The sequence below is a fragment of the Hyperolius riggenbachi genome, chromosome 5 (assembly GCF_040937935.1).
Source record: "Hyperolius riggenbachi isolate aHypRig1 chromosome 5, aHypRig1.pri, whole genome shotgun sequence".
In the NCBI taxonomy this organism is placed as follows: domain Eukaryota; kingdom Metazoa; phylum Chordata; class Amphibia; order Anura; family Hyperoliidae; genus Hyperolius; species Hyperolius riggenbachi.
In genome coordinates, this window is record NC_090650.1 from 90,547,729 (window position 1) to 90,691,907 (window position 144,179).

At 45.1% G+C, this 144,179-nt stretch overlaps 1 long non-coding RNA gene across 3 annotated transcripts; it reads right to left on the reverse strand.

The window, feature by feature from the left end:
• Positions 1-13,500: 13,500 nt before the first annotated feature.
• Positions 13,501-107,989, reverse strand: LOC137519671 (uncharacterized). Of its 3 annotated transcripts, none has more exons than XR_011021075.1 (4): positions 107,708-107,989; positions 103,942-104,048; positions 29,582-29,793; positions 13,501-13,892 (listed from the first exon to the last, which is right to left on the reverse strand). It is a non-coding gene; the product is annotated as an uncharacterized lncRNA (long non-coding RNA). The 3 variants fall into 3 exon arrangements; XR_011021074.1 differs by having other exon boundaries at positions 29,526-29,793; XR_011021076.1 differs by lacking the exons at positions 13,501-13,892; positions 29,582-29,793 and adding an exon at positions 102,648-102,842 and having other exon boundaries at positions 107,708-107,987.
• Between the last annotated feature and the right edge of the window lie 36,190 nt (positions 107,990-144,179).

Genomic DNA, 144,179 nt, shown 5'->3' on the forward strand with positions numbered 1-144,179 from the left:
CTTGTACATTATCCCAGTTCACCAAACTTAGTGCCTGCCTGAGTTGATTGAACTTTGCTTTTATAAAATTCATAGTTTTAGTGGTCCCGCTGCCCCAGTCACCAGATCAAACGTTATCATGTTGTGATCACTATTTCCCAAATGTTCTTGAACCTGCACATTTGATACATTATCTGGTCTATTAGAAATGATCAAATCAAGTAACGCATTCCCCCTAGTTGGTTCCGTTACCATTTGAGTCAAGTAATTGACCTGTAGTGATGCCAGAAATCTGCTGCTTTTACCAGAATGGGTAGCCTCAATACTCCAGTCAATGTCTGGAAAGTTGAAGTCACCCATAACTATGACCTCATTTTTACTTGCAGTTTTTTCAATCTGCTGTAGTAATTGCAGTTCTGCAGCTTCATGAATATGTGGTGGCCTGTAGCATACCCCAATAAGCAATTGGCAACCTTTATTTCCACAATGAATATTTACCCAAACGGACTCCACATCTTCATGATCTTCCTCCATCTCATCGTTCAGGACAGCTGTAAAAGAGTTCTTAACAAAGAGACAAACCCCTCCACCTTTTTCCCCTGTTCTAAACACATTGTATCCCTCTAAATTTGCTATCCAGTCATGGCTTTCATCCATCCATGTCTCGGTTATTCCCACAATGTCATAGCCTTTGTCAATCAGAATGAACTCTAGTTCATCCATTTTATTTGCAAGGCTCCTAGCATTGGTTACCATGTACTTTATATTTTTACCACCACATTTTCCAATTTTGGTTACATGAAATGGGCTACCTTAAGTTTTACCAACCTAGTCCTTACTCTTTACACTGCTACCACCCCCTCTCCACCCTTATAATGTTAGGCTCCCACTGTGTTTTTACCTTATCTTGTCTACATATTGAGACTTTACCCCCCCCCCCCCGCCTCCCCCCAGATCATAGTTTAAAATCTTCTCCAACCATTTAGCCATCTTCTCCCAAGTCTACTGATGTATGGCCGCCTTTAGTCAGGTTAAAATGTACATTCCAGAGTGATATATGAACAGTAAGTGCTGTAATCTACTAGGGAATAGAGATGGCCCGAACGGATCGCCGGCGAACTTCCGGGGTTTGTAATCGCGGAGAACCGCGAACTTTTCCGGAAGTTCGATTCGCCCTCATAGTGCACAACTTTGACCCTCTACATCACAGTCAGCAGGCACATTGTAGCCAATCATGCTACACTCCCTCCTGGACCCCCCCCCCCCCACCTTATAAAAGGCAGGCAGCGTCAGGCATTTGACTCACTAGTGTGCCTGCAGTAATTAGAGAAGGGAGAGCTGCTGTGCAGAGACATTAGGGAAAGCTTAGTTATTCTCTTGTAGGCTTCTTAGCTTGCTCCTTGCTGATTCTAATTGCTAAAAAAGCACCCCTCAACAGCTCTTTTGAGAGCTAATCTTGTTCTTGTGGTCTATTTTTTTGTGTGTGTGTGTGTGTCCCACAGACACTTGTGTTACATAGACAGCCTTGGTAATTCCTACTGTGTGTGCCACTGCCAGCCAGGCCCAGCACATTCAGTGACTACCTGTGTGTGTGACAGGTGCACATTATAATACCCATCACTGCATATACCTACCTGTTCACTTCAGTGCACCCGCCTACCTACGTGAGTGCACGCAGTGTCACCGTGCCTGTCTGGTACCTGTCTGTGTGTGACAGGTGCACAATGTAATACCCATCACTGTATATACCTACCTGTTGTTCACTTCAGTGCCCCCACCTACCTACATGAGCGCATGCAGTGTCGCTGTGCCTGTCCGGTACCTGTCTGTGTGTGACAGGTGCACATTGTAATACCCATCTCTACATATACCTACCTGTTGTTCACTTCAGTGCACCCACCTACCTACATGAGTGCACGCAGTGTCAACTGCCTTATGAAGGCACCTGCAGAAAAAGCACAAACTGCAATGGGAAGAGCACCTGAGGAAAAGCAGCACACAAAAGAAAAGCCACCCTCCTTCTCCTCTTCCTCCTTCAGGTGCATCATCTTCAGCCACTTTCTCCCTTGCACCTTCACAATCACAGCCTTCCTCCTCCACTCCGCCTCTCACCTTGAGCGGTTCCTGCTCCACTGCCTACAGCAGCAGCCAGGTGTCCGTAAGGGAAATCTTTGAGAGGAAGAAGCCAATGTCTGCCAGTCACCCCCTTGCCCGGCATCTGACAGCTGGCTTGGCGGAACTGTTAGCTCGCCAGCTGTTACCATACCAACTGGTGGACTCTGAGGCCTTCCAAAAATGTGTGGCCATTGGGACACCGCAGTGGAAGATACCAGGCCACAATTTTTTCTCCAAAAAGGTGATACCCAAACTGTACCATAAAGTTGAGAGGAAAGTGGTGTCATCTCTGGCACACAGCGTTGGGTCAAGGGTCCATCTGACCACGAATGCCTGGTCTGCCAAGCACGGTCAGGGCAGGTACATTACTTACACAGCCCATTGGGTCAACCTGGTGACCGCTGGCAAGCAGGGAGTATGTGGCTGTGCAGTGGACCTAGTGACACCCCCACGGCTTGCAGGCAGGCCTGCTGCCACCTCTTCTCCTCCTGCTACATCCTCTTTGCTGTAGTCCTCCTCCTCCTCCTTGGCTGAGGGGCAGTTCAACTCTACTGGTGCTGTGATCTCCTCTCCAGCTACACAGACCCAGCTCCCCAAAGCCTATGCTGCATGCCAGGTACAACGGTGTCACGCCATATTAGACATGTCTTGCCTCAAAGCGGAGAGTCAAACTGGAGCAGCTCTTCTGGCTGCTCTGAACAAACAGGTGGATCAGTGTCTGACCCCGCACCAACTGGAGATCAGCAACGTGGTGTGTGACAATGGCAGCAATCTCATTTCTGCCTTGAATTTGGGAAAGTTGACACATGTACCCTGCATGGCACATGTACTGAATCTCGTAATTCAGAGATTTGTGTCTAAGTACCCAGGCTTACAGGACGTCCTAAAGCAGTCCAGGAAGGTGTGTGGGCATTTCAGGTGGTCTTACATGGCCATGGCCAGTGAGACGCCTGATTTTTGATAGCCCGACTCACTGGAATTCGACCCTCCTGATGCTGGACCGCCTGCTACAACAGGAGAAAGCCATCAAACAGTATCTATACAACTATAGCCAAAGGACACAATCTGGGGAGATGGAGATGTTCTGGCCGAAGTTCTGGACACTGATGCAAAATGCCTGCAGGCTCATGTGGCCGTTTGAGGAGGTGACAAACCTGGTGAGTTGCAGTGAAGGCGCCATCAGCTACTTGATCCCGTATGCCTTCTTCCTGGAGCGTGCTGTGCGTAGAGTGGTGAATCAAGCTGTAGAGGAGCATGACCAGGAACAGGAGGAAGAGTTGTGGGATCAATTCTCAGCAGAAGCAGATGATTCCTCATCACCTGCGGCAGCACAGAGGGGGGGGGAGGAATAAGAGGAGGAAGAGTCATTTGGGGAAGAGGAGTCAGATGATGAGGAAGGTGTTGTTCTGGAGGAGGAGGAGGAGGCAGAAGAATAACTGCAGCATGCCTCGCAGGGGGCTCATGCTGCTCAACTGTCCCGTGGTATTGTTCGTGGCTGGGGGGAGGAGGAGAACTAAGCTGACATAATTGAGGAAGAGCAAGAGGAGATGGATAGTACATCTGCATCCAACTTTGTGCAGATGGCGTCTTTCATGCTGTCCAGCCTGTTGAGGGACCCCCGTATAAAAAAACTCAAGGGGAATGATCTGTACTGGGTGGCCACGCTACTAGACCCTCGGTATAGGCACAATGTGGCAGATATGTTACCAACTCACCATGAAGGCAGAAATGATGCAGCACTTGCAGAACAAGCTGGCAAGTATGCATTACAATGCATTTAAGGGTGATGTCACAGCACAATGCAATAAAGGTCCCACTGCCAGTAATCCTTCTCCCATGTCCACACAGGCAAGGACAGGACGCTCCAGCGATCTCATGGTGATGTCGGACATGCGGACATTCTTTAGCTTTAGCGCTTCCGGATCCACCCTCCACCAACACCAGGACCGGCAGGTAGTAGACTACCTGGCCTTAAGTCTGGATGTAGACACTGTGAGCAGCGATGAACCCTTGGACTACAGGGTGCGCAGGCTTGACCTGTGGCCAGAGCTGTCCCAATTTGCCATCCAACTTCTGTCTTGCCCTGCCTCAAGCATCCTTTGAGAAAGGCCCTTCAGCGCAGCTGGAGGCATTGTCACTGAGAAGAGAAGTCGCCTAAGTCACAAAAGTGTTCAGTACCTCACCTTTATCAAAATGAATGAGGCATGGATCCCGGAGGGCTACTGTCCACCCGAAGACTAAGTCAGTCCCCACACACAGCATCTCTGCCTGCACGCCGTGTGACTGGCTGCCTGCCCCAAGATTAAGTCGCTCCCCACACAGCATCTCTGCCTGCAGGCCGCTTGACTGCCTTCTCCGTCACCACCAACAGGGTCCAGGACTCCAGGCGGATTCCTGAATTTTTAAGGCTGCTGCTAGCAGCGGCCGCTATAATAATTTTTCAGGTGCGTGTACATGCCTGCCTAATTTTTCTGGCTGCACTGCGGCTGCAACAACAAAACAAAAGGCATGTACATGTGTCAATTCCCCTTCGTGATCGTTACCTTGCCGCGATGAAGGGGCTTGCGTATCACAATGAAGCAATGACCGCCGGCTCTATGAGTGTCCTGGGGGGGGCACACCCAAGATAATAAGGTCGTTGCTTCATTGTGGACAGACCAAATTCGATCAGCTGGACAGTCACTTTTGTTCTGTCATTGAGCTACCTCAGCCCGGCGACCGTATGGGCTTGAAAACCGCCATGGACTGCACTCTCGCCATGGTGCGCACCAGTCCAGCACGGCCGTCACAACACAAACAGCTGTTTGCGGTGCGTTACACAGTGAGTTTGGTGTGTCAGTGTGAAGAAGTACTCTAATTACATTACCTGATTGATGTATACACATGCAAGATGTTTTAAAGCACTTTAGACCTCCAATTTAGCATGCAATGTGATTTCTGCCCTTAAAACGCTGCTTTGCGTCAAATCCAGATTTTTCCCCGGGACTTTTGGCTTCTATCCCACTCATCCATGCAAAAACTCAGATGTTAGACCCCTTGAAACATCTTTGCCATCACTTTTGTGGCCCGCATAAATGTTCCTAATTTTCACAGTTCGCCTCCCCATTGAAGTCTATTGCGGTTCGCGAACGTTCACAAGTTCGCAAGCATTTGCGGAGGTTCGCGTGGTTTGCCAACCTAAAATTGGAGGTTCGGGCCATCTCTACTAGGGAAGAGAGAGGATTTTTTACTGCCATCACAAAGTTATCGCAAACTTTAATGGCAGCCCAGATTTGTTTACTTTTTTACTGACTGTCAGTAAATTTACTGACGGTTGGCAACACTGGTCAATACACTTATAGATGACCACAAGGTTCCACCATAAGATAGATTTCTGTCAGGAATATACTGTATCTGATGTGTGAATGAGATCTATTAAAAATATATCAAACCGCTGGATTGCACTGTTCCATCCAGTGCAACGCTATGGACTGTCGATCTGCTGCCACTCTTGAACTGCCACCGTTCGACAATCACTTCTGACGTCTGCGCTGTATGCCAGGCCCACCGGCATATCGCTCCCCCATTCTGCGCCACCCATGGGATCTGCGGAGACTGCCAATACGTCCACTAAGAGGGCTAATAAGAATCATCCTCATTCTCATTGGGCCACCAAGTGGATGAATGGGGAGCTCCAGCCAGGCACTCAAAGATGCTTGTGCTGGAGCTCCACGGATGAAAAAAAGGACAGCGGTCACAGTGGGTCCTGTGGGTGGTGAGCTGCTGGGAACAATGTGCAAGCAGTGCCTGGCATACAACACGGGGACTGGTGGGGACTGGCGGACAAGAACACTTCAATCAAGAATTAAAGAGAAGAAGGAAGAAAGAAGTAAAGGAAGAATTAGAGAAGAATGAAGGAAGAAGAAATAAGTCCCGATTCTGGCAATTTTCTAATTTCTTGCCCCACCAAGGATTGTAACAGAGAACTAGTGTTGGGCGAACACCTGGATGTTCGGGTTCGCGAACGTTCGCCGAACATGGCCGCGATGTTTGGGTGTTTGCGCCGAACTCCGAACATAATGGAAGTCAATGGGGACCCGAACTTTCGTGCTTTGTAAAGCCTCCTTACATGCTACATACCCCAAATTTACAGGGTATGTGCACCTTGGGAGTGGGTACAAGAGGGAAAAAAATTAGCAAAAAGAGCTTATAGTTTTTGAGAAAATCAATTTTAAAATTTCAAAGGGAAAACTGTCTTTAAAATACGGGAAATGTCTGTTTTCTTTGCACAGGTAGCATGCATTTTGCCGCCATGCATTCATAAATGTAATAAAGATAAGAGGTTCCATAAACAGGGACCGGCAACGCTAACCCAGCAGCAGCACACGTGATGGAACAGAAGGAGGCGCAGGAGGAGAAGGCCACGCTTTCAGACACAACAACCCAGGCCTTGTATGAGGACAAGAAGCGTGCGGATAGCATGCTTTTTGCCGCCATGCAGTCATAAATGTAATAAAGATAAGAGGTTCCATAAACAGGGACCGTAAACGCTAACCCAGCAGCAGCACACGTGATGGAACAGGCGGAGGCGCAGGAGGAGAAGGCCCTGCTTTCAGACACAACAACCCAGGCCTTGCATGAGGACACGAAGCGTGCGGATAGCATGCATTTTGCCGCCATGCAGTCATAAATGTAATAAAGATAAGAGGTTCCATAAACAGGGACCGGCAACGCTAACCCAGCAGCAGCACACGTGATGGAACAGGAGGAGGCGCAGGAGGAGAAGGCCACGCTTTCAGACACAACAACCCAGGCCTTGTATGAGGACAAGAAGCGTGCGGATAGCATGCTTTTTGCCGCCATGCAGTCATAAATGTAATAAAGATAAGAGGTTCCATAAACAGGGACCGTAAACGCTAACCCAGCAGCAGCACACGTGATGGAACAGGAGGAGGTGCAGGAGGAGAAGGCCACACTTTCAGACACAACAACCCAGGCCTTACATGAGGACAAGAAGCGTGCGGATAGCATGCATTTTGCCGCCATGCAGTCATAAATGTAATAAAGATAAGAGGTTCCATAAACAGGGACCGGCAACGCTAACCCAGCAGCAGCACACGTGATGGAACAGGAGGAGGCGCAGGAGGAGAAGGCCACGCTTTGAGACACAACAACCCAGACCTTGCATGAGGACAAAAAGCATGCGGATAGCATGCTTTTTGCCGCTATGCAGTCATAAATGTAATAAAGATAAGAGGTTCCATAAACAGGGACCGGAAACGCTAACCCAGCAGCAGCAGCACACGTGATGGAACAGGAGCAGGCGCAGGAGGAGAAGGCCACGCTTTTTGAGACACAACAACCCAGGCCTTGCATGAGGACAAAAAGCGTGCGGATATAGCAATGCTTTTTGCCGCCATGCAGTCATAAATGTAATACAGATGAGAGGTTCCGTAACAAGGAACCGGCAACACTAACCCATCACAGATGGTCATTGTTCATGTTACTTGGTTGGGGTCCAGGAGTGTTGCATAGTCGTTTCCAATCCAGGATTGATTCATTTTAATTTGAGTCAGACGGTCTGCATTTTCTGTGGAGAGGCGGATACGCCGATCTGTGACGATGCCTCCGGCAGCACTGAAACAGCGTTCCGACATAACGCTGGCTGCCAGGCAAGCCAGCACCTCTATTGCGTACATTGCCAGTTCGTGCCAGGTGTCTAGCTTTGATACCCAATAGTTGAAGGGTGCAGATGGATTGTTCAACACTGCTACGCCATCTGACATGTAGTCCTTGACCATCTTCTCCAGGCGATCGGTGTTGAACTTGGAGGTGGATCTGCACGCTTGCTGTTCTGTGGGCTGCTGCATGGGTGTCAGAAAATTTTCCCACTCCAAGGACACTGCCGATACCATTCCCTTTTGGGCAATAGCTGTGGCTTGTGTTGTTTGCTGCCCTCCTGGTCGTCCTGGGTTTGCGGAAGTCAGTCTGTCGGCATACAACTGGCTAGAGGAGGGGGAGGATGTCAATCTCCTCTCTAAAGTCTCCACAAGGGCCTGCTGGTATTCTTCCATTTTGACCTGTCTGACTCTTTCTTCAAGCAGTTTTGGAACATTGTGTTTGTACCGTGGATCCAGAAGTGTATAAACCCAGTAATTGGTGTTGTCCAGAATGCGCACAATGCGTGGGTCGCGTTCAATGCAGTCTAGCATGAATTGAGCCATGTGTGCCAGAGTCCTGCCAGAATCCTCATCATCCTCTTGTGAGCATTGTGATAGTTGTTGTGATGCATCATAGTCGTCACCTTCTTCCTGGTCTGCTTCTGCTGACCATTCGCGCTGAATTGTGGAAGTCCAACGTGCACCTCTCTGGCCCTCGTCAGTGGTGGCATGAAATTCCTGCTCCAACTCCAGCTGTTCCTCCTCCTCTTCTTCGTCATAGCTGCTGGGGCCAGCGTTTCCTGAGGCAGATGGCCTGATGTTGGTACCATCACGCTGATCGTTTTCTCCTTCAGATTCCCCCAGTTGCATCATGACAGCTGTTTCCTTGATTTTCAACATTGACTTCTTCAGTAAACACAGCAGTGGTATGGTAATGCTGACTGAAGAGTTGTCACTGCTCACAAGCAACGTGGATTGCTCAAAATTTTTGAGGACTTGGCAGAGGTCCAACATGTTGGCCCAATCGGATCCACAGAAGCTTGGCAGCTGTCCGGATGCGCCTCGGTACTGCGCCGTCATGTACAAGACCACTGCACTCTTCTGCTCGCAAAAGCGGGCTAGCATGTGCAGCACAGAATTCCAGCGCGTAGGGACATCACACAGCAAGCGATGGTGGGGGAGATTGAAGCGCTCCTGCATCTTGGCGAGTGCCCCCGAAGCAGTACTGGAATTTCTACAATGTTTGGCCACTCGTCGCACCTTCAACAGAAGATCGGCCACGCCTGGGTATGTCCTCAGGAACCGCTGAACTACTAGGTTCATCACGTGCGCCAGGCAAGGGATGTGTGTCAGCTTAGCCAACCTTAAAGCGCGAATGAGATTACTCCCATTATCACTCACAACCATGCCCGGTTTCAGGTCCAGCGGTGCCAGCCACAAATCCGTCTGTTCCTTTATTCCCCTCCAAATTTCCTCCCCTGTGTGCTGCTTATCCCCAAGGCAGATCAGCTTCAGCAACGCTTGCTGACGCATGCCAACAGCTGTGCTGCACTGCTTCCACGATCCTACTGCTGCTGGGTTAGCGTTTCCGGATGAGGTACAGCTTTGAGATGCGTTGGAGGAGAAGGAGTCAGAGAGGTAGGTGCTGCTGTTGTTATCCAGTGGGAGGGACGGCGGTGCAGCTGTTTGCGGCGTGGGCAACACCCGCGCCATAGCAGGTGAGGAATCGCTGCCAGGCTCCACAAGGTTCACCCAGTGCGCGGTAAGGGAGATGTATCGACCCTGGCCGAACGCACTCGTCCAGGTGTCAGTGGTGAGGTGAACCTTGCAGGCAACGGCATTCTTCAAGCTTCGGGTTACTTTGCTGACCACGTGCTCATGCAACTCAGGCACTGCAGAGCGCGCAAAGTGGTAGCGGCTGGGAACCACGTAACGTGGGATGGCCACTGACATCATGCCCTTGAAGCTGTTTGTCTCCATCACTCGATATGGCAGCATTTCGCAGGTCAGAAGCTTGGCTATGCTGGCTGCTACTGCCACGGCCCGGGGGTCATTTGCTGGCAATTTCCTCTTGCGCTCAAGCATCTCCGAGACAGACAACTGAACCGTAGGGCTGCACACTGAACGGCTGTTGGTTGTTGTGTTTGATGACTGGGAGACCTCAAGAGCACTATTCCGGAAAGTGACAGTGTCAGCGTCGTCTGATGTTTGTGAATGTTGTTGTGAACCACGCAATGGCTGGGCTACTGCTGCTGCTGAGGAGGGTCTGGTGGTGAGTCTGGTGACCCCAAGGGAGGCAGTGTTGCTGCTGGTACCCTGTCCTGGCGGCCACAGAGTGGGATGTTTGGATACCATGTGGCGGGTCATGCTGGTGGTGGAGAGGTTGTTAATATGTTTCCCCCTGCTCAGGCGGGTCTTGCACACCTTGCAAATCACCATGGTACCATCCTCACTGCAGTCTTCAAAGAAAGGCCAGACTTTGGAGCACCTGCCTTGCTGGCGATTTCTGTTTGCGCCTCTTTTTTGTCTCACTTGAACTTCCACGCTTGTGGTGCCTGAAATTTCGCGCCGCCTACCTTGTGGCACAAGTCGAACTCGTGCAGCAGTGGGTTCTTCAACAGACTCATCTGTGCTGCTGCTACGACGGTGATGTTCTCCTTCACATACAAAATCTGGGTCTCTGTCAACATTGTCCATACCCTCCTCCTCCTCTTCCATCTCCTCAAACTCATCATATGTGATTGTGGGCCGCCGCCGTGGAGTAGAGCTCCCCACAACAACCTCTGCGCAGCACACTCCAACGTCGTCTTCAAGATCTTCTCGGCCGACCTCCTGCAATTGAAACCCCTCCTGCCCAACTTGCTCTGGGATTTGGGTTTCCGAGTCCTCCTCGGACTCGCCTTGCATTTCAGTGCGCGGTGCATTTCCCACAGTCAATGGTTGTGAATCCGGGCACAAAATTTCTGGCAGTTCCATTGACCTTTGAAAGGTGGAAGTTTGTTGGGCTGGGAATAGCTCCTGCGAATACCCCATTGTGTCCTGAGGAAATTCTTCGGACTGGTTATTTGGCAGTTGTGTGCGTGGTGTCGCTGCCGGTTGTGTCTGCTTTGTGCCCACTGGCTCCTTGTAACTGGCTGAGGACTCGGACCTTGTGCGTGATGTGCTGGTGCTGCTTAACCCACTGCTGGACGCTTGAGAGGTCATCCAATTAATTATCTGGTCCTGTTCTTTTGGATTTGTGAGGGTTGATTTCCTGGACAACATGGGCGGTATTGAGTGGGTTTTCTTCGGTGCTCCACTGTGGCCTGTACGTGAACCGTCAGGGGGAACACCTCTTCCCTTGCCCCTCCCTCTTTCACAGGATTTCTTCTTCATTTCACTTATCCGTAAAAGTACACGCTGACTGGCAGCAGTACAGTGGCAGTACAGAAATGCTATATAGTGGCGGGTGAGCGGTGTACTACTATTCCCAGCAGCGACACAGAGCACAATGCTATACAGTGGTGGGTGAGCGGTGTACTACTATTCCCAGCAGCGACACAGAGCACAATGCTATACAGTGGTGGGTGAGCGGTGTACTACTATTCCCAGCAGCGACACAGAGCACAATGCTATACAGTGGTGGGTGAGCGGTGTACTACTATTCCCAGCAGCGACACAGAGCACAATGCTATACAGTGGTGGGTGAGCGGTGTACTACTATTCCCAGCAGCGACACAGAGCACAATGCTATACAGTGGTGGGTGAGCGATGTACTACTGTTCCCAGCAGCGACACAGAGTGGCAGTAAACACAATGCTATATAGTGTGGGTGAGCGGTGTACTACTATTCCCAGCAGCGACACAGAGCACAATGCTATACAGGGTGAGCGGTGTACTACTGTTCCCAGCAGACACACAGTGGCAGTAAACACAATGCTATATAGTGTGGGTGAGCGGTGTACTACTATTCCCAGCAGCGACACAGAGCACAATGCTATACAGGGTGAGCGGTGTACTACTGTTCCCAGCAGACACACAGTGGCAGTAAACACAATGCTATATAGTGTGGGTGAGCGGTGTACTACTATTCCCAGCAGCGACACAGAGCACAATGCTATACAGGGTGAGCGGTGTACTACTGTTCCCAGCAGAGACACAGAGTGGCAGTAAACACAATGCTATATAGTGTGGCTGAGCGGTGTACTACTATTCCCAGCAGCTACACAGAGCACAATGCTATACAGGGTGAGCGGTGTACTACTGTTCCCAGCAGAGACACAGAGTGGCAGTAAACACAATGCTATATAGTGTGGCTGAGCGGTGTACTACTATTCCCAGCAGCGACACAGAGCACAATGCTATACAGGGTGAGCGGTGTACTACTGTTCCCAGCAGACACACAGAGTGGCAGTAAACACAATGCTATATAGTGTGGCTGAGCGGTGTACTACTATTCCCAGCAGCGACACAGAGCACAATGCTATACAGTGGTGGGTGAGCGATGTACTACTGTTCCCAGCAGCGACACAGAGTGGCAGTAAACACAATGCTATATAGTGTGGGTGAGCGGTGTACTACTATTCCCAGCAGCGACACAGAGCACAATGCTATACAGGGTGAGCGGTGTACTACTGTTCCCAGCAGAGACACAGAGTGGCAGTAAACACAATGCTATATAGTGTGGCTGAGCGGTGTACTACTATTCCCAGCAGCTACACAGAGCACAATGCTATACAGGGTGAGCGGTGTACTACTGTTCCCAGCAGAGACACAGAGTGGCAGTAAACACAATGCTATATAGTGTGGCTGAGCGGTGTACTACTATTTCCAGCAGCGACACAGAGCACAATGCTATACAGGGTGAGCGGTGTACTACTGTTCCCAGCAGACACACAGAGTGGCAGTAAACACAATGCTATATAGTGTGGCTGAGCGGTGTACTACTATTCCCAGCAGCGACACAGAGCACAATGCTATACAGGGTGAGCGGTGTACTACTGTTCCCAGCAGACACACAGAGTGGCAGTAAACACAATGCTATATAGTGTGGCTGAGCGGTGTACTACTATTCCCAGCAGCGACACAGAGCACAATGCTATACAGGGTGAGCGGTGTACTACTGTTCCCAGCAGACACACAGAGTGGCAGTAAACACAATGCTATATAGTGTGGCTGAGCGTTGTACTACTATTCCCAGCAGCGACACAGAGCATAATGCTATACAGGGTGAGCGGTGTACTACTGTTCCCAGCAGACACACAGAGTGGCAGTAAACACAATGCTATATAGTGTGACTGAGCGGTGTACTACTATTCCCAGCAGCGACACAGAGCACAATGCTATACAGGGTGAGTGGTGTACTACTGTTCCCAGCAGACACACAGAGTGGCAGTAAACACAATGCTATATAGTGTGGCTGAGCGGTGTACTACTATTCCCAGCAGCGGGTATTTATTTACCCGAACCACGTGACCCGTTCGGCCAATCACAGCGCTAGCCGAACGTTCGGGTAACGTTCGGCCATGCGCTCTTAGTTCGGCCATATGGCCGAACAGTTTGGCCGAACACCATCAGGTGTTCGGCCGAACTCGAACATTACCCGAACAGGGTGATGTTCTGCAGAACCCGAACAGTGGCGAACACTGTTCGCCCAACACTACAGAGAACAGGAAATTACCCCAATGGGAATCTAAGCAACAATTGCGCTAATCCTCTTCTTTTCTACTCAGACTGCAAAATAAGAAACAAAAACTGTTTGGCTGGAATTTTTTTTATTGATGCACAAAATGGACTATACAAATTATTCCTCTAGACTTTTCAGTGACAGCCCAGGAGGACAAGGCTGTTGCTTTGCTCCCTTTGAAGGTTAGAACCCACCTCCCCTTGAGATCACTTTAGAATAAACCCTTCTATGTTCAGGCTTTGAAATTTTACAGAAGACTCAGGGTCGTTTGATGCAGTGAATGGTGTAAAAGCAGGACATAAACATTAAATCCTGGTAGAACGGCAGATGGCAGCTTATTGATCACATCTGTGACTTGCTAGTCTTGGTGATGCAGTCCAGTCTATGTCTGGGCAGATGCCGAGCTGATTATGTAATAGAGGATTCTTCCACTTATGATGTACCATTCTCATGTGTTACTCGCATAGTATGATCAACTTCCTTCCATTCGCTGCCTGTAAAGATGGCAATAGGTAGAAATGTTTCATGTCTCTTTTTAATATACATACATTATGCAAGATTAATCACCAAGGTGGCCACAAGCGCTTTATTAAAATACTGTTTTAGTCCATTTTATACATTCTTTTTCGATTATTTTCTTTTCTGTTTGAAAGAGTAAACAGCAGCAAAGTAATGAAAAGAATGGTAGTATTGATTCCCAAAGTTTCTATATGCCCTATTTGGTACATGATAACGCTGGAATATACACCCTTCATAGTACTTCAGAGGCTTTATCTGGAAAGTATGATTGATGTAAAACCTTAAACAGGTATAAACCTAAGGGGTTCATAGGATACATATAGCAAAGAACAAGAACACCAAACCATTTTATGGGCAGCTCTCTGAGGTTAACACTATGCTTGTTTGGTAATTAGGTAGAGGTTAGGATCCCTTCCAGAGGGATGACCTCATCGCGGTGGACAGGTCCAGTATGGAACACTCTGCATGCAAACTGTTTTTGGAAGCTAACATCCTCCATTACTGTTGACTTGGTTCATCTGTTTTGAATGCAAGTTGTGTATCCTACCTATAGGCTCTGCACACCTATGCTGGTAGTCATTTAAAGGCAGCCTGTCTTGGAAAGCGCTGCCACCTTCCCCTGCTGTCTAAAAAAAAATGTAAGTTTACTTTATGGCTAGCTGCTTCCATTTGCTATTTCATGTTTGTATTCCATTTTATTCTGATTGTAGGTATTGTAGTGCAGGTTTAGCATCCGTTTTGAATATAAGGTCTGTATTTTTCTCTAGGGGGCTCTGCATGCCTCTGTTGGTTGTCATTTCAGATGCGGACGGGTTTTAGGATGTACTGCCAATTCTTCCCTGTTGTCTACAAAATATGGTAGAATAAGAATGAAGAGGCCCTATTCACCACTGCAGCACAGCATCTTAGTCGAAAGTTTGTCTTGTAAAAATGGCCAGTAGACCCTGTTCCATCACCTATAGTCTGAAGTATAATATCTATGAGCATGGCCAGTTTTTTTTATTAATGTATGTGGGGGTGGGGCTAGGAAATATCAGCAAAATGAAGGAAGATCTATTTTGCTATATTTCAGTTAGGAAATATGGGATCAGATATCTCAGCATCAGGGCTGGATTTAGAACTTGGCATCCTAGGCATGAGCCTAGAGACCCCAATGTGCTGAGAGATGGGCTATCACAGGTCTGCAAACCCACTGACATCTGAACTTACATTATGGTCACAAGAGCATAGAGAGCTGGATGGACTGGATAACTGCCCATCTGCCTTTTATCACTAATTTTGCAATATAGGATAATGTGTATAAACATGCTTACAATATCTATATTGTAGCAACACAGCAGCTGTTCGTAGTCCTGAAATATCTGCATGGGTCTTATTCTCAGACCAAGCTCCGCCCCCCCTGGATACACCCCTCTTCTCCAAAGATCCCTAAGGGAGAGGCCTTGAGTGGCAGGCTTGATACCCCCATCCTGTGTCCTGATTGGCAGAAATGATAAGCAGCAGCTTGGCCACACCTCCCGTCCCAACAGGCAATGCTGCTTAGTAGCGAATCTGAGACTCCAGTGGAGCAGAAGGGGTCATGTCACCAGTACAATCTTTTAAAAATAAAGGTATTTGTAAGCCTTCTGAAAGTACCCCTGAACTGGGGTTAAATCTTTAAAATAAAGCCCACATTATCCTGCCAGAAGTGGCTTGGCACTGCTCGTTGCTGTTGGGGTCCCGCCCGTTCCTGGTCTCCGCTTATTTTTGTATTTGACGGAAGCCTGCAGTTGAATATGAAAACTAGGAAGCGCCCTCTAGCAGCAGCAGGTGAATTAGAACTGCACAGGTGCAAGTTCTGAATGTACCTTTCATCTCTGAGGAATGATTGCTGGTCCAAGCCAGATGCACGTAGTTTGTATGTTCTCCTTGTATCTGTGTGGGTTTCCTTTAAGCACAACAGTTTCCTCCCACATCTCAAAAACTTACAAATAAGTTAACTGGCTTCCTCCTAAAATTGACTCTAGACTGGGATGCACATATTACTATGGTAGGGATTAGATTGTGATCTTCTCTGAGGGACAGTTAAGTGATGTGACTACATACTCTGTACAGCACAGCAGAAAATAATAACAATGATGATTAACTGCTGACTTTCTATGGGTTATGGCAGTTTTTGAATTGTGCTTTGTCTTGTTAAAATACCAGGATGGATCTTTTTGCGCTATGTTTTTTGTTTTTTGATAGCAGAACAAATCTCTGAATCATTCAAGCTGTTGATTAAATGTTAGTTGGAATTTTACTAATGAGATGACCCTTGACAGGCAAATATGAACACACGTCTGTTGTAGTCTTTATGTCTTCAGAGGACATAGATAATTTTGTAGTCAATCAAGTGTCTGTTTACCCCAAGTGCCTTGCGGCAGATTAATCAAAAGGTTCCTGATTGGTTGATTCGGTTTACTGCCCACATGAAGTTCTTCTAGAGCATTATTACTTGATTTCTCTGATTTCTTCATAAGCCATCCCAGAATCCTCTGGGGTTCATTGCAATATATTGAAGGTTGTTTGTGATCAGTCAATACAAAACAAACAAATTCTTGGAAAATGCATCATCCACAATTAAATCTGTATGCTTGACAGAGAATACAGGAAATGTATTTCTATGATGATTTTATGGCATTGACTTTGGAAAGGTAAAGTGTAGTGAAAGGACCTGTATTGTTCCTAAACAGAAAAACCACGATGCACAAAAAGTTAGCAGGGGGTGCGGTGCCCCTTGCTAATATGATTCTACTCATACCTTTTGTTTGCGCAATTGTGGCTTTTTTCAGCAGGCATTTATTTATTTCAGTGCCCAATCTCTCTGTGCATGTCCGTAGTAGCAAAATAATATATGTAAGGTGTTAGCCATAAAATAGTTACTCCTTGCATGTGTGTGAAATGAACCGTGCTGTATGAGTGTTTGACCCTTCTGTGCCCTGCCTTCTGGAAGAACAGCTACAGAGCAGTCATCAGACCTCACTGGTGTGGCACCAACATATTTTTCTCATGACTTCAGGATTATTATTATTATTATTTATTGTATTTATAAAGCGCCAACATATTACGCAGCGCTGCACAATAGATAAATGGGTTTGTTTCCACTATTGCGTTGCGGAATCGCTGGTGAATCACCGCAGGCAAAATCGCATGTGGTTGCGACTCCACATGCGTTTTTTGCCGCGATTTCGCATGCGATTTCGCATAGGGTAGTAAGTATGCGATTTTAACCATGTCACTGCCTGTGTGAATTAACATGGGTACCTATGCGAAATCGCAGCAAAAAACGCATGGGGAAAACGCATGCGATTTCCCTATTAAATACATTGTGTGCGATTCGCCTGCATTCCACATGCAGGCGAATTCTGAGGGGTCTGCCGTGCAGACTTTCCCCGCACACAAAAACGCTCCGCACAACGCACAAGTGGAAACAGGCCCATCCACTTGTATTGGCTGTGCGAATCCGAATGCGGCCAACGCATGCGGATTCGCTATAGTGGAAACGAGCCCTCAAGGTAGAACATACAGGAAACTCACAACAAAACAAGATGATGCAAATGATTTGATAATAGTACAGTGTCATATGTCAAAATAGAGACTGTTCTAGTCCACAAGAGGGGTGATTGACAGTAAGATTGCATAATCAAGCTGGCAACACTAGGGAGGAGGGCCCTGCCAGAGGCTTACAATCTAAAGGGTGGAAGTGGAGACAATAGGTGCATCTGTTGAGAGGGTGTCTAACAGAATGTATTATGGTGCTGGTGTAGGGGGGTATGCAAGCATGAAAAGGTGAGTCCTGAGAGCTTGTTTGAAGGTATTAAAGGTGGGTGCGAGTCTGATGGCTGTTGGGAGCGAGTTCCAGAGAGTGGGGGCAGCCCTGGTGAAGTCCTGCAATTGTGCATAGGACTGAAATATGCGTGGTGCGACTAGGCGCAGGTCACTGGAGGATCAGAGGGGGTGGGCTGTTATGTGCCTGTGGACCATATCAGAGATGTAGGTCGGGCAGGTCTTGTGCACTGATTTGTAGGCCAAGCCCAGGATTTTGAAATTGATCCTAAAGCTGATGGGGAGCCAGTGTAGGGCTTTACAGAGCGGAGTCATAGAGGCGATGCGATGAGAATAATGTAGCTGCCGCATTCATTACCGATTGAAGTGGGGCAGTACGGTTAGAGGGGAGGCCAGACAAAAGAGAATTGTAGTAGTCTAGGCGGGAGATTACAAGGGCGTGGATAAGGAGTTTAGTGTTGTCAGGGGACAGGTAGGAGCAGATCTTGGAGATGTTGCGGAGGCGGAAGTTGCAGGATCGAGCAATACCTTGGATGTGGGGTGTAAAGGAAAGTTCAGAGTCCAGGGTAACACCTAGACAGCGGGCTTGGGAGGTAGGGCGGATGGTAGTATTTTCGATAGTGATGTGCAGATCTGGGAGAGGTGCAGCAGTGCAGGGTGGGAATATTAGAAGCTCAGTCTTGTCCAAATTAAGCTTCAGGTACCTGGAGGCCTTCCAGGAGGAAATGGATGTGAGGCAGGCGGAGACTTTGTCCATGGTAGAGGAGGAGAGATCTGGGGTGCAGAGGTATGGATGCTGACCCTGGCTGGGATTGAACCCTGGTCTATGACGTCAGAGGCGATGCTCTTGACCACTAATCTGGGGTGCGGAGGTATATCTGGGTGTCATCAGCATACAGGTGGTAGTTGAAGCCCAAGTAAACCTGAGACAATCATTGAAAAACGATTTATACTTACCTGGAACTTCTTCCAGCCCCCTGTAATCCGTCGGCTCTCTAGGTGACCATCTGGTTCCGTCCGTTCTGCTGCTGTGAACTCCACAATCCAGCTGGGTTGTGGCCATTGTTCATGTGCAGTCCTGGTTGTGCTCCCATGGCTGGTAGTGTTCTGCACAAGTGAAGTTACAGATTTAACAAACTTTGCATGCACAGAATGCTCCCGCCACAGACAGGTTCGGGCATGTGCAGTAGCCCGTGACTCAGCCGAGTTGCAGACTCTACGGGACTTACAGCGCCCCAACCTAGGGAACCGGGAGGGTGGTGAGGGGGTCCATTCAAAAAAAAAAGTGCTGCAAAATAATTGCACAGGTTGATGCTGAAAATGACATCTTGCTTATAAGGTTATTTAACATTGTATAAACGTCCTAAAATTTTAAATAATCATAGGAACTAGATGTTATTACCGGCATGTAGCATACACTTACCGTGTCCTGATGATCGCTCCTTCACTTCTTAGTTAGTTTGAAGGAGTCCTGCAGCCAGCCAATCACCATACGTGAAAAGAAGCTGTATGGTGATTGGCTGGATGCAGGACTAATGCAAACTAACTCGGAAGTGAAGGAGTGATTGCTGGGAACAGGTAATGTATTGCTGCCTACCTTAACACTAGTCCACTCTACCCCCGTCCTCTGCTGCCTTACACTAGCCCACTCTACCCCGGACCCCCGATGCCCAACACTAGCCCACTACCCTGAACCACCACTGCCCAACTGTAGACCATTCTCCCCCTAACCCCCGCTGCCCAACTGTAGACCATTCTCCCCCTAACCCCCGCTGCCCAACACTAGCCCACTCTCCCCCGACACCCGCTGCCCAACACTAGCCCACTCTCCCCCTGACCCCCACTGCCCAACACTAGCCCACTCTCCCCCTGACCCCCGCTGCCCAACTGTAGACCACTCTACCCCAGACCCCCGCTGCCCAACACTAGCCCACTCTTCCCCTGACCCCCGCTGCCCAACACTAGCCCACTCTACCCCGGACCCCCGCCGCCCAACACTAGCCTACTCTCCCCCTCCAACCCCCCCTGCCTAACACTAGTCCCCTCTGCCTGAGTGTGCACTGCTTGTTGTCATATGCAGCAATAGTAAAAGCCATCATTAGAGGCACGTAGGGTAAATTATGGTGCCCGCTATTTATGGGCGCTAGGCACCCGCTATTTGTTATCTTCCTTGCCGCTAATCGCGGCTTGTAATATTGTTGCCTTTGGCGGTGCCATTTTTATAGCCACTTGTCCCCTGCACCATATTTATCTGCTCCTGGCGAGGGAGCTAGTAGCAAGCATAAATCCTTTTGCTGGGATTGTCTCAACAGGTACACTTTAAGTACCATGTAAAAAAATGTGAGAATATAGTTTGTATGTTTTATGTTTTTCACAGCTGAATGCGCACAGTTTGAACCCATCTAATCACGATAACTTGAGAGGAAGAAAAGATAGGAGTAAATGGCTTTTGTTGGAGCTATTAGCCACTCAGAAATACTGTTTGCATTCGTGTGATACTCTTTGTCTCGTGTCCCCCTTAGAAAGTTCAGCCATAATGCTCTTCCTTGAAAGATGACATGTTTCGTATGGATAATGCTGGCACTCTATACTGCCAGGGAAATCTGCACCGCAAAAAAAAAAAAAAAATAAAGGCAAAGTCCAAAATAATAAGTTAACTTGTTGAAAGAAAATGAAAGCAGGGAAAGGTCAGAGGAAATATAGATAATTTTTAAGTACAAATGTGTGGGATTGAAAATTGATGACTTTAATATACAAACGCTGAATCTTGCAAGATGTATGCAGATTAATTGGCAACGGTAACACTATTCTCATCTTTCTTTATCTATGAGTAATTATCGGGCTCAGCGGCCGGGGTAAACAGTGCAATTTAACATAGGGATCCCAGGGAAGTGAGGACATCTGCACATCTCACCATAAATAATATGACACCGCGTGTTTGGTTTGGAGATAAGAATAATTACAAGGAAAACAGAAAACCTTCATAAATCATATTCCTATATCTACTTCTTAATTCGCATATTGGAGAGTCTTAGTAGACGATCAGCCTTCGCTGTTCTGCTGCTCACAGAGGAAAACATCCTATGGATGAAGTCATTATTCAAGCTAAGGTGATACTGCTATTTTAATAATAATTTTTCTCAAGTAATCAGTACTGATATAGTGATGGGAGTCAGCGCAGACATTAGTCAGCTGGCAATGGAATATTTTGAAATATTTAAATATATGACCAAAAGTGATTTTCGCAAACGTTTTGAAATTTGGTAAAAAATCATGAAGTTTAGCTTCATTTAATAAAGACACCTTGGGCCACATGCAATTAACTTTTTCTCCTGAGTTATCTCCTAGTAGATAATTTTCATATTTCACTTTAAAGGACACCCGAGGCAAAAATAAACTAATTAAATAAATGATTGTATCTATCTTTCCTCTCCTAAAAATGACTTTTTAAGATATTCCGCAGTTTTATTTTATGTTTAAATCTACTTTTTAAGTTTGAACTGTTTTATTGTTTTTGCTCAATGACACATTCATTGAAGTATGCCAGACCTAAAATGTATGAACGATTGACCCTTTTTATCTCTTTCCTGCTCTTAGAAGCCATTTTCTGCTAGGAAAGTGTTTTAAAGTTGGGATTTCTTATCAGTGAGAGTCACACTGTAGTCACTTCCTGTCTGAGTCAGGACTGAGTCAGCCACTTACATACCTGATATTTAACTCTTTCATGAAGAGAAAGAAAAAAAGGATCACAGCCTAGTTATTTGTGTGCTAGGCACTGTACATACCCATGTCTATCTCATCATGTCACTAGAGGTGTACCGAACGGTTCGCCGGCGAACGGTTCCAGGCGAACATTGGGGGTTCGCGTTCGCCTGCGCCAGGCGAACTTTTCCGGAAGTTCGATTCGCCCCATAATGCACTATGAGGGTCAACTTTGACCCTCTGCATCACAGTCAGCAGGCACATTGTAGCCATTCAGGCTACAGTAAGCCCTGGAGCCCCACCCCCCCCCCCCTTATATAAGGCAGCCTCCGGCGGCCATTACAGTCACTCGTGTGCCTGCTAGAGAGAGGAAAGGGACAGCTGCTGCAGACTTTTTCTCTTAGGGACAGATTAGTTAGGTTCTAGGCTGCTTTGCTTGTTCCTGACTGATTAATATTGCTTTTAAAGCACCCAGCAACAGCTCTTTTCAGAGCTCAACCTGTACATTTTTTTTTTCTGACACTTTTGTTGCATGCACAGCCTTGCTAATTGATAGTGTGTGTGCCACTGCCAGCAGCCCAGCACATTCAGTGACTGACTGCCTGTGTGTGTGACAGGGAGCTGCACATTGTACTACCCAGTACTGCATATACCCCAGTACCTGTTGTGTTTACTTAACCCACCTCATCACTGCATATACCTAGCTTTGTGTTGAGTGAACCCAGCTCACTGCATCTAACTACCTGTTGTGTTGAGTGTGAACCCACCTGGCCACCTCACTGCATCTAACTACCTGTTGTGTTGAGTGAGAACCCACCTCACTGCATCTTAAGTACCTTTACTGTTGAGTGAACCCAGCTCACTGCATCTAACTACCCAGTACCTGTTGTGTTTACTTAACCCACCTCATCACTGCATATACCTAGAGTTGTGTTGAGTGAACCCAGCTCACTGCATCTAAGTCTAACTACCTGTTGTGTTGAGTGAGAACCCACCTCACTGCATCTTAAGTACCTTTACTGTATACTGTTCAGTGAACCCAGCTCACTGCATCTAACTACCCAGTACCTGTTGTGTTTACTTAACCCACATCATCACTGCATATACCTAGCGTTGTGTTGAGTGAACCCAGCTCACTGCATCTAACTACCTGTTGTGTTGAGTGTGAACCCACCTGGCCACCTCACTGCATCTAACTACCTGTTGTGTTGAGTGAGAACCCACCTCACTGCATCTTAAGTACCTTTACTGTTGAGTGAACCCAGCTCACTGCATCTAACTACCTGTTGTGTTGAGTGTGAACCCACCTGGCCACCTCACTGCATCTAACTACCTGTTGTGTTGAGTGAGAACCCACCTCACTGCATCTTAAGTACCTTTACTGTTGAGTGAACCCAGCTCACTGCATCTAATTACCTGTTGTGTTGAGTGTGAACCCACCTGGCCACCTCACTGCATCTAACTACCTGTTGTGTTGAGTGAGAACCCACCTCACTGCATCTTAAGTACCTTTACTGTTGAGTGAACCCAGCTCACTGCATCTAACTACCTGTTGTGTTGAGTGTGAACCCACCTGGCCACCTCACTGCATCTAACTACCTGTTGTGTTGAGTGAGAACCCACCTCACTGCATCTTAAGTACCTTTACTGTTGAGTGAACCCAGCTCACTGCATCTAACTACCTGTTGTGTTGAGTGTGAACCCACCTGGCCACCTCACTGCATCTAACTACCTGTTGTGTTGAGTGAGAACCCACCTCACTGCAAATAGCTAGCATACCCCCGAGATGGACAAAATGGACAAACCAGGTAGAGGAAGAGGTAGAGGCAGACCCAGAGGAAGGCCACCAGGCACCGGCAGGTCTGTGCGAGGTGGTGTTGCTGTGATTTCATGCGGACCTGCCCCAAAATACAGTGCTCAGAAGAAGGCACGTGCCATCACTTCCCAAAATCGTGAGGAGGTGATTGAGTATTTAACACAGAACACCTCATCTCCCGCAGCCACCAGCGCTACAACAAGCACCACATCCGCTGCATTTGACACTTCGCAGGAGTTATTTGGTGGTGGTGGTGAAATCACTGATTCCCAGCCACTACTGCAACAACAACAAGAAGGCGCAGGTACACCACCTCATACGTCTGAGTTAGGTGGCGATAGTATGGACGTAACATGTGTGGATGGGGATGATGGTGGACCACCTGAAGTTGGTGCACTTGAGCAGGTGTCTGAGGAAAGCGCAGCTGGCCAGGAGGATTATGATGACGATTATACGGATACCACATATGTTCCCGGTAGAGGAGATGACCAGGGGGACAGTTCAGAGGAGGAGTCAGAGAGGAGTAGGAGGAGACAACTCCATGATAGAAGCAGAGGGAGCTCGTCCTTAGAAACAGCTGGGGGCAGTGTCCGGTGCCATGTATCGCCAGCTATGGCCAGGGAGCACACATGCCCTTCAACGTCAGCTGCTGATGCCACCGTAGCGCCATCAGCCCAGGGGGGCTCAGCGGTTTGGAAATTTTTTCACGTGTGTGTCTCAGATCGGAGCAAAGCCATCTGTTGTCTCTGCCAGCAAAAATTGAGCCGTGGAAAGGCCAACTGTCACGTAGGGACAAGTGCTTTACGAAGGCACCTGGAGAGAAGGCACAAACAGCTATGGCAAGAACACCTGAGGAAAAGAAGCACCCCTCAAAAGACAAGCAGCGGAGAACAACCGTGGCAGCCATCACAGGGGGCTTCTGCTGCTCCACGTTCCCATGGTATTGTTCGTGGCTGGGGGGAGGAAGAATCGATACACTTTTAACAATTTAAAAATACAACCATCTAAACTTTCAAACAATTTAAAAATACAACCATCTAAACTTTCAAACAATTTAAAAATAGATAGCACGTTACAGATAAAACACAGCAGTACAGTTCCACCCCTAATACACATCCAATTGCAAACACGACAAATTGGGGCTTTAAATGAACAAATATTTGTCTTTTATTTCTTCATATCAAAAAGGTCTTCACAGTAACGGACACACAGGTAGACATCATTTCCAGAACTCTCAATAACAACCAAACCGATAGGCAATCGGTTTGGTTGTTATTGAGAGTTCTGGAAATGATGTCTACCTGTGTGTCCGTTACTGTGAAGACCTTTTTGATATGAAGAAATAAAAGACGAATATTTGTTCATTTAAAGCCCCAATTTGTCGTGTTTGCAATTGAATTTAAAAATACAACCATCTAAACTTTCAAACAATTTAAAAATACAACCATCTATCATTTTCAAAAAATTTAAAAAAAAGGGCAAAAAAACTTGCCCTCCGTAAAACATTCTTGGCAAATGCTTTCGACTTGGTTTGTCTTCCGCTGGCTCAAGGGTCCATCTGACCACAGATGCCTGGTCTGCAAAGCACGGTTAGGGCAGCTACAGCATGGGTCTCAGCAGGCTCCCACTTCGGGCCGCAATCCAACCTTCATTCCCCGCGGTGACAATGGCAGACTTGCCCTCCATAACGGATTCCCGTTAAAGGATTTAAAGTTAATTCATTTCAAATACACAGCAGGGCCTCGAAAGTCCGCCTCCTGTATTGTTATTTTTGGTCACTACCTCGGGGCGGGCGTGCATGCCTACCTGCTGCCCTCCTTGGATGTGTAGTGGTAGCCGTTTCTCAGGCTCCACACCGGATTCCATCCCTCATTTCCCGGCCATTACCCGGGGTCACAAATGACAGACTTGCCCGCCTCCATATGATTCTCGTGAAAGGAATGTGGTGTCATCTTTGCCCGCCATAACTGGTTCTCGTTAAAGTATTTAAAGTACATTCATTTCAAATACACAGCAGGGCCTCGAAAGTCCGCCTCCTGTATTGTTATTTTTGGTCACTACCTCGGGGCGGGCGTGCATGCCTACCTGCTGCCCTCCTTGGATGTGTAGTGGTAGCCGTTTCTCAGGCTCCACACCGGATTCCATCCCTCATTCCCCGGCCATTACCCGGGGTCACAAATGACAGACTTGCCCGCCTCCATATGATTCTCGTGAAAGGAATGTGGTGTCATCTTTGCCCGCCATAACTGGTTCTCGTTAAAGGATTTAAAGTACATTCATTTCAAATACACAGCAGGGCCTCGAAAGTCCTCCTCCTGTATTGTTATTTTTGGTCACTACCTCGGGGCGGGCGGGCGTGCATGCCTGCCCGCTGCCCTCCTTGGATGTGTAGTGGTAGCCGTTGCTCAGGCTCCACACCGGATTCAAACCTCTCATTCCCCGGCCATTACCCGGGGTCACAATGGCAGACTTACTTAAATTCAAAAATAAGGTATCAAGTGTATATATGTAAATATATCAAAATTTATTAGTTCAATAGTGATAACATTTATAAAAAAGAAACAACAAAACAGGGGGGAAAGGTAATGGGAAAGGATTGATCATAAAATCAATTAGGGATATAGCGGAGCTACAATTATCAGATTGCTGGCCAGCTTACAATGATCAAACAACACACATGCGCCTCGCTCACACACAGCCTTCAAACTAGTGTAGAGTTTGTAGATCTGCAGATGATGGCAACTTTGCCTTTCTAAGCTATATATTGTGCAAATTTGCATAGGGAAGGGTAGCATATGTTAAGACAGGTCTTTCTTACAGTGCTTCACTATACTGCATCTTTCTCGGTATTGTAATCCATAGGGTGTCAGATGATCAAACTCCATGCAGTTAGTTTAGTTTATACTGCTAAGCATGCAAAATAGAGAGCTAGTTAGTACATAGCAAACAAACAGTCCTTATCTTCCCGTGCTAGCACATTAGTCAGGTTTAGTTAATGGTCGCATGCAGTCCACATTTCATATTAAGCGTTAGTGCAGCATTGCATAAGCGTCTCACCAATTGCTTTCCGCTGTAGCTGCTCTCTGTTACCAGTTACTGCCCGGACCTTCAACACTTGCGTGTAGTTTTCAGACTGCGCAGCGGTTAGCGGACCCTTGACCAGCTGGCGTCCCAGCGTATTTAGTCGGTGGGTCTCCGCTTCTGCATCCCGCTCTGTCCCGGCGTCTTCTGGCGTCTCCGGCAAGGATCTCTCCAGCGTAATGCGTAGTGGTGTGCAGGCCTGGCCAGACGTGAGGTAGCTCCGCCCACCGACGCGTTTCACGCCTCTTTGGGCGTTTCTTCAGGGGTCAAATGCAGTGCTAACCTGGTCTGCGTATATTTCACTAGTGGGGTTAATCCCCACAGAAAGATAACGCTGTAGCCTGCAAAAATATACAGATCAAAGAGGTTTTGTCACCTCTATCTTTTAGCACAATGGCAGACTTGCCCGCCTCCACAGGATTCTCATTGTAGCGGTACTGAACAAGTACACAGCAAGTAGAAAATGTAAATTAAAAACAAAACATAAGCTTTTTAACAATGCCATGGAAAGTTGAGAAGGAAGTCACACATTACCTGACATCACTGAGTGAGGAAGAGCAATCACGCCATGTTGCGCAGTAGTCCAGCATGGCCGTCACTACACAAACAGCTGTTTGCGGTGCGTTACACAGTGAGTTTGGTGTGTCAGTGTGAAGTAGTACTCTAATTACACTCCCTGTTTGATGTATACGCATGCAACATGTTTGAAAGCACGTTAGGCCTGCAATTTAGCATTCAATGTGATTTCTGCCCTTAAAACGCTGCTTTGCGTCACATCCAGATTTTTCACCGGGACTTTTGGCATGTATCCCACTCCGCCATGCCCCCCTCCAGGTGTTAGACCTCTTGAAACATCTTTTCCATCACTTTTGTGGCCAGCATAATTTTTTCTATTTTTCAAAGTTCGCCTCCCCATTGAAGTCTATTGCGGTTCGCGAATTTTTCCGCGAACCGAACCTTCTGCTGAAGTTCGCGAACCCGGTTCGCGAACCGAAAATCGGAGGTTCGCGACATCTCTACATGTCACATGTCACCTCGGGTATCCTTTAAAATTACTTTTAAGCACATAACTTTTAAGTACTTTACAAGTGAAAAAGTACCTAATTGTTGGTGAAAAGTACTATCAAAACTATTTTGTGTATTTTCTTGCTTGAGGTTTAAAAAACATTTTATTGACAAGGTGTAAACATATCACCTAGGAGAAAACTTGGGCCCTTGGCCCATATGCAATTCACTTTTTTTTCTAAGTTTTCTCCTAGGAGATCATTTTTCATCTTCTGTTTAAAATAACTTTTTAGCACTCTGCAATTGAAAAAGTACCAAAAAGTAGTTGAAAAAGTATTGTCAAAATTATTCAGAGTAGTTTCTTGTTTGCTGGTAATGTAGAATCCCTTTATAGCAAACTCAAAGGCACCAGGAAAGTTATTTTTTTTTTCATCCTTACCTACAGAACATTTCCGTTGCCATCTAGTCTGATCATTGTTCTCTCCAAAATGGCCACTGCATTTCACAGGAAATGAATACATCTTTTCCTACTGTACAACCATGTGTCATATTTAAAGATCTTGTGGAATCTGCCAAATGGATTGCAGAAAAAAGTTCCACAGGAGAGGAGAATCTCGTGAAAAGTCCTGAATGCAGGTGTGGGAGTAGTTGACTAGAGTACAAAGGAGGAAGAGTTAATTTTCGGGAATGGAGATAATGTTGGGTAGTATCTGAGGATTAATTCAGTAATGTTTGAAAGAACTGAATTATAGAGAGCAAAATAGATAAAGAAGGAAGATCAGGTAAGTGGCGTAGGACCCGCATTATCAGTAGTCGCATCTGCAGCCCATGGTCTTAAGGGGGCGCGTGCGTTCCCCAGTACAGATACAGTACATCTCCCCTGCCTCCCATTGCTGCTGGAGCCATCACGTCACTCTACTCTCATGGGCCCAGCCCGACACAATCAGACATAGCGCCATTTCTCCTCCCTCCTGGTACTACTCACAGTACACATCTGCAGCATTCACGGGGGACAGCCTCACTTCTTCAGACCAGTTAGGAGGTCAACAGATAAATGTGTATGTCATTTTCAAGAAAATTCTCTATATGGTAAAAATGTGAAATTCTATACAGTTTTCAGATCGGTGAAGTTTGTCAATAAGCTTTATCCTGTTGTGTGAACTGAAACTACAGAATGGCCAATTTATTGGTCTTGGATCACCACATCTATGTATGTGAAATGTAATACCATACAATAGACAGTGTAGTGTACCTTGCTAGCTCTCGGCTCATAAAATTCCAGCAAGGTCTTCAAAGTTAACCTTCGGACTAAAAATCTACTCAGCAGAACTGAAAAGGCTCGGTGTTTCTTTAACGGTTTCACAGCATCAGAACTTTGTTTTTCTTACCCAAGCCTCATTTTTAGCTGCATTTTTAGCTAAGCTCCACCCATCAAAGAAAACTGCCGGGGTTTTTTCCCCTGATGCTGTGCAAAGCATGATGGGATTTCCTATGTTGTTCACGTTACCTAGCAACTGGGAGGGGTGATCAGCACACAGGACAGTTGGAACTGTGTCTCATGCTCCCTGTCACCTCCTTTCAACCAAAAAGATGGCTGCCCTCATGAAATCATGAAATTTGCCTGTTCTTTTAAAACAGGGTGGGTAAGAGATTATATTACCTATCTATTCTAATTAACATAACTAATGTAACTTAATGACAGTATGTTTGTTTAGGCTGAAGTTCCTCTTTAAGGGCCTGTTTCCACTAGCGTTCTGGATGCAAGGCGATCGCCGCCTGGCATTCCCCTGCAGGTACTTCCGGTTGTTGTCCATAGAATCAGATGTGGCATCATGCGGCTTCCCGTCGGCGGCTATGGGGAATTGAGTGTGTGCTGCGGAAAACGGCATGTGCTATCCATAAATTCCCCCGCGTCGCATCGTGCCGGATCACGTACGTCAATTTGCGTCAATAGAAACTACTCCATTGACGTGAATTGGTTGCCATCTCTTTGCATTGTGATGCGGTGCCGCTTCCGCATAACAACGTGTGTAGTGGAAACAAGCCCTAAATGTTTCCATGTTTTTTTTTATTTATTGTCTGATCATTCGGATTGATGTGGTCTGTGTAGCCGCCTAATGCTGCCAGCTTTTGCAGCTCATATGTTAATCATGAGAAGAACGTCTGGTAAATCTACATTCTGGTTTTCCATACTCACTGCTCTCTCTACCCATGAAACAGGCTGTGTCAGATAACACTTCTATGTCTTAACACCTGCTGGGAAATGTTTTCCTTCACTTCCTGGAAGATCACTGTGCACAATGCTGGATGTTATAAAGCGGGAAGCAGACAGGCACAGCTGAATTCCAAACTCTTCAAGGCGCTCGAGGTGTCGAGTTTACCAGCAGTTGTAAGATAGAGTTCCTTCATTCTGCCTCTTCCAGAACCTGGAGAAAAGCTTCACGGGATGATCTGTCTGCCTGGAACTAAGAGCAGATCATGCATTCAACATATTTTTTGTTTTTAATTACATCTTCAAATTTTAAAAGCTAAACACATTTGCTACTCATTCACCCAAACAGCTTTATTTGCTTCTGCCATTATTCACAATATGCAGCATTCTAGCAAATTCCAGTGAATGTTGGAAATATTAGGCAAGAAATATTCCTGGGTTTGCCAAGCTTATATAAATAACAGCACACAATTCACGTGATCCATGACCGGATACATTATCTGCATTGCCAGATTGCACAATCATAACAACAATAAAAGCAGCCACAGCAGCAAAAAATATTTGTATTTATATACTGAGAAGAAGGTACCTCTTTCTTTCTTGGAAAAAAATCCCTGGGCAGGAGGGGAAGAGCAATCTTTATAGTGATTATACACTTATATAGTTCTTGCCTCTTGTTGGTCTTAGAGAGCCCAGCAATTTTTATGTGGCGAACAAGGAGTATTCGCGTTCGCCCCCTCAAACTAATACATGGTGTGTTCGACCCGCCCCCTATACATCATCATTGAGCTAAACTTTGACCCCTTACCTCACAGTCAGTAGGCACATAGCAGTCTGTCAGCTATCCCTCCCACTTGGACCCCCACCACCTATCAGAAATCCAGCACAGAAGCCATTTTGCAGTCTGTATTTGGCTTCTGTGCTAGCCAGATGAGGTAAAGTGTGTTGTGATAGGGAGAGAGTTAGGTGGGCCTGTGTTCTCTGCAGATTCTTGCTGCTACTACATTGTCCTGAACAGCTAAGCCCTTCTTAGGGCAGATACATTGTTTTTCTTGCGAATGTATTGCTCTTCTGTGACCAACAACAACAACAACAACAAATAACATTTGTAAAGCGCTTTTCTCCCGTGGGACTCAAAGCGCATAAGCATGGCTCCGACCATCGTGGTACAGAGGAAGAATTTTATAAATCTGGAAATGCCAGGCTAAACAGGTGGCTTTTCAGTCTGGATTTGAATAGCTCCAGGGATGGTGCTGTCTTTACTGGGTGTGGTAGGGAGTTCCAAAGAGTAGGGGCAGCATGACAGAAGGCTCTGTCTCCAGATTTTTTGAGGTGCACTCTGGGAGTGACCAAGTTTATAGAACTTGCTGATCTGAGGTTGTGAGAGGTGTGGTGCAGCTTCAGCAAGTCCTTCATGTATCCAGGGCCCAGATTGTGCAGGGATTTGAATGTCAGCAGTCCAATCTTGAAGAGTATTCTCCATTCTACTGGTAGCCAGTGCAGTGAGCGAAGGATCGGTGTAATGTGACAGTGGCGAGGCTGGTTTGTTAGCAATCTGGCAGCAGCATTCTGCACTAATTGCAAGCGACGCAGGTCCTTTTTGGGGAGGCCAGCATAAAGGGCATTGCAGTAGTCCAGCCGTGATGTGATGAAGGCGTGGACTAGGGTTTGAAGATCCTCTGGGGGAATCAGATGTTTAATCTTTGCAATGTTCTTCAGATGAAAAAAGGAAGATTTAACTACAGATGAAATAAGTGACCAGTGCATAAGTTAACTGTTGGAGACAGGTCTGCTGGTCCTAGTAGTGCACCAACCATAACCCACCTTCACACCACTACTGGCATCTAGTATCCACTTGCCCCTGTGTAAAACCTCAGTGTTGTAGGAGACAGGTCTGCTGGTCCTGGTAGTGCACCAAACATAATCCAGTAATCCTTCACACCACTACTGGCATCTACAGTGGGTTGCGAAAGTTTGGGCAACCTTGTTATTCGTCATGATTTTCCTCTATAAATCGTTGGTTGTTGCGATAAAAAATGTCAGTGAAATATATCATATAGGAGACACACACAGTTATATTTGAGAAGTGAAATGACGTTTATTGGATTTACAGAAATTGTGCGATAATTGTTTAACCCTCCTGGCGGTATATTAAAAACCGCCAGGGGGCAGCGCAGCCGTTTTTTTTATTTTTTTTTTTTTATATCATGTAGCGAGCCGAGGGCTCGCTACATGATAGCCGCTACTCAGCGGCATCCCCCCAGCCCCGCCGATCGCCTCCGGCGATAGGCGATCAGGAAATCCCGTTCAAAGAACGGGATTTCCTGGAGGGCTTCCCCCGTCGCAATGGCGACGGGGCGGGATGACGTCACCGACGTCATGGACGTCGTGACGTCTAAGGGAGTCCCGATCCACCCCTTGCCGCTGCCTGGCGCTGATAGGCCAGGCAGCGCAGGGGTCTAGGGGGGGGGGCTGTCTTGCGACGCGGATAGCGGTGATCGAGCGCGGGGCGGCAGCAATCGAAGTGCTGACGCAGCTTGCAAAGTGCTAGCTGCGTTCAGCAAAAAAAAAATTATTCAAATCGGCCCAGCAGGGCCTGAGAAAACCTCCTGCGCGGCTTACCCCGAACTACGTTTGGGGGTTACTGCCAGGAAGGTTAAACAAAATTAGGCAGGTGCATAAAAAAATAAATGAAATCAATATTTAGTAGATCCTCCTTATGCAGAAATTACAGCCTCTAATTACTTCCTGTAGGTTCCAATGAGAGTCTGGATTCTGGTTGAAAGTATTTTAGACCATTCCTCTTTACAAAACATCTCTAGTTCATTAAGGTTTGAAGGCTTCCGAGCATGGACAGCTCTCTTTAACTCACACAACAGATTTTCAATTATATTCAGGTCTAGGGACTGAGATGGCCGTTCCTGAACGTTGTACTTGTTCCTCTGCATGAATGCCTTAGTGAATTTTGAGCAGTGTTTAGGGTCATTGTCATGTTGAAAGATCCAGCCTCGACTCAGCTTCAGCTTTGTCACTGATTCCTGGACATTTGTCTCCAGAATCTGCTGATACTGAGTGGAATCCATACGTCCCTCAACTTTGACAAGATTCCCAGTCCGTGCACTGGCCACACAGCCCCACAGCATAATGGAACCACCACCATATTTTACTTTAGGTAGCAGGTGTTTTTCTTGGAATGCTGTGTTGTTTTTCCTTCATGCATAACACCCCTTGTTATGCCCAAATAAGTCAATTTAAGTTTCATCAGTCCACAGCATCTTATTCCAAAATGAAGTTGTCTTGTCTAAATGTGCTTTAGCATACCTCAAACGTCTCTGTTTGTGCTGTGGGCTGAGGAAAGTTTTCCTCTGCATCACTCTCGCATACAGCATCTCCTTGTGTAAAGTGTGCCAAATGGTTGAACGATGCATAGTGACTCCATATGCAGCAAGATGATGTTGTAGGTCTTTGGTGCTGGTCTGTGGGTTGACTGACTGTTCTCACCATTTGTTGCTTCTGTCTAATCGAGATTTTTCTTGGTCTGCCACTTAGAGCCTTAAAGAGACTCCGTAACAAAAATTGCATCCTGTTTTTTATCATCCTACAAGTTCCAAAAGCTATTCTAATGTGCTCTGGCTTACTGCAGCACGTTCTACTATCACAGTCTCTGTAATAAATCAACTTATCTCTCTCTTGTCAGACTTGTCAGTATGTGTCTGGAAGGCTGCCAAGTTCTTCAGTGTTGTGGTTCTGCTATGAACTCCCCCTTCCAGGCCTCTCTATGCACACTGCCTGTGTGTTATTTAGATTGGTGCAGCTTCTCTCTGCTCCATTATCTTTTACAAGCTGGATAAATCCTCCTCTGAGCTGGCTGGGCTTTCACATACTGAGGAATTACATACAGGCAGAGCTGTCTGCACTCTGCAGGAAGAAACAGCCTGACACTTCAGTGGAAGATAGCTGCAGGGGGAAAGAAACACACAAATGATCTCTTGAGATTCAAAAGGAAGGCTGTATACAGCCTGCTTCTGTATGGATGTATTTTCTATGTGTGGACATACTGTACATCAACCTACTTCCTGTTTTGGTGGCCATTTTGTTTGTTTATAAACAAACTTTTTAAAACTGTTTTTAACCACTTCTAATGCTGCGAGGAGCGGCGAAATTGTGACAGAGGGTAATAGGAGATGTCCCCTAACGCACTGGTAGGTTTACTTTTGTGCAATTTTAACAGTACAGATTCTCTTTAACTTGAACTGAGCTTGTGGTATTCCATTTCCTCTATATGTTCATAACTGTGGAAACAGACAGCTGAAATCTCTGAGACAGCTTTCTGAATCCTTCCCCTAAACCATGATGATGAACAATCCTTGTCTTCAGGTCATTTGAGAGTTGTTTTGAGAACTCCATGTTCCTACTCTTCAGAGAAAATTAAAAGAGGAGGGAAACTTACAATTGACCCCATTAAATACTCTTTCTCATAATTGGATTCACCTGTGTATGTAGGTCAGGGGTCACTGAGCTTACCAAGCCAATTTGAGTTCCAATAATTATAATCAATATAGTGGCAGTGATAATAGAAAGAGCAGGATATATGTTACCCGGGCAGATAGTTAAGTTAATAAGTAAACACTAGTTATTACAAACATATGCCAAATGTCATATCAAAATTTATTGAAGAAGATTACTGAAAAAATTAAAAGCACATGGGATGGCCACCCCGTCACAACTCATCCACCCAGGCAGTCCACATGCAATCACATCCGTACGCCGGCATCTAACTCTAAGATGGAAATAACAGTCCAGTTGGCGTCAGCATTGAAAAGAGGCAAAAGTTCTCATAACATCAAACGACTTGGATACTGGCTGTCATCAGAAAGGAATGAAAAACTGACATGAACGTGCAGGCTGATGGAAATCGATCAAATGTCACTAGCAGACAACAATAGCGTAAGCACATGTAGCACAAAAGGCAGGCACTATTAGCAGCAGCTCATACTGTATAAGCGCATGGCAGCGCAGCAAACAAACAGCGTGATCAATGTCAAAAGCCAAGCTTGTCTCACCAACACCTTGAAGGCCCGCTGTGGAGCTACTGTCAGTTCATCTCGATCTCGTGATTGAGAGGGCTCCTGATGATGGCCTGATATATCAATGCTGGATGGTGGTAGTGATCCGCATATGTTTCCTGGAATAACAGGAACTCGGCAGTACTCAAGGTCCAGGCAGTGTGGTTGATGGTAGGCTCACCCGGATAGCATGCATGGCCGGGTGGCTGCCGGACAGAGCTGTGGTAACTGGCTAGGTGAAGATCAGGACGGCGTGGCGTCCCATGCAGGGAAAGTGCGGCTCCCCCGACGTTTCGCCGGCTTCCGGCTTTCTCAAGGGGGCGTGGTTGCCAGCACATTGATTCCAACACTACTTATCTACAATGCTAAGCAGACACACCTCTTACTCCGCCCACTCATAGCGTCATACGCATAGTGTGTGCGATCGCGGCGGAGAGGAAACAGCGCGAGCGGCGGAAAGGCGGCGGACATAATGCTGCGAAAAGGCAGGTACTGTGCCCAGAAAAAGATGACCAACAAACACGCAGAATCAAAAAACTAAATGTAAATATTGAAAAAATGTAAATATTGAAAAAAACAGGAAAAAGAAGAAAAAGGTCCCAGTAAGCATGGCACATAAGTGCCAAGGTTGGCACGATCCATAGCAAAAGTATACGGAGGGGCCAAGAGTGATCAAAAAACGGGACTGAAAATTTGAGTTCCAATAATTAGTTCTAATGGATGTGTAATCAATAAAATGAAAAATTTATGCACTTGCCTAATTTTATTTAAACAATTATTGCACACTTTCTGTAAATCCAATAAAATTCAGTTCTCAAATATCACTGTGTGTGTCTCCTATATTATTCAAACCAAGAAAAGAGACCCCGGAACAAGCACTACTCAAAACTAGTATTTGCCAAAGTATAAGAGATCTTTATTCTACAAAGATCTACCTAAAGGTAATGTATACAACAGGGAATACTCCCAAAACACTTCTATATAAAACATTAAAGCATCCCATAAAATATCTCCATGCTGAAAATAACTGTTGCTATAATATAGGATCGCATATAAAGCTTAAATGCAGTGCTGCAGGCTCTCAATAGAGCCCTCAGCCTGTATGAACCTGGGATCAGTATATGAACAGAGTGCAGTGCTATGGGCTTAGTCAAAAAAATCACAGTGATAAACCTTATTAAAGTGTCACAGAAAAACAACAAATTTACAGTACAAATAGTTGTCCACGAATGTGGAAAAAGTGCTGAATCAGTGCAAAAAATGCATAAATAGCATATGCATCTCTAGTGAAACCTGAGTAGTGCAGCAGCCCACAGATAGAGTCAGGGGTGAGCCTGGGGTGCCTGGCACCTGGGTGCAATATTTTTTCTGGTGCCTATGGGAGTGGTTAAATTAACCGCGCCCAACCACATAACCACACCCATGTCCTGCCTAATCACACCCACACCTTCCACCTCTTTACGCATGCATGTGATACCCCATTCTTACCCCTCTTCCATGGGCTTGCTCCTGGCTGGCTTTGGCTGCCTGCGAGTCTGCTAGTCTCTGGACTGACTCAAGCTGAGAGGCTCTGCGAGTGCGACGCAGTCACACACTGCGTACTTATGGCTTCCTGCGTCCACCCTACTTTTGCTCGCTGTTGGCTCCTCCCCCCACCAAGCCCAAGCGTGAGGTGGGCTGCCTATATCTTTCCCGTTGCGCCGCCAGCCAGTGTTGCCAACTTTTCACGTTCTTTTTTTTACTGACAAATACCTAAACATTTACTGACAAAAGATTATTTTTACTGACAAAATTTCCACACTAAATGCACATAAGAGACAGCGTTTCACCAGTAAATGCACATAATGACAGACAGCCTTTCATCAGTAAATGCACATAATGAGAGACAGCTTTTCCCTAGTAAATGCACATAAGAGACCGCTTTTCACCAGTAAATGCACATAATAAGAGACCGCTTTTCACCAGTAAATGCACATAATAAGAAACCGCTTTTCCCCAGTAAATGCACATAAGAAACAGCTTTTCACCAGTAAATGCACATAATAAGAGACCGCTTTTCACCAGTAAATGCACATAAAAAGAGACAGCTTTTCACCAGCAAATGCACATAAGAGACAGCTTTTCACCAGTAAATTCACATAATGACAAACAGCCAGTGTCCCCAGTATATGTAGCCAGCCTGGACCCCCTTTAGGTAGTGAGTGACAGGGAACCCTTTTGGCAGTGAGTGACAGGGAGCCCTTTAGGCAATGAGTGACAGTGAGCCCTTTAGGTAGTGAGTGAGTGACAGGGAGCCCCATTAGTTAGTGAGTGAGTGACAGGGAGCCCCTTTAGTTAGTGAGTGAGTGACAGGCAGCCCATTTAGGTAGTGAGTGAGTGACAGGGAGCCCCTTTAGGTAGTGAGTGAGTGACAGGGAGTCCCTTTAGGCAGTGAGTGGCAGGGAGCCCCTTTAGGAAGTGAGTGACAGGGAGCCCCTTTAGGTAGTGAGTGAGTGACAGGGAGCCCCTTTAGGAAGTGAGTGAGTGACAGGGAGCCCCATTAGGCAGTGAGTGAGTGACAGGAAGCCCCTTTAGGTAGTGAATGAGTGACAGGGAGCCCCTTTAGGCAGTGAGTGAGTGACAGGGAGCCCCTTTCGGAAGTGAGTGAGTGACAGGGAGCCCCTTTAGGAAGTGAGTGAGTGACAGGGAGCCCCTTTAGGAAGTGAGTGAGTGACAGGGAGCCCCATTAGGCAGTGAGTGAGTGACAGGGAGCCCCTTTAGACAGTGAGTGAGTGACAGGGAGCCCCTTTAGGAAGTGAGTGAGTGACAGGGAGCCCCATTAGGCAGTGAGTAAGTGACAGGGAGCCCCTTTAGGCAGTGAGTAAGTCACAGGGAGCCCCTTTAGGAAGTGAGTGAGTGACAGGGAGCCCCTTTAGGAAGTGAGTGAGTGACAGGGAGCCCCTTTAGGAAGTGAGTGAGTGACAGGGAGCCCCTTTAGGTAGTGAGTGAGTGCCAGGGAGCTCTAGAGCAGCGGAAAGGCGTTGGAGGAAAAGTAACACAAATGAGGACTTCATTGCATATAAAATAGCTTTGAACAACTTCAGAAACGCACTATCTGTGGCAAAACAGGCCTATTTTTCCTCCCTAATATCCACCCAAGTACACAATCCAAAACGCTTGTTTAGCACCTTCAACTCTGTTCTCCATCCCCCTCCTCCTCCTCCTTCATCTTGCTTATCAGCTGAAGAATTTGCAACATACTTCACTGATAAAATTGACAAGATCAGAAGGGAATTCTCCAAGCAGCCCTCAAATCCAACCTCCACACCTCTCATTGACTGCTCTCTAACTGCCTTCTCTACACTCTCTGAACATTCTCTCTCCTCTATAATATCCAAAGCTAATCTAACCACTTGTTCTTTGGATCCTATTCCCTCCCATTTCATTCCGCAGCTATCCTCATCTCTCATGCCTGCACTAACATCGCTATTTAACCTGTCCCTCTCCACTGGCATCTTTCCGTCGCCACTCAAAAAGGCTGTTGTGACACTACTACTTAAAAAACCATCTCTAGATCCTACCACACTCGCCAACTACCACCCAGTCTCACTTCTCCCATTTGCATTCAAACTAATTGAACGCCACATACATGCAGAATTAAGCCATTATTTATCAGCTAACTCCCTACTTGATCAGTTCCAGTCTGGCTTTCGCTCCAACCACTCCACGGAAACGGCCCTTACCAAAGTGGCCAATGACCTTCTTACAGCCAAATTCAAAGGTCAATTTTCCATACTCATCCTTCTTGACCTGTCATCAGCATTTGATACGGTTGACCACACCTTACTCTTACAAATACTTTCAAATGTAGGAATAAAGGGCCTTGCTCTCACATAGTTATCTTCCTACCTCTCCGGAAGGTCCTTCACAGTCTCCTACTCAGATCAGATCTCTTCTCCTCATGCTTTGTCTGTCGGGGTTCCTCAAGGCTCTGTCCTTGGTCCCCTCCTCTTTTACATCTACATGCACGGTCTTGGTGACTTAATCAGCTCATTCGTGTTTCAATACCACCTGTATGCAGACGATACGCAACTGTACCTCTCGGACCCAGACCTTAACTCCCTCCTCAAACGTGTTCCTGACTGCTTGTCTGGTATATCCTCCTTCATGTCCTCTCGCTTCCTAAAACTTAATATGAGTAAAACGGAACTAATAATTTTTCCACCGTCTCTAGCCACCTCTCTGCCTGAAATAACTATAAATGTTGATAACACTCCCATAACTTTAGTTCCCAAAGCACGGTGCTTGGGGTAATATTCGACTCTTCTCTCTCTTTTATTTCTCATCTTAACTCCATAACCAGCTCCTGCCATCTCCAACTCAAAAATATATCTCGCATCCGTCCCTTTCTCACTCAAGACACAACCAAAGTGTTAATTAGAGGTGTACCGAACGGTTCGCCGGCGAACGGTTCCAGGCGAACATTGGGGGTTCGCGTTCGCCTGCGCCAGGCGAACTTTTCCGGAAGTTCGATTCGCCCCATAATGCACTATGAGGGTCAACTTTGACCCTCTGCATCACAGCCAGCAGGCACATTGTAGCCATTCAGGCTACAGTAAGCCCTGGAGCCCCACCCCCCCTTATATAAGGCAGCCTCCCGCGGCCATTACAGTCACTCGTGTGCCTGCTAGAGAGAGGAAAGGGACAGCTGCTGCAGACTTTTTCTCTTAGGGACAGATTAGTTAGGTTCTAGGCTGCTTTGCTTGTTCCTGACTGATTAACCACTTGAGGACTACAGTCTTTCTAACCCTTAAGGACCAGGCACTTTTTTTCCACTCAGACCACTGCAGCTTTCACGGTTTATTGCTCGCTCATACAACCTACCACCTAAATGAATTTTGGCTCCTTTTCTTGTCACTAATAAAGCTTTCTTTTGGTGCTATTTGATTGCTCCTGCGATTTTTACTTTTTATTATATTCATCAAAAAAGACATGAATTTTGGCAAAAAAATGATTTTTTTAACTTTCTGTGCTGACAATTTTCAAATAAAGTAAAATTTCTGTATACATGCAGCGCGAAAAATGTGGACAAACATGTTTTTGATAAAAAAAAACCCATTCAGTGTATATTTATTGGTTTGGGTAAAAGTTATAGCGTTTACAAACTATGGTGCAAAAAGTGAATTTTCCCATTTTCAAGCATCTCTGACTTTTCTGACCCCCTGTCATGTTTCATGAGGGGCTAGAATTCCAGGATAGTATAAATACCCCCCAAATGACCCCATTTTGGAAAGAAGACATCCCAAAGTATTCACTGAGAGGCATAGTGAGTTCATAGAAGATATTATTTTTTGTCACAAGTAAGCGGAAAATGACACTTTGTGACAAAAAAAAGAAAAAAAAAAAGAATCCATTTCTTCTAACTTGCGACAAAAAAAAATGAAATCTGCCACGGACTCACCATGCCCCTCTCTGAATACCTTGAAGTGTCTACTTTCCAAAATGGGGTCATTTGTGGGGTGTGTTTACTGTCCTCGCATTTTGGGGGGTGCTAATTTGTAAGCACCCCTGTAAAGCCTAAAAGTGCTCATTGGACTTTGGGCCCCTTAGCGCAGTTAGGCTGCAAAAAAGTGCCACACATGTGGTATTGCCGTACTCAAGAGAAGTAGTAGAATGTGTTTTGGGGTGTATTTTTACACATACCCATGCTGGGTGGGAGAAATATCTCTGTAAATGACAATTTGTTAATTTTTTTTACACACAATTGTCCATTTACAGAGTTATTTCTCCCACCCAGCATGGGTATGTGTAAAAATACACCCCAAAACACATTGTACTACTTCTCCCGAGTATGGCAATACCACATGTGTGGCACTTTTTTGCACCCTAACTGCGCTAAAGGGCCCAAAGTCCAATGAGTACCTTTAGGATTTCACAGGTCATTTTGCGAAATTTGATTTCCAGACTACTCCTCACGGTTTAGGGCCCCTAAAATGCCAGTTCAGTATAGGAACCCCACAAATGACCCCATTTTAGAAAGAAGACACCCCAAGGTATTCCGTTAGGAGTATGGTGAGTTCATAGAAGATTTTATTTTTTGTCACAAGTTAGTGGAAAATGACACTTTGTGAAAAAAACAATAAAAATCAATTTTCCGCTAACTTTTGACAAAAAATAAAATCTTCTATGAACTCACCATACTCCTAACGGAATACCTTTGGGTGTCTTCTTTCTAGAATGGGGTCATTTGTGGGGTTACTATACTGCCCTGGCATTTTAGGGGCCCTAAACCGTGAGGAGTAGTCTTGAAACCAAATGTCGCAAAATGACCTGTGAAATCCTAAAGGTACTCATTGGACTTTGGGCCCCTTAGCGTACTTAGGGTGTAAAAAAGTGCCACACATGTGGTACCGCCGTACTCAGGAGAAGTAGTATAATGTGTTTTGGGGTGTATTTTTACACATACCCATGCTAAGTGGGAGAAATATCTCTGTAAATGACAATTGTTTGATTTGTTTTACACACAATTGACCATTTACATAGAAATTTCTCCCACCCAGCATGGGTATGTGTAAAAATACACCCCAAAACACATTATACTACTTTTCCTGAGTACGGCGGTACCACATGTGTGACACTTTTTTGCAGCCTAGGTGCGCTAAGGGGCCCAACGTCCTATTCACGGGTCATTTTGAGGCATTTGTTTTCTAGACTACTCCTCGCGGTTTAGGGCCCCTAAAATGCCAGGGCAGTATAGGAACCCCACAAGTGACCCCATTTTAGAAAGAAGACACCCCAAGGTATTCCGTTAGGAGTATGGTGAGTTCATAGAAGATTTTATTTTTTGTCAAAAGTTAGCGGAAAATTGATTTTTATTGTTTTTTTCACAAAGTGTCATTTTCCACTAACTTGTGACAAAAAATAAAATCTTCTATGAACTCACCATACTCCTAACGGAATACCTTGAGGTGTCTTCTTTCTAAAATGGGGTCATTTGTGGGGTTCCTATACTGCCCTGGCATTTTAGGGGCCCTAAACCGTGAGGAGTAGTCTGGAAATCAAATTCCGCAAAATGACCTGTGAAATCCTAAAGGTACTCATTGGACTTTGGGCCCTTTAGCGCAGTTAGGGTGCAAAAAAGTGCCACACATGTGGTATCGCCGTACTCGGGAGAAGTAGTACAATGTGTTTTGGGGTGTATTTTTACACATACCCATGCTGGGTGGGAGAAATAACTCTGTAAATGGACAATTGTGTGTAAAAAAATCAAAAGATTGTCATTTACAGAGGTATTTCTCCCACCCAGCATGGGTATGTGTAAAAATACACCCCAAAACACATTGTACTACTTCTCCCGAGTATGGCAATACCACATGTGTGGCACTTTTTTGCACCCTAACTGCGCTAAAGGGCCCAAAGTCCAATGAGTACCTTTAGGATTTCACAGGTCATTTTGCGAAATTTGATTTCCAGACTACTCCTCACGGTTTAGGGCCCCTAAAATGCCAGTTCAGTATAGGAACCCCACAAATGACCCCATTTTAGAAAGAAGACACCCCAAGGTATTCCGTTAGGAGTATGGTGAGTTCATAGAAGATTTTATTTTTTGTCACAAGTTAGTGGAAAATGACACTTTGTGAAAAAAACAATAAAAATCAATTTTCCGCTAACTTTTGACAAAAAATAAAATCTTCTATGAACTCACCATACTCCTAACGGAATACCTTTGGGTGTCTTCTTTCTAGAATGGGGTCATTTGTGGGGTTACTATACTGCCCTGGCATTTTAGGGGCCCTAAACCGTGAGGAGTAGTCTTGAAACCAAATGTCGCAAAATGACCTGTGAAATCCTAAAGGTACTCATTGGACTTTGGGCCCCTTAGCGTACTTAGGGTGTAAAAAAGTGCCACACATGTGGTACCGCCGTACTCAGGAGAAGTAGTATAATGTGTTTTGGGGTGTATTTTTACACATACCCATGCTAAGTGGGAGAAATATCTCTGTAAATGACAATTGTTTGATTTGTTTTACACACAATTGACCATTTACATAGAAATTTCTCCCACCCAGCATGGGTATGTGTAAAAATACACCCCAAAACACATTATACTACTTTTCCTGAGTACGGCGGTACCACATGTGTGACACTTTTTTGCAGCCTAGGTGCGCTAAGGGGCCCAACGTCCTATTCACGGGTCATTTTGAGGCATTTGTTTTCTAGACTACTCCTCGCGGTTTAGGGCCCCTAAAATGCCAGGGCAGTATAGGAACCCCACAAGTGACCCCATTTTAGAAAGAAGACACCCCAAGGTATTCCGTTAGGTGTATGGCGAGTTGATAGAAGATTTTATTTTTTGTCACAAGTTAGCGGAAAATGACACTTTGTGAAAAAAAACCAATAAAAAATCAATTTCCGCTAACTTTTGACAAAAAATAAAATCTTCTATGAACCCGTCATACACCTAACAGAATACCTTGGGGTGTCTTTTTTTCTAAAATGGGGTCACTTGTGGGGTTCCTATACCGCCCTGGCATTTTACGGGCCTAAAACCGTGAGTAGTCTGGAAACCAAATGTCTCAAAATGACTGTTCAGGGGTATAAGCATCTGCAAATTTTGATGACAGGTGGTCTATGAGGGGGCGAATTTTGTGGAACCGGTCATAAGCAGGGTGGCCTTTTAGATGACAGGTTGTATTGGGCCTGATCTGATGGATAGGAGTGCTAGGGGGGTGACAGGAGGTGATTGATGGGTGTCTCAGGGGGTGGTTAGAGGGGAAAATAGATGCAATCAATGCACTGGGGAGGTGATCGGAAGGGGGTCTGAGGGGGATCTGAGGGTTTGGCCGAGTGATCAGGAGCCCACACGGGGCAAATTAGGGCCTGATCTGATGGGTAGGTGTGCTAGGGGGTGACAGGAGGTGATTGATGGGTGTCTCAAGGTGTGATTAGAGGGGGGAATAGATGCAAGCAATGCACTGGCGAGGTGATCAGGGCTGGGGTCTGAGGGCATTCTGAGGGTGTGGGCGGGTGATTGAGTGCCCTAGGGGCAGATAGGGGTCTAATCTGATAGGTAGCAGTGACAGGGGGTGATTGATGGGTAATTAGTGGGTGTTTAGGGTAGAGAACAGATGTGAACACTGCACTTGGGAGGTGATCGGACGTCGGATCTGCGGGCGATCTATTGGTGTGGGTGGGTGTTCAGTTTGCCCGCAAGGGGCAGGTTACGGGCTGATTGATGGGTGGCAGTGACAGGGGGTGATTGATGGGTGGCAGTGACAGGGGGTGATTGATGGGTGATTGACAGGTGATCAGTGGGTTATTACAGGGAAGGACAGATGTAAATAATGCCCTGGCGAATTGATAAGGGGGGGTCTGAGGGCAATCTGAGCGTGTAGGCGGGTGATTGGGTGCCCGCAAGGGGCAGATTAGGGTCTGATCTGATGGGTAACAGTGACAGGTGGTGATAGGGGGTGATTGATGGGTGATTGATGGGTAATTAGTGAGTGTTTAGAGGAGAGAATAGATGGAAACACTGCGCTTGGGTGGTGATCTGATGTCGGATCTGCGGGCAATCTATTGGTGTGGGTGGGTGATCAGTTTGCCCGCAAGGGGCAGGTTAGGGGCTGATTGTTGGGTGGCAGTGACAGGGGGTGATTGATGGGTGATAGGTGATTGGCAGGTGATTGACAGGTGATCAGTGGGTTATTACATGGAAGGACAGATGTAATTAATGCACTGGTGAATTGATAAGGGGGGGGGGGTCTGAGGGCAATCTGAGCGTGTGGGCGGGTGATTGGGTGCCCGCAAGGGGCAGCTTAGGGTCTGATCTGATAGGTAACAGTGACAGGTGGTGATAGGGGGTGATTGATGGGTGATTGATGGGTAATTAGTGGGTGTTTAGAGAAGATAACAGATGTAAACAATACATTTGGGAGGTAATCTGACGGCGGGTTTGCGGGCGATCTAATGGTGTGGGTGGGAGATCAGATTGCCCGCAAGGGGCAGGTTAGGGGCTGATTGATGGGTGGCAGTGACAGGGGGTGATTGATGGGTGATAGGTGATTGGCAGGTGATTGACAGGTGATCAGTGGGTTATTACAGGGAAGAACAGATGTAATTAATGCACTGGCGAATTGATAAGGGGGGGTCAGAGGGCAATCTGAGCGTGTTGGCGGGTGATTGGGTGCCCGCAAGGGGCAGATTAGGGTCTGATCTGATAGGTAAAAGTGACAGGTGGTGATAGGGGGTGATTGATGGGTGATTGATGGATAATTAGTGGGTGTTTAGAGGAGAGAATAGATGTAAACAATGGATTTGGGAGGTGATCTGATGTCGGATCTGCGGGCGATCTATTGGTGTGGGTGGGTGATCAGATTGCCCGCAAGGGGCAGGTTAGGGGCTGATTGTTGGGTGGCAGTGACAGGGGGTGATTGATGGGTGATTGATGGGTGATTGACGGGTGATTGACAGGTTATCAGGGGGGATAGATGCATACAGTACACAGGGGGGGGGGGGTCTGGGGGGGGGTCCTGGGGAGAATCTGAGGGGTGGGGGGGTGATCAGGAGGGGGCAGGGGGGGATATAAAAAAAAAAATAGCGTTGACAGATAGTGACAGGGAGTGATTGATGGGTTATTAGGGGGGTGATTGGGTGCAAACAGGGGTCTGGGGGGTGGGCAGGGGGGGGTCTGAGGGGTGCTGTGGGCGATCAGTGGGCGGGGGGGGGGGCAGATCAGTGTGTTTGGGTGCAGACTAGGGTGGCTGCAGCCTGCCCTGGTGGTCCCTCGGACACTGGGACCACCAGGGCAGGAGGCAGCCTGTATAATACACTTTGTATACATTACAAAGTGTATTATACACTTTGTATGCGGCGATCGCGGGGTTAACATCCCGCCGGCGCTTCCGTACGGCCGGCGGGATGTTACGGCGGGTGGGCGGAGCCAGTTGCCGGGGGAAGCGCGCGTCATCAATGACGCGATCGCTCCCCCGGCATGCCTAAAGGACGCGCCGCCTGAAGGCGTATTGCGGTCCTTTAGGCGTCCACTTTGCCGCCGCCCATGGGCTGTGGGCGGTCGGCAAGTGGTTAATATTGCTTTTAAAGCACCCAGCAACAGCTCTTTTCAGAGCTCAACCTGTACATTTTTTTTTTCTGACACTTTTGTTGCATGCACAGCCTTGCTAATTGATAGTGTGTGTGCCACTGCCATCAGCCCAGCACATTCAGTGACTGACTGCCTGTGTGTGTGACAGGGAGCTGCACATTGTACTACCCAGTACTGCATATACCCCAGTACCTGTTGTGTTTACTTAACCCACCTCATCACTGCATATACCTAGCTTTGTGTTGAGTGAACCCAGCTCACTGCATCTAACTACCCAGTACCTGTTGTGTTTACTTAACCCACCTCATCACTGCATATACCTAGCGTTGTGTTGAGTGAACCCAGCTCACTGCATCTAAGTCTAACTACCTGTTGTGTTGAGTGAGAACCCACCTCACTGCATCTTAAGTACCTTTACTGTATACTGTTCAGTGAACCCAGCTCACTGCATCTAACTACCCAGTACCTGTTGTGTTTACTTAACCCACATCATCACTGCATATACCTAGCGTGGTGTTGAGTGAACCCAGCTCACTGCATCTAACTACCTGTTGTGTTGAGTGTGAACCCACCTGGCCACCTCACTGCATCTAACTACCTGTTGTGTTGAGTGAGAACCCACCTCACTGCATCTTAAGTACCTTTACTGTTGAGTGAACCCAGCTCACTGCATCTAACTACCTGTTGTGTTGAGTGTGAACCCACCTGGCCACCTCACTGCATCTAACTACCTGTTGTGTTGAGTGAGAACCCACCTCACTGCATCTTAAGTACCTTTACTGTTGAGTGAACCCAGCTCACTGCATCTAACTACCCAGTACCTGTTGTGTTTACTTAACCCACCTCATCACTGCATATACCTAGCCTTGTGTTGAGTGAACCCACCTCACTGCATCTTAAGTACCTTTACTGTTGAGTGAACCCAGCTCACTGCATCTAACTACCCAGTACCTGTTGTGTTTACTTAACCCACCTCATCACTGCATATACCTAGCGTTGTGTTGAGTGAACCCAGCTCACTGCATCTAAGTCTAACTACCTGTTGTGTTGAGTGAGAACCCACCTCACTGCATCTTAAGTACCTTTACTGTATACTGTTCAGTGAACCCAGCTCACTGCATCTAACTACCCAGTACCTGTTGTGTTTACTTAACCCACATCATCACTGCATACACCTAGCGTGGTGTTGAGTGAACCCAGCTCACTGCATCTAACTACCTGTTGTGTTGAGTGTGAACCCACCTGGCCACCTCACTGCATCTAACTACCTGTTGTGTTGAGTGAGAACCCACCTCACTGCATCTTAAGTACCTTTACTGTTGAGTGAACCCAGCTCACTGCATCTAACTACCTGTTGTGTTGAGTGTGAACCCACCTGGCCACCTCACTGCATCTAACTACCTGTTGTGTTGAGTGAGAACCCACCTCACTGCATCTTAAGTACCTTTACTGTTGAGTGAACCCAGCTCACTGCATCTAACTACCCAGTACCTGTTGTGTTTACTTAACCCACCTCATCACTGCATATACCTAGCCTTGTGTTGAGTGAACCCACCTCACTGCATCTTAAGTACCTTTACTGTTGAGTGAACCCAGCTCACTGCATCTAACTACCCAGTACCTGTTGTGTTTACTTAACCCACCTCATCACTGCATATACCTAGCGTTGTGTTGAGTGAACCCAGCTCACTGCATCTAAGTCTAACCACCTGTTGTGTTGAGTGAGAACCCACCTCACTGCATCTTAAGTACCTTTACTGTATACTGTTCAGTGAACCCAGCTCACTGCATCTAACTACCCAGTACCTGTTGTGTTTACTTAACCCACCTCATCACTGCATATACCTAGCCTTGTGTTGAGTGAACCCAGCTCACTGCATCTAATTACCTGTTGTGTTGAGTGTGAACCCACCTGGCCACCTCACTGCATCTAACTACCTGTTGTGTTGAGTGAGAACCCACCTCACTGCATCTTAAGTACCTTTACTGTTGAGTGAACCCAGCTCACTGCATCTAACTACCTGTTGTGTTGAGTGAGAACCCACCTGGCCACCTCACTGCATCTAACTACCTGTTGTGTTGAGTGAGAACCCACCTCACTGCATCTTAAGTACCTTTACTGTTGAGTGAACCCAGCTCACTGCATCTAACTACCCAGTACCTGTTGTGTTTACTTAACCCACCTCATCACTGCATATACCTAGCCTTGTGTTGAGTGAACCCAGCTCACTGCATCTAATTACCTGTTGTGTTGAGTGTGAACCTACCTGGCCACCTCACTGCATCTAACTACCTGTTGTGTTGAGTGAGAACCCACCTCACTGCATCTTAAGTACCTTTACTGTTGAGTGAACCCAGCTCACTGCATCTAACTACCTGTTGTGTTGAGTGTGAACCCACCTGGCCACCTCACTGCATCTAACTACCTGTTGTGTTGAGTGAGAACCCACCTCACTGCATCTTAAGTACCTTTACTGTTGAGTGAACCCAGCTCACTGCATCTAACTACCCAGTACCTGTTGTGTTTACTTAACCCACCTCATCACTGCATATACCTAGCCTTGTGTTGAGTGAACCCAGCTCACTGCATCTAATTACCTGTTGTGTTGAGTGTGAACCTACCTGGCCACCTCACTGCATCTAACTACCTGTTGTGTTGAGTGAGAACCCACCTCACTGCATCTTAAGTACCTTTACTGTTGAGTGAACCCAGCTCACTGCATCTAACTACCTGTTGTGTTGAGTGTGAACCCACCTGGCCACCTCACTGCATCTAACTACCTGTTGTGTTGAGTGAGAACCCACCTCACTGCATCTTAAGTACCTTTACTGTTGAGTGAACCCAGCTCACTGCATCTAACTACCTGTTGTGTTGAGTGTGAACCCACCTGGCCACCTCACTGCATCTAACTACCTGTTGTGTTGAGTGAGAACCCACCTCACCGCATCTTAAGTACCTTTACTGTTGAGTGAACCCAGCTCACTGCATCTAACTACCTGTTGTGTTGAGTGAGAACCCACCTGGCCACCTCACTGCATCTAACTACCTGTTGTGTTGAGTGAGAACCCACCTCACTGCATCTTAAGTACCTTTACTGTTGAGTGAACCCAGCTCACTGCATCTAACTACCCAGTACCTGTTGTGTTTACTTAACCCACCTCATCACTGCATATACCTAGCCTTGTGTTGAGTGAACCCAGCTCACTGCATCTAATTACCTGTTGTGTTGAGTGTGAACCTACCTGGCCACCTCACTGCATCTAACTACCTGTTGTGTTGAGTGAGAACCCACCTCACCGCATCTTAAGTACCTTTACTGTTGAGTGAACCCAGCTCACTGCATCTAACTACCTGTTGTGTTGAGTGAGAACCCACCTCACTGCATATAGCTAGCATACCCCCGAGATGAACAAAATGGACAAACCAGGTAGAGGAAGAGGTAGAGGCAGACCCAGAGGAAGGCCACCAGGCACCGGCAGGTCTGTGGCTGTGCGAGGTGGTGTTGCTGTGATTTCATGCGGACCTGCCCCAAAATACAGTGCTCAGAAGAAGGCACGTGCCATCACTTCCCAAAATCGTGAGGAGGTGATTGAGTATTTAACACAGAACACCTCATCTCCCGCAGCCACCAGCGCTACAACAAGCACCACATCCGCTGCATTTGACACTTCGCAGGAGTTATTTGGTGGTGGTGGTGAAATCACTGATTCCCAGCCACTACTGCAACAACAACAAGAAGGCGCAGGTACACCACCTCATACGTCTGAGTTAGGTGGCGATAGTATGGACGTAACGTGTGTGGATGGGGATGATGGTGGACCACCTGAAGTTGGTGCACTTGAGGAGGTGTCTGAGGAAAGCGCAGCTGGCCAGGAGGATTATGATGACGATTATATGGATACCACATATGTTCCCGGTAGAGGAGATGACCAGGGGGACAGTTCAGAGGAGGAGTCAGAGAGGAGTAGGAGGAGACGACTCCATGATAGAAGCAGAGGGAGCTCGTCCTCAGAAACAGCTGGGGGCAGTGTCCGGTGCCATGTATCGCCAGCTATGGCCAGACAGCCAACATGCCCTTCAACGTCAGCTGCTGATGCCACCGTAGCGCCATCAGCCCAGGGGGGCTCAGCGGTTTGGAAATTTTTTCACGTGTGTGTCTCAGATCGGAGCAAAGCCATCTGTTGTCTCTGCCAGCAAAAATTGAGCCGTGGAAAGGCCAACTGTCACGTAGGGACAAGTGCTTTACGAAGGCACCTGGAGACAAGGCACAAACAGCTATGGCAAGAACACCTGAGGAAAAGAAGCACCCCTCAAAAGACAAGCAGCGGAGAACAACCGTGGCAGCCGTCACAGGGGGCTTCTGCTGCTCCACGTTCCCATGGTATTGTTCGTGGCTGGGGGGGAGGAAGAATGGATACACTTTTAAACAATTTAAAAATACAACCATCTAAACTTTCAAACAATTATACAACCATCTAAACTTTCAAACAATTTAAAAATACAACCATCTATCATTTTCAAAAAATTTAAAAAAAAGGGCAAAAAAACTTGCCCTCCGTAAAACATTCTTGGCAAATGCTTTCGACTTGGTTTGTCTTCCGCTGGCTCAAGGGTCCATCTGACCACAGATGCCTGGTCTGCAAAGCACGGTCAGGGCAGCTACAGCATGGGTCTCAGCAGGCTCCCACTTCAGGCCGCAATCCAACCTTCATTCCCCGCGGTGACAATGGCAGACTTGCCCTCCATAACGGATTCCCGTTAAAGGATTTAAAGTTAATTCATTTCAAATACACAGCAGGGCCTCGAAAGTCCGCCTCCTGTATTGTTATTTTTGATCACTACCTCGGGGCGGGCGTGCATGCCTACCTGCTGCCCTCCTTGGATGTGTAGTGGTAGCCGTTTCTCAGGCTCCACACCGGATTCCATCCCTCATTTCCCGGCCATTACCCGGGGTCACAAATGACAGACTTGCCCGCCTCCATATGATTCTCGTGAAAGGAATGTGGTGTCATCTTTGCCCGCCATAACTGGTTCTCGTTAAAGGATTTAAAGTACATTCATTTCAAATACACAGCAGGGCCTCGAAAGTCCACCTCCTGTATTGTTATTTTTGGTCACTACCTCGGGGCGGGCGTGCATGCCTACCTGCTGCCCTCCTTGGATGTGTGGTGGTAGCCGTTTCTCAGGCTCCACACCGGATTCCATCCCTCATTCCCCGGCCATTACCCGGGGTCACAAATGACAGACTTGCCCGCCTCCATATGATTCTCGTGAAAGGAATGTGGTGTCATCTTTGCCCGCCATAACTGGTTCTCGTTAAAGGATTTAAAGTACATTCATTTCAAATACACAGCAGGGCCTCGAAAGTCCTCCTCCTGTATTGTTATTTTTGGTCACTACCTCGGGGCGGGCGTGCATGCCTGCCCGCTGCCCTCCTTGGATGTGTAGTGGTAGCCGTTGCTCAGGCTCCACACCGGATTCAAACCTCTCATTCCCCGGCCATTACCCGGGGTCACAATGGCAGACTTGCCCGCCTCCACAGGATTCTCATTGTAGCGGTACTGAACAAGTACACAGCAAGTAGAAAATGTAAATTAAAAACAAAACGTAAGCTTTTTAACAATGCCATGGAAAGTTGAGAAGGAAGTCACACATTACCTGACATCACTGAGTGAGGAAGAGCAATCACGCCATGTTGCGCAGTAGTCCAGCATGGCCGTCACTACACAAACAGCTGTTTGCGGTGCGTTACACAGTGAGTTTGGTGTGTCAGTGTGAAGCAGTACTCTAATTACACTCCCTGTTTGATGTATACACATGCAAGATGTTTGAAAGCACGTTAGGCCTGCAATTTAGCATTCAATGTGATTTCTGCCCTTAAAACGCTGCTTTGCGTCACATCCAGATTTTTCCCGGGGACTTTTGGCATGTATCCCACTCCGCCATGCCCCCCTCCAGGTGTTAGACCCCTTGAAACATCTTTTCCATCACTTTTGTGGCCAGCATAATTTTTTCTATTTTTCAAAGTTCGCCTCCCCATTGAAGTCTATTGCGGTTCGCGAATTTTTCCGCGAACCGAACCTTCTGCGGAAGTTCGCGAATCCGGTTCGCGAACCGAAAATCGGAGGTTCGCGACATCTCTAGTGTTAATACATGCTCTTATAATTTCTCGTCTGGACCGCTCCAGTCGGTACTGAACTCAGCTGCTCGTCTCATTCATCTTTCTTAACAATCTTCCTCAGCTGACCCTATCTGTCAAGCTCTTCACTGGCTGCCAAATAACCAGAGGATCCAGTTCAAACTCCTAACCTTAATCTACAAAGCTCTCCACAATCTCTCTCCCCGGTACATATCATCACTCATTTCCAGATACAAACCCAATATCAATCTCAGATCTGCACACGATCTTCTGTTGTCCTCCTCTAGAATCACCTCCTCACATTCCCGCTTACAAGATTTTACACGCGCTTCACCCCTTCTCTGGAATCCCCTCCCACAACACATCCGTCACTCGCCAACCTTTGTTACTTTTAAACGCTCTCTAAAAACTCATTTGTTCCGACAAGCATATGCGCTACCCTAGGCCACTTCCCTTTGTCCTAAGACCAAATTGCACTCCTACTAGGTATCCTAAAACACACTGCCTTTATATAACCCCTCCTCTTGTTTCCCCCCTTTCCCTTTAGATTGTAAGCTCGCATGGGCAGGGCTCTCTCCCCCTTTTGTGTCTTGGAAATAATTATACATTTTATTTTCATGTTACTTTTATCACTGTCATTACCAATTCTGTATTTTGTATTCTGTATGCTGTATCATTTTTTGTATTTTGTCACTAATTATGTATCTTGTATATTGGTGTATACCATTGTCTGTATTATGTACCCGATATTTGTTTCTTACTTTGTACAGCGCCACGGAATATGTTGGCACTTTATAAATCAATAATAATAATATAACATAATCAAAAAACATTTTTTTACAGTATTCATTTCTTATGTATTAAGTCAGTGTTTATCCATTGTAAAATCTTACCTGACCGTGACTTACATTTTTAAATTTATTCAAAATGTCGACATCTTTACAGCTTACAAGGTAAATCACTATGGAATGTTTTTTTCCCCTGTGTGAAGCGAGCAGGGACATCACATTATATGACGTCTTGGAGTTCTTTGGGGTAGAAGGCTGTGGGACATAATAGCCTAAGCTAAACATCACTGGGAGAGATGGATCGAGACAGGCAAAATGGCCGCCGTAGGCTGTAATATGACTTATGGCTATAGCGGCGTTCAGAGGGTAATTTGGGTGCCGGCAAAAGACTTAAGCTGGCCATACACTGGCCCGATTTGCGCCCGTTTCGACAGCAGATTCGATCACTGGGATCAAATCTGCTGCCAATCGTTAGCGCTAAACACACCCGCCGATCCGATTTCCTCCCGAAATCGGATCGGTCCATCGATCGCGCCGTGCGGGAAATTACCCTCGATCGCCCGCGGGTAGGGAGCGCGTCGTTAGCGGCGGCCGATCCGATCAAGTATACATTACTTGACGCTGGCTCCCGGGCATCTTCTCTGCGCTGCACCGCTCTGTTCCTGCTTCCATCCCAGCGTACATGAACTTCCTGTGTCACTCCAGTGACCAGGAAGTTCATATAGAGGGCGCTCTATTTGAACTTCCTGGTCACGGAGTGACACAGTGTACGCTGGGATGCGGTGCGGGATGCGGTGCAGCGCGGAGAAGAGGACCCGGAGCCAGGATAAGGTAATGTATACGGGGGGGGGGGGGGCAGGCGGCAGGAGCAGCTCAACAGATTGTGATCGGTTTCAGCCTGAAACCGATTCACAATCTGTTTGCAGTAAAGGCAGCCATACGTTCCCTCTCTGATCAGATTCGATCAGATGGGGATCTGTCAGTTGGTCGATCTAATGGCAAATCGACCAGTGTATGGCTACCTTTAGGCCAAATTCTGAAAAAAAAATCCCATGCAATTCAGCCACCAGCAATAGCTGGCAACCAAATTGCATCTTACCCCTGAGTCCATGGCGGCCTGGAGGGGGAATAGTAATTAATGCCGCCGGGAAATTTGCAATAGCAGGGTGAGCCGTTTTTCAGCTTCACCCTGTGCCAAATTTCCTGGCACCCTTTTTGCATGTATGTGGGCGGAGTTACATATCAATGTACAGCAAGATATAGCTATAGGAAGAGTTTCTGATGCTGAAAGCAGGATAACTAAGGTAAAAATGGGTATTCTAAATAAGATATTATGTTCTGCTATATGGTTCTTCTTTAACAAGAAAAAGCATTACTTTCAGGCTAGCAGCACACTAGGCAGAATCACTAGCAAATGTGTTTTGCCCATAATGAAAGTCTATTCACCTATATCTCTGTTTTACAATGTGTGTTTTATAACTCCTTCCCGACCGCCTAATGCCGATGGGCGTCAGTAAGGTGGCTCCCCCAGGACCGCCTAACGCCGATCAGCGTCAAGTCCTGGGGGCGGAGATTAGCGGAGATCGCGCACGGCTGGCAGGCTGTAAAATAACATTTTAAAAAAGGCTGCAAACGGCTGTAAAAAAAACGGCAGCAAATACTTGTACAGCGCTGCAATCTAGTGCAGTGCTGTACGGGGGACAGCTCTGTCAGTGAGCTGTCCCCAGGAGAGGCTTACAAAGGCTGATGCCTATGAGAGACAATCACACTGATGGGCTCTCAGAGGGGAGGGAGGGAGAGTGGGAGAAGAAAAAAAGAGACATTTAAAAAAAAAAAGCAATCAGATGCTCTGTTGGTGGCAAGATTCATTTGTGTGCTAAGTTTTATGGCCGTGCTGCAAACTGTTAAAGCTGAAGTGTGCTGAATTGTAAAAAATGGCCTGGTCACTAGGGAGTGTAAGCCTGTGGTCCTCAAGTGGTTAACATGCACAACTTGCTGCATATTTCTCTAAAACGCATGTAAAACACACATAATGTATTTCTATTGAGATGCAGAGGATGTGTGTTTTGCTGTGTTTTTGCTGTGTTTTTACATGTGTTTTTGATGTGTTCTTTATAAATAAACAGGATAATGTATTTAAAGGGAACCTTAACTAAAAAATAAAGAGTTTCACTTACCTGGGGCATCTACCAGCCCCATGCAGCCATTCACTCACCACCACCTGCCCCCGCCAAACTAACCGGCAGCCCTGGCTCACTGAACAAATCAAACAGCTGAAAAGGCGCTCCAGAGCGGCAGAAAGGTGCTGGAGAAAAAGCACTGCTGTAGAAGACTTCAATTACTATAAACAAACTATGCAGGAGCTCAGGATGCCCTCACCTCTGCTAAGCAGTCTTATCTCTCCTCGCTCATTTCCTCACAGTCCCACAACCCAAAACAATTGTTCAACACCTTTAACTCCCTACTTCGTCCCCCACCTCCTCCCCCTACCACATGTCTGTCAGCCGACGACTTTGCATCATATTTTACAAGCAAGATTGATGCAATACGTAATAGCTTCAACACGCAACCATTTTTACCAACTTAACCGTCACCTATAAATTCCTTCTGTCCGCCTGCACCCTCGCCCACCACTAACTGCCTTCCCCCCGCTCCACAAGACCACTCTCCCACTCTAACATCTTTCACCACACTAACTGAACAGTGTCTTTCCTCACTAATCTCCAAAGCGCATCTCACTACCTGTGCCCTGGACCCCATTCCCTCTCATCTAATCCCCCAGCTTTCCTCCTCCTTTAATCCCGCTCTAACAACTCTATTCAACCTGTCTATCTCCACTGGCACTTTTCCTTCTTTATTCAAACAAGCTATCATCACACCACTAATCAAAAAACCCTTTCTTGATCCAACTTCTCTTTCCAACTACCGTCCTGTCTCTCTCCTCCCCTTTGCTTCTAAACTGCTGGAACATCACATCCATTCAGAATTGTCTGCCTTTCTCTCTACCAACTCCTTACTTGACCCCTTTCAATCTGGATTCCGCACACACCATTCCACTGAAACTGTCCTCACTAAAGTTGCTAATGACCTACTGGTAGATAAATCCAAAGGCCAGTTCTCCATTCTAATACTCCTTGACCTTTCCTCTGCCTTTGACACGGTTGATCATACTCTGCTTCTGCAGACACTGTCGTCTTTAGGAATCAAGGGACAAGCACATTCCTGGATCTCCTCCTATCTCTCTGAATGCTCTTACACTGTTTCCTTCTCTAACACCAATTCCTCTCCACACCCACTGTCTGTTGGTGTACCTCAAGGCTCTGTTCTTGGGCCACTTCTTTTCTCAATCTACACCCGTGGCCTGGGACAACTAATTAACTCTTTTGGCTTCCAGTATCACCTCTATGCGGATGACACCCAAATCTATCTCTCAGCTCCTGACCTTTCCTCACTACTATCCAGAGTCCCCGACTGTCTACGTGCCGTTTCTGCATTCATGTCCTCCCGCTTCCTCAAACTCAACATGACTAAAACGGAAATTGTGATTTTTCCACCATCACTATCTACACCCCCACCAATTGCAACCATAACGGTAGACAACACCCCAATAACCTCAACCACTAAGGCCCGCTGCTTGGGGGTTATACTTGACTCAGAGCTCTCCTTTAAACCTCACATTGCCTCATTAACCACCACCTGCTATTTCCAGCTCAAAAATATATTCCGTATCCGTCCCTTCCTCACACAGGAAGCCACCGAAATGCTTGTTCATGCCTTAATCATCTCCCGCCTAGATTACTGCAACACCCTGCTCTGTGGCCTACCAAAAAACAGGCTAGCACCTCTCCAATCCCTTCTAAATTCAGCGGCCCGCCTCATTCACCTTTCCACACGCTCTTCCGATGCAGCCCCACTGTGCCATTCTCTCCACTGGTTACCCATTACCCGGAGGATCCAGTTCAAACTCCTGACTCTAACATGCAAAGCCCTCCACGAGTTGTCTCCTCCATACATCTCCTCACTAATCTCAAGATATTGTCCCTCCCGCAATCTTCGCTCCTCCCAAGAAATTCTCCTGGCCTCTAAGCTGATCACCTCCTCTCATGCTCGCATCCAGGACTTTACGCGAGCATCATCCCTTATCTGGAACTCTCTTCCACAGCCTGTACGTCATGCTCCAAACCTGGACATCTTCAAACGCACTCTTAAAACACACCTTTTCAGACAAGCTTATAACATTCTATAGCCCTTTATTTACTTATCTGTCACAATGTAATCAGAGGCAAAGAATCACTGCCTCATCCATCTTCCAACCCCTTACCTAGTGTGTCCCCCACAACCCATTAGAGTGTAAGCTCGCAAGGGCAGGGTCATCCTCCTAATGTTTACTGATCTTGTAACAATATTTGTGCTGCTTGGAACTCTGTTGTACATTTTGTTAGTGTATCTAGTCGTCTTATTGTGCTTTGTAAAGCGCTGCGGAATATGTTGGCGCTATATAAATAAAAAATAATAATCCTGTGCCCTCGCAGTCACTCATGGCTCCTCTGGTCCCCCACTGCCAGCTAGTTTCGTTTTAGCCGACTGGGAGTCGGCCGGCCGCCATGCGTACCTTTTTACACATTCCCGCTGGTGCAGGAAGCTATCGCGGACATTAACAAGTACATTTTTACGCGTTACAGGTGCAATGCATACATTTTTACGCATTGCATCCGTAACACGTAAAAATGTACTTGTTAATGTTCACGACCCCTTTCTGCAACAGCAGGAATGCGTAAAAAGGTACGCATGGCGGCCGGCCAACTCCCAGTCTGCAAAAACGAAACTAGCTGGCAGCGGTAACCAGAGGAGCCATGAGTGACTGCGAGGGCACAGGATGGCTGCAAGGGGCTGGTAGATGCCCCAGGTAAGTGAAACTCATTTTTATTTTTAGTTACGGTTCCCTTTAACTCCATTGAAAAAGGTAAAGAACTGAAAACAAAACAAAACACAAATGCACCAATAACGTATTAAAAATGCAAGCGTAAAACTATATAACAAACTGAAAAATGTAGAAAAGCACAATGTAGAAATGCACAATGGCTAGTGTGCCCTTAGCCTCATAAGTTTTCAAACCATTTTAGATTTTTTGTTTAGAAAAGTTTTTCTTTTTTTATTGTTTTCATACCAAATGTATTCTTTGATGTAAAATAAACTGACCCATAAATCAATAGTGTAATAGTTCTTATTAAACAAAATATAGCTGCAGCACAGGCACAAAAACAGAAAAATATACATATAATGTAATTTAGAAGGAAGAACGTCTACAACTGTTATGTGAGAAATCATTATAAGACGGTTCTCATGACAGTTTCTAACAGTTCTGTGAAACAAATGATAAACATTGCTACATGGGAATAGTTATACTGCGGCTTCCTCTGCCGCTTAGAATCAAGGCACAGATTTGCATTACAGAAAAGAGTATACAAATGATGCTGTGCACACGCCGCCTCTCGTGATGTTCCAGTGCTTAGTACTACTTCTTTCAGCTTCACAAAATACCCCACTGTGTTAAAGGTTTTCATGTTTCTAGCAATTAAAAGGGATACTTTGTATTTTTCTCATTTTATTTTTATGCGTATTGGGTTTAGTAGGAAAATACCCCTCTACAGGGCGTATGAAGTACGCCACCAGTAAGCTAGGCACAGGGTGAGCCAAATGACAGCTCACCCTGCTGCCACTCAAATCCCCGGCGGCCTTGAAGTGGAACTGAAGAACCTTCTAAAACAAAGTGTTTCACTTATCTGGGTCCTGCACAGGATGCTATTGTGGGTTGGAACACGGAAAAAGATACACGTGGCTCGGGGCACACAGCCAGAGTTGCCGTCGACTTACAAATCGACGTTAACAGAATTAGCTGGCAGTGGGAGAACGGAAGATCATGGAGGACAAGAAGGCTACCCGGGGCTGGCAGAAGCCCCAGGTAAGTAAAACACTTTGTTTTAGAAAGTTCCTCAGTTCCGCTTTAAATACTATTCTCCCTCCGAGTCGTCAGAAAGTGGGTGGAGCCTACAACAGCCAATCAAAATTTGTCTATTGATTTTCAAGGGGGATATTTAAATTGCTGCAATTCTTACACTGTTAATAGCAGAGGCCTAAAAGTAAACCTGAGATCAAATTAAATAAAAAAAATTAGACATACCTGGGGCTTCCTCCAGCCCCCTTCAGGCTTGAGGTCTCTCGCCATCCTCCTCCGCCTTCTAGATCCTCTATTAGAAGCCCTGGTAAGTCCATTAATCGTTGCGCCCCAGTCGCACTCCCGTCATCAGGAGCGTGCTGCACCTGTGCAGTAAAACTACGCAGGTGCAGAACGCAACGGTGTAGTGTGAGCAGCCGCACTGCGCATGCGCCGACTGGCTCCAACAGGCTGAATTACCGGGGCTTCAAATAGGGGATTCAGGAAGCGGAGGAGAAAGGTGGGGGACCAATTAGCCTGAAGGGAGTTGGAGGAAGCCCTAGGTATCTATATATTTTTTTATTTTTGCCATCTTAGGTACACTTTCAACCTGCTACAGTCGGTCATCGGGTGACTGGAGTTCAACTTTAGAAAAGGGGTTGGAGCCACAAACAACCAATCAGATTTGTTTGCTTGATTTCAATGGGAAAAATTAAACAGTCATTGAGTGACTGTGTGTCAAGGTTAGAAAAAATGGGCACCGCCCAGGGGCAAACCCAGTATTTTCTAGGGGGAGATTCCTGAAAGGTCTCCCTCAGCAATTTCCCATCTGACTGACAGGATCTGACAATTATTTCTTAAATGTTCAATCTGCTCCCGATCGACAATGGGATCGATCAGGAGCAGTTTGGATACAGATAATTATGAGGACAGCGACATTGGTAATGAAGGGTAAAGTGAAGCATTCACACAGCAGGGCACAGGGCTGTGCTCATACCTGACTCTGTTAAGTTCCCGAGAGCTGCTCCATGCTCTGTACACATGTTGCTGCTCCATCCATAGTCAACTGTAGCAGGTAAAGAAAGGGGGCGGAGCTGTGAGCTGCAGGATGCCTTTAGATATTCTGGTGGCTCAACTTGTGCCTGTCCCCACTGCACCTGCCCTGGTCTGAGAGGGGATTCTGGGCAGCTGTAATCCCCCCCCCCCCCCCCCGCGCATTTGCCTATGACGCCAGGTCTTCAGCTAGTATGTAATAAGAAAACAGTACAGTATATTTTGTGCATAATGACAACTTTGTATCTCTGAAATGCGTTAACTCAAGTTACTTGTAAGTAGGGGACTATCGGTATTTATAAGCCTGCCTTTTAATTTAATTTATTTTAATTAGGGATAGAATTAATTGACATCGTTTCTGTCATACAGTTTGTTTTTGAAATGTAGTCAATTATATAATACTGATATAGGATTTGTGCATCCATTTGAATTGACTTTAGTGTTAGACTATATAAAACATGAATCTGGACTGCTGATAACTCTTACTTACTATTGTAGATATACAGTATTGGTAATTGGATTTGCTTGCTTTTCCAAATTCTAGGAAAATGTGTTTTTCCGCAATAATTCACAAGGATTTTTCATCTGATGACCACTCATTACCTTCCCAGCGTAAGAAGACTGGGTGGATACACAGAGAATGGTGTGCTAGAGTCCATGAAAATCTGAAAGGCTCCTTCTTATTATAACAGCAAAGGTCAGGTAAAGGCAAAGCATCCAATAATGTTCAAGTTCACTGAAAACGCCGTGGTAACTTTTGAAGACTTCAAAGATTTATTTCTACTCTCTAATGCACGGGCAGAAAGAGGGCTATTATAAGGGGGAGGATACTGAGTGAGCCCAGTTCTCCGCAAAGATCGTGGCTTCTCCTTCAGATTATCACTTGATTATTAGTAATTGGATGATCTTAGAGACATTTGGGAGAATGTTCTATTAATACATAAAGTACAACTCTGTTTTTGTTAAGACACAAAACTCCTTCAGATCTGTTCTGTCCATTGTTAGGTTTTAAGCAAACTTTAGCGCAAATCTCTATATGATTCTGTCCTGTGGAGTTTTAAAGAGCTATTGAACTTGCACTATTTACAGTGCAAGTTAGATAACTGCTGGGCTGATGTCCTCGCATCCTAGACTTTGCCCTCCAAGAGCATCAGGCGCCTGTAGACATGTGCCTACAGTGCCATATGGTAAATCTGGCCCTGTTGCTGCAGCACTGGTCCCAGAAAGGAGTAATATGTACATAATAAAACATATACTAACCTCAGTAAATCTTATTTTCTTCTCTGCTCCACCCCTTGTCTCCTCCCTGGGCCTTGTTCATCCACCCTGCATTATCGCTCACTCCACCTGCTGCCTCTTCTGGTAGCATCATTATCCTAATGTCCTCATTGTAGTAGGAATGGACAGAGTGGTAGTATGTAATTAGTTAGTCCCATTCATTTACATTTGTACACGTGGAATGATGTCTACATTTATATTTGAGGATTTGGGGCAAGAGATGCCAGTACAAGAAAGAGGGACCACCATAACCTGAGCCCACAAAGTCTTTGGGAGTTTGAGGAGCAGGGCTGCATGAGTACTGCAATGCAGGTTTATTTCATAATTTAACCACATGATCAGTCCCAGTGTTTTGACTGATTTGCGAACAGTGAACGCAAACTTTCACAAATGTTCACAAACAGGCAAACCCGGCGACCCGCAGTAGAAATTCGCCAGATACTGTCCACCGGCGAACTGTCTGGGTCATCTCTATCCCAGGGGTGGATAACAGAGAAATAGGACATTTTAGGGCTGGAGGCGCGGTGGAAATTTTAGGGACCCATGTTTGTATCACTAATAATTGCAAATTTGGGTGGTGGAGGAAGTTGTTAAATAGCGGTTGTGTACAAATTGCCACTACAAATTGTGGTTGCCTTGCTCCTGCTTTTTGTATGAACAGTTTGTGGATGAGAAACCCCGGCACCAGTTAATTTATTGGGCACATTTTCATTATCACCGGTATTAACATGGGCACCCCACTTCTGAGGTGCCAGAATTTTTCACGTATAGCGGCAAAGGTTGAATGGAGAGCGGCAGATGGGGGGGAGAGATGGTTAGGGTAAGGCATGGATGGGGGTTGGTTAGGGCTGCCTAATACCACCTGGGAGGCGGGCACACATGGCCACATACTGTAATATGTACCTGGGGGCACACAAGACTACCTAATACCACTATCTGAGGGGGGAGGGGGGCACAGATGGCTACCTAACACTGACATCCTGTATTGTGTTTGAATGTAAGAAGGGTGGGGCTGTGCTATATAGCAAAAAGATGGACAGCAGAGTTGGTGGGGTGGGGTCCATGTACAAATTCTGCATTGGGGCCAAGAGCAGGTCTGTAGCTTCAGTGCAGTTTCTAGGCTAAAATGCACCCAGGGCGAGGGTGTAAAAATTGCGCCCCCCCCCCGAAGCAAGGTATGGGTGCCCGCAGTGTAGGTTAGCCAGGTCTAGTTGCACTCAGTATAGATTCCAGCAGAATAGGTACCCCAGTATAGGTAGCCAGCTATAGGTCCCCCCAGTATTGGTAGCCAGGCATAGGTGAGCCAGTATAGTTGCCTCCGGTATAGGTTAGCCAGGTAGGTGCCTCCAGTATAGGTAGCCAGTATAGTTGCCCACAGTATAGGTTAGATAGGCAGGCGTCCCCGGTATAAGTTAGATAGTTAGGTGCCCCCAGTACAGGTTAGCTAGGTGGGTGCCTCTAATATAGGTAGCCAGAATAGTTGCCCCCCCGCATAGGTTAGATAGGTAGATGCCCCCAGTATAGGTTATTTAGGTAGGTGCCTCCAATATAGGTAGCCAGTATAGTTGTCACCTGTATAGACTAGCTAGGTAGGTAGGTGCCCCCAATACAGGTTAGATAAGTTAATGCTCCAACTATAGGTTAGATAGGAAGGTGCCCCCCAGTATAGGTTAGGAAGGTGCCCCCCAGTATAGGTTAGATAGGTAGGTGCCCCCCAGTATAGGTTAGATAGGTAGGTGCCCCCCAGTATAGGTTAGATAGGTAGCTGCCACCCAGTATAGGTTAGATAGGTAGGTGCCCCCCAGTATAGGTTAGATTAGGTAGCTGCCCCCTCAGTATAGGTTAGATTAGGTAGCTGCCACCCCAGTATAGGTTAGATTAGGTAGGTGCCCCCCAGTATAGGTTAGATTAGGTAGGTGCCCCCAGGATAGGTTAGATTAGGTAGGTGCCCCCCAGGATAGGTTAGATACGTAGGTGCCCCCCAGTATATGTTAGATAGGTAGGTGCCCCCCAGTATAGGTTAGATTAGGTAGCTGCCCCCTCAGTATAGGTTAGATTAGGTAGCTGCCCCCCAGTATAGGTTAGATTAGGTAGGTGCCCCCCAGTATAGGTTAGATTAGGTAGGTTCCCCCCAGTATAGGTTAGATTAGGTAGCTGCCCCCTCAGTATAGGTTAGATTAGGTAGGTGCCCCCTCAGTATAGGTTAGATTAGGTAGGTGCCCCCCAGTATAGGTTAGATTAGGTAGGTGCCCCCAGTATAGGTTAGATAGGTAGGTGCCCCCCAGTATAGGTTAGATTAGGTAGCTGCCCCCAGTATAGGTTAGATTAGGTAGCTGCCCCCCAGTATAGGTTAGATAGGTAGGTGCCCCCCAGTATAGGTTAGATTAGGTAGCTGCCCCCTCAGTATAGGTTAGATTAGGTAGCTGCCCCCCAGTATAGGTTAGATAGGTAGGTGCCCCCCAGTATAGGTTAGATTAGGTAGCTGCCCCCCAGTATAGGTTAGATAGGTAGGTGCCCCCCAGGATAGGTTAGATAGGTAGGTGCCCCCCAGTATAGGTTAGATTAGGTAGGTGCCCCCCAGGATAGGTTAGATAGGTAGCTGCCCCAGTATAGGTTAGGTAGGTGCCCCCCATGATGGAGGGGGAAGCCGCAGCCGCGGTGAGGGCAGCCCGACCTCTCCCTCCCTCTCCCCGGGCCGCCCTCCCTCTCTCCTACTCACCTCGCTGGCTCCAAGCGCTGCTCTCTCGCCGCCAGTCTCCTGTCTCTGCCTACACGCTGATACACACACACGCTGCTAAACAGGAAGCAGCGTGTGTGTGTATCAGCGTGTAGGCAGAGAGAGGAGAGGAGACTGGCGGCGAGAGAGCAGCGCTTGGAGCCAGCGAGGTGAGTAGTTTTCTATAGCGCTTCCCTGCGCATTACTCTGCACTCCGTCCGAGGGGGGATCGCATGGAGGGCGGCCCGGGGAGAGGGAGGGAGAGGTCGGGCTGCCCTCACCGCGGCTGCGGCTCCCCCCTCCATCACAGCGCCCCCCTCCCAGCAGCGCCCCGGGCGGCGGCACGCCCCGCACGGTGGTAGAAACGGCCATGTGTAGCTTCACCACTGCTGTATCTGTGGTGGTTAAGGAGAGAATTTCAGGTATGAGGGGGGTTAGAGACAGCGTTTAACCAGTAAATGCACATAATGACGGACAGCCGGTGTCCCCAGTATATGTAACCAGGTCTATAGGTGTCCCCAGTATACAGTATGTAACCAGGTCTATAGGTGTCCCCAGTATATGGAGCCAGGTCTATAGGTGTCCCCAATATATGTAGCCAGGTCTATAGGTGTCCCCAGTATATGGAGCCAGGTCTATAGGTGTCCCCAGTATATGTAGCCAGGTCTATAGGTGTCTCCAGTATATGCAGCCAAGTCTATAGGTGTCTCCAGTATATGTAGCCAGGTCTATAGGTGTTCCCAGTATATGTAACCAGGTCTATAGGTGTCCCCAGTATATGTAGCCAGGTATATAGGTGTCCCCAGTATATGTAGCCAGGTCTATAGGTGTCCTCAGTATATGTAGCCAGGTCTATAGATGTCCCCAGTGGGCGGGGCCTTACCTCCTCCTCGTTCCGATTTGAGAAGAAGCTCTGCACTGCCACTAGTCTGGTCTAGTCTAGACCAAAGCAGCGGCACGCAGAACTTCCTCCGGCGCTTGGAACGAGGCAGAGGTCAGTCCTGCCCGCTGCCAGCTGCTGCCACCTTAGTTCTGGAGGGGGGAGCGAGGGAGGGGGAGCCCCAGGTGAGGAATGGGGGAGACGTCCCCTCTTCATCACCGCTGTGCCCACTGCTCCCTCTTCTTTGCTCTGCCACCCCTCACACAGCTCTCTGGCAGCCCCTCCCTGGCCATGCTGTGCGGCAACCCTATTTGAGGAGGCAAGACATTTGTTTGAGGGGACCATGCCCCCTCTCACCCCATGCTAGAGCCGGCCATGGGCCATGATTTCTTGTCTGTTTTTATTAATAATTTGGAAGAATACCATACTTGTTATTTTTATCTCAGGGACCTCGCATGGCTATCTAAAACTATTATCTTGGGGTCATACATAGCAACCTAATTCTTTCTTACATTTGATCAGAATCATTTTTCAGAATCATTTTTATTCGCCAGGCACCACAAGGTAAGCATGTGTCCTTGGGGTTTTGAATGTAGAAAACAAGGTAAGAAAGCTGAAATAAGGTTTGCTATCGAAGAGGAACTGTACTGAAAATTATGTCATAAATAACATGTTTAAAACTATCCTCTATAATAAAACCCTAATGTCCCTGCGTCCCATGTCCCTGTGTGTGTCCCACATGCGCTCTGCGTATGTGCAGGGACGCAGAGACATTGAGGGAAAGTGACGTGCAGCAAGTGATGGCAGGCGAAGGGGCGGATGGGCCGGCGGGCAGTTGTCCGTGGGTGGGCGGGCGTGCCGTGCACGTGCGCGGTGGGTGCGCGGTGGGTGCGCGGTGGAAATGTGCGTGTGCGGCAGGCGCATGTGCAGTGACAGACCTAGACAGTTTTTAAACGGGCTTAGGTCCACTAGTTACTTTATAAACTATTAATTCAGGGTTTGCCATTGTAAAACCTTTCCTCACCCTTTCATCTCCATGATTTACATTCTGAACTCTATCACAGGTGGCGACATCTTTAGTGTTGTCAGTTTCATCTCTGTGGAATGTTTGTTTATTGTGTTCTAAAACTAATGGAAATAATACCTGGGCCCATATGCAATTCACTTTTTCGCTGAGTTTTCTCATATGAAAGCCCTGCCCTTGCCTGCTTACAATCTAAAGGGAATGGGGGAGGAGGGGGGGAACAAGAGATGGGGTGGTATACAACAAACATATAGGCAGTGTGTTTTAGGATATCTCGTAGGAGTGCAATTTGGTTTTCGGACAAAGGGAAGTGGACTAAAGCTTATTGAAACAAGTGAGTATTTAGAGAGCGTTTAAAAGTAACAGGTTGGCAAGTGACGTGGGACGTGTGTTGTGGGAGGGCATTCCAGAGGAGGGGTGAAGCACATGCAAAATCTTGTGAACGTGAGGAGGTAATTCTAGAGGAGGACAACGGAAGATCATGTGCAGATCTGAGATTGCGATTGGTATCTGGAAATTAGCTAATACATAACAATTTTGGTTATTAATAAATACCAATATACACCAATATATAGATATAGGAAGTGGTTCTGATACTAAAACCAGGATAATTAACGTAAAGTTGAGTATCCTGAATAATGTAGTACATTCTACTATATTTCATTATGATGTATAATATAGAGCTAAACTGAGCATAGAGCTAAACTGGAAGAACGGCTTTCTTCTCAACAAAAGTTGAGTTTTACTTTAACGTGGGATAAAACTCTGACATAATATTCAATAAAAATGTGTTTTTCTACTTTTTATTTCCCATAGTTATTGTTATCATTTTTGCATTTGTGCACAATCAGTATTGTCTGTCTACAAATATGAATTCCCAAAGTACAGTTTATTTGCTCTGAAAGCTGCCGTTGCATTTTATTGCATAGCTGCTGGATTTATATATTGAAATCTATCTAGTGATTACTTCTGGCAGTTTGCTAATGTTTACTAAATGTGACAAAAGAATGTGAAAAAATATAATGTTATCACCTCTTTGGATGAGGTCAGAAGCTGTCCACTGAAGCAAGGAGCTTTCCACTGAAGAACAAAGTGATGTTTTTAACTGTTTGAATGCTGTTCTGCTACGATTTTTTTTGTGGTAGTAAATTTTATGCTGTAAATAATCTTAGAATTTTAGAACAAAGAGGAAATACTGATTTTCATACCATTTTAAGAAGCAAATCTCCTGTGGTTCACATAACTTAAGGCACAACACACTCACCCCTTCATATAGACAGAAAAAAAAATCCCATGTATGCTTTGCTTTTTTGCTTTTTAGACATTGCCGGCTCTGCTCTTTTCTTTGTAAAGGATATACAGTCTGCCAAATCTGATGTCATTTTGATGTCTCAGTAGAAAACACTTAAGTTTATTAGGGAACATATTTGTGTAACTTTATGCAAATCATTAGCTTGTATTTATAATCATTGAATTACTTCTATATTCCCTCGGTCTAATAAAAACGTTTGAAATAAGTGCTTATGCGAATTCCCATTCAGCTTTTGGGACTTTATAAACACAAAAACTCAACTATGTGGTGTTAGATAAACTGTGTTTAAAGCAGAGTGATCTTTTCTCAAATCACTCACACATGTGCACTGTGAGAGGGAGAGCAATAAAGAGGTCTCTGCAAGCACATAATTTAATCATGGAGAAGCACTGCACAAGACAAAACATGCTGCTTAATATATACTTCTAGGCTAATGGGCAGCATTTCCCTCAGTGCACACACAAATCATTCACACTGGCTCCTGCACTAGTGAAGATTTTAATCTGATAACTCCTTGAGCCGGAGCAGGAAATTTGGGCACCAGCAGCTAATAGACGATGTGGGCCCCCCATAGGCACCAATGCAAATATTGGCTATAAGGCACACAAAGCAGAAAATTGGTGCATGATAATTATCATTTTAAAAATTACGTTGTAGTTTGGACATTTTTTATTGTTTTAAAAATAAGAACGTTATAGTTTTTGACATTTTTATTGTTTATGATTTACAGATCGTTTTCAATATTATAACTTTAGGAAGAGGGGTTTTAGGGTTAGGCGTAGGGAAGGTAGGTTTTAGGGTTAGGTGTCAAGAAGGGGGGGTTTAGGGTTAGGTGTCAGGAAGGTGGTTTTGGGGTTAAGTGTAAATAAGAGGGGTTTTAGGGTTAGACATCAGGAAGGGGGGTTTAAGTGGTAGGCGGCAGGAAGGGAGGGTTCTGTGTGAGAGCAGGATTAAGTTGTAGGAGGGGTTAGGGTTAGGCGGCAGTACGGGGGGTTTCAGGGTTAGGCGTCAGTAAGGGAGAGTTCTGTGTGAGAGTAGGGTTAGGTTAAGTTGTAGGGGGGGTTAGGGTTAGGCGGCAGTAAGGGGGGTTTCAGGGTTAGGCATCAGTAAGGGAGGGTTCTGTGTGAGAGTAGGCTTAGGTTAAGTTGTTAGGGGGGGTTAGGGTTAGGCGGCAGTGAGGGGGGTTTTAGGATTAGGCATCAGGAAGGGAGGGTTTTGTGTTAGAGTAGGGTTAGGTTAAGATGTAGCAAAATATTGTTAATGTATACTGATATTTTATTATGGTAATTTACACTATTAACACTTTAAAAATGAAGAATTTTGGTAGATATTAACAATTATTTTATTTGGGCCTGAGCCCTCTGCTGCATTTTTAAAAAGGCATCATAACACATGCATTTTTCAAGCTTTTTTGAAATGTGGCTTAATCCGTTTAATGCATTTTCGTGCATTTTTGACATGTTAAAATATGTTTGAACACGTTAAAATGCCTCAAACACATTTCAGAAATGCTTGAAAAAGGGCATGCATTTTTATGTATTTTTAAAAATGCAGCAGTGGGCTCAGGCCCTTAACAAAAACTGGATCCCATTTTCCTCGCACCCCTATTTTATGCACACCCGTGAGCACCTATACACTCTGCAGACAAGTTTTTGTTAGAAGCCAGACTGCCTACAGCCAGATGAAAGAACTTTAGCCAAGTCAGTTCAGTTCTTGCAGCCCCCAGGGCCGGGCCGAGGCATAGGCTGGAGAGGCTCCAGCCTCAGGGCGCAGTGCAGGAGGGGGCACACAATTCATTCAGCTGTCATTCCTAATTGTGTTTGAAGCAGAAATAAATAAGAAAAGGGGATACATGGCAGTGACTGCAAGCCATATAACTAGATATTAAGGTGTTGGGGAGGTTGTGGCCCCTGTGGCGCCTCTTAGTCTAATAGCAATCAGTGTGTGATGGCTGGGGTGGCAGGGATGGAGGGGCGCACTTTGGTGTCTCAGCCTTGGGTGCTGGAGGACCTTGTCCCGGCTCTGGCAGCCCCCTTAATGGTAAATTCCTCCTATTAAAACTAATGGAGCTATTCACACAGGAGAAGGCAGAGTCATGTGACTTTTAGGCCTCTTTTCCATGGACAATTGAACTGTGTGCTCAGCAAGAAGTTATCAGGCAGTAGTGAGCAGTTATCAGGCAGCAGCAAGCAGTTGTGAGAGTTTGAGAGGCATTTCACTGCTTATCAACAGTCCATGGAAAAGAGGCCTTAAACTGCTGTATTTGCTGTTCACTTTCACTGTACTTTCCTTGAAATAACCTCTTCCTGTAGGAATGCATCTTACAAACTCAGCATCGTTCAACCCTTTAGTAGTGATGAGCTCGATTTTTGCATTGCTGATAACCCAGTACAAGAAATTAACAATTTTCTACAATGGGTAATATGATAGTAGAATATTGGTAATTTTTACAGATATTTTGCTATTGCTGAACCTCACCTAGCCTTGTTCTCACTTGAACCTTCCTTCTATGGGTGCCTATTGCCTAACCCTAAAATGACATTGCCACAATCTCCACAGCTGATATATGCCTAATTACAATATTTATCCAATGCCACCAGTACACAAATTACCCATTGGGAGCTGCTATAGCTGCAGTTAACATTGAGGTCTATGCCACGCCTATTTTACCAAAGTAACGCCGACACCTATATTACTTGCTTCACCATGGAACAGCTTATGAATATATACGAGGGCTAGGAATAGCAATTTATGAGAAATGAAGCACCAATACAGGTTTACTGTCTTGAAACAGGTTGTTCTGACGCACAGCGCTCAGCTTTGTTCGACCGAAACTAGGCATTGCTGTCGTAGCAAGGCTATAGTGCGTGTGATGCATAAGCATAATTCGAGGTTCGAGTGACCCCAACTTACATCTCCCTTTGAGCTGCGAGGTCTTCAAGGGGGAATAGTATTTAACGCCGCCAGGGATGTGGCTCACCCTGCGCCCAAATCTCCAGCAGCATAATAATACGTATGCTACTGTCTTGTATTTGTAATTTAGAGAGGATATCTACTTCAAAGCTACATCACGCAACAAATATATAGGGACATGCTGGTGTGTTTTGATTGTCCTCATCAGTGTCTAGCAACTGTACAAATAGGGAGGAAAGAAAAAGCCCCCACACCTAGGTGCTAGGTACTGAGGAAACTATATCGAAATACCAACACTGCTAAGTTTTAATATTTGCATTAAATCTGTGCCTCTCGGTTGGCAAAGTTTGTGCAGGCAGTAGGCCACTTAGGCATCAACTATAACATTTAAGAAGTAGACCTGTTGACACTGACGCACCAAGTTCCCTTTACAGAGAGGAAGGACAAAAAGAGCCCTACGGCAATCAACATCTTCAGAGTCAGTAACTGGTAACTGTCCTGGTCCGCTACGTTTGGGGTTAGCTGTCACTACAGATGGTCAGTGAGATGCAAATAGTTCTGACTTACATGCAAAATTCATACAAACTGTATGCACCTTGGAAAAGGACCAATCTAATCAGGCAGGAAGGGCATTTGACTAGCCCAGATTCAAACTAAATACAATTTGTTTTTAATTTACATGCAAGACAAAAAATGTTTAAATCTCATTGAACATCACTGACTGTAATTCATGGACATCAAGTTATTCTTCTCCTTAGTGGCTGGATAGTGTACTTTTTGAGGGCCCTGCCTTTGACATGGGTGACCAGGGTTTGAATCCTGGCTAGGAGCAATACATATTCAGTAAGAAGTCCTTGGGCAAGACTTCCTAACACTGCAGGGTGGCCCCTTGAGCACTCCCTTAGTGGCTGCAGCGCTTGAGTGCTTTGAGTCCATCAGGAGAAAAGCGCTATACAAATGTGCACACAAGTGCCTATGTCTATAGAATCATACAGTAGTCTTAATACACTTTTTAAAGAGAAATTTTGGAACTGGCATTTTTTAATGTAAAATCCGCACTAGGGACTGTTGGAATAGCTGAATTCTGAATCTGTCAAAATTCTGAAATTCCACATGGAATTCAAAATGTCAGCTTTCCTTCTTAAAACAGAAGGTATTTGCCATAATTCAGCTTCAAGCGAGCACCTGTGGTTTCCCATAAGGCAGAGGTCTCAAACTCGCGGCCCGCGGCCCATTTGCTGCCCTCAATACAATATTTTGTGGCCCGTGCCGGCAAAAGCTTCCTTATAGTTCGCTTCAGTGCTCCCAAGAAATCCGCCGCATCCCTGCCGCTAAACAAGGGCTGCAGAGTCCCCAAATCGCCCGGGGGGGCAATCCGCCAGCATTTCCTGGAAGGGGCAGAGCTTTCAGCTTCAGCTCTGCCTGACGTCAATCACGGCGCATCGCCGCCTCTGCCCGCCCCTCTCACTCTTCCTTCACAGAGAGGGGCGGGGAGAGGCGGCGATGCGCCGCGATTGACGTCAGGAGGGGCAGAGCTGAAGCTGAAAGCTCTGCCCCTCCCAGGAAATGCTGGCGGATTGCCACCCGGGCAATTTGGGGGCTCTGCAGCCCTCGTTTTGTGGCGGGGACACGGCAGATTACTTGTAATGGGAGCACTGAAGCGAACTATAAGGTAAAATAGGCGGGATCTGCTGATTGACTTTTTTTTGTGAAATCCCTTATGTGGCCCAGCCTCATCCTGACTTTGTCTCCTGCGGCCCCCAGGTAAATTGAGTTTGAGACCCCTGCCATAAGGCATCACTCCTGAATATATTGGTTTTGGATCACCATGAGCTGTCCGGGTATTCCATGGAATTCTAACAAATTCACAATTTTGAGAATTCTGAGTTCACAAATATGATTACAATAGGCTACAACTTTTCTTAATACATTCAAATTTTTGCTCTCATGTTTCTAGAACATGCTCAATAGACATTTTTTTATATTTATATAGAAAATCAGAGCAAAAAATGCAGGGGGATAGCTAGCTGTGGCTAGGCAGGGGGGAGTGTAGGTAGAATGGGATGTTAGGTATTGGGGGGAGTAAGTGAGGGAATTATTTTAATCATTTAAAGAAAAACTGAAGAAGAAAGAAAAAAAATGGGGGCCGAGACCCCCTACTTAGGATGCTCAAGGGACATGAATGCAAAAAATTCTTAGTAAAAACGCGAAAAGATGCGATAATTCTAAGCAAAATTTTTTTGTCATTTACAAGTGAAAATTCCGAGAATTATGACTTTCAACTTGAAATTGTGAAATTTCAATGAAAAGTTGGACTTTGAAACTCTGCAAAATCAGTATGCTCATCCCTAATCCAGATACAGCACCCATATTTTGATTCTCAGGTGCACTGAGGACAGGGATGAGAAAACTTGAGGGATGCAGTCCGCTGCTACTCCCCCTCTCTCTCCCTCCCTCCAGACTTCCAGTGGCGATTAGCTTGTAACTCACCCAATCACTTGCTTCAGCTGCAATTGGCATGGCAATGGCAGCGTAATGTGACATGCTGTTATGTAATGATGGCATGCCAAATGACGCCGTCATTGCCATGGCAATTGCTGTTGGAACTATTAATTGGGTGAGCTACTTCTTGTATGCACACTGCACGTCTTTTTAGAAGAATGGCGGGAGGAAGAAGGAGAGAGGAAGTGTATGCGGCCCCCCTCTTGGCAGGCCTTCTTCATTGTGGCCATGGGTTGAATCTGGCTGCGGGCTGTAGTTTACCCATCCCTGACTTAAGAATACGGTATATTGCCAGGCAGCATTTAGATTCTAACTATTCTAAATAATGTCATAGAGAAGAAGTAATGTCCATATTATATATTCCATTCATTCCAGCCACAGTTGGGTGCATACTAAGGATACAGGACAGCACATCGGAGGAGAAGTTAGCACAAAGAACAATTCAACATTTCATTATTATTGACCTGTTGAAAGCGGTTTGACAAAAATGTCAAGGTCAGGGAATGTTTTATTATGATACAGTAGGTGTCCAAAGAATATTTTGGAAAGTCATTAATTTTGTTTAGCTAATCATCTGAAAAGCAGACAGACGGCTAAGGGAAAGAAGTGCAGACACGCTAAAGTAAATATTAAACAAGCATGAAGGTGGAGGCTGAAATGGATGATGACTTATTTAGTCTTCTCTTGTTCTCCTGATGCGCAATTATTGGAAAAATGAATATTACAATCATACATCATAAGAGACTGAAAGGAAATGGTTTGGCCCAGAAATAGTTTCAAATCATCATGAACACCCCAGAATTAATAGCTCCCAATTGTCCATGTTTTGGAGGGACAGTTCCTGTAGACATCTGCAATGAAGAAATGATTTATCTAGGAAAATAAGTGTTTATATGCACCAAATATTGGGGTTGACTCACAAAGCTTTTATCTTGAATTATCTCAACGTACTTATTTTTCGCATCACCCATTAGGAGAGAATTTATGACATAAACAGATAGAAATAATTCACAAGATAATGGGTATTTATTCACTAACCTATGGTACAACTGCTGTGCACAACTATTTTACTAGTACTTCCAACAGGAAACGTGCCTTACACAATTAGCGTGCTCCACGCTACCTAGGTAACACGTACGTTACCTAGGGAACATACATACGTGGTATTTTGGTAACATACGCCTTGTCTAGATAACACAGGTTAAACATATTGTGCAACACACATTACCTGTCAGAATTACCGGTGAGATATCCGTGTCCTCTCTGTGCATGGCAGTTTTACTGTAGGGTAGTGAATTAATTAAGAGACTGATAAGTAGAAATAATTCCCCTATTCAATTAACTTTTCTCCTGAGTTTTCTCCAAAGAGATAAATCTTCATTTTGCATACAAAATATTTTTCCAGCGCCTGGCAATTGAAAAACTACCGAAAAGTAGGTAAGGAAATAATATCAAACTTACTTTCAGTATTTATAGGTTTTAAAACGTTTTGTTCACAACAATGAAAAGGAGGAGTGGAAATACCTCCTGTGAGAAAACTTATGTAACCATGAGAAATACATGAACACAAAGCAAATGTCTATTTAACACAGATCATACCTTTCGTCTGTCAATACTAAAATAATTAATAATTTATGTGTTTAAAAATTCAATAATTTAGAATTTGCCGTAGAAGGGCTTGATTCACAAAACGTATCTAATAAATTACAGCTCTTTGGCCCTTAACCATATATATTTTCTCTCCCGGGGAACGTTTTCACATATTATCAATAAAATAAATTTTAAGTCCCCACAAAGCAAAAAATGCCGAAAGTAAGTATGCTATTACTTTTTTTCTCATTTTTAGTACTTTTTCAGTAAACTGAAAAGTTATTTGTAGATATGAAGTAAGTCAGAAGAAAACTGAAGCCTTCTATATACGGTAGACGGTTCTTGGCCAAGGTGGCTGGTCAGGGCTAGTAATGTTCATAATCTGTTAATCGAGTGAAATTTGTGCAATTACGCCCATACATAGTTGCAATTTAGAAATACAATTGATTCCCGTTAATCCATTCATAAATTTGTGCCAACTTTAATGGTTAATACCAAAGCTCCCATACATGCTAGTGTCACCAAAATTGCTACATATGTTATGGGGAAGAGTGGAAACAAGTCCATTTTTTTTTCAAAAACAACAATAGTTTTTGAGAAAATTGATTTTAAAAATGCAAAACTTTATTTTTTATACTCAGAAAAAACATTTTCCTTTGCACTTTAAAATCAATTTTCTCAAAAACGACAAGTTTTTTTTGAAAAATTACTTTTTGCCTTGTCGCCGCTATTCCAATTAACTTATGTAGTAATTTTGGTGATAATAACAGGTATGGGGGCTTTCTTAAACTGCTAAAGTTGGCACAAAATTATGCAAAAATTATGCAAAATTATGCATAATTGCAATATTACGGTTCCTAATTACTAGTAACAGGTGAATTTTATTACAGTTTTTCCCAGTATTTTGCATTATGATTTCACATAGCAATTGTGAATTTTGATGCAAAATTACAGTTATGCAAAATAAAAGGTTCATCCCTAGTCAGGGGTGCCTCTGGCGAGAATTAAAGTGGATCCGAGATGAACTTTTACTCATTGCATCATTGTGTTCCTTTCCTATTGTTTATAAGGCATTCCTCAAGCCAAATACTTTTTTTGTTTTTGTTTTAATACTCCTATTCCCTATAAACTAAAAAAGCCCCACCCACAGTTTTTCAGAGAGCCTTGGCAGTAGCAAGGGCTCATGGGTGCTCAGACTGGGCAGGAGGAGGGGGAGGTATTACTAGCCAGAGATTTCAGAGGCAGAAGGGAGGAGGGAGGAGGAGGGGTATTAGGTTTTTTTCAGTCTGAGTGCTGATGGTGCAGATAAGCCTACCTCTGTGTCATTTTTACAAACAACATGGCTGCTGTCATTGTATCACAGGAAGAAATAATCATATTCTATTGAAGTGGTTTGCAGCTAGATTTGCTGTGTAAACTATCTAAACTTTAGATAAGATACAAGTTACTTGTTATAGTTAGTTCTTCATCTCGGATCCACTTTAAGCGCGTGTACAGCAGACTGAGATCTCTCTTAGTGTATCAAGGAGTGATAAGGCTGGCGGATCTTCTTGGCTGAGCACAGGCTGATGGAATTGTTCTTCTACTCACTCCACCCATTTCATCCCCTCAATAGCAGCAAAATGCCTAGACGTTAGCGATGCATCCGTACAGCACTGGGCCCCAAGTATTTTCCAGAGGGATCGGATAATTGTGCATGTATACACAGCTGTGAACTATCTCACCTTATATGTTTATCTTAAAAAAAAAAATCACTTTTGGTTGAGATAAAAATAATTTAGGTGAGATAATTCAAGAGAAAAACCTTGTGAATTGACCCCATTATCTCATTAATTATCCCTCTTGGAAAGGTGGAGGTGATCTCAGGTGAAAGTAAAGAAGGCTAGATAGATCATAAGAAAAGATTTAAGGAATACCCACCAGCTCCTGATGACCCAGAACCAATAGGAACTTATGAAGGCCAAAAGGAGACCGAAAAGCCATCTATTAAGGCTTGCTAAATGTAATTTTACCTTCTTACAACAGAAGGTATTTGCTATAATTCAGCTTTAAGTGAGCAACTGTGGTTTCCCATGATGCATCTCTACTGAATATGTAAATCATCTCATTACGCTCGGGAACTTTTAGCCCTTTATACTTTCCTAGTGATTCACAATGAGCTATGTGGGTATTCCTTACTTCTGGCCCAAGTCCTATTCCATAGAGCTATATCTACTTATGCCATGCACTGATGAGGACCAGAAAGTCTGAAATAGGCTGTGCGCAAGATGGATTGATGTTTGTAAAATGTATTATCTATAGGCTCACTATACACCAGCAGTTTTGGATGTTCCGCCTTGCTTTCAGGGGCATAAAGAGATGACTTGCATATTTAAGAAAAGGTTTGTGAATCAACCTTCTGAACTACAATAAAATTAAAATGATATCTTGTACACACACTAGACTAAACTCAGCCAATGTGGCCGATAACGACACCCTTTGCAGAGGGTGTAGCATGTGTACAGTGGACCCTGATCCCCCTTGGATCGATTTGGCCGAGCACTGGCCAATGGCATTGTTTTTCCCATTCAACCCGTTCGCCATGTGACAGTCGTCATGCGCCACTCCGTAGCCCTACTCACATAGCACAGGCTAGGGCCTCACCTGAGGCATCAAGTCCTGATCCCTTCCGTGCAACATCATGCATGGATGGGATCAGGACTTATACTTATGCATAAGGCCTATTGCCCCTTTTCCACAGGGGGCTGAAGGCAATGATTTCACCATCTGTTGGTTGCTCCTGTCCACTGGCGAGGCACTTCCTTGTGGTCAGCATGGACGTTGGAAAGGTGGCCCCCCTTTGGAGTCACATCTGACATGACAAGTCACAGTTTTTGCCACTGGGTAAAAGTACTACCTGTCAATCGATGACCTGGTTGCATGGTGTTAGGCTGGATACACAGGTGCAATTTTCCCATTGTTTAATAATTTCCAACATGTCTATTCTGCTTCTGATCGAGAAAGGGATCGATTTTACGCTGCACTAATCTGAAAATGGTTAACTTTCTCGATCGGAAGCAGATCAGACATGTTGGAAATTATCGAATGACAGGAAATTTAATGTCAATCTAAGAGGAGAACTGCATCCTGTGTACCTGGCATATCACATACTGCCATTCGGCTGCATAAAATTGCAGCACGGTGGCGTAGTGGTTAGCACTCTTGCCTTGCAGCGCTGGGTCCCTGGTTCAAATCCCAGCCAGGTCAACATCTGCAAGGAGTTTTTTATGTTCTCCCCGTGTCTCCGTGGGCTTCCTCCAGGCTCTCTGGTTTCCTCCCACGTCCCCAAAACATACAGATAAGTTAATTGGCTTCACACTAAATTGGCCCCTGACTATAGTACATGCACTACAGTACGATACATATATAGACATATGATTATGGTAGAGATTAGATTGTGAGACCCTCTGAGGGACAGTTAGTGACAAGACAATATACTCTGTACAGTGCTGAAGAAGATGTCAGTGCTATATAAATACTTAAATAAATAATAAATAAATAAGATTATAGGTGCTTTGGCAGGGAGACTGAACATTTGTCATTGAAAAAGGGCCTAACTGTGTTGTATAAAATCTGATACTATAAATTGCTGGCTCATACAGCTATTATGTAAACTATGCTAAACAAACATCTCTTTTGTCCCAAATCTGGGCATAGTTCAGTATGTGGATAAAGTTCAGTCTAAAGGTGGCCACACACCATACAATTTTTTAAAGAGACACTGAAGCGAGAATAAATCTCGCTTCAGTGCTTATATTCAATGGCTGAACGGGGGTCCCTTGCCCCCCAAATCCCCCCCTGCAAAATCAACGACCAACTTGGTCGTAGATTTTGCTGCTGTTGAGGCAGGGCTAACGGCTGCAGCCCTGCCTCTCAGCGCCGTCTATCAGCGGCGCATCGCTGCCTCTCCCCCGCCCCTCTCAGCGAAGGAAGCCTGAGAGGGGCGCGGGAGAGGCGGAGATACACGCTGACAGACGCGCGTGAGGCAGGGCTGCGGCCATTAGCCCTGCCTCTATGCGGAAGAGATCCCCGGGAACAACAGAGGGGATTTGGGAGGTAAGGGACCCCCGTTTAGCTGCGGGATAGCTGCGTTTTAGCAGGGGCACACATGCCCCTGCTGAATATGAGCTCTGAAGCGAGATTTATTCTCGCTTCAGACTCTCTGTAAATATCTGTTCAATTTAAGAATTGCAATAAATTTTTCTAACTGATTGTAACATTTCAAAATTATGACCAATGTACCACACACCTATGTTCAATTTTTTCCCAATTATGATAAAACTGATTGGAAACTGAGAAAATTGCTAGGGTGTGTATATTAATAAATTGACAATCTAATACACACCATACAATCTTTAAAAAAATTGAAGAGAAATATTTGGCATTCCGGATCGATATAAATCGAAAAAACCGGGAAAGCCGATCAAATTTTTCAGTCGAATGAAAAGAAAGCTTTCGATTTTTTCAGGAGATCCAAACGTTTTTATCGAATTGCTGTAAAATCGGATCATTTTATTATATCGTGTGTGGCCACCTTAAGCTAAATCTGAATACCCACCGGCAGATATGGCCAAATGGATCGGGAATCTCCGATGACGAGCAAAAGTTTCCCCAATCCAATAACAATCGCGCGAACGATCGCTTACATGATCGCGGCAACACCCGCGATCCTCAAGACTCAATTGGACATGTCCATCGTTCAAAAATAAAGGATCACCATAGATGGTGTGCTTGGTTAAATCCGTTAAACGATGTTGGCAATATTACGAGAAAAAAATTGCGTAAAATCGCTTGCGAAAACCTCTAAGTGGGTATGGGCCTTTAGAAACAAGTAAACTGATATTGAAATAACTTGTAATAACATAAGAACTTTACATAACAGATAAGCATTTCATACAGGATGCCCTAAACAGACATCTATCCACTGTCCAAACGGCATAGCTGTCTCCAGTTACATCACATAGTAGCTCCTACTGTTTAAGCACTGAATGAGTGTGTCACCTAAAGGGTTCCCGGAAGACAGATGGACTTCTTCTCCCATTCATCCTTCCAGGAATGCCATGAATGGCTTACTTACACTATATGATCATATGGAAGAGAAATGAATATTTGTCAGCTATGCTAATTTGCTAGCTCTGTTTTCTTTGGGTTTAACGGCAGTCGGCACTCTGAGCTACAAATGCTCAGACACTTAAAGCTGTCAGCTTCTTGAATGCTTTCACGTGAAGCCTCGTCACATACAAGAGAATCTTAGAAGCTCTGAGCACCTTAGGGGGGCAGCGAAAGCATCACAAAGATTTAACAGCTCTTGTAATAATATCCCCCAAACCTTCCAGAGCCTGCTGGGTCAGTGGAAAAACATAAACTAAGGAGGTTATAAATAATCTTTCTTTTATCACAGGCTATAATGCCTTGGCGACTTCAAAGGCCAGGTCAAAGATACTGATTCATTTGAAGTTTTGCAGACAGTAGGGCATTATAGTAATGGACACTCATTCATCAGTAAAACCTTTACAGCTCTTATTGGTTTTTTACTGTATGAAGATTGCACATGTAACATTTGCTGCAAAGTAACAAATACAAACCAGCAATCATAAAAATACCCTTTTCAGAAGTTCTAAATGATTTATGCGCTTAATGAAACAGGAGCTGAAGTTACATGGGATTTGTTTTTTGTGTTCATCAAGTATTATTAGGCTTAGGGGATGATGCACTGAAAGGCTGTTAAACCGCATACATGAAAAAAGGCACCTGGAAAACAAACGGAGCAGAAAAAAAAGCTAAAATTTGTGATAGTCTACTGCTGGATTCCGATAGTAATATATTGGTTATGTTTATCAATATTTATGACTAAACCTACCCATACTCTCACACAGAACCCTCCCTCTACCAATGCCTAAAATCAAGACCCCCCCCGTGGTGCCTATTGCTAACTCTAATAGCCCCCTGGTGGTGCCTAACCCTAAGAACCGCCCTGGTGGTACCTAACCCTAATACCCCCCAGTGTGGCCTAACCCTAAGACCCCCCTGGTGGTGCCTAACCCTAAGGACCGCCCTGGTGGTACCTAACCCTAATACCCCCCAGTGTGGCCTAACACTAAGACCGTCGCCCTGGTGGTGTCAAACCCTAAGAACCCCCCTGGTGCTTTCTAACCCTAATACCCCTCCTAGTGGTGCCTGACCCTACCCCTCCTCTAAGCCTTAACCACCCCTCTGCCCAAAAAAGTGATTTACGGCAGAAAAAGGAAATTTCCATTCTTTGCTGCTGATCGCAGCTTTTAGAATAGGCGCCTATGGTGGTATAAACCTTTGCATGAAATGATCATACTGTATGTGAGTGTTTTGTACTTTGTACCGTGTATCTCTGCCACTGTTAAGATCATAAACTATCATTATTATACCTGATTTTTTAATCTAGGGGAACTACGGTTTATAATGACTGAGCACAGTCTCAAGCTTTTATAGCACCTTAAAAGGTGCCTGAAGTAACGGGGGGGGGGGGGGGGGTTAATATTGCCATGTAAAAACGGGGAAATATTACTAGAACTAGCGTCAGCAGAACACAGCGATATGCGCAGTTAGCGTGATCTATGGTACAGGTGTGTTGCATAACATGGTCAATGATGATCAATGAGATGCAAATAATTTCTCCTTTCATTCAAATTCCATTTAGATAATATGCAGTTTGAAATTGGATATACAGTTGTGTGAAAAACTATTTGCCCCCTTCCTGATTTCTTATTCTTTTGCATGTTTGTCACACTTAAATGTTTCTGCTCATCAAAAACCGTTAACCATTAGTTAAAGATGACATAATTGAACACAAAATGCAGTTTTAAATGATGGTTTTTATTATTTAGTGAGAAAAAAAACTCAAAACCTACATGGCCCTGTGTGAAAAAGAAATTGCCCCCTGACCCTAATAACTGGTTGGGCCACCCTTAGCAGCAATAACTGCAATCAAGCGTTTGCGATAACTTGCAACAAGTCTTTTACAGCGCTCTGGAGGAAATTTGGCCCACTCATCTTTGCAGAATTGTTGTAATTCAGCATTATTTGAGGGTTTTCTTGCATGAACCACCTTTTTAAGGTCATGCCACAACATCTCAATAGGATTCAGGTCAGGGCTTTGACTAGGCCACTCCAAAGTCTTCATTTTGTTTTTCTTCAGCCATTCAGAGGTGGATTTGCTGGTGTCTTTTGGGTCATTGTCCTGCTGCAGCACCCAAGATCGCTTCAGCTTGAGTTGACGAACAGATGGCCGGACATTCTCCTTCAGGATTTTTTGGTAGACAGTAGAATTCATGGTTCCATCTATCACAGCAAGCCTTCCAGGTCCTGAAGCATCAAAACAACCCCAGACCATCACACTACCACCACCATATTTTACTGTTGGTATGATGTCCTTTTGCTGAAATGCTGTGTTACTTCTACGACAGATTTAACAGGACACGCGCCTTCCAAAAAGTTCAACTTTTGTCTCGGCGGTCCACAAGGTATTTTCCCACAAGACTTGGCGATCATTGAGATGTTTTTTTAGCAAAATTGAGACGAGCTTTAATGATCTTTTTGCTTAAAAGTGGTTCGCGCCTTGGATATCTGCCATGCAGGCCGTTTTTGCCCAGTCTCTTTCTTATGGTGGAGTTGTGAACACTGACCTTAATTGAGGCAAGTGAGGCCTGCAGTTCTTTAGATGTTGTCCTGGGGTCTTTTGTGGCCTCTCGGATGAGTTTTCTCTGCGCTCTTGGGGTAATTTTGGTCAGCCAGCCACTCCTGGGAAGGTTCATCACTGTTCCATGTTTTTGCCATTTGTGAATAATGGCTCTCACTGTGGTTCGCTGGAGTCCCAAAGCTTTAGAAATGGCTTTATAACCTTTACCAGACTGATAGATCTCAATGACAGTACTTTTGTTCTCATTTGTTCCTGAATTTCTTTGGATCTTGGCATGATGTCTAGCTTTTGAGGTGCTTGTGGTCTACTTCTCTGTGTCAGATAGCTCCTATTTAAGTGATTTCTTGATTGAAACAGGTGTGGCAGTAATCAGGCCTGGGGGTGACTACAGAAATTGAACTCAGGTGTGATAAACCACAGTTAAGTTATTTTTTAACAAGGGGGGCAATCACTTTTTCACACAGGGCTATGTAGGTTTTGAGTTTTTTTTCCTCACTAAATAATAAAAACCATCATTTAAAACTGCATTTTGTGTTCAATTATGTTATCTTTGACTAATAGTTAACGGTTTTTGATGAGCAGAAACATTTAAGTGTGACAAACATGCAAAAGAATAAGAAATCAGGAAGGGGGCAAATAGTTTTTCACATCCCTGTAAAATAACTTTCTGTCATTTTCTGTAATTTTTTGTTGGTCCAAGTTCAAGCTGCATAACATTTACATGAAATTTGAATACAAGGTGAAATGATTTGCATCTCATGCCTAGCTGTTAAAGACTACAACCAAGAACAGAATAAAAATAAAGATGACAGTAGATTTGCTTACCTCTAAAGGCCCACATTTAGGGCTGAAAGGTTATAAAAGCATTGACTAACACCAATATAGCCGGCGCCAACATGGCAACTGGACTGGGGGGCAACTGTGATCCTTTGCATTGCAGATGAACCCTTTTAAGCCTCCTTATAAGGCTCTTGCAGTTTGCCAGACTACCAAACAGCCAAAACTGCCTGCAAACTGAACATGGATTTGTTTAGGTGACACTAGCCCCCGCCTCTATTTAGACACTGACAATAGCCCAATGTCCACCAGGACTGGGCAACAGTTCTTTACGTGGGAGGGAAATACTTTTTACTGGATCCATAGCTCCCAACTGTCCCTCTTTTGGAGGGACAGTCCCTCTTTGGGAGCCCTGACCCTCTGTCCCTCTTTCCTCCTCATTTGTCCCTCTTTCAGGACTTTGTCCCTCTTTCTATGTAAATATATGTATTTCTCTACTAAAAATGTGTTTGATTGACACTAAACTTTATCCCCATACTTTACATTGATCTATTACTAAATTTAAAATGTTAATATGAAGGAAAATGAACCAGGATAGAAAGGACCGGTGTGGTTTGAATTATAAAACAACATATTGTTCTTATTAAATCTTTATGGTACGTGTGACTAGGGGTGTGATGGGGGCGTGATAAGGGGTGTGGCGGGGCGTTGCTTAAAGGGATACTGTAGGGGGGTCGGGGGAAAATGAGCTGATCTTACCCAGGGCTTCTAATGGTCCCCCGCAGACATCCTGTGCCCGCGCAGCCGCTCACCGATGCTCCGGCCCCGCCTCCGGTTCACTTCTGGAATTTCTGACTTTAAAGTCTGAAAACCACTGCACCTGCATTGCCGTGTCCTCGATCCCGCTGATGTCATCAAGAGCGCACAGCGCTGGCCCAGTATGGTCTGTGTCTGCGCAATACACTCCTGGTGACATCAGCGGGAGCGAGGACACGGCAACACAGGCGCAGTGGTTTTCTGACTTTAAAGTCAGAAATTCCAGAAGTGAACCGGAGGCGGGGCCGGAGCATTGGGGAGTGGCTGCGCCAATACAGGATGGTTGCAGGGGACCATTAGAAGCCCCGGGTAAGTTCAGCTCATTTTCCCCCGAACCCCCTACAGTATCCCTTTAACGCGTCCCTCTTTCTCACCTCAAAAAGATGGGAGGTATGCTGGATCTACTGCTGAAAGGCATAAGGAATATTTTTATTAGTAGGAGCACACACTTGCTAAATTTTTATGCTAATCACCGACCTGCATGTCTGTTTTTTGGGGGCTTTTTTTCTTTTCTTTCTTTTTTGTCTTTAGCACAGGCATACCACAGTTGTGTGAGGGCTATGTATTTTGATAACAATGGGCTTGATTCACAAAATGGTGCTGTTAGCACAGCTTTGCGCACGTTTTAGCGTGAAAAAATGGGTTTCGCAAGAAAAAACTGTTATTGCGGGCAAAAATTTGCGTTCGCGCTTTAACGCGAAATTTTTGTGCATTAGCGTTGCATTTGCGCGATAATGCAAATTTATTGCAATGCAAGTGCAAGCGTTAACACGCGGAAAATTTGGGTTAATTCACAAACGCAATTTTTTGCACGCGATCGCCGTTAACGCGCAAATTTTCACAGCGTGCTAAAAGTTAGCACCGTTTTGTGAATCAATCCCTATATGTAGCTTAGCAGTCATGTAATGGGTTTGAACTTCCCAGTCTCCATGCCTTGAATTCATTTTGAAATTCAAATTTGACAACATTTCTAGTCAAACCTATTCTTGGCAGATTTAAAGGTCAACTGAGGTGATAGGGAGGCTGCCATATTTATTTCCTTTTATGCAATACCAGTTTCCTAGCACTCCTACTGATTTATTTCCCCTCAGAAGTGTCTGAATAACACCAGAAACAAGGAATTGTCAGAAACACCTGATCTGCTGCATGCTTGTTCAGGGTCTATTGCTAAAAGTATTTGAGGCAGAGGATCAGCAGGGCTGCCAGGCAACTGGTATTGCTTAAAGAGAAACTCCAACCTAGAATTGAACTTTATCCCAATCAGTAGCTGATACCCCCTTTTACATGAAAAATATAATGCTTTTCACAAACAGACCATCAGGGGGCGCTGTATGACAGATTTTGTGCTGAAACCCCTCCCACAAGAAGCTCTGAGTACCGCGGTACTCTGGGCAAACTGCCACAATGTAACAATATTCACAGACAGGAATTAGCTGTTTACAGCTGTCTCTAACAGCCAAAACAGCTAGGAGCAGCTACATAACCTGCCCACAGTAAAAATGTCACCATGTAATAAATGTCAGAATGTAAATTAGGGAGAGGAAAGATTTTACAATGAGCAAACACTGACTAAATCATTTATACATAATTATGGTAAAAAAATGAAGCACTTTTTTTACTACATTATTTTCACTGGAGTTCCTCTTTAAAAGGAAATTAATATGGCAGCTTCCATATACCTCTCACTACAGTTTTTATTTAACTGCACCACCATATGGTGTATCTGCGCACCTGTGGACTTCACTTAAAAACCAAGGGCATAGGTACACATATTGCCTGTTTACAAGCAGTGTCCACGCAGCAGAGTACTGATCAGTGGATGGAAACATCGGTTCCCAAAGCCGATAAAGTGCCTGTAACAAATGATCACTGGCATCAGGAAGATGCTGGTGATCAAAGTGAAAGTAAAAACACACAGAAACACATTACTTCCTGTGTACTATTCAGTACACAGACAAGTGTGGGGACATCTAGTGGCCAAAAAATAAAAATACAAGCACACTACATATAAATTACATTAAAAAAATTACCAATTAATGATTAACCCTTTATTCCCCCCGCCCCCTTATTATCAAAATAAAACACTTGTAAAACAAATGATATCATAAAAAAAAATACATAAATAGTTACCTTAGGGACTTGTTTAACCACTTCCGTACCAGCAGTCTCTGCCCCCTTAAAGAGAACCTGAACTGAAAATAAAAAGTCAAAATACCATACACATGTCATACTTACGTGTACTCTACTCCTCAATCTCTTTCTCCTCTCCTGCATCCCATTTGTCCAATGTGATCAATGGAATTCTCCGTCCATTTTAAAAATGGCCATTGCCCCATAACAGCTTCCTGGTCAGCACACTGTTAAACTGTAATATCACCCAATTGAGCCATAGGGAACATGGACAAAACCTTGCACATTCAGTTGTAACTGACAGCTGCTGATATATATCTGACAGCAACTGGTATATTTCAGTTCTGACAAAATATTGTCAGAATTGGAAGGGATCACTGTTAGAAGAAAATGGTGAGCTTCTGCGAGGAACTGACGGTGAGGTTAGTATGTAATATTCATTTGCAGCTACGTCATGTGTTTATTTTAAATAATTTTACTCGCTTCAGGGTCCCTTTGAGGACCAGAGACTGCCAGTGTTGCCAACCTTTCACGTTATTTTTTACTGACAAATACCTAAAAATTTACTGACAAAAGATTTGTTTTACTGACAAAACCCCATGCGCCGCACGTAGCGCCGAAAAAATGGGCGTGGCCACGCAACAGAATGTGGTCATGGGTGGAGCCAAATATACATGATTTTAATATTGCTGTGAAAGGTCTGCCAGGGAAGTTTGAGCTCTGCCATAGTGTTTCCCCCCCTTCCCCCAAAATACATGTAATCTTACAGCATTTCACCAAAAATCCATGTAATCTGGCAGAGGTTCTTCCAAAATACAGATAATATGGCAGTGGTTCCCAAAAAATAGATGTAATCTGGCAGCAGCGAATCCCCCAACATACACATAATCTGGCAGCAGTTCCCCAAAATACATTTAATCTGACAGCAGTGGTTCCCCAAAAATAGGTAGCCCCAGGTCTATAGGTGTCCCCAGAATAGGTGGCCAGGGGTATAGATGTCCCCAGAACAGGTAGCCAGGGGGAGAGATGTCCCCAGAACAGGTAGCCAGGGGTATATGTGCCCAGTATATGTAGGCAGGGGTACAGGGCCGGTTCTAGACTGGCACATATGAGGGGGCAGTCAAATGGGTAGGGGGCAACATGTTCGAGGAAATTTGCGGCGACTAAAGTGGCCATGGCAAGTAAATACACATAATGAGAGATAGCGTTTCACCAGTAAATGCACGTAATGGCAGACAGCGTTTCACCAGTAAATGCACATAAGAGACCGCCTTTCACCAGTAAATGCACGTAATGACAGACAGCTTTTCACCAGTGAATGCACATAATGAGAGACAGCTTTTCACCAGTAAATGCACGTAATGAGAGACAGCTTTTCACCAGTAAATGCACGTAATGAGAGACAGCTTTTCACCAGTAAATGAACATAAGAGACAGCTTTTCACCAGTAAATGCACATAATAAGAGACAGCTTTGCACCAGTAAATGCACATAATAAGAGACAGCATTTCACCAGTAAATGCACATAATAAGAGACAGCTTTTCACCAGTAAATGCACATAATGGCAAACAGCCAGTGTCCTCAGTATATGTAGCCAGCAGATATATGTGCCCAGTATATGTAGCCAGAGGTATATGTCCCCAGTATATGTAGGCAGGGGTATATGTGCCCAGTATATGTAGCCAGGGTTATATGTGCCCAGTAGATGTAGCCAGGGTTATATGTGCCCAGTAGATGTAGCCAGGGTTATATGTGCCCAGTAGATGTAGCCAGGGTTATATGTGCCCAGTAGATGTAGCCAGAGGTATATGTGCCCAGTAGATGTAGCCAGAGGTATATGTGCCCAGTAGATGTAGCCAGGGGATATATGTTCCCAGTAGATGTAGCCAGATGTATATGTGCCCAGTAGATGTAGCCAGAGGTATATGTGCCCAGTAGATGTAGCCAGGGGGTATATATGCCCAGTAGATGTAGCCAGAGGTATATATGTGCCCAGTAGATGTAGCCAGAGGTATATGTGCCCAGTAGATGTAGCCAGGGTTATACGTGCCCAGTAGATGTAGCCAGATGTATATGTGCCCAGTAGATGTAGCCAGATGTATATGTGCCCAGTAGATGTAGCCAGAGGTATATATGTGCCCAGTAGATGTAGCCAGGGGGTATATGTGCCCAGTAGATGTAGCCAGGGCTATATGTGCCCAGTAGATGTAGCCAGATGTATATGTGCCCAGTAGATGTAGCCAGAGGTATATATGTGCCCAGTAGATGTAGCCAGAGGTATATGTGCCCAGTAGATGTAGCCAGGGTTATATGTGCCCAGTAGATGTAGCCAGATGTATATGTGCCCACTGATGTAGCCAGATGTATATGTGCCCAGTAGATGTAGCCAGATGTATATGTGCCCAGTAGATGTAGCCAGAGGTATATATGTGCCCAGTAGATGTAGCCAGAGGTATATGTGCCCAGTAGATGTAGCCAGGGTTATATGTGCCCAGTAGATGTATCCAGATGTATATGTGCCCACTGATGTAGCCAGATGTATATGTGCCCAGTAGATGTAGCCAGATGTATATGTGCCCAGTAGATGTAGCCAGATGTATATGTGCCCAGTAGATGTAGCCAGAGGTATATATGTGCCCAGTAGATGTAGCCAGGGTTATATGTGCCCAGTAGATGTAGCCAGATGTATATGTGCCCACTGATGTAGCCAGATGTATATGTGCCCAGTAGATGTAGCCAGATGTATATGTGCCCAGTAGATGTAGCCAGATGTATATGTGCCCAGTAGATGTAGCCAGATGTATATGTGCCCAGTAGATGTAGCCAGAGGTATATGTCCCCAGTAGATGTAGCGCAGTGGCAGGCGGCAGTGAGCGGAACTTACCTGCGTCTTCTCTCGTCGCCGGCGCGGGATGATCTGCCGCTACTCTGGTCTGGTCCAGACCAGAGCAGCAGAACTTCCGGCGCAGGAGCGAGACGGAAGGTAAGCCCCGCTCGCTTCCAAGCGCCACTCCGCAGTCCGCACTTAGGAGGAGGACAGTCAGCGAGGGAGGGAGAGCACTAAGGTGAGAGAAGGGGGGGGGGAGATTGCCCCCCTTCTCCACCGCTGCCAACATCTCTTCCTCCACTGCGCCGCTGTCCTCCTGAAACAGGGCGGGCAGCCAATCGGCCGTCCTTTTACGGACGCTGCTGAATTCCTTACGGAATTCACGGGCAGCTTAATTTGTATAAAAAATTACGGGCTGCCCGTAAACTTACGGGCGGTTGGCAACACTGGAGACTGCTGGTACGGTAAAACGCTGCTTCCCAAGGAATTGCTGCACATACTCGACGCTCTCACCGGTCACAACACTGCCCCATCGCCGCAGGTTCCTCTCTCTGCCTTCTCTATGATGGCAGTGTGCTGACAGTTGGTCAGGAGCCGCTTTCATTGGCTCCTGACACTGTCTATCAATGGGTGCCAATGTGATTGGCTCTCCGTGATCACGCGGTCAGGAGCCAATGAAAGCGGCTCCTGGCCTGCTTACAGAGCTCTGCCATCTCATAGATGGCAGAGTGAGCGAATTGCAGCGGGTGCAGAGTTGCGAGATCGGCAGTATCGGCGGGGTCGCGTCATTCATCAGGATGTCGAATTTATGTCCAGTCAGGCCCGCAGCACGACCTGCTGGACGTAGAATCATACTGCGATAGTTACAGAGGCGCCAGCAGAATAAAATAAGAACCAATTTAAAAAAAAACAATAAAATCAGGGGGTAAGGGTGGACTTACCTCCCCAGAAGCCAAAACACAATCACTGTGGTAAGTATGGAAAAAATTATTTAATCTGTACTCCAGAACAACTATTGCAACGCGTTTCGCGGGTCTCAAGCCCGCTTCCTCAGGCAAAATACAAAAAAGGAGCAGCTCAGAAGTTGTGCATATATAGTGCAGCTCCTCTGTATATGCACACTATATATGCACAACTTCTGAGCTGCTCCTTTTTTGGTTCTTATTTTATTCAGCTGGCGCCTCTGTAACTACCGCATATTGTTATCCACCTGGTGGATGGGTGTGAGCACCCCTTCTCTTTTTCCTACTACAGAGAGCGACTTCTTAGCCTGAGTGGGGACAGGCCTAATATCCCCATAAGCACTAAAAGTGGTTGCCCAATATTCGGCAACCCATGTTTGTGAGAATATCTCTGATTGTTTATCATAATTTATCCATATATCACCAGTAATACACTATTGGGGGCTCCCGTTTGTTTTTTCTTCCTGTGCTTGTAGAATCATACTGCGTCAGTCCAGAACTAGTTAATATGTATGCCATTAGGGAATATTTACTGTTATTTTTGCAAGTAAGGGCTCAGAATTATTTATACAGTATAAAGAAACACAAAACTGAAAAAAATAACACCTTTATTTCCAAATTAAATATTGTTGCTATACATTGTACTAGGGACATTGTTTAAATATTCTAATAACCAAACCAGGACAAATGGGCAAATAAAACATGTAGATTTATTGTGGCAGGTTTTATTTAAAAACCATAGTAGCTGAAATGTAAGAAATTATTTTTTTTTCCTATTCTTTCCTTTACTATGCATACAAAATAAAATAATTCTTAGCAAAACGTACCACTAAATAAAACCTAATTTCTGGCAAAAAAACCCCAATGTATACATTATTTAGCTGTGAATGGTAGCGATAAAGTTATTGGCAAATTCATGGGAGAAGCATGAAATGTTAACATTGCTCTGGTTTTTAAGTAGAAAAACCCTTAGTGAGGAAGTGGTTAAACACTTCTGCCATCTAATTAATATTAATAAAGTCACATGACCAGTATTTTTTGGGTAAAAAATACGCAGCTATTCGCAGTTTACCATCCACTTATGATGATGGAACAGATTTGTGAGTCATTTTAGAAGCTGTCCATGTGCTTTAACACATGGGGACAGGAATGGGGAGATGTCTCTTCAAACACTGCCCCCTAATGGGAATACTGACAGGGTCCTCTTCTCGTTTATTGCCGTTTAGTGATTTTAAAATCTACTCTTTCTCAATTCCTCTCTTGAGTCATATAGATTAAGATGACCCTTCGTGACCTCCTGAACTTAACAAGCTGTCTATCATCAGCATCATGATCTCTAATGCTTACCATGTTTTGTCATTAGGGATGGTCAGTCAGATGCTAATAAATCCAATTTGATTCAGGATTATGCAAATTTTATATGTAAATTTATGCAGCTTAAAAATAGGCCCATTAAATTCAACTTTGGCAGGATTGAATTGATCCACTTCACTGTACTAGGGTATAGAGGTCCAATCTTTATTGTAGATAAAATCTACAATAAACATCAGCAGCATAAGAAGTTAACTCGCGTATCAAAACAAGCATAGCTCCTTAACCACTTCTGGACTGTGCTAGTTGAAATCTACCCCTGCGTTGGAAGCTGTTATCCCCACCAGTGCGTAGATATCAACTTCCCGCCATGCCCTCCCGCCACTACCGCCGATCGCACCACTCTCCCACGGCTACAACCCACTCGCCCTGCTGTCAGTATGACTGAAAAGCTTCGTAAGCTGGTCAGGAGCCAATTTCATTGACTCATGACCCCGTGATCACTGCGAGCCAAACTCACTTACAGTAAGTTTTCAAATTCTAACAGACCTGTCAGGTTTTGGACTAGTCCTTCTCTTTATGGAGGATTTTCATTGATTTATTTATTTACAAAAAGTAATTACTGAATGGCCGTTGCTTAGTCCAAGTGCTTTTGTAAAGCATAAAGGTAATGTTAAGAATATCCCATGAGGATATGGACTAGTCCAAAATCTATCAGATCTGTCAGCAATTTACTACCTACTGTAGGTGACAGCAACATAAGCAATTTATAATACATTTTACACATACTAACAAGAGTGAAGAGATGTGTGCTCTGACCAGTCATCACTTGACATAAACACTGGCTGCCTCAAGTCTATTGACTAATTGAAATTGACTATTGTCTAATTAAAATGGCACAGTGTTTGCATGTTGGATTTGCCCACCAGAATATGCAGGATCTAAAGCTGGGGGGGAAGCTTGGGGGGCAGCGCAATAAATGGGGGGCAGCGCAAACACCCCCACCAAGCATCCACTGCCCAGGAGCACTGCAACTGCCCTTCAGGGGGGGGGGGGGCAAGGGAGCATGGCCAGTACACCCCATAGATATGGCCAATGTCTGGGGGGACCATAAATACTGCCCACCCTCCAATGATTGATTCCCTACCTGTGGGATTATTATTACCTACCTGTAGTGCAAAATGCATGTCCTGGGTGCAAACAAACACACAGTGGGGCGGGGGGGGGGGGGGCGCAGTGCAGACAAGCACAAATAGTATACAAATAGTATACAGCTTGAACTCTACCTCACCTCCTACCCCCCACCCCTTAGATTGTAAGCCTGAAAGGACAAGACTCCTTCCTCCATTGCATTTTTATTGAAGAATTGTTTGTAGTAATTGTCATACATACTGTATGTGGGACCAGGGGCGTAACTAAAAATCCTGGGGCACTCCAGCAAAACTTGGATGGGGCCCCGTTAATATTCACAATCCTTCTTTTGCCTCCCCTTGTTTGCGGGCCCACCTTACAAGGATCATAAAACAAGTGTGGCCATCAGGATCTTCACACCCATAACAAGTGTAGCCATAAAAACACCTGATCTGAAGTATCAGAAAAAGGGAAGATTAGTAGTTGGGGCCCTCCCACACCTCTGCCCCTCCCCCTGCAGTTGCAGAGGCTGCTCCCCCCTATTCACCCTCCAGTGTCGTACCCTCTTATGCACCCATGTCTTGTAATTATATAGTACAGAGCTACGGAAGACAATGGTACTATATACATTATAAACGAGAATCCCCACCATTTCCAAAGCTTAAAAGCAAATACAGGGTATTTTTTCTAGAGCTCCACTTAACCACTTAATGACCGCCTAACGCCGATAGGCGTCGGCAGGTCGAAGTGGTGTTTCCATTCGAGCGGCCGTTCCATGTCAGTTCATGGAGGGTGTCTCCATGAACAGCCTGCGAGCCTCCAATTGCGGCTCACAGGCGAAATGTAAACACGTGGGGAAGAAATCCCCTGTGTTTACACCATACGGCGTTGCTGTCACAGCAGCGCCGTAAAGGAGGTCGGTGATCCCCGGCCTCTGATTGGCCAGGGATCGCCGCCGTCTGATAGGCTAAAACCTATTAGAGGCGGTACAGGACGGATCGCCGGCCACACAGAGCGGCGGCGATCAGACCCCCCCCCCCCACTCCCCAGCAGGACATCCCCCTAGTGGGGAAAAAAAGGGGGGAAGTCTGATCGCCCTGCCACAATCCTGATCTGTGCTGCGGGCTGGAGAGCCAATACAGCCCTGGTCCTTAAGTGGTTAAATGATTTAATGGGCAATTATTGATTATTGCTGTATTTCTAAAAATATTACACATGCTTCCAATTTAAATTAAAATATAATTCCAACTGCGCCCGGTACTTTTTGCTGTGATGTTACTCAACAAACTGTAAAGTTTTCGTCACTTTTAACTCTGCACCTGCAGGCAAAGAATAATACCTTATTGTGTAAACGTGATCTGGGCTTAGTTACTGTAACATGCTAAACCCTGTAGCCTAGTATTTATTATTAAAAACTTGTAAAACCAATTGCTATCAAATAAAACACAACATATTTTAAACAAGTCAGCCAATATCCTATTTTTTTTTTCTTTTCAGCCGCATTTCGCGGGACAATAATAACAGTGTGTGCAGTCTTTTGATTAAAAACCAACTTAAGTAAAAGTGTCACGACAAAATTCTGTTCTGTTTTCCCAAAACAAGACGCTAATGTTTAGGGCCTGCGGAGAAACATATTAGCTGAGGCCACTACCGCGGTGCACGACTATTACGGCAGCTTATTAACCTTTTTTTTATTTCCACGAGTTTAAACTAATCACCTTTCTACTTCCTTTTGCTTAACTTTATATGCCTTGAATGTTTTGTTTGCTTAAATTTCCTTCAGTTATTAATACTTTACACCCATTTGCACCTTCTTAGTGTGCCAAGTGCTCGGAGGTGCTTGAATTCAATTTGGGGAAAGATTTTAACAGAGGTCGTTCAGAGTTTAAAGATGTTTGGAAAGTAGGGAAAAAAGCCTGAGAAAATAATTCTCCAGCTAGAGAACATTTGTATATGTAACACAAACATGTACCAAGGAAACATTTTCAGAAATGCGTCTGTGGTTACGCTATGAGCATTAACTAGCACTAAGGCTTCAATTCGCAAAGCAATACCGCAAGTACTAATGCAGAAAACCGCTGATTTTACTGAGCATTGAGTGAAATGGCAATTCACTAAGGCTGTTACCGCATGGCAAGCTGAAATTTACCTCTAGTGCGGTAAATGATCGATTTCTCCGGTAAATACCTCAACACATGTCAGTAAATGTCAATTCCCAAAGATGGGAGCATGCGGTCAAGTCTAGAGAGATGCTCAGTATTTACCTCCAGCTCTGATCTGTTGGAAACAAGCAAATAGCATGCAATAAGCATTGACAGAAAGCAAAGAGCAGAATGCATAGAGCTAATCAGAAGAGTATCTCCCTCCTGCTTCTCACCCCATTTGATCCGATGCACTTGCGGGCAGGACATGACAGTAGCAGAGCAGGAGAAGGAGACATTCAAAAAGGCTTTTCTGCATCCCTTTAAATGTGCAGATCTATATAGTGATGCACAGAAGAGAGACCTCTAGTGGCATGTAAGCTCAACTAAAGTGATGCAGAAAGCCTATTCATCTCTAACAAGCTGTCACAGGACACAGGAGGAATGGCTGATACAGACCAGTCTGCACAGCTTGCTGCAGAAACCTACTCCACTGGCAAGACTTCTACATACCGAACAGGGCTTGGTGAATTGAAGCAACATTTTTCGGTAAATTACTGAACTGCATGGAGACTGGCTAGGTCAATGCAGTTGAGAAATCAACAAAATGCTTATTCAAAATGACTCTTTCACTTCTTTTACCATATTACATCTTAAAGCAACAGATCTTTGTGTGTTTTGCCCGCAGTTGTCTTTCACTCCACAGTAAATTCTCATTATGGAAATACCCCAAGGAGGAGCAGCCTTTGCCATGATGGAAAGACTTTTCATGTCTTATTTAAGGGGAAGCTTAACCAAACCTCTTGTGTTAAATCCTGGCTCTCACTTTGCATAGCTATTAGAGCAGACACTTACTGTACTGTTTTTGGAGTGTGCTCCAGTGCCCTGTAAATTGCCCCGTTCATTTGGCCAACTGACCAGTTGGCAACTGCTGACCTGGAAGCATTTGGCAGGTGTTCCTCCCTCTTCCCTGGGTTGTAGCGCCTGGCCGCTGCTCAGTCAGGTGAAAAAGTGAATTGCATATGGGCCAATGGCCCATATGCAATTAACTTTTTCACCTGAATTTTATCCTAGGAGATCATTTTTCATCTTCTCTTTTAAATAACTTTTCAGCACTTTGCAATTGAAAAAGCACCAACAAGTAGGTGAAAAAGTACTAGCAAAATTATTTTGAGTATTTTCTCGCTTCCTGGTGGCTTAAAAGGTATTTTTTGATAAGTCGTGAAAATATCACCTAGGAGAAAACTCGGGTGAAAAAGTTAATTGCGTATGGCCCAATCCAATTCACTTTTTCTCCTAAGTTTTTTCCTAGGATATATTTTTTCATTATCTGTGTAAAATAACTTTTGAGCACTCTGCAATTGGAAAAGTACCAAAAAAATATGTAAATAGGTACTGTCAAAATTATTTTCCTGCTTGTCGGTGGCTGAAAGGGCATTTTATTGATAAGATGTGAAAATTCACCTAGGAGAAAAAGTGAATTGGATTGAGCCCAATATATATATATATATATATATATATATATATATATATATATATATATATATATATATATATATATATATATAAACTCTAGATCAAAGTTGTGCATATTAGTAATTTTACTGATTGCTAATATGCCAGAACACACCTCATTTCTTCACAATGCTTTCAGTGTCTGTTACAAATTTTAGATGATGTTAGTTAAAGAGAAACTCTGACCAAGAATTGAACTTTATCCCAATCAGTAGCTGATACCCCCTTTTACATGAGAAATCTATTCCTTTTCACAAACAGACCATCAGGGGGCGCTGTATGACTGATATTGTGGTGAAATCCCTCCCACAAAGAAATTCTGAGTACATACTCTTGGCAGTTTCCTGTCTGTGAACCCTGTTGCATTGTGGGAAATAGCTGTTTACAGCTGTTTCCAACTGCCAAAACAGCAAGCAGCAGCTACATCACATGCCAGCAGTAAACATGTCACCATGTGATAAATGTCAGAATATAAATCAGGGATTTAAAATATTTTACAATGGGCAGACACTGAATAAATCATTTATACATAATTATTGTAAAAATGAAGCACTTTTTTTTATTACATTATTTTCACTGGAGTTCCTCTTTAAGCTAGCCATACATGACATAAGGCCTAATATGTCAAGTTGATCACTGCATATCTGAATGGAATGTAATCAGATAGTGATAATTTCCTATACAACCTCAAATTCAGTTTTCATATATTTCAAGCATTGGTCAGACCACAAGAGTTTTACTGATCGATGCAGTGCAGCACTACGGGGCCACCGATCCTCCACTCCTCCTGCCCCAAATATGTTGGGGTAAAATTTGTCCAGTAGATTTGATCACAATGATCGAATCATCCAGAAATTGATCTGAGAAATCGATATGTGTATGGCAAGCCTTAGTGTTTTACAAGAATTAGTCAAAACGTATGGTAAGTAAGAAAAGTAGGATTGAGCACTGAGCAGTTTAACAAATGATATACATGCATGTGCAAGAATGGACAGCTGTCTCTCATGTATTATTCCCATAGGCTCCCATTGATAAACTTGTATACAAATTATAAAAAAAAATTGTTAAACAAAATTTACTTTTTTGTGAGCCACATAGATTCATAAATGTAGTAAATGTAAAAATATTGATTATTTTATTTATGTTCCATATTTCTCAGTTACCATTATTTATCACAAGCATTGCACCTACCACCACATCTATAAAAAGGCAAAAACACCTATTTTACCTAAACAAAACAAAAAAAGAGGGGAGTGGGGGGAGTCCTGATTCTTTTTTCACTGTGCTGGGGATGAATGAATACCTATTTAAGCAAACAATGGGGAAAAAAACCTAGTTCATATTTGCCACTTTTTGGTCACTTCAGTGGAAATCAGGCACCTGCTTGCTATTTCTATAATACAGTCATGTTCAAAAGGTTTGAGAATAGCACAAATACTGTTTGTTTGTTTTTTACAAAGTTCACTGCTTCCATTTTTATGATGGCAATTTGCATATATTGCAGAATGTTATGAAGCGTGATCAATCCTTCTTTGCCATAAAAGTGAACTTAAAGGACTCACTAGGGTGAGTAAAAAAAAATATTTTTTTTACCTACCTGGGGCTTCTCCCAGCCCCTGCAAGTCAGATGTCTCCCTCGCCGCAGCTCCGAACTTCTCCCGCCTCCCGCTGGCAGCCTCTGCACCTGTCGCACACGCTTCCATCACCAGGAGCGTACTGTGCCTGCGCAGTACTACTGCACAGGTGCAGTACATCCCCAATGAAACGGGCATGTTTGCGCATGGCGCAGGTGCACAAGACGCAGACCCATCTTCAGAGGCTGCCAGCGGGAGGCGGGAGAAGAGAGGATCTGCGGCGAGGGACACGAGTGACATGTAGGGACTGGAAAAAGCCCCAGCTAAGTAAAACTTAGCGTTTTATTTTACTCATCTAGTGGGTCCTGTAATCCTTCTCAAAAACCATTTCCACTGCATTTCAGCCCTGCCACAAAAGGACCTGTTGAGATCATTTCAGCAATTTTCTTGTAAATACAGGTGACAATCACAATTTTACTTTTGTACTTTGTACAGTGCTAAGGAAGATGTTGGCGCTATATAAATAAAAAATAATAATAATAGTCACTAGAGACATTTCCCTGTTTATGTCGACCTTTACCAAATCAAAAACTAAGGAGGAAAATGTAGCTGCGACCTCTTACCCCGAGCCAGACCATCTGCCTCTATGGGATTAGCTGAAAATGTAACGTAATGGACATTTTATGCTTGAGAAATAGTCAAGCTGTACACCAATCACAAACCTTTCAATTATAATCTCATTACAAAACAGAGCTTGCTATCCTCAGCAGTAAAATTTTATCAGTTAATGCGCAAGGATTATTAATTTTATATTTTGTAATGAGTAAAACAGCTTTTTGAAAAATTTGAGCCATAAACTGGTCATTTACAGAGATGTCTTCAGCTTGCTGGATTCGTTTGTACCCTTTTTTTAAACCGAGTCTATACTTAAGGGGGTAAAAAAAAATATCTCTCTGTATTTTTTTTTTCTGTTGTAGCACCCACGTATAGTAAAATGATTTGGCCAAGAAAGACATTAGTTTAAGAAAAAAAATAATAGCAATAATTATTGGCTGGTTAGACCATTTTTCACATAACTTTTGGCATTCCTTCAGGGAAAGCTTTTGCTGTGGATTTATAGGTCAGATAGGCTCAGCAGTTTGAGCCTGTTGCCCACCCTACCCTAACAAAGCTAGCATGTGTTTGCACAGCTGTGCTTGCGGCTGTGTGAGTCCCAGGAATCCCACAAGCCCTCAGTTCCTTTACCTCCCCTCACTATTCCAGCGCTTTATGAATGCACACAGACACAAACTGTAAAGAAACTGTTCAACTAGCAGGTTAAAAAAGCTAAAAATGCAAGCGCTGTTTATTTTCTTTCCTCGCTTTCCTGCTGTTTCAGTGAGTAAATCTTTTTTTTTTTTCCTCCTCTCCTTTTTCTTCTTGCTTTTTTTTCCTATTTTACTTTTACCTGTTTGTCTTTTACTGACGGAAACAGGCTAAAAGGAAAATACCTTCAAGTTTAGGACATTTTTTATACATTAACTGGAAATACTGTTAACTATGGGCTTTGATTTTATACCTTTGTTTGGTATCTAAGCAGCTGTGTCCAATATAATATATATTTATATATAAGGACATCATAAATACAAGTCACAGAGTCTCATGGCCAACTTTTCCTGGGGGCCCTGGCACAAGGCAAAATCTATTGTTCCCCAATAGTTGCGTGGACAGGAGGATTTAGACAGGGCCAGATCTATTAACAATATGGTCCCTGGGCAAAATTAACTCGAGAGCTGCCTGACAGACCTCTCCCCCTGACCCTGACCAAAAAATGGCATTAGGGGCCCTTTGCTGCAGCCAAATCACCCCCAGGACCCCTGAGCTGGCTGACCCCTGAACACCCCCCAACTTAAAGAGGAACTCCAGTGAAAATAATGTAATAAATAAAGTGCTTCAGTTTTACAATAATTATGTATAAACGATTTAGTCAGTGTTTCCCCATTGTAAAATCTTTCCTCTCCCTGATTTACATTCTGACATTTACCACATGGTGACATTTTTACTGCTGGCAGGTGATGTCAGTGGAAGTAGATTCTGCTTGCTTTTTTAGCAGTTGGACCCAGCGTAAACAGCTGTTATTTCCCACAATGCAATGAAGTTCACAGACAGGAAACTGTCAGGACCATGGTCCTCACATCACACTGTGGCAGGGGTTTCACCACAATATCGGCCATACAGAGCCCCCTGATGATCTGTTTGTGAAAAGGAAAAGATTTCTCATGGGAAAGTGGGTATCAGCTACTGATTGGGATGAAGTTCAATTCTTGGTCACGTTTTCTCTTTAACTGTGCTCCCTGGGGCCCCTGCAGAGTATTTGGAGTATTTGGAGTAGTGATTCACCTGTCCAGATGAGCAGTGTTGCTTGCCAATTTTCACCGAAGTCATTTCGGCATTGAAAATTGCATTTTCGATTTCTAGAAAATTTTCTTGAAAATTCATTGTGTTTTTGCAATATGGTGAAAATTCATGAAAAAGCATTATTTTTACAGCGAAAACACAAACTCTTAATTTTACCGGAAAAAAATTTGTTTATGTCAGCATGAAATATTCGTGAAAAAATCACAAACTTATTAGTCGAATTATTATTATTAATTAATTAATTATTTTCACGTAAATGAATGCAAAAAGAATATCGGCATTTTCGCTCATCACCGCACATGCCTCTGTCAGTCCATGCTCCTGTCTTCCTTCACCCTTCTCTGTGACCAGTGACATATATATTATATTATTGTAATAACATGTCGGGTCATGGAGGATGAAGACCGGGAGCACAGAGGCACGGCCTATCAGAGAGCAATAGCAACATTGAGTCAATATTCTGACGAAGACTCTGCGGGGCCCCCGGGGAGTACAGCTAAGCTGTAGGGTGATATGGAGGAGGGCAGCAGACGGATCAGGGCCCTGGGGCAATTGCCTAAGTACCCCATATGGTAGCACCGAGCCCTGGATTTACCAACTAACTCCCATAACTGTACAGCTTGCTATACACAGTTGCAAATACCTTCTGTTTGAAGGAGGCAGTTTTATATTTAGCATAGTTTTTCTAGGAACAGGACTTCTAGGTTTATTTTACTAAATTCTACTGGTTATAGCTAACCATGGGTTAACTGGAATCTCTGTATCACTACTTATTACTACTACAAAGGCAAATAATGTGAGTGAAGGCAATGCACAGGATAATTTAATAATCAGGGCCAGCGCTACCATAGAGGCAAAGGGAGCAATTGCCCTAGGGCCCCAGAGCCTGTAGGGGCCCCCAAGTTGTCTCCCCATCTTAACTGGTTAAATTTGGCTGCAACAAAGGGCCCCTAATGCCACTTTTTGGTCGGGGAGTGTCTGTTGGGGGGCACCGTAGTAAATTGTGCCCTGTGGCCCCGTTGTTTCTAGAAATGACCCTGTTAATAATATGGCCTTATGTATTGGTTTAAAAAAAGAATATTAATATATATTGATTGCTAATTCATTTTCTACAGAAAAACATAATTTCCCCAGTTTCTCACAAGTCTCATCCATGCTAGGTTTGTGCGAATTAAGTTGTGCATGTACTGTACACTAGAGGAGTGTGGTGCGGAGAATGGTGCAAGTAGCACAGAGATGCAGACAGGAGGGGGGGGGGGCATTTATAAGGGTACATGTTGACATAGAGAAGGTTCCCAAAGGGGTTTGAGGGAGCTAATATAAAATATAATATAAAATAGTGCTTGCATGCAGAGATGGAGAAAAGTTCAAGTCTGTGATGAAAGAATTTGTTGGCAGCATAAGGATTCTACCAGGTCTCTTGTTTGCTTAAATGCAGGGCCGGATTTGTACTCTTTACCGCCCAAGGCCACTGTCATCACCCCCCCCCCTCCCTCTTCAGTATAGGTAGCAAGATGACCCCTCCCCCCTTCTCTCCAGTATAGGTAGCCAGATGACTCCCTAATTCCTCATTTCCCCACCCCCCTTCAGTATAGGTAGCCAGCTTGCCTTCATTCCGCAGCAGCCATCAGTGTCACTCATTTCTCCGTTTGTCTCCAGCGCAGAAGCTTCCTCTTCCTTTTCGTCTCCAATGCTGCCCAAGTCCATAGCCGCTGGCCACAATGCAATTGTGCACAGAGAGCAAGGTGGCCGCAGCACAGGCAGCTAGCAGCAGAGTACCACAGTCAGGCACTTGCCTGATCTCCCTGCATTGCAGCATTTGCAAGCTTGCACCAGTTTAGCCTGCAGCTTTGGTGCCCTTGCTTCTGTGGTGCCATAGGCCATGGCCTAGGTGACCTTGCCCTAAATCCGGCCCTGCTTACATTTATGCTAGTTGAAGTCTTTAGGAGTCTTCTCCCATTACTACTTCTTCATCAGTTGGCATACTAGCTTCTTTTTGTGTTGATTATAGTGGGACCCCTCAAAGTCATTTGAAGCCTTCTTCCAGTTGGAAAAAAAATCTTATTAGTGCTGCTGTAGTGGCAATGATCAACTCTGTATGTGCTTTGAGTAGTGGTAATAATTACAAAACCTTTTCATTACTTCTGTCACACAATAACTGCCCTTATTAAGCCAGATTTGGTGGTGAGCAAAAATCGCCCTCCTCAAATCCTAGTCGGTCTCCTCTCTATAAAGAAGTTGTCAGACACTCACACACACATACGCGCGCGCACACACACACACACACACATATCACACACACACGCACGCGCGCACACACACACACGCACACACACACACCACACACATCACACACACACACGCACGGGCGCACACACAGACACACACACACACACACACACACATCACACACACGCACACACACACACACACACACACCACACACATCACACACGCACACACACACACACACACACACACGCACACACACACACCACACACATCACACACACACACGCACGGGCGCACACACAGACACACACACACAGACACACACGCGCACACACACACGCGCACACACACGCGCACACACACGCGCACACACACACACACACACACACACACACACACACCACACACATCACACACACACACACACACACACGCACGCACGCACACACACACACACACACCACACACATCACACACACGCATGGGCGCACACACAGACACACACACACACACACATCACACACACACACGCACACACACACACACACACACACCACACACATCACACACGCACACACACACACACACACACACATCACACACACACACACGCACACACACACACACACACGCACACACACACACCACACACATCACACACACACACGCACGGGCGCACACACAGACACACACACACACACACGCGCACACACACACACGCGCACACACACGCGCGCACACACACACACACACACACACCACACACATCACACACACACACACACACGCACGCACGCACACACACACACACACACACACACCACACACATCACACACACACACACACACACACACACGCACGCACGCACGCACACACACACCACACACATCACACACACACACGCACGCGCGCACACACACACACACACACAAAATCAAAATGATAGGAATGTCCCCCTTTAGGATTATTAAACATTTAACTCAAACAAATTAGCCACGTTGATCAGTGTTGAATATACACCATTGAGCAATTTATAGCTCTTTGTGTATAAAAATCTCTTTTTCACATTCTTTCGTTTGTTATTTAGGGCTTGGCTAGAACTCCATGTAACAATTATTTCAAAACTTCTATGTGTCTGTAGCTGTAGGGATGGATAATGTGTCACTTTGTTATTGTTCTTTGTGGTTCTTAACACATGAGTTGAGAAAGAAACACAAAGACTTTACCTCACAAAATGTTATAAATAAGCAATTACAGATATCACTTTCCATATCTCACACTAAAGAAATAGCTGCAAGAGGCTGTTTTTCTTTATAAATAAGCCAGCTTTGTTTGGAGAAATGGCTACTTGAACCTCATATGTAAAGTTGTTTATAAGTATGACTTAATGTGTTGAAATACTCAAGCTGTCTTCAAATATTTACCAGAAGGACAGATGGTGAACTGCAATATCAGCTGAACCCAGATCTTTATTCTAGTACAATTACATTTGTATCCATCTGAAACAGAATTCACGTTTTAGTATATCTTAGCATTTCCATCATTTGCTTGTCTAGTTTTTATTTATTAAATTGTAGATTATTATTATGCATTTTTGTTGCACTAAGGCCTCGTTCAGACTATACACGCTGGCGTGCGCATTTTGGCAGCGCGTATAGTGTGCGACGCGCAAGAACGGTAGAAGGGCATAGACAGCCCTTCTACCGTTCCCATCATATGCGCTGCGTTGCACGCATTTTTGGTAATCGCAGCGCAGATCCCATTCATTGTAATGAATGGGATCTGCAGTGCAGCGCATAGTAGTGCAGATGACGTGCGATCGGACGCGTTGCATTCCGATCGCACATCCATCTGCGCTAAAGATGTGAACGAGGCCTGTATAGTGCTTAACAGATTGTTCAGGAAAATTCAGATAATTTACCCTCTGTCAGAGGTGTCCACTAATGTAACAATGGCCCTTACAACCCCCGCTATTGCAGAGGGCCCAGGGCTATGGGCAGGGTCGGGCCGAGGCAGAGGTGAGAGAGGCTCCAGCCTCAGGGCGCAGTGTAGAAGGGGGCGCACAACTCACTCAGCTATCATTGCCCTACTGTGTTTGAAGCAGAGAGAATAATGTAAAGGGGATACATGGCAGTGGCTGCAAGCCAGATAACTAGAGATTAAGGTGTTGGGGGCCCTGGGGGGCCTCTTAGTCTAATAGCAATCAGTGTGTGACGACTGGGGTGGGAGGGATGGAGGGGCGCACTTTGGTGTCTCAGACTTGGGTGCTTGAGGACCTTGTCCCAGCTCTGGCTATGGGGCCCACTCATGGGGCCCACTCCTACCTTCCACCTTGCAGAGTAGCACAGTTAGCAGTGTATTACTTACCTGTTCCAGTGTAGGCTCCTCATTTTCAGATGTATTGAAAGAGGCGGAGATACAAGACAGAGGATTAGGCAGTATGTTTTTTCCTTATAGAAAGTGCTAGCGTGAACACAGTGCATAGTGTGCAAGTTTTATTACCATTTTTCACCCACTTTACACATTTGATGAAGCACTATGTGAGATGTTCATATTGTAAATCTTCCATTGCAATCTAAAAAAGAAAATCCCTCTTACCGTCAAGATTATTTTTCGGCAAGATCAACTCATGATATGATTTGACGACTCCATTTGAAACCCTCGTTTACTACTGGAGACGGGGTCTTCCATACCTTGTCCTTGATCTACAAAATAAAGTCAAGACAAGCCTCTAAATAGCAATCTCAATATCATAAGGAATGGAAAATGAAGAACTGTAGGTTAGAACTAATACAACTCATCTCTTATTCATGTTGTATCTGTTTCAGACCACTGTAGGTGGTTGAGCACCACTTTCAAAGTAAACCTTATCCTCTGAACCATCTTAACCATACTAACCTATGTTGGGGATGGTTTAGAAGTCAAACATCTTCCTTCACTTGGGATTTAGGCTCACCAAAAACTGACCAAATACAGTACAGTAAAACCTTGGATTGAGAGTAACTGGGTTTAAAAACGCTTTACAATACAAGCAAAAATTATTGTGAAATTTTGACTTCACATACAAGCAACATCTTGATTAAAGGAGTACTATCGATTGAAACGACTTTTTTTTTTAATACTGTATATTAGTGTACACATTACCACTAGTGCTAGGGGCACTTTATTTATTCACCCAGGTCTCTCTCTTGCTATCCCTGCTTAAAAATTCATTTCTCACACAGCTCATAGTAGTTTGGGTCACCCTGAGCTGCTTGGTTACTCTGTCACACAGCTCACAAATATATTTCAGTGTCGCTCACAGCAATCAGCAGACATGAGGAGAAATAGGCTGATCTGAGGTGGTAACAGGTAACTAAATGAGCTGGAATATTGCTGGAATATAACTAGCTATAACACACTAGTCTGTGTTTACACTCAGACTGGCTGCCTGCTTGAGGAGATTCACTCCAGGCTGCATCCACTTTACAAGCTGCTGAGAGGGGCAGACCACTGTCTACAATTAGCATTATTAGTATCTTTATCAGTCAAGAGAAGCAAAGATAATAAACACACATTGCTAGAATCTTTAACCCCTTACCACCATATCAATAAGATTCTTTCAGCAAGGTGATAATTAAACTATAAACTGAGGAGTTGATAGCAACTCCCCTGTGCAGACATGGGCTTAGCCCTCTGGGAGCCCTCAGCATATAGATACATTTGTATCAAACACTGACGGCCAAAACTGACGGAGGATTTTACAGCTGAGAGGAACAGCTGTGTGAGGAATCAAATTGCTCCTAGTACTTGTCCTAATGTGTGCTACAACATACAGCATTTAAAAATAAATGCATACATCGATAGTATTCCTTTAACAAGGAAAAAAAAAGTATACATTTATCATGTCATCACAACTGAGCTGATGGTTCTTCTCCCATTGGCGCTGCAGGATTGTACTTCATCTGAGTGTAGAAACTGTGCAAAGTCACATTTCAATGAAATCCTCAAAAGTAATTGTCATTGGAAAAGTTTCTTGTTAAAGCCACACACAAAAAAAAAACTTGGGGCAAACCAATAAATGGCAATGATGCTGTTAGTTATAGTTATATAGTATATTTTATACTATTTTACTATAACTGTTTTTGAATTGTGAAACAGATCCACTGGGTTTCCATTAATTCTTATGGGGAAATTTGCTTTGATATAAGAGTGCTTTGGATTACAAGCATGTTTTCGGGAACAAATTATGCTTGCAAACCAAGGTTCCACTGTATATGTTCCAGGTAAGAAATTGAGAAATCAGATAATTTTCTTTCTCCTCAGAAAATGTTTGGACCGAGAAGAATCCATCAGACACTGACTCAGTTGTTGCAGAATGAAATTTGTATTAATGTGAATTAAAAAGATAAACAAAGAAGTAGCACACTGAAATTCTGCAGCAGGTAAACAATGTACCAATCAACAATCAATCACTTAAATAAAGAATAATACATTTGAAAAATACTTTCTATTCTTCTTTAGGATCGCCCGATGCTGCAGATAAGAAAAGGGTTAACAAAACGCAAACAAAGGCATTCACGTAGATCCCCTGGAAAGAACCAAGTTAATAATTTCTGCAACCGCAATTTCTTCTTAAAGAGGAACTCCAGCCTAAACAAACATACTGTCATTAAATTACATTAGTTATGTTAATTAAAATAGATAGGTAATATAATCTCTTACCCACACTGTTTCAAAAAAGAACAGGCAAATGTTTGATTTCATGATGGTAGCCATTTTTTGGGTTGAAAGGAGGTGACAGGGAGCATGAGACACAGTTCCAACTGTCCTGTGTCCTGAGCACCTCTCCCAGTTGCTAGGCAACGTGAACAACATAGGAAATCCCAACATGCTCTGCACAGCATCAAGGGAAAAAAAGCCTGGGCTTTTTTTCTTTGATGGGTGGAGCTTAGCTAAAAATGCAGCTAAAATGATGCTTTGGTAAGAAAAATAAAGTTCTGATGCTGTGAAACTGTTAAAGAAACACCAAGCCTTTTCAGTTCTGCTGAGTAGATTTTTAGTCCGTAGGTTCACTTTAAACATACAGAACAATTTATGTCTTAAATTACACTAAAGGTCATACTAGCTCACAGTTCTCAGTCCCTTGCGAAAGTTCAAACTACCCTATCTCCATTTAGTAAAAAGATCATTCTCACTGAGTACACACTTGCTACACAGTTTCTGTCCCTTGCCAGAATCCAATCTACTGTACTCAATGAGAACTCTTAAGAATTTTTCCAGAATGAAAAATAGCAGTCATTATCTTGGTAAACAATCATGAGCTATTCAGTATTCCTTATCTTGACTCTCACTCAATTTTTATAATCCACAGTAACTGGCAGATTTATGCAAGGTGATAAACAATCTTTCCTTCCTGCACAGGTAGCGACTGTACTTATCCTGGGTGATCCAACTTTCCTTTTGGAATTTCATTAAATAAGTTCCTTTTAGCTTTAATTAATAACTATTCAGACATGTTGTAGATAGGCCGGGAACTTAACCAGATTCCTTGTTTTCTAATTTCAGCCTCTAGCTGTAAGATAATTTCCAGTCTCATTAAAGGTAATTTCAATCTACTATTATTCAAACTGATATTAGCATTTTTCAACAATTTGACTTTCCTTCTTTACAGAATACACAGGAAAATCTGTCACCTGAGGTAAGTATTCTCACTCTTGTTTTTGTACACTTTCCATATATTCTTATTTGCTAATTTTGCTATACAACATAGCTGAGAATTTGTCTCTTATACTAGTTTATACTTAAAGCAACTGTAATGCATAGGACAGTATTAAGGCTAATGCAGCTGATTATGTGGAGAAGGTAAAAAATAACAGAAACAGCCGACTTAAATGAAATCAATCTTCCACAGGACTGACACTTTGTTAATATTAGGTGCTTACTTCATAACAGGACCATAGAGGCTAAAAGATGTCTGTTTACTAATATATTGGGCTTGATCCATTAAGACAAATAGCACGCCTTATAAAAGTTAACACGCCTTATCAAAGTTAACACGACTTATCAGAGTAGCATAGCGAGTGCTACAAACTTATGCCTGCTAATTGGCAATCCACTCGTCCTGCCCTGAGCCCCTGCGGATTCGTAGCGCTCCCTATGCTACTCTGATAAGGCGTGTTAACTTTGATAAGGCATGCTATTTGTCCTAGTGAATCAAGTCCATTGTGTCAAAAATGATACTCTCTTCCAGTTCTGAAGGGAAATTTTCATGTAGCATGCATTGAGTTCAATCGATTCTAAACAAACACCATCCTTGAATTAAATATTGTGCTGGCTGTAATTTCACTTAGTATATTTCATTTTTCTTTCCTCAGATACTGACTGCATAAGTCTCTTCCTCCCAAACTGTGGCCGTGCTGTCTATCAATTCTCCTCAGCAGGCCTTGTATCCCTCCTGTCATCTGGTTGTTTATCTCTCCGGTTTCTAAGACAACGACTATGCCTGGTCACCCAGCTCTCTGCCACTCTGCCTGCCATCCTCCGCCCCAGTTACCACACTGATATAGCCTGTGCTGCTCATCTCCTCCCTGCGCTCTGTGCTTCTGAGGCTCCTCTGGACGACTCTCTTCTCCTCAGCTGTACCTCCTTCCTCTCACAAACATCCCCTCAGGTGAACTGCGCAATAACACCGGCAGTAGCCATTTTTTTAACTGTGCTGCTAGGCAACCAGAAGGAGGCGTGTGCAGATGAATTTACGCATTCACACTATCTTACGCGTGCATGCTCCCTCCCTCCAGACACTTAAGCCAGTGTGAACCGCCTGCTCAAAACCTGTGTCAGCAGCACACACATCACAGCTGCTGACCAGATACAATATTTACAACATGTTCCCCCATGAATACTCCTGCCCTAAACAGGCTACAGTATGAATGATTCTCAATCTCATTTCCGATGTAATCTGATCTAACAAGTATCAACCACTCCCTAGTTGATCTATAATGCAGGGTGATCAATCTCCTTTTGAAATGGCCCATTAACAATCCATGTGCAACTAGCTTAAAGGACTAGTGTAGTGAGAGGTATTTGGAGGCTGCCATATTTATTTCCTTTTAAGCAATATCAGTTGCCTGGCTCTCCTGCTGATTATCTGCCTCTAATACTTTTAGCCATAGACCCCAAACAAGCATGCAGCAGATCTTGTGTTTCTGACATTATTATTATTATTATCAGATCTGACAAAATTAGCTGCATGCTTGTTTCTGGTGTTATTCAGACACATTACTTCAGCCAGAGAGATCAGCAGGACTGCCATGCAATTGGTGTTGTTTGTAAGGAAATAAATATGGCAGCCTCCATATCCCTCTCACTTCAGCTCTCCTTTAATACAGCAGACTAATAATTAAGCTTGTTTAGCCTGGCTCTAAACTATACAGTTAGTCCCCGTTTAACGAACGAGATAGGGATTGTAGGTTCGTTCTTAACCTGAATCTGTTCTTAAGTCGGAACATTGTGCCATCTCTGTCCCCTGTACCTCCTCTGCGCCCCCCTGTGCCTCCAGAGTCTCCCTGTGTGTCACCTCATCCCTTTGTACCTGTTTATACAAGTTTAAATATTTGAATTTTTTGAAATTGATTTTCTCAAAAACTACAAGTCCAAATTGAATTTTTTTTTTACTTGTTCCTATGGTAACACAGATTCCATGCTGTTCGTATCGGCAGATCGTTCTTAAGTCGGGCATTCGTAAGTCGGGGACTACTTGTACAGCCATAATACTTTGCCCCTTGATTTTGTTAATGTTGACCTTTTGTTTTCCAGTGATGTGTCTTCTAGTTCTTTCTTCCTGTATTTTTATCTTGGGACTGACATCATCAGACATTATGCAGTTAGTGAACCTGGGAAAGTGTGTGCATTTATTAAAAAAAAAAATCTTGTTGCAGGCACGTTTATATGACAACTACACAATTGTTTAGTTACTACTTCTCAGGTGAGGTGAGAGTTAGAAATAGCAGATGCTTTTTTTAACCAATCATGTCTATTTTCTCAGAATACCTTTGGAATATGTCTGATGATCTCTGGCCCAGAGTTGCTTTAGTAAATCAGATCCCTTGTCTTTCTCGTTCTTCTCTTTTATATTTTTATTTTGCTTTCCTATTTTCCTGGCCATGTTACGGTTTTTGTCCCAAGCTGCTATATATTTTTTAAATTAAGGCTTGGAAAATGGAGTTGTTTATGTGAATTCTTGGACATAACTGTAGCCAAAGCAGAGACGGTAGGACCAGAGGTGGATTAAGATGTTATGGGGCCCTAGGCAAGGTAGTAGATTTGGCACTCTCTTGTAGTTGTTTTGGTAAACTGAACTGTAGAGAGGTCAAAGGTGACAGGTGGGCCCCTTGACACTCACTAGGCCCCAAGCACCTGCCTAGGATGTCTGGTGAATAACCCTGCTCTGGCTAGAACCGCTGATACAGAGCCCCTGTGCAGAAGGCCCCAATTCCGCTTAAAAAAACACTGATATTATTCCTACCCTTATGGTAAGAAAACCCTGACCCAAAAATCCAGGGTTATTTTGTTGAAAGGATTACTATTAGTTCCAGAATTACCTTATTGAAAATATACTGTAAACGAGTCAGGACCATTTTAATGAAAAGTGTTAAAGGATAACTGCAATACATGTTGAGAATATATATATATATGATGATGATGATGTTATCCACTCAGTCGTGTCCGACTCTTGGCGATTCTATGGGTTAGCTCTCTCCATGCTGTCCGATCTTGTACCATTTTTGCCAGTTGCCTTAAAGAGACTCTGTAACAAATTGTTTATCTTTATTTCTTCTATGCTATAAGTTCCTATGCCTTTTCTAATGTGGTCTGGCTTACTGCAGCTTTTCCTAATTGCACAGTAGCTGTGTTATCTCTGTTATATGATCTAATCTTCTCTCTATAGTCGGCACAGTCAGGCTGAGGCAGTCAGACTGGAATGTGCAGGGCTGCTTGTGATTAGCTAGAAGCTGTACACACCCCCTGCAGGCTCTGTGTGACTAACACACTCTGCTTAGCTGAGCCTATTAGAAGCTGGTTAGTTTGTTTGTAAACACTGCCTAAAACTGGCAATTACAAGCCAGGTTTGCAGCAGAGAATGGCAGAAACAGCACAGAGGGGACCAGGAGCACATAATGAATAGAATGGTATGCTTTTTATTGTAAGAATTTCAGAGTACAGATTCTCTTTAAGCTCAATCCTGTGTCAGCTTTGATGGTATCAAGCCAACACTTTATCTGGAAGCCTTGTCGCCTTTTTCCACTGATCAGACCTAGCATTAGGTCTTTCTCTAAGGAATTTGATCGCATCACGTGGCCGAAATATGTGAGTCTGAGTCTGGTGATCTTGCCTTCCAGTGACATGTCTGGTCTTATACGTTCCAATACTTCTTTGTTCGTCATTCTTGCCGTCCATGGAATGCGAAGCAACCGTCGCCAGCACCACAACTCGAAAGAGTCGATTTTTCTTCTATCTGCTTTTCTTAGGGTCCAACTTTCGCAGCCATACATGGTTATGGGGAAAACGATGGCATGAACCAGTCTACATTTGGTCGTAATGCTAATGTCTTTGCTTTTCCATACTTTGTTCATGCTTACCATCATGTTTCTGCCGAGGGTTATCCGACGTTTTATTTCATGACTACAATCACTATTTCGATCGATCTGAGATCCGAGGAAGGTGAATTCCTGCACACACTCAATATTTTCATTGTCAACTGCTATCTTGATATTGCCGTCGTCTACTGTTGTCATGATCTTGGTCTTTTTGATATTCAGGTGGAGGCTGAACTTTGCACTTTCATCTTTTATTCGATTAATTAGATGCTGCAGACCATCCGCCGTTTCTGAGTGAAGAGTTGTGTCATCATATATATATATATACTGTATTTTTTGGCATATAAGAATCACTTTTTCTCACCCAAAAGTGTGGGGGGGGGGGGGGAGTCACTGCATTTTATAATCCAGATGCAGGGAGTTCCTGACTTGTGAACACCTGCCAATACGAACCTCCAACCCATCACAATGTTGGGGACTACCTGTACTGTGCCCATGCAGAGGAGGACACAGGGGGACAAATGGAGGACACGGGGGGCACAAAGGGGCATAGAGGAGGACACAAGGGGGACACAAAGGGGCATAGAGGTGGACAGAGGCGGACGCATGGGGGACACAGGAGGACACAAGGGTGACAGAGGAGGACACAGGGAGACACAAGAGGTACAAGGGGGCACATGAGGTACAAAGGGGGCATAATCCACATGATGCCCCTTCGCCATCCATGCACCAGGTTTAGTATATATTTTTTTCCTGTGTCTTCTCCTTTAAACCTAGGTGCACCTTATGGTCAGGAGCGTTTTATAGTCCAAAAAAATACAGTATACATATACAGTATATATATATATATATATATATATATATATATATATATATATATATATATATATACACACAGTATATATTATGCCCAGCTACATCAGTTTTTGCAGTTTGTAACTTTTTCCATTGTTTATAATATTATAAAAGAGAGCTAAACATATTTTTATCTGCAGTGCTGACTGATTGTGATGGCATTACATTAAATTGCCTTTCAAAGGGTGTAACTACTGCAGGGAGTATCCCTTGCACCTGCAGAGGGGCCCTGGGCTGTAGGGGCTCCAAGTACTTACCCACCCTCAAATACCAGGCCCTCCACCATAGTAGATATTGCTGTGGCCTCATTTATAATGGGTGGAGGGGACTCATCATTGCCACAATATTATAAGTATTATAAGAGATTATGTTGGCACTTTATAAATTCATAACAATAATAATAATAATTACGGTAATAATTTATTATTATTACCACTATAGCACCAATGAAAAGCTAAGACAGCGACTGAAGGACAGCCTTAGGTGGGGTCTCTGGGGTCCCTGTGCCAGGGCCCCTGGTGCAGTCTCAACTTCTACATGCCCTATGGTATTGCCTCTGGGTGGATTGTACTATTTTGAAGAACAACAACAACATATAACATTTGTAAAGCGCTTTTCTGCCATAGGACTCAAAGCACATAAGTATGGCTCAGATCAGTAATTGGTTGAATGGTAAATTTTAGTACAGAGGAAGTCTGCAAATGCCAGGCCAAACAGGTGTCTTTTCAGTCTGGATCTGAAGAACTCCAGGGAAGGGGCTGTCTTTACTGTGTGTGGTAAGGAGCTCCAAAGGTTAGGGGCAGCATGGCAGAATGCTCTGGCTCCAAAGTTCTTGAGGTGCACTCGGTGAGTGACCAAGTTTATGGATCTTGCTGATCTGAGGTGTGGTGCAGTTTCAGAAGGTCCTTCATTAGGGATGGCAATGCTTAGGAGAATTCATGAAGAAGCAAGTGATCAAGTTTGATCAACTGATAGATTTGTAAGGTTCTGTTTGCTGGTTATGATTATGTGGTAACCCTTTAGGTCATCACAGCAAATCAGAACCTTACAAATGTATCTGTTGATCAAACTGGTCACATGCTTCTCCGTGACTTCTCCTAAGCATTGCCATCCCTATCCTTCATGCATCCGGGGCCAAAATTGTGTAGGGATTTGAATGTCAACAGTCCAAGAATGCCTATAATGTCTGAAAAATTAATTTTTTTCTTCTAAATAAAAATAGAGTATTTACAACAAATCGGTACATAATGCAATCGTATTTTCTGAAAAGAACATTGGATACTAACTTCAGCTCACGTTCGTTCATTTTTCATTCTTTTTTTATGACTACAGTGAGGCTCTAGGAAACTTCAGATGTGACATTTTTCAGGTTCTTGGAACATAATGGCTGTTATTGAAACACTTTGGTTCATTACTGCAGAGTTCCTTTAGTGTCCTGGCCTGTTATTCCCCTACATATCATTGTTAGATATTAGCCCTTAAATCATCCAGCTTTCTCCATACAGGCAGCAAAACGTCTCAGGGATTCAGATTAGCGTTCTATAAAATTGAGTGGGAACAATACTCCTCTTCAACACCAGCTGTACAATTTTCTATAACACTTAATACTGAACTGAGTGAGATTAAATCCAGTCTGTCAGTGTATTGTGGCCTACCCCTTTTGCAGGAACTGTTGTTTTTGGAACAGCCTTTGCCATTTTACTATCTACTGACAGAAATTAATGATGAAGGCCTTGCAGAACAATTTATCAACAGACTTTTGAATTCACACTTTTTCTTTTTTCAGGACTTCATATCTGCAGACTACAGAGCCCGTCTCTTCGTGTCAGAATGTCAGCACAAAGCAGAGACTGGCCAGGGTGGACTCCTGGGAAAAAACTGATCTTAGATATGTACGGTAAGGTTGATCTCCTCAAGGACTAGTCTTGAAAGGAGCTGAAAGAGCCCAGATCAGTCTTCTGACTGATCACATTGGTAATGTAAACACAGATGCAGCACAAAAACAGACCAACCCTAAAAAGGAAGTATGCCAAAAACATTACAATTAGCACATAGCAAGACAAAGTGCTAGAGCAGCCTCTTGGAAATAAACAAAATCTTTCTAACGTAATGACAGGAACTAACGAAACAGGTTTAAATGACAAAGCAATCAAGGGAAATATTCTGCAACGTCTGCAGCAGGCATTGGCAAGCCTGGCGAGTTTCAAGGATTTTTTGAACTACAACTTCCAGTAGCGCTAAGCATAGCCATGCCTAGAAAAGAACAGCGGACACTTAAATCACAATGATCATTTTCATAAAGCAATAACACAGAGTGAAGCCCAGGAATCACCAATCCAATAGGGCATAAACATTTATAGGTAACTTTTGTTTTATCCAAATCTAAAAATTCCAACCAAAACTTAAAGGGACACCGAGCAGTGCAGAAACTATGGAAAGATGCATACCATTTTGAAGCTCTCTTTCTCCTATTTCCAACGATATATAGACTATTTTTTGCGATTGAAATTGCAGCGGCCGCGATTTCGATCGCGAATATAGATTAAAACTAAAAGGCGTAGGGCGGTGGTTTAGGTGTCGCCAGAAAGAGGAGAAAGAGAGCTTTAAAATGATATCTTTCCATAGTTACATTGTATTACACAGGGCGACTTTTTCTCAAAGTCAGCAGCTCCATTCAGCAGAAAAAGTCGCCCTGTGTAATACAATGTAACTATGGAAAGATGGATATCATTTTAAAGCTCTCTTTCTCCTCTTTCTGGCGACACCTAAACCGCGGCCCTACGCCTTTTAGTTTTCTCTATTTTTGCGATCGAAATCGCGGCCATTTAAATCGCGAAAATAGCGAAAACTAAAAGGCGTAGAGCGGCGGTTTATATATCATTGGAAAGAGGAGAAAGAGAGCTTTAAAATGATATGCTCCGGTCGCTCATATCAAAGGCCGGCTATGAGCAAGGTATGTCCTTCATAGATAGCCATAGCACACATTTTGTTTGCCCAATTAGATATGACAGAAATGTCTAATTGGTAAAAAAAAAAAAAAGTGTTTTTCGATTGGCACTGTGAGTGACCCGCGAAAGACATTACGTGATCAACAGTGGCGGTTCTTGGTGATGCCAATCATGGGTCGATCATTTTGTCTGTTTGTGGTGCCAATCATACAGTGTATGGTCGGTTGCATGGAAGTATCATTTCAGTTATTTGCCAAAAGGCATATCTTGAAAATCACAAACTGCAGATTGAAATAGTAAGCTGTGTATCGGTGATATATCTCTTAGTCCAGAAGCACACTTATTTGAATTACAGGTGTTTTGCTGTAAATAGCAGAAAATGCATGCAAAATCACATACAATGAAAGTCTATGGGCTATACACTAAATTGCATAGGTCTGTCATTCACAATGCGTCTTTCATGCTTGTTTTAATATCATACAGCGTTTTGCTTATGATCACACATCGGCATATGGCATGTTAACGACATGCGGATCACACACAATGGTTTTTCTATGGAGACTCAATAGCTGTGTGTTTTTAGTGCATTTTCAAATGTAAAACAAATCTAGTGATGTATTTCCTCTTCCTGTTTTCTTATGTATTTCCTCTTCCTGTTTTCTATTTTGGAAAAAGCAGATCAGTAAAATTGCAAAACTCAAACACATAAAAAGTTTGCAGCCTTGGATCTCCAACTTCATTATAATTCCATATTTGTATCTATTTTTGCCTTGCATTTTAATGTAGAATTGCTTGTCGAATATTAACAATTCCATAATTAATTTTATAATATGGGTATATTGGGTATAATGGGCATATTGCTAATGTTATACTCCTAGGTATACTTTTTTTCTCCATGTTAGAGACCAAAGCTGTATTATAATTGTTTTATGTCTCTTTTAAATCAATAAAAAATGATTTGTTAATCATCTGTAGCTACTTATGCTGCTGGGCAAGGGAAGTAAGGGAGAAGGGACAGTTGGGACAGCCAGCACACTTGTGGTGCAGTTCGGCAGGTGTTTGTAGGTTCATGGAGGGCGAAGTCTAGGGTGCCAGGCAGAGGCGGGACAAGGTCCTCCAGCAGCCAAGGCTGAGACACCAAAGTGCGCCCCTCCATCCCTACCACCCCAGCCGTCACACACTGATTGCTATTAGACTAAGAGGTGCCACAGGGCCCACAACCTCCCCAACACCTTAATATCTAGTTATCTGGCTTGCAGTCACTGCTATGTATCCCCTTTTCTTATTTCTTTCTGTTTCAAACACAATTCGGAATGACATCTGAATGAATTGTGCTCCCCCTCCTACACTGCGCCCTGAGGCTGGAGCCTCTCCAGCCTATGCCTTGGCCCGGCCCTGGTGCCAGGACATCTGTGCCTATTAGCTCCTGTGATGTGAATCCCAGCCTGTTCTTTGTACTATTGTAAAATATATAACTTCATAAGTTTATTTTTAGCTCAGGTGTACTGTAGCTCTGTTTGGATGTAATCTTAACCCTCCCTTTAGTAAGTAGCTACTGTGTTTTCCCGAAAATTAGACAATTTATTTTTCCCTGAAAAGATGTACTAGGGCTTATTTTCAGGGAGGTCTTATATTTTGTGGGGGTAGCAAGATCCTCTTTAGTGTATATAATCAGATTATCCTTGTCAGACCCTTCCCCCACCATATATAGTCAGATTTCCCTTGTAAATAGATTCACACTGTAAATAATGTAAATATACTCCCCCTTGTATAGGCAGGCAGTGTCAGTAATAAGGGCAGTGGAAGTCCGCACAGCCAGGAAAGTGCTGCACTCTGCCTGGCCAGCGTAACAACCTAAACGCTCCCCCACCCCCCGCACGCTCACTTTATTTCCCCTGCACTTGCTCCTGGCCCCCTCCTTAAGAAAGTGAGGACCCCTCTACTGTTTACGTCCAGTATAATTCACACCGCAGATTAGGGGTGGTTTGCGGTGAAAGCAGCTACTGTAATGTGTCCCGTAACAGAGCCGACAGGAAGTAAACAGAGATCACTTCCTGTATAGGGCGGCGCTGTTACAGGACACATTACAGTAGCTGCTTTCACCGCAAGTCACCTATAATCTGCGGTGTGAATTATGCTGGACGTAAACAGCAGAGGGGTCCGCACTAGCAGCTGCACATCTAATGCTAGGGCTTATTTTAGGGGTAGGTCTTATATTTTAAACATAGCAAAGAAATGAACAGCGCTACTTAAAAACAGATGAGTGCTTACCTGCAAAAAAGTGCACACCCCACTCATGGGATTCAAATACACAATGAGCATACACATGACCTGTCTACCACTTGGAGGATGTTAGTTTCACTAACAATTTGCAATTTGTTAGGTACTTGTCCCTCCCACTGTCGAAGAAGTCTTTCCTCCATGGGAGGGGACCTAACACTAACTAAATTCTACCTATGCATATGCGCGCTACCAGTAAAATTGAGAATTGCGCAAAAAAAGTTCTCAATTTTACTGGTAGCGCGCCCAGGCTATGCATATGCATAGGTAGAATTTAGTTAGTGTTAGGTCCCCTCCCATGGAGGAAAGACTTTTTCGACAGTGGGAGGGACAAGTACCTAACAAATTGCAAATTGTTAGTGAAACTAACATCCTCCAAGTGGTAGACAGGTCATGTGTATGCTCATTGTGTATTTGAATCCCATGAGTGGGGTGTGCACTTTTTTGCAGGTAAGCACTCATCTGTTTTTAAGTAGCGCTGTTCATTTCTTTGCTATGTTTGATTGATTTATTTCTGGTCAGCTGCTCCCACTTAATAATTTTCCTTTGGTGTATATGCAGAGCCTCTGTTTGGGTTCAAGGTGCGTTTGCAGTTTCTGGGGGGGCTCAGCGCATCTCTGAGCTGAGGCCATTCAGAGGCGGCCTGGTGATGCGCTGATCCCACTTTTTTTGCGCAGGTCTTATATTTTGAGCATATTCAAAATATAAGATAAGTCTTATTTTATGGGGATGTCTTAAATTCGGGGAAACACGGTAATGCAGTGTTGATCATGTGACCAAAACCTGTTTTGGAGCACTCCTCCAATGATGTCATTCCCATGGGCATTGTAATTTACTTTAAAGAGGAACTCCAATGAAAATAATGTAATAAAAAAAGTGCTTCATTTTTACAATAATAATGTATAAATGATTTAGTCAGTGTTTGCCCATTGTAAAATCTTTGAAATTCCTAATTTACATTCTGACATTTATTACATGGTGAAATTTTTACTGCTGGCAGGTGATTTATTTATTCATTTATTTTATTTATTCAAGTATTCATATAGCGCCGACATATTACGCAGCGCTGTACAGAGTTTAATGTCTTATCACTAACTGTCCCTCAGAGGGGCTCATAATCTAGTCCCTACCATAATCATATGTCTATGTATGTATCATGTAGTGAATGTATCATAGTCTAGGGCCAATTTAGGGGAAGACAATTAACTTATCTGTATGTTTTGGGGATGTGAGAGGAAACCTGAGTGCCCGGAGGAAACTCATGCAGACACGGGGAGAACATAAAAACTCCTTGCAGATGTTGACCTGGCTGGGATTCGAACCGGGGACCCAGCGTTGCAAGGCAAGAGCGCTAACCACTATGCCACCGTAGCTGCTGCATGTCTTTTTTGCAGTTGGAAAGAGTTCTAAACAGCTATTTCCCACAATGCAACAAGGTTCACAGACAGGAAACTGCCAGGAGTACCACGGAGAGTTTCTTGTGGGAGGGGTTTCACCACACTATCAGTCATACAGCACCCCCTGTTGGTCTGCTTGTGAAAAGGAATAGATTTCTCATGTAAAAGGGGGTATCAGCTACTGATTGGGATAAAGTTCATTTCTTGGTCGGAGTTTCTCTTTAAAAGGAAGCACAGTTTGCACATGCAAGTATTTCTTTGCTGCTAAAGTAGGGATTAGCTATATGAGAAATCACTTTGTTGTAGTTGGCCAGTTTAATATATATTACTTTATGTGTAATAAAGAATCCCTATTTTTATACAGAAATGGAAATATGCTGTATAATTTAGTAAACTGCATAGTAATGTGCAGAGCGGTAATACCTCAGTTTTCCCATACTTTAAAGCTGTCCTTAAAATTGTGGTCAGGGAAACATTCCCTTTTACTGCATCATACTTCCTGAGCAATATCCTTCAAATATGGATATACAAGTGGTACATTTTTTCTTCTTTAAACCCAAAAGGGGAAGGATCAGTTTCAACTTGCACAAAAGTTTTCCGACAAGTTGAAAATATACTGTATACATTAATAGGCCCTCTCCGAAGGTTGTAGCGCTCTGTAGCAGCTGCCAGCAGGGGCTGCCACAGGCATCCTAGAGGAGTAAAAGGGCTTCACCAGCACACCATACAAGAGAGGATGGGCCACCACTCCTGGTGAAACATGAACTATTGTTCTGCAGGTATCTAGGTCCCCCTCCCCCCCCTCCCCCCAGCACCCCACTGGTGATAGGACAACAGCAGAGCTCACAGTGAGGAAATACATGAACATGGTAGGAAGGAAGCAGGGGTGGAGGGCCTCAACAATGAACCTTCCTTTTCTCTGAAACTTCAGATGGAGGTGGTTTTTGTGGCTGCACATATTATGGGTGTGAAGATCCTGGCCACACTTGTTTTATGACCCTTGCATCATGGACACCCATATGTTGTGATGGTCATCAAAGGAAGTCAGTTATGAATATAAAGGGGCCCCCATCAAAGTGTCACTGGGGGGCCCATGGTATTTAGTTCCGCCCCTGGTAGGAAGTAATGGAGGTTGGGGGTCAGGACAATGGACAGCTGACAGGTCAAGTAGTCAGGTGATACGGAATCCCTTGAGACATAGGGGTATAATCACTCACTTAACTTTACTGTTCGCAGAAACCGCTCATACATTTTAGTTATCGTTATTCAAATTATATAACATGCATTACTCTAAAGTGTAACTCGTAAAAGTTCAACATTTGTCTGTATATGAGCTGAATAACTAATAATTCAAGTTTTGATTGTCTCACGTGAGGGTAGTTTTTTAAACAGAATTTAACCTTTAAATACAAAAAATACTAGGGGACTCCAGGAAAGTCCTACTGTACTTAGGATAAGGGCTATAGATATAAGTGTTTATCGCAACAGTTTATTGTCACTTCAGGCATGCATAAACTTCAAATAATGGGCCATATGCAATTCAAGGAATTAATAAGCTAGCCGTGTATGAGCTTTTTTTCAGCTGACATCATTCAGGATTTACTAGGATAGTCAATTGCTGGCTTCACATGAGCGATGTCAGAATGAAAAGAGCCTCACTCAGGTGCAGAATAGCTATTCACCTGAGCATTACTTCTATGTGCTGGGGGATGAGGAGCGTGGTTTGTGCTGTGATACTTCCTTTCAGCACCCCTGCACTGCTGCCTCACTCCCCGGGAAATCTGCTACTTCCATCTCACTCGCCACTAGAGCCACAAAGCTGCCCGTCACTCACACAAAGCTCCACCTACATACTGGCACCATCACTCCACAGCAGCTTGAGCCACTGGGACTGCCGCTGCTCTGCATCTGACTTATAAAAATGAGCACGGAAGCAGCTTCATTGCTTCCGCCAGGGAGAGCTCAGCTGGAGCTATAGAGATGCTTTTGCTGGGGTTCCAGTGTTGATTATTAGAATTCAGAAGTGAAAAAGAGTGGCCGCAGTAGTTCCGGCATTCAGTTTGAGCTAGCATGTAGCGATGGTGCTAGGGGAGCCAGGAATGTAGTCGGGGGAGTGCTAGGAAGCCTGCATTGTAGTAGTGAGCGGCGGGTGCAGCGGTAGTCCAGCGGGGAGCTGAGGCCAGGAGGTGACACTTGCTGTTAGTCTCTGCCCTCCTTCATTCTGGTGGCCATCCTCGGATGAAAGGTTCTTACATGTTTGACAGGAAGCACCATTTCTCGGCATTCAAAACCGGCTTCTGGATATTCCATAGGGGGAAAAGAACTTGCTGAGCAATTAAATGGCCCAAGAAAGTCTTTTTCTTCCTGGCCAGGTGCTAATGACAATTGAAGTCCAATTGCCTAATCTTGAAACTCACCAACGATAGGAATAGCATAGGGCCCAATGTCTTTTTTTTACAAATCTGACTCCAGTAACGTGACATAGTGAAGAGGTCACTTTAAGACCGTATAGAAATAGAATGCCCCTTTAAGAAACCATACATTTTGTACATACACATCCTTTAACCTGACTCTAATGAAATCATCTGATTTGTTTTGAGAGCGGCATGTGAAGGAACACTTCCATCGGTAACCATTTTTTGTTTAAATTGTAAAATCAAGCTGACTTGATTTGATGAAATAAAGACCATGGATGGACACGTTTCCATGGCTTATGGTGTCCCTGTGGAGTGATCACATGTATCCTACAATACTTTGTTGAGTAATATGGGTGAGCACCAATCAAAGTGTTGTTTGTATAGTCTGTCATTTTGACACTTGATGAATAATGCATTCCTGGGGACTTCAGAGCCTGGCAAGGGGGAAGGGGCGTCTTTGAGTAATACAATTCCTTTCCTTGTCATAGACTTTAAATTAACAGTGAAAAGACTCAGTTCCTAAATCCATGAGCTGTGCTGAAATGATCTAATGTAGAAATGTATTGATTTAGTAATATAGCAGGAAGATTTTAAGAGCTTGGTTGATTAAGATGCTTCGCATTTTAGAGCATGTACCTTGTGTGTATTTTGTAAATGTTATTGTAAACTTTCCATTGTAAAATATGAACTATTTTATTCAAATGTTAACCTTTTTTTCAGCAGATGACACAGTTATCAGATTTATAGATGGAGAGAATCCAAACAGAATTGCAGTTAGCACTTCTGAATTTCATGATCAGACAGTATACACTAGTACCAGAAGAAATGTTATGGTCACCATAATAAAAAATAAACCAGTTACTCTATTTTTTGGCATATAAGACCCTCTGGAATATAAGTCACACCTAGGTTTAGAGGGCAAAAACTGGGGGAAAAAAATATACTGAACCTGGTGCATCCATGTTCCAGGAGCATCTTGTAGATGTTTTCCCCAATCATTGTCCTCCTCTGTCCTCATGTGTCCTCCTGTGTCCCCTTCTGTCCACCATGTGTCCCCTTCTGTCCCCCGTGTCCTCCTTTGCTTCCCCTGTGTCCCCTTCTGTCCCCCTGTGTCGTTCTGTGTGTCCCCCTGTGTCCTCCTGTGTGTCCCACTGTGTCCTCCTTTGCCGCCTTATGTCCCCCTGTGTCCAGTCCCCTCGCCCTCCATCTCCTCCACTCCCTATATGTAAAATAAATTAGCAGCAGCGTGGCTCACCTCACCAGTGATTCCAGTGGTGAACACAGACCTCTCCCACAAAGCTCCCCCTAGTGATGGCTTCTGCAGATTGCGTCTTCTCTAGGGGAGCAGCACCGGAGATGAGAGGTCTGGGCATACCGCTGGAATCGCTGGTGAGGTGAGCCTACCCTGCTGCATAATGATTTTACACACGAGGAGTGGAGGGGGCATGTGGGGGGCCAGAGGACCACATATCGGGACAAAGCAGGGAGTCCCTGGCATTGCGACCTGTAATTTCGGCGGGCGATCGTAAGCCGGGGACTCCCTTTGGATTTTAAGATGCAGGGACTTTTTCTCTCTGAAAAATGTGGTACCTATATTTCTCTAGCAAAGTTACAGATCTCCCATAATATGCATGTCATTGATATGTGCCTATTATTGGGAGCATGTTGTTGAAATTTGCCTGTTATGCTCACTTAGTAAGTTACTATGGGACTGGTGCGCAAAAGGGTGGTAAATTTGCCATGTGCAGGCAGCGCACCACAATTTTACTGGTACTTATGCCAGGGGAGAGTGCCCATTACTCTATTAGTGTGGAGAAATGTGAACATTGCTATGGTAACTGCATTATGCTGTGCATTGCTATAGAAATGTACACGTCATCCTAGTAATGTGCATGGTGGTGCTAATAAAGTTATGATCAGTGCTCCGCTGGCATTAGTACTGGTAAAATTGCAGTGCGCTACCTGCGCATTGGCAAATAACAGGGTTATCCTGTATGAAAACAGCATTGCATGGCTGAGCTAGTAAGGGATAGCAAATTCATTTACCAAAACTTGGTTGCAGGGCCATATCCACTGGAGTCAATTCCAACAGTAGAAAAACAAAAACAAAGGGAGGTAAAAAAAAAAAAAAAAAAACATTATCAGCTTACTTATGAACTGTGATGCACTTCTCTAAGCACACCCAAAACATTTTACTTCTCACAATGGAAGAGCTATAGCATTGACATATTCTGCAGCACTTTACAGAGTATATAGTCATTAACTGTCCCTCAAAGGAGCTCATAATCTAAACTCTATCTTAGTCATAGTCTAAATTCCCTACCATAGTCTAATAAGGTTAGTTTGGTGTAAATCAATTAACTCAGTATGATTTTGGGATGTGGGAGGTAGGGCCAGTTCTAGATAAGATGGGGGGCTGAACAATATTTTTAACAGAGGATCCCCCTCGATTAAATAATGCAGCAGACTGTATTATCCCCAGTGTCTCCCTAAGCTAATCATGCTCCTCTTGCCCCCTGCAGAGTACTCGCGGCAGTGAAGCAAACTCATCTGTCTGGCCCCTTTAGTCTGTTTCTTTCTTTCTTTCTTCATCCTAGCCAGTTCCTCTTCTCTGTGACCTCCAAATACATGTTCCTGGGTTATGTAGAAGAGGTGATGAAGATCAAAGGACATGGACCAGAGGAGGAAGCATGCTGGCCGGACAGACAGACAAGTAAGTTCACTTTACTGGCAGGTGCAGTGCTTTATATTCTGCTTTTCTCCTGGCGGACTAAAAGCACTTGAGTTGCAGCCTCTAGGGTGTACTCTATAGGCAGTAGCCATGTTAGGGAGTCTAGCCCAAGGACTCCTTGCTGAATAGGTGTTGGCTTGCTGAAAAGGAAGAGCCAAGATTTAAACCCAGGTCTCCTGGGTCAGAGACCAAACCCTTAACCATTACACTATCCAGCCACCTGGCACACTATCCAGCCACTATTAACTTGGGGAGACCTGGTGGGACCCATCAGCTGACTCTGAGGTCCTGGGCAATTGCCCCATTTGCCCATATGGAAGTGCTGGCCCTGGTGGGAAGATATCCAAACAAACATAGGGAGAACAAGAAAAACTCCCTGCATATAGTGTCCAGGCTGGGAATTACAATTGGAACTGTAGTGCTGTGATACTAATAATTATTTCAGAATGGGCATATGTCTCACCAAACTGCAGCAATGACAGAAAACATTTTTTTCATTTGCTTCAGAAAGTAACAACTGCATAGATTTGCAGCAAGTTATTATTTGAGGGGCGTTTGTAACTGTATTTTCCTATATTTTAGAATTGATTAAAATACACTTGATTCTCTTATAAACAAGGTTTTCTCATCATAATGCAGCTCGTGGTGATGATGAAGCAGAAAAGCATGCATTAGCGTGGATCTGGAGTAAGATTGTCTGCTTGAGGGGTGGCCCTGGCGTGTAGCCAGTGCACCTGGCCTCAGTAGTGAGAGACCTGCCAAGACTACTCTAGTAATACTATAAACTTAAGAATATTAATGAAGTCTTTTTTTAGATGTCCGTGTTTTGCTTTGTCATAAGAAGAAGATTAGGAAGGTCGCAGTGTTGTACCCAAACAGAGGAAATGCTTCAGCTAACTTTTTTAAGTGTGCCTTTGGAAACCTTTTGATTTGACTTGAAAATTTCTGCTAGGGTGGCATATTAAAGTGGATCTCCATGAATTTTGTTTTCTTTACATCTGCAATCCCCACCACCCACTATGGCAGGAAATAACAAGAGAGGTGAAATAAAAAAATGACCCCAAATTCACTATTAAAGCGGATCCGAGATGAAAAACTAACTATAACAAGTAACTTGTCTATATATCGTATCTAAAGTTTAGATGGTTTACACAGCATATCTAGCTGCAAACAGTTTTAATAGAATATGATTATTTATTCCTGTGATACAATGACAGCGGCCATGTTGTTTTTAAACATTTCACAGAGGCAGGCTTATCTGTATATTGAGCCATCAGCCTAATCCCCTCTCCTCCTCTCTCCTCCCCTCTGCGTCTGAAATCAATGGCTAGTAACACCTCCCCCTCCTCCTGCCCAGACTGAGCTCCCATGAGCCCTTCTACTGCCAAGGCTCTCTGAAAACCTGTGGGCGTGGCTTCTTTAGTTTATAGGGAATTAGAGTATTAAAACAAAAACAAAAAAAGTATTTGGCTTGAGGAATGCCCTATAAACAATAGGAAAGGAACACAATTATGCAATGTGTAAAAGTTAACCTCGGATCCACTTTAAACTCCCAGATATGTGACTGCTGACCACTCCTTCCCCTCCCACTTTCAGCACATTTTAAAAAGAGCATATCTTTAAGTTGGCCACTAACAATGCAATCATTTTCATCCAATTTTACCAAATCTATGTAGTATAAAGGTAAACTGAGTCAATATATTGAATGGATAACTTATGCTGGGCATACATGGCACTATAACGCGCTGGTATCGAGCCGGTGGCTCGATGCCGGCGCGTCCCCACTCGTCCGCACGCACGCACGGATCGATCCCCGCTCGTCCCCGCTGGCGCTCCTTATCAGCCGCTCAATTCCCCGCCATTGTCCGCCAGCAGGGATCAAGCGGGCGGGGATCGAGCGGGGTCATCGGACCTGCTGAATATTATCAGCTCCTGGCATCAGCTGCTCGATACACGGTACAGAAAAGTACCATGTATCCCCAGCATTAGGCAGTTACCTTCTATTTTATAGAAATAGTAAGATTGGATGAAAAAAGATTGTATTGTTAATGGTCACCTTTAGACAAACTGGACGTGGTGTTTCTGTTATATCAACTGTCTCCTGCGAGTGTTGCAATTTTTACCCAACACTACCAAATCGTGGCTGTTTTCTGTGAAGTTGTCTGGTTTTGACAGAGAAGAGAAGTCTACTGTGAATGGTTGGACTTTAACCACTTGAGGACCACAGTGGTAAACCCCCCTAAAGACCAGGCTGTTTTTTTTCATAATTGGCCACTGCAGCTTTAAGGCCAAGCTGCAGGGCCGCACAACAAAGCACCCTCCCCCCCCCCCCCCCCTTTTCTCCCCAGCTCTCTGTTGGTGGGGTCTGATCGCCCCCCTTGTGTTTATTTTATTTTTTTTATACATATTTATGTTGTTATTTTTTAAATATTTTTTACTATTTCCTTTATTATTTTTTCCCCAATCCCCTCCCTCCCCCCAGCCGGCCAATCACAGCGATCGGCTGTCATAGGCTTCTGTCTATGAGAGCCGATCGCTCTCTTGTCCCCCATGGGTACAACTGTGTCACACGGCTGTCCCCAGTACAGCGCTGCTGCTGATCACAGTGCTGTACTACATGTAAAGAACCTCTAACAGTCTCCCAAGCGGCAATCGCCGCACAGAGACTGAAGGCAAGGTGGAGCTCCGCCCCCCGAGCAGGAGATGTCCTGCAAACTGCAGCCCCAGGACTTGATGCCAATTGGCGTTAGGCGGTCCTGGGGCTGCCGCAGCGGCCACGCCCATTGGCGTGAAGCAGTCTTAGAGTAGTTAAAGATAAACTGTAACCAAGGATTAAGCTTCATTCCACTCAGTATATTTTTTATACTTTTGGGCCCCTAGGCCAAGTATGTTGTGGCTTCCCTTTCTTGTGCAGCAGCACCCCTCCCATTCCATGTGCAGCCCTACTTCCATGTGTAACATCCATGTACAGCAGCCCCTCTCTTTCATAAACAGGTCCTTTAACCATCATTTCACTTTTCCATGTGTTGCTCCCCATTTTCAGTCTCCTCTTTCATATGTAGCATCCCCTCTTTCATGTGTAGGTGCCACCTTGGGCGGCAGCCATCCAAGGCCAGGGCCTTTGTGACCTTTACAGAAACCAGTCCCCTCCCCCTTTCCATGAGAAATCTTTACCTTTTCTCAAATAGATCATCAGGGTGGTCTGTATGGCTGATATTGTGGTAAAACCGCTCCCACAGTGCAGGACCACAGTATTAGCCCTTCAATGGGACAATGCTGGTAATGATCACTTCTTTATATGCTTTGAATAGTGGTAATCATTAACAAGCTGTTCCCCTCCTCTGCTAACATCTCTCACTCTGTGAATGTCCTTAGCTGGTTTTGTAGTGCCATATGACATGTTGGGGCCCAATGTATAACTTGTACTGGGGCTCAAAGCTCCTTAGCTATGCCACTGCTTAGCGCAGGGGTAGGGAACCTATGGCTTGGGAGCCAAATGTGACTCTTTTGATGGCTACCTCTGGCTCACAGTTAGGGGTTGATTCACTAAGCTACACTGCTCAAGCAGCACAGCTTAGTGTGGCAGCTCAAGTAAAATTTTCAAAGTAAGCACGCTGCAGCTGTAGCGTGCACTACCAACTTACTCGCGCTCCCCCTCAAAACTAACAGCTGCTCCAATTGTCTCACCCTGGATAATGTTATGTCCAGGGACTTTGTAGGATGAGATCCTCGCACTTTCATTGGCCCAATAGGCTGTCTGTCACTTGATAGGCTGCCAATTGGGCCTAAGTGCGGGGATCTCATCCTACAAAGTAAATCAACACCCAAGTCAGCTAGCTAATTGTACAAGCTGTTAGTTGGTATTTCTCCTGTCTGGCTTTTGGGGACATTGCTGATGTTGCTGAAAGTCTGAAACCCAAGAGAAGCTGAAGACGTGTCTGACACTTTCGCTGCCTTGCCCTCAACTGTGTACACATCACCATAGTTCATCACCAGTTTAAAACATATTGTATGGCTCTAACAGAATTACGTTTTAAAATATGTGGCGTTTAAGGCTCTCTCAGCCAAAAAGGCTCCTGACCCCTTGCTTAGAGTAACCTCTCACAAAGCATTAGAACACTTATGATAGTGGGTACCTCCAAGGGAAACAGAAAAGGATCATGGGTCTCTAGGCCCACCCTTGATGGCCACCTAGCTTTTTTTGTAAGATTTGGTGGGGGGTAGTATCAATCTGGCCCCTAGACTCTCTTCAGGCCCTAGGTACCTGCCTAGGATGCCTTGTGGATGATCTTTCTCTGCTGGGGAATCAAGTGAAGGCCTGACAGATACCATGTGTACAGTCACAGCTGTGTGTTAATCCTCTGGTCAATGTAAATCACATAGCCAGGCCTCGGTAATACGGGAAGGTTTTGCAATAATGCAGAGAAAATGAAACAATAATGCCCTGCCCTCAGTTTAAACCCAGAGTATGCGGTGGCCTCACTTACTGTGTTATTTTGTGAAGGATTTCTCAAGGTGAGATGTGGGGTGGCAATCTTATTCCTGCGAATTACAAATACAGACATGCCTGTTTTCTCAACATGTGAAATCTCTGTTTAACTATTTTCTATGCTTGACTCCAAAACATAAAGAATTGTGCTGTGCATCTGTGTTGAAGTTTTGGATTAAGATATTAGAGTGTTCATATCAAACCAGGAAGTTTAGCCACACTACGGTAATTAGATATATTCAGCAGTTTCTAAAAAATACACAAAAAAATCAACTTTTAATTTTGCTTGTAGACTTAGTTTACACAGACAATTTCTAAACTACCTGGAAAAGCACCTGCAGCACTTATGTTTCCATTCCATATGCAGGTATTTAAGTGTTTAGGAACTCCAGCCTAAACAAACATACTGTCATTAAGTTACATTAGTTATGGTAATTAAAATAGATAGGTAATTTAATCTCTCACCCACACTGTTTTAAAAGAACAGGCAAATGTTTGATTTCATGATGGCAGCCATCTTTTTGGTTGAAAGGAGGTGTCAGGGAGCATGAGACACAGTTCCAACTGTCCTGTGTCCTGAGTAGAGATGTCGCGAACCTCCGATTTTCGGTTCGCGAACCGGGTTCGCGAACATCCGCGGAAGGTTCGGTTCGCGGAAAAGTTCACGAACCGCAATAGACTTCAATGGGGATGCGAACTTTCAAAAATAGAAAAAATTATGCTGGCCACAAAAGTGATGGAAAAGATGTTTCAAGGGGTCTAACACCTGGAGGGGGGCATGGCGGAGTGGGATACATGCCCAAAGTCCCGGGGAAAAATCTGGATTTGACGCAAAGCAGCATTTTAAGGGCAGAAATCACATTGAATGCTAAATTGCAGGCCTAAAGTGCTTTAAAACGTCTTGCATGGGTATACATCAATCAGGGAGTGTAATTACTGTTCTGCTACACACTGACACACCAAACTCACTGTATAACGCAGCGCAAACAGCTGTTTGCGTAGTGACGGCCGTACTGGACTGGTGTGCACCATGGCCAGAGTGTAGGCCGTGGCGTTTTTCAAGCCCATATGGTCGCCGGGCTGTGGTAGCTCAATGATAGAACAACAGTGACTGTCCAGCTGATCAAATTTGGTCTGACCACAATGAAGCAACGACCTCATTATCTTTTGTGTGCCACCCCCACCCGAGACACTCAAATAGCCGGCGGTCATTGCTTCATTGTGATGCGCAAGCCCCTTCACCGCGGCAAGGTAATGATCATGAAGGGGGATGGGCACATGTACATGCCTTTTGTTTTGTTGTTGCAGCCGCACGCAGTGCAGCCAGAAAAATTAGGCAGGCATGTACACGCACCAGAAAAATTAGTGTAGCGGCCGCTGCTAGCAGCGGCCTTAAAAATTCAGGAATCCGCCTAGAGTCCTGGACCCTGTTGGTGGTGGCGGAGAAGGCAGTCAAGCGGCCTGCAGGCAGAGATGCTGTGTGTGGGGACTGATTTAGTCTTCGGTCGTGCAGTAGCCCTCCGGGATCCATTCCTCATTCATCTTGATAAAGGTCAGGTACTGAACACTGTCGTGACTAAGGCGACTTCTCTTTTCAGTAACTATGCCTCCAGCTGCACTGAAGGTCCTTTCTGACAGGACGCTTGCGGCAGGGCAAGAGAGAAGTTGTATGGCAAATTGGGACAGCTCTGGCCACAGGTCAAGCCTGCGCAACCAGTAGTCCAAGGGTTCATCGTCGCTTTTCGCAGAGTCTACATCCACACTCAAGGCCAGGTAGTCGGCTACCTGCCGCTCCAGGCGTTGTTGTAGGGTGGATCTGGAAGGATTATGGCGAGGAGTTGGACTAAAGAACGTCCGCATGTCCGACATCACCCTGAGATCGCTGGAGCGTCCTGTCCTTGCCTGCGTGGACTTGGGAGGAGGAGGGTTACTGCCAGTGGTACCTTGATTGCGTTTTGCAGCCACATCACCCTTAAATGCATTGTAAAGCATCATCGACAGCTTGTTCTGCAAGTGCTGCATCCTTTCCGCCTTTTGTTGAGTTGCTAAGAGGTCCGCCACTTTGTGCCTGTACCGAGGGTCTAGTAGTGTGGCCACCCAGTACAGGTCATTCGTCTTGAGTTTTTTGATACGGGGGTCCCTCAACAGGCTGGACAACATGAAAGAGGACATCTGCACAAAGCTGGATGCAGACGTACTCTCCATCTCCTCTTGCTCTTCCTCAGTGACGGGACGCAACTCCTCTTCCTCCCCCCAGCCACGAACAATACCACAGGAACGTGGAGCAGCAGAAGCCCCCTGTGACGGCTGCCGCGGTTGTTCTTCTTCTGCCGCCTCTTCCTCCTCCACAGAAACACCTTCCTCATCATCACCATCATCAGAGTCTGACTCCTCTCCTTCCCCACACAACTCCTCTTCCTCCTCCTCCTCCTCCCCCCTCTGTGCTGCCGCAGATGTTGTGGGAACATCGGGTTCGTGTGTAAATGGCTCCCACGACTCCTGCTGCCGTAACTCTTCTCGGTCACGCTCCTCCACAGCTGTATCCACCACTCTACGCACAGCACGCTCCAGGAAGTAGGCGTAGGGGATCAAGTCGCTGATGGTGCCCTCATCGCGACTCACCAGTTTGGTCACCTCCTCAAAGGGCTCCATGACCCTGCATGCATTTCGCATCAGTGTCCAGTTGTTGGGCCACAACATGCCCATCCTCCCAGATTGTGTCCTTGTACTGTAATGATACAGGTAGTGGGTGACGGCTTTCTGCTGGTCTAGCAGGCGAGAGAACATCAGCAGGGTGGAATTCCAGCGAGTCGGGCTATCGCAAATCAGGCGTCTCACCGGCAAGTTGTTTCTACGCTGAATCTCCGCAAAGCGTGCCATGGCCTTGTAAGAGCGCCTGAAATGCCCACACAACTTCCTGGCCTGCTTCAGGACGTCCTCTAAGCCTGGGTACTTGGACACAAATCTTTGCACGACCAGATTCAGCACATGTGCCATGCAGGGTATGTGTGTCAGCTTTCCCAAATTCAACGCAGCAATCAGATTGCTGCCGTTGTCACACACCACGTTGCCAATCTCAAGCTTGTGCGGGGTCAGCCATTGCTCCACCTGTTTGTTAAGAGCAGCCAGGAGAGCTGCTCCAGTGTGACTCTCCGCTTTCAGGAAAGACATGTCTAACACTGCGTGACACCGTCGTACCTGGCATGCAGCATAGGCCCTGGGGTGCTGGGGCTGTGTAGCTGGAGAGGAGATCGTGGCACCAGCCAAGGAGGAGGAGGAGGATGACGACAGCAAAGCGGTGGTAGCAGGTGGAGAGGAGGTGGCTGGAGGCCTGCCTGCAAGCCGTGGAGGTGTGACAAGTCGGTCTGCTGCGCAGCCACGTACTCCCTGCTTGCTGCCATCGGTCACCAGGTTGACCCAATGGGCTGTGTATGTAATGTAGTGGCCCTGCCCGTGCTTGGCAGACCAGGCATCCGTGGTCAGGTGGACCCTTGACCCAACGCTGTGTGCCAGAGATGACACCACTTGCCTCTCAACTGCACGGTAGAGTTTGGGTATGGCCTTTTGTGAAAAATAATTGCGGCCTGGTATCTTCCACTGCGGTGTACCAATGGCCACAAACTTACGGAAAGCCTCCGACTCCACCAGCTTGTATGGTAATAGCTGGCGAGCTAATAGTTCCGCTGTCAGACGCCGGGCAAGAGGGTGACTGGCAGACATTTGCTTCTTCCGCTCAAATACTTCCTTCACGGACAGCTGGGTACTGCTGTGGTCCGAGGAGAAGGAACCGCTCAAGGGAAGAGGCGGTGTGGAGGAGGGTGGCTGTGAAGGTGCAAGGGAGAAAGTGGATGAAGACGATGCACATGAAGGAGGAAGAGGAGAAGGAGGGTGGCTTGTCTTTTGAGGGGTGCTGCTTTTCCTCAGGTGTTCTTGCCATAGCTGTTTGTGCCTTCTCTCCAGGTGCCTTCGTAAGGCACTTGTCCCTACGTGAGAGTAGTGTTGGGCGAACACCTGGATGTTCGGGTTCGGGAAAGTTCGCCGAACATGACCGCGATGTTTGGCATGTTCGGGCCGAACCCCGAACTCCCTGAACATCCCGCTTTTGGGGGACCTATGGGGTCGCAGGCATAAGGGGGGAGCATGCCCCGATCGCGGGGGGGGGGGTCGGAAATTCCCCCCACCCCCTCCGCTAGCGCTCCCCCCTCTGCCCGCTTCCCCATACAAAAGTTTAAGGAAAGTGGTAGTGGATGGCCTGGCAGTGGCACTGTGGAGTGAGGAGGAGGAGTCCGGAGAGTGACGCGTTGAGGGAGGCCGGGCAGCGGGCGTGAGGTCAGAGAAAGGGCGGAAGTACCACAAGGGTACTACCGCTGAACCGCCCTTATGCCTCCCCCCTTATGCCTGCGACCCCATAGGGGGGCCGTATTCGGCCGAACAGGGCCCTGTTCGGCCGAACAGGGGCCCTGTTCGGCCAGGTTCGGCCAGGAATTGAGCCGTTCGGGCGAACGCGAACAGTTTGGCCGAACACCACCAGGTGTTCGGCCGAACTCGAACATCACCCGAACAGGGTGATGTTCTGCAGAACCCGAACAGTGGCGAACACTGTTCGCCCAACACTACGTGAGAGTTGGCCTTTCCACGGCTCAATTTTTGCTGGCAGAGACAACAGATGGCTTTGCTCCGATCTGAGACACACACGTGAAAAAATTTCCAAACCGCTGAGCCCCCCTGGGCTGATGGCGCTATGGTGGCATCAGCAGCTGACGTTGAAGGGCATGTGTGCTGGCTGGCCATAGCTGGCGATACATGGCGCCGGACACTGCCCCCAGCTGTTTCTGAGGACGAGCTCCCTATGCTTCTATCATGGAGTCGTCTCCTCCTAGTCCTCTCTGACTCCTCCTCTGAACTGTCCTCCTGGTCATCTCCTCTACCGGGAACATATGTGGTATCCGTATAATCGTCATCATAATCCTCCTGGCCAGCTGTGCTTTCTTCAGACACCTCCTCAAGTGCACCAACTTCAGGTGGTCCACCACCATCCCCATCCACACACGTTACGTCCATATTATCGCCACCTAACTCAGACGTATGAGGTGGTGTACCTGCGCCTTCTTGTTGTTGTGGCAGTAGTGGCTGGGAATCAGTGATTTCACCACCACCACCAAATAACTCCTGCGAAGTGTCAAATGCAGCGGATGTGGTGCTTGTTGTAGCGCTGGTGGCTGCGGGAGATGAGGTGTTCTGTGTTAAAAACTCAATCACCTCCTCACAATTTTGGGAAGTGATGGCACGTGCCTTCTTCTGAGCACTGTATTTTGGGGCAGGTCCGCACGAAATCAGAGAAACACCACCTCGCACAGACCTGCCGATGCCTGGTGGCCTTCCTCTGGGCCTGCCTCTACCTCTTCCTCTACCTGGTTTGTCCATTTTGTTCATCTTGGGGGGATGCTAGCTATATGCAGTGAGGTGGGTTCTCACTCAACACAACCGGTAGTTAGATGCAGTGAGGTGGCCAGGTGGGTTCTCACCCAACACAACAGGTTTTTAGATGCAGTGAGCTGGGTTCACTCAACACAACGCTAGGTATATGCAGTGATGAGGTGGGTTAAGTATACACAACAGGTACTGGGTAGTTAGATGCAGTGAGCTGGGTTCACTGAACAGTGAAGGTACTTAAGATGCAGTGAGGTGTGTTCTCACTCAACACAACCAGTAGTTAGATGCAGTGAGGTGGCCAGGTGGGTTCTCACTCAACACAACAGGTATTTAGATGCAGTGAGCTGGGTTCACTCAACACAAAGCTAGGTATATGCAGTGATGAGGTGGGTTAAGTATACACAACAGGTACTGGGTAGTTAGATGCAGTGAGCTGGGTTCACTGAACAGTGAAGGTACTTAAGATGCAGTGAGGTGGGTTCTCACTCAACACAACCGGTAGTTAGATGCAGTGAGGTGGTCAGGTGGGTTCTCACCCAACACAACAGGTATTTAGATGCAGTGAGCTGGGTTCACTCAACACAATGCTAGGTATATGCAGTGATGAGGTGGGTTAAGTGTACACAACAGGTACTGGGTAGTTAGATGCAGTGAGCTGGGTTCACTGAACAGTGAAGGTACTTAAGATGCAGTGAGGTGGGTTCTCACTCAACACAACCGGTAGTTAGATGCAGTGAGGTGGCCAGGTGGGTTCTCACCCAACACAACAGGTATTTAGATGCAGTGAGCTGGGTTCACTCAACACAACGCTAGGTATATGCAGTGATGAGGTGGGTTAAGTATACACAACAGGTACTGGGTAGTTAGATGCAGTGAGCTGGGTTCACTGAACAGTGAAGGTAGTTAAGATGCAGTGAGGTGTGTTCTCACTCAACACAACCGGTAGTTAGATGCAGTGAGGTGGCCAGGTGGGTTCTCACTCAACACAACAGGTATTTAGATGCAGTGAGCTGGGTTCACTCAACACAAAGCTAGGTATATGCAGTGATGAGGTGGGTTAAGTATACACAACAGGTACTGGGATATATGCAGTACTGGGTAGTACAATGTGCAGCTCCCTGTCACACACACAGGTAGTCACTGAATGTACTGGGCTGCTGGCAGTGGCACACACAATATCAATTAGCAATGCTGTACATGCAACAAAAGTGTCAGTTTGACACACAGAAAAAAAAAAAGTACAGGATGAGCTCTGACAAGAGCTGTTGCTGGGTGCTATAAAAGCAATAACAATTAGCCACTGTTCGGGTTCTGCAGAACATCACCCTGTTCGGGTGATGTTCGAGTTCGGCCGAACACCTGATGGTGTTCGGCCAAACCGTTCGGCCACATGGCCGAACTAAGAGCGCATGGCCGAACGTTCCCCTGTGATTGGCCGAACGGGTCACGTGGTTCGGACCCGAACGCGCTCTGATTGGCCGAACTGTCACGTGGTTCGGGTAAATAAATACCCGAACCACATCATATCTCCGCCATTTGTCTGTGGGTTTAGCTTTGGGTAAGCAGGCAGGGTAGTTCGCGCTCCAACCACGCTAGCCAGGGTCCCCCCAGTCATTGTGTGTCGCTGCTGGGAACAGTAGTACACCGCTCGCTCAGCCACACTATATAGCATTGTGTTTACTGCCACTCTGTGTACCTTGCTCAGCCACACTATATAGCATTGTGTTTACTGCCACTCTGTGTCTGCTGGGAACAGTAGTACACTGCTCGCTCAGCCACACTATATAGCATTGTGTTTACTGCCACTCTGTGTACCTCGCTCAGCCACACTATATAGCATTGTGTTTACTGCCACTCTGTGTCTGCTGGGAACAGTAGTACACTGCTCGCTCAGCCACACTATATAGCATTGTGTTTACTGCCACTCTGTGTACCTCGCTCAGCCACACTATATAACATTGTGTTTACTGCCACTCTGTGTCTGCTGGGAACAGTAGTACACCGCTCGCTCAGCCACACTATATAGCATTGTGTTTACTGCCACTCTGTGTACCTCGCTCAGCCACACTATATAGCATTGTGTTTACTGCCACTCTGTGTCTGCTGGGAACAGTAGTACACTGCTCGCTCAGCCACACTATATAGCATTGTGTTTACTGCCACTCTGTGTACCTCGCTCAGCCACACTATATTGCATTGTGTTTACTGCCACTCTGTGTCTGCTGGGAACAGTAGTACACTGCTCGCTCAGCCACACTATATAGCATTGTGTTTACTGCCACTCTGTGTACCTCGCTCAGCCACACTATATAGCATTGTGTTTACTGCCACTATGTGTCTGCTGGGAACAGTAGTACACTGCTCGCTCAGCCACACTATATAGCATTGTGTTTACTGCCACTCTGTGTACCTCGCTCAGCCACACTATATAACATTGTGTTTACTGCCACTCGGTGTCTGCTGGGAACAGTAGTACACCGCTCGCTCAGCCACACTATATAGCATTGTGTTTACTGCCACTCTGTGTACCTCGCTCAGCCACACTATATAGCATTGTGTTTACTGCCACTCTGTGTACCTCGCTCAGCCACACTATATAGCATTGTGTTTACTGCCACTCTGTGTCTGCTGGGAACAGTAGTACACCGCTCGCTCAGCCACACTATATAGCATTGTGTTTACTGCCACTCTGTGTACACCGCTCACCCAGCACTATATAGCATTATTGTGTTTACTGCCACTCTGTGTCTGCTGGGAACAGTAGTACACCGCTCACCCGCCACTGTATAGCATTGTGCTTTGTGTCGCTGCTGGGAATAGTGGTACACCGCTCACCCACCACTGTATAGCATTTCTGTACTGCCACTGTACTGCTGCCAGTCAGCGTGTACTTTAAGGATAAGTGAAATGAGGAAGAAATCCGTTGAAAGAGGGAGGGGCAAGGGAAGAGGTGTTTCCCCTGACGGTTCACGTACAGGCCACAGGGGAGCACCCAAGAAAACCCACTCAATACCGCCCATGTTGTCCAGGACAACAACCCTCACAAATCCAAAAGAACAGGACCAGATAATTATTTGGATGACCTCTCAAGCGTCCAGCAGTGGGTTAAGCAGCACCAGCACATCACGCACGAGGTCCGAGTCCTCAGCCAGTTACAAGGAGCCAGTGGGCACAAAGCTGACACAACCGGCAGCGACACCACGCACACAACTGCCGGATAACCAGTCCGATGAATTACCTCAGGACACAATGGGGTATTCGCAGGAACTATTCCCAGCCCAACAAACTTCCACCTTTGAAAGGTCAATGGAGGAACAGCCAGAAATGTTGTGCCCGGATTCACAACCATTAACTGTGGGAAATGCACCGCGCACTGAAATACAAGGCGAGTCCGAGGACTTTGAAACCCAAATCCCAGAGCAAGTTGGGCAGGAGGGGTTGCAATTGCAGGAGGTCGGCCGACAAGATCTGGAAGACGACGTTGGAGTGAGCTGCGCAGAGGTTGTTCTGGGGAGCTCTACTCCACGGCGGCGGCCCCCCACAATGACATATGACGAGTTTGAGGAGATGGAAGAGGAGGGTATGGACAATGTGGACATAGACCCAGATTTTGTTTGTGAACGAGAACATCGCCATAGTAGCAGCAGCACAGATGAGTCTGTTGAAGAACCCACTGCTGCACGAGTTCGCCTTGTGCCACAAGGTAGGCGGCGCGCAATTTCAGGCACCACAAGCGTGGAAGTTCAAGTGAGAGGCAAAAGAGGCGCAAACAGAAATCGCCAGCAAGGCAGGTGCTCCAAAGTCTGGGCTTTCTTTGAAGACTGCACTGAGGATGGTACTATGGCGATTTGCAAGGTGTGCAAGACCCGCCTGAGCAGGGGGAAAAGTATTAACAACCTCTCCACCACCAGCATGAGCTGCCACATGCTATCCAAACATCCCACTCTGTGGGCAAACGCGGCAGGACAGGGTACCAGAAACACTGCCTCCCTTGGGGTCACCAGACTCACCACCAGACCCACCTCAGCAGCAGCAGTAGCCCAGCCATTGCGTGGTTCACAACATTCACAAACATCAGACGACACTGACACTGTCACTTTCCGGAGTAGTGCTCTTGAGGTCTCCCAGTGTTCATCAAATACAACAACCAACAGCCCTTCAGTGTGCAGCCCTACGGTTCAGTTGTCTGTCTCGGAGATGTTTGAGCGCAAGAGGAAATAGCCAGCAAATGACCCCCGGGCCGTGGCAGTAACAGCCAGCATAGCCAAGCTTCTGGCCTGCGAAATGCTGCCATATCGAGTGGTGGAGACAAACAGCTTCAAGGGCATGATGTCAGTGGCCATCCCACGTTACGTGGTTCCCAGCCGCTACCACTTTGCGCGCTCTGCAGTGCCTGAGTTGCATGAGCACATGGTCAGCAAAATAACCCGAAGCTTGAAGAATGCCGTTGCCTGCAAGGTTCACCTCACCACTGACACCTGGACGAGTGAGTTCGGCCAGGGTCGATACATCTCCCTTACCGCGCACTGGGTGAACCTTGTGGAGCCTGGCAGCGATTCCTCACCTGCTACGGCGCGGGTGTTGCCCACGCCGCAAACAGCTGCACCGCCGTCCCTCCCACTGGATAACAACAGCAGCACCTACCTCTCTGACTCCTTCTCCTCCAACGCATCTCAAAGCTGTACCTCATCCGGAAACGCTAACCCAGCAGCAGTAGGATCGTGGAAGCAGTGCAGCACAGCTGTTGGCATGCATCAGCAAGCGTTGCTGAAGCTGATCTGCCTTGGGGATAAGCAGCACACAGGGGAGGAAATTTGGAGGGGAATAAAGGAACAGACGGATTTGTGGCTGGCACCGCTGGACCTGAAACCGGGCATGGTTGTGTGTGATAATGGGAGTAATCTCATTCGCGCTTTAAGGTTGGCTAAGCTGACACACATCCCTTGCCTGGCGCACGTGATGAACCTAGTAGTTCAGCGGTTCCTGAGGACATACCCAGGCGTGGCCGATCTTCTGTTGAAGGTGCGACGAGTGGCCAAACATTGTAGAAATTCCAGTACTGCTTCGGGTGCACTCGCCAAGATGCAGGAGCGCTTCAATCTCCCCCACCATCGCTTGCTGTGTGATGTCCCTACGCGCTGGAATTCTACGCTGCACATGCTAGCCCGCTTTTGCGAGCAGAAGAGTGCAGTGGTCCAGTACATGACGGCGCAGTACCGAGGCGCATCCGGACAGCTGCCAAGCTTCTGTGGATCCGATTGGGCCAACATGTTGGACCTCTGCCAAGTCCTCCAAAATTTTGAGCAATCCACGTTGCTTGTGTGTAGTGACAACTCTTCAGTCAGCATTACCATACCACTGCTGTGTTTACTGAAGAGGTCAATGTTGAAAATCAAGGAAACAGCTGTCATGATGCAACTGGGGGAATCTGAAGGAGAAAACGATCAGCGTGATGGTACCAACATCAGGCCATCCGCCTCAGGAAACGCTGGCCCCAGCAGCTATGACGAAGAAGAGGAGGAGGAACAGCTGGAGTTGGAGCAGGAATTTCCTGCCACCACTGACGAGGGCCAGAGCGGTGCACGTTGGACTTCCACAATTCAGCGCGAATGGTCAGCAGAAGCAGACCAGGAAGAAGGTGACGACTATGATGCATCACAATAACTATCACAACGCTCACAAGAGGATGATGAGGATTCTGGCAGGACTCTGGCACACATGGCTCAATTCATGCTAGACTGCATTGAATGCGACCCACGCATTGTGCGCATTCTGGACAACACCAATTACTGGGTTTATACCCTTCTGGATCCACGGTACAAACACAATGTTCCAAAACTGCTTGAAGAAAGAGTCAGACAGGTCAAAATGGAAGAATACCAGCAGGCCCTTGTGGAGACTTTAGAGAGGAGATTGACATCCTCCCCCTCCTCTAGCCAGTTGTACGCCGACAGACTGACTTCCGCAAACCCAGGACGACCAGGAGGGCAGCAAACAACACAAGCCGCAGCTAGTGCCCAAAAGGGAATGGTATCGGCAGTGTCCTTGGAGTGGGAACATTTTCTGACACCCATGCAGCAGCAGCCCACAGAACAGCAAGCGTGCAGATCCACCTCCAACACCGATCGCCTGGAGAAGACGGTCAAGGACTACATGTCAGATGGCGTAGCTGTGTTGAACAATCCATCTGCACCCTTCAACTATTGGGTATCGAAGCTAGACACCTGGCACGAACTGGCAATGTACGCAATAGAGGTGCTGGCTTGCCCGGCAGCCAGCGTTATGTCGGAACGCTGTTTCAGTGCTGCCGGAAGCATCGTCACAGATCGGCGTATCCGCCTCTCCACAGAAAATGCAGACCGTCTGACTCAAATTAAACTGAATCAATCCTGGATTGGAAACGACTATGCAACACTCTTGGACCCCAACCAAGTAACATGAACAATGACCATCTGTGATGGGTTAGCGTTGCCGGTCCCTGTTTATTGAACCTCTCATCTTTATTACATTTATGACTGCATGGCGGCAAAAAGCATTGCTATATCCGCACGCTATTTGTCCTCATGCAAGGCCTGGGATGTTGTGTCTCAAAAAGCGTGGCCTTCTCCTCCTGCGCCTCCTCCTGTTCCATCACGTGTGCTGCTGCTGCTGCTGGGTTAGCGTTGCCGGTCCCTGTTTATTGAACCTCTCATCTTTATTACATTTATGACTGCATGGCGGCAAAAAGCATTGCTATATCCGCACGCTTTTTGTCCTCATGCAAGGCCTGGGATGTTGTGTCTCAAAAAGCGTGGCCTTCTCCTCCTGCGCCTCCTCCTGTTCCATCACGTGTGCTGCTGCTGGGTTAGCGTTTCCAGTCCCTGTTTATTGAACCTCTCATCTTTATTACATTTATGACTGCATGGCGGCAAAAAGCATTGCTATATCCGCACGCTATTTGTCCTCATGCAAGGCCTGGGATGTTGTGTCTCAAAAAGCGTGGCCTTCTCCTCCTGCGCCTCCTCCTGTTCCATCACGTGTGCTGCTGCTGCTGCTGGGTTAGCGTTGCCGGTCCCTGTTTATTGAACCTCTCATCTTTATTACATTTATGACTGCATGGCGGCAAAAAGCATTGCTATATCCGCACGCTATTTGTCCTCATGCAAAGCCTGGGATGTTGTGTCTCAAAAAGCGTGGCCTTCTCCTCCTGCGCCTCCTCCTGTTCCATCACGTGTGCTGCTGCTGCTGCTGCTGGCCTGGGTTAGCATTTCCGGTCCCTGTTTATTGAACCTCTCATCTTTATTACATTTATGGCTGCATGGCGGCAAAAAGCATTGCTATATCCGCACGCTTTTTGTCCTCATGCAAGGCCTGGGTTGCGTCTCAAAAAGCGTGGCCTTCTCCTCCTGCGCCTCCTCCTGTTCCATCACGTGTGCTGCTGTTGCTGCTGCTGGGTTAGCGTTGCCGGTCCCTGTTTATTGAACCTCTCATCTTTATTACATTTATGACTGCATGGCGGCAAAAAGCATTGCTATATCCGCACGCTTTTTGTCCTCATGCAAGGCCTGGGATGTTGTGTCTCAAAAACCGTGGCCTTCTCCTCCTGCGCCTCCTCCTGTTCCATCACGTGTTCTGCTGCTTGTGCTGGGTTAGCGTTACCGGTCCCTTTTCCTGGAACCTCTTCTCTGTATTACATTTATGACTGCATGGCGACAAAAAGCATGTTACCTGTGCAAAGAAACATGACATTTTCCACATTTAAAAGACAGTTTTTCCTTTGAAACTTTACAATTTTCTCAAAAACTATAAGCTCTTTTTCAAATATTTTTTTTTCTCTTGTACCCACTCCCAAGGTGCACATACCCTGCAAATTTGGGGTATGTAGCATGTAAGGAAGCTTTACAAAGCACGAAAGTACGGGTCCCCATTGACTTCCATTATGTTCGGAGTTCGGTGCGAACACCCGAACATCGCGGCGATGTTCGGCGAACGTTCGCGAACCCGAGCATCTAGGTGTTCACCCAACACTAGCCAGGAGCAAGCTAAGCAGCCAAGAACCTAACTAATCTGTCCCTAGAAGAACAAGTCTGCAGCAGCTCTCCCTAGTCTGTCTAATAGCAGGCATACGAGTGACTGTAATGGCCGCCGGAGGCTGCCATATATAAGGGGGGGGGTGGGGCTCCAGGGCTTAGTGTAGTCTGAATGGCTACAATGTGCCTGCTGACTGTGATGCAGAGGGTCAAAGTTGACCCTCATAGTGCATTATGGGGCGAATCGAACTTCCGCAAAAGTTCGCCTGGTGCAGGCGAAAGCGAACCCCCGAAGTTCGCCTGGAACTGTTCGCCGGCGAACCGTTCGCTACACCTCTAGTCCTGAGCACCTCTCCCAGTTGCTAGGCAACGTGAATAACAACATAGGAAATCCCATCATGCTCTGCACAGCATCAGGGAAAAAAAAGCCTGGGCTTTTTTTCTTTGATGGGTGGAGCTTCGCTAAAAATGCAGCTAAAAATTATGCTTTGGTAAAAAAACAAAGTTCTGATGCTGTGAAGCTGTTAAAGAAACACCAAGCTGCTGCTGAGTAGATTTTTAGTCCGGAGGTTCACTTTAAGCAGGACTAGACTGTTGGACACACCGCATATGCATAGCTCCCAACTGTTCCTTTTTCAGAGGGACAGTCCCTCTTTGGGAACTAAGTTCCCCTGTCATTCTTCATTTGTCTCTCTTTCAGCACTCATGTTCAGATTTATGCAAATATATGTATTTTTCTATTGAATAATGTATTTAATAGACTCTTAACGTTATTTCAATCATTTAAATTAATAGGTTTCTTCTTTTCAAATGGTAAAATGAAAGAGAATTAATGATGAAAGGGAGGAACAGTGGGGTCTGCTTAGGCAAGTTTTGGGGGGATTACTGGCGCCCACAATCTCACCTCAGACTGGTGTTGGTGCAGTGTCTGGGGACAGGCGCAGATGCCTAGCCTAGTGTATGTTGTACAGATGCCTAGCTCTGCTATAGCAAGGAAATGTATACCGGGAAGAGAGGAGGAATGATAGATCAACTTTCAGCAGGAGTTAAGGTCATAGGTCATTTAAAGATCTGGCATTCCAGATCTACAGTATGAGCTCCGATGACACCTGTATAGGTGTTCAGTTCTTGGCTGTGTCAACTACAAATGGCTGCTTGGGTTAAAGTGTACCCAATATGGGCGTTGAGGGTGTATTTTTACTTACCTGGAGCTTCCTCCAGCCCCATTAGGTGGATGGTGTCCCTTGCCGTCCTCTCTGGCCACTCATTTAGCAAGCCCCCCCACCGGTAATCCAGCCAGTCGCTGACAGTCATGCGCTTCTGCGCATGGATGGCCCAGTCACGCAGGCACCCCCACCATGCTCCCTTGCACGAGAGCATTCTGAGCCTGCACAGTACTACTGCGCATGACGGGGGCACACATGCGCGCAAGACTGCAGCCGGCTGGATTACCGGGGGAATTTACTAGAGAACAGAGTGGCTGGAGAGGACGGCGAGGGACACCACGCATCTAATGGGCCTGGAGGAAGCCCTAGGTAAGTATAAATACACCCACACTGCCCATCAAAGGTTCCCTTTTAAGTTTAGTTAGCATTTGTTTGCACCTTAAGTCATTTATTGTGGGTCATTACAGTATACATTAATACCAAGTGGCTTTGGATACTGACAAACTGCAGACTAGCTTTTGTGATGCCGTTGTATGTAAACTATTGGACTCCGTGCTGCAACTGCATGTAAATAAATGGACTCTATGCTTCAGGTACAAGTAAATAAATGGACTATGTCCTGCAGCTGCATGTAAGCAAATGGCCTCTATGTAAACAAATGGACTCTGTCCTGCAGCATATAAACAAATGGACTCTTGACTGCAGCTGTATGTTAACAAATGGAGTCCTTGATGCAGTTTTAGGTAAACAGTGCAACTGTGCAATGCATTTTTATGCAAAGAATGAGACTGCTGGCGTTTCATATCTCATCAAAGGAGCAAAATCATAAATATAACGTATATGTATTTTTGAACAGAAGTTACTTTTAAGTATTTTCACAAAAAACCCTTTCTAAGCATGGTTATCCTTTCAATACAGAAATTAAACAATAATATTTGTGCTGCTAATAAGCAATGTTGAAACGTAAGTGGAAGTGGATGAAATAATATTAGGACACACATACTTTTGAGAAAAATATTTATCCATGCAATAACCTTAATAGTTTGGTATTACAGATCCCTGTCATAGAACGGAACTGTTTATTTTTTTGCCGCATCGCAAAAGTTCATTCCCAGTATCAAGATTTTTGTCCTTTAATTTTGCTAAACTTTTCATTTTCCTCTGCCTTTATTAGTCCTCCATGGACAACAACACAGGGGTTAGAGAGAAAAAAAAGTTATATTTGGGTTAAGGATTTTAATTGTAATAAGATTAAGTCTAAAGACAGCTAGAACTGTGTGTTCTTAAAGTCAAATGTTTATTTGCAATTACTCACTTTTTGATGTTTGATATTGAAAGGATTATTCTTGGGACAATCTGAGGAACCCTTCTGTCTGCCTTTCTTCCCAGTACAAGATCTATTAATAACCTCTGTGGTGTCATGGAACCATCAGAGGAAAAAAAATCATGAAATAAATTCATTACATTACGCTTTATGTATGGGCGATTGGAATCACTCATGTACATACTGTATCCTACATCAACCACAGCTTA